The sequence below is a fragment of the Pollachius pollachius genome (assembly GCF_949987615.1).
Source record: "Pollachius pollachius genome assembly, chromosome: 17".
Classification (NCBI taxonomy): domain Eukaryota; kingdom Metazoa; phylum Chordata; class Actinopteri; order Gadiformes; family Gadidae; genus Pollachius; species Pollachius pollachius.
The window spans coordinates 18,308,065-18,431,314 of NC_136950.1; the positions used below are offsets into that span (position 1 = coordinate 18,308,065).

Below are 123,250 nucleotides of genomic sequence, written 5' to 3' on the forward strand. Positions count from 1 at the left end.
AAGAGGTAAGCCTACAACATCTGCGGCAGTACACGTCATCACCCTTGTTTTACTGAGGCAAAATCACCACAAAGCAAACATACAATCTTTGTTTTCTAGGGGGTTCCAGTCTCTTGGCTCGGAGGATCTGTTGTTTCTCCCAAGAGGTACATTAATGGAAACAGACTTGTCTCACCTGGGATCTTCTCTTTAGGTGTAGTGGCTGGAGAAATCAAGCAAACAATTATAATTAATCAATATTTATGCATGATTCTTTATCGACGAGCGACGATGGTCTGAATCGTAATTAAGCCTATTAATTTTTGAGCCAGGTTGTTTTTTCTGGCAAAAACTGAGAGTTTTTAAGTTTGTAGGCTTCTCTGAATAGTTTCTGGCAGACCTATTTATGTTTCAAACAGACAAAATTATGTTCTTCTTAACCTTTCATCGGTCACTACATCTTCAAGGACAGCTAACATGAAGTCTTCTTTAGGAGACTTCAAGAAATAAATAGATAAACATCTGATGAGTCAAACAGTGCTATGCTTCAGGGTATGGTAATAAAGTTGGAAGGTTTTACCCTTAACACGGACAACTTCCTCAGTCTTGTCCATCCGTTCTCCCTCACAAGAAGGAATTGAGTTAATTCTGACGAGATCGTCCCTGAGGAAGCATTGTTCAAGTTCAGGAGACACAGACGGGTGATGGTCAAAGTACCGGATTGAGGGCTTTGGTTGCTTACTTTTTGTTGTTTTCTTTGGTTTGAATTTTATTCTCCTAAGAGTGAAAAGAGTTGTGTTAGTAATGGCTTTTTCTCAGTCATATATATAAAAACACAGTCCCACATCACTCATAAATTACCCAGAAATAACCTCACCAACTTTCGACAAAATCCCAGTTGATAAAATGTGTAGTAGACATATATTTACCTGATAATGAAGATTACGATCACGGGGATAACTAAGAGCATAACTACAACGATGACTTCTAATGCGACCAAAGGTCCCCCTGAAAAGAAAAAGAGAATTTGATTATTATTTATATAATAATAACAATAAAACAAATAATAATTATCATTATTATTAATAGTAGTAGTATAATAATAACAACTAGAAAATGCATTTCCTGCAGAAATTGCAGTGAGTGCTGTAGTGCAAAGTGAGTTTGAAAATATTTGTTAATAAAGCCACATTGATTAAGATATAAAGAAACGTTAAATGGCTTAAATCAAGTGAAGGGATTTGAACAAACGTTCAAAAGTCTAAATGGAGTAAACAATGTAAACATGCACACCATTAAAGAAAATGCAAATGGTTGGAAACAAATAAAGTGACAGCTGAATGAAAGGGCAAAGCATTGCTAAAAATGCAGAAATGTAAAATGAATTGAACTGAAGAACCTGAAAGGTCAAATGCATTGCCCTGCACTGCTGGTGTGTGTGTGTGTGTGTGTGTGTGTGTGTGTGTGTGTGTGTGTCTTTAAGAGAATAGCGAGCCCGTGAGTGTTTAAAAATAGCCCAATAGAGCGGGGAAAACCGCCCAATCTGGCAACACTGCCTGAACGTCCTCCAAAAGTAGCCCAATCTGGCGGGAAAAAGCACCCAATCTGGCAACACTACCGAACGTCATCACGCTCCAGCATCAACGCAAATCATGAGACCAACTGAAAACGAAGCCGGTATGAAACTAAAACCAGGGACGCGGGAAGTGGGGGTGCTTAGGGTGCTGCAGCACCCCCCCCCCCTGGCGGCCCATGGCTGTAACTGCAGGTGAGAAAGTTTTCTGAACAAATCAATACTTTTTTTTTTTTATATATAGAGTATAGTTTAATCATACAACATGATTTTTCATTAAATTATTGACATCCACCCTTTTTATGATATTTATCATATTATCATTTCATTTTATTTAGAACATTGTCTGTGTAGGCTAACGTAACGTAGGCTATGACGCACAACGCAGAACAATGCTATGCGCGGCGGGAAAATTCAAAAAGTCAAGCTTGTTACAAGTGCAACATGTCGCAGAAAAGATGTATTTCAGATTTTTTTGGCCCGAAGAAGGTAAAACTTCATCAAATCACCAGCCGGTCATCCGATTCCCTGTCAGCAACCCGCTGTCTCCCCAGCACCCCTGAGGAAGAGAGTTCATGTTCACAGACGCTATTGCTGCAAGACGGCGCCGGCAACAATGGTGCTATTGCTAACCCCCGCCCTCCGGTCGAGCCTAATATCGACTGCGCCGGCAACAATGATGCTAACCCCCCTCCGGTCGATCCTAATATCTTGGCTTTGGCTAACGTGCAACTGCCGGCAGTCGCAGCAACTAGTTATTCTGTTGGTGAAGAGCCCTGCAGGCCAAAGGAGTTTCACTTCCCAGCCAGGCGATCGGCAAGTGAGAACTTTAGCCGGTCATTTAAGGTAGGTTGGTTTGGCCAGTGGACGTGGCTACACCACGTGGGGGAAACCGACACCGCGTTATGCTTCGTGTGCTGCTCTGCAATAGAGAAAAAGCTTGTCAGGGCAGACGGGATAATTAATGCTGGCAACTTCATTAAAGGAGGGTTTGGCAATTGGCGGAAGGCAGGTGAAAAGTTTATAACAATAACCTGAATCCTTGTTATAGCGCTGTGTATAATCCAACAGCTTGTCGGCATGTTGTTAGTGTGTGAAATTCAGCACAGTATCAGCCGAGTTTACTCTCATTTCCACATTGTTTACTTGCTAACGTTTGTGAATAACAGTGGCTAGTTGGCAGAGTTAGTCTTTTTACAGTGAGTGTTTATCAGAGCGGAGCCCTGAATGTGACGTCACCCGTCATCTCGTCTCTGTAAACAATGGATGTTGAGCAGGATTTATTATGACGTCATTATATATAGCCTCTCTCTCAGCACCGCCCCCCCCCCGGACTGACTTCCCGCGTCCCTGGCCCTGCCCCAACATTGCATCAGACGTTAAACTCAGCTAGAATCGCCGCCCACCGGAAAGACTACAGAAACAATAGGTAGTTAATTTGACAATCACATTATTAAAAAATAGACTCGGAGCAATGATTTACAAACTATAGGTCACCGCCCCGCCTGCCCATATGGACGGCACGCGCCTGGTATAGAGCAATGAGTGGGCTAAAGTCAGTCACACCTCGAATTTCTTGGAGTTTAGACATATAAGTTTCTCTTTCACTCATATTATTATGATAAAACGTGGCTGTTTGTGCTATTTTTTAATCATGCGTTGACATGGGAACATAGCTGTATACTGAGTCAGACACCTGCTGCTATAGATATGTATTTAACCAAGACCTCAGAATTTATTCCCAGTCTGACCCAGAAAGAAGGAGTTTAACAGAATGTAACAGTGTGTCATGTCCTTTAATTAGTTTAGTAATTTGGTTATTGGTTTAGAGCCTCGACTACATTGAGACACCTTGTAATTTTGTTTTGAGGAGGGCTGTCAAACCAAAACCTTTAGGGTCTATATTGCGAGAATAGGTTACCGTTACTTGGCCCCTGCCAAACGTAGAATGCAATTTCCTACTTAAAATATTTTAATCTGTAACATAGAAGCCAATATATTCAGTAAGCTCGAAAGGCAATTGTAATACAAACAAAATATAGGCTAAGTAACACCAAGCTAACAAGTTCTAGTTGAATTCCAACAAGGTCCACAGTCCACAGAGAGAGGCAGAGAGACAGTTGACATGGAAGGGGGAGGGAGAGAGACTGGAAGAGTTTTTGGAAAGGATCATGCCATTTAAGAGAAGTTCTCTGAAAAGGGTATCTTTTCGCCATCTTTCTCTCTTGTTCAGATGTTGGGAACCACATAAAAAATGCACATTAGATGTTCTTGTTCATTTTGATACCCTGGCCGTAATTGTAAGTTAAGCATTGAGCAGTGCATGTTCTGATTAGTAAATTCGTTTTTTTTCGCTGACCAGAGTGTCGCTTGTTAGGGTTAAGTCCAGGGCTGTACGCTTACTTTTTAAAGTGGTAGCACTGGTGCTAGCAAGCAAAAAAAATTCATTAGCACAAAATAGTTTTGGTAGCTCACAGACTATAGTCAAAATAAATATTTTATTCAGATATAACTATATGAACAGAATAGGACATATATTCAAAAGTAACACAATATGAACAAATTTAACAACAGTAAAGTGACAATGAACATATTAAATAGTAAAGTGACTATGCGAGCCATTTTTTCAGCAGCCAGAATTGGTGAACACATTCAACAAAATAAAGTAATTATTACAAATTTAACCAGCACGGTTAACCTTGTTTTTTGCGAAGAAAAGCCTCCCGGCAAGCGATGTGCCGCTTTGACAAGTTGTGCTTAGTGACGTTGTTCCTCTTGAAAATAGTGTTCCCTGTAATGTAGGGTGTCTTCCCAGATGTCCTTTCCCCTGCCTCGAGGCAATATTTACAAAACATAGACTTCTTGGGCTGGTCGTAGACCAGCCAATTGAAAGTTTTTAACCACTGGGGGTTAAACCTGTACGTTTTCCTGACGGAGTCATGGGTGGAGTCGGCTTCGTCCGAAGGAGCCGGTTCCGTGCATGTGGTCGCCGAGTCAATCTCTTCCATACGTGGATTTTTTTTTCCAAGTTTCCATCTTTATTTAATGAAGAAGAGAGAGAGAGAGAGAGAGAGAGGGAGAGAGGGAGGGAGGGAGGGAGAGAGGGAGAGAGATATTCCTGGCTCTGGGAGAATTCCCTACCGCATCGAGGAAGGGTAGGGCCTTTCATGCGGAACTCCACCATCAACTCCTTTGTCTGCAGACTCTACAGGCAAGAGTCGGAAAGGATTAACAAGATGACAGAACAGTGTTCTGTCCAGAACAGTGTTCTGATCCGAACAGCCGTGTTTCTTATGCTGGAGGTCCTCATTCAGGGAGGTAAGCTTGACTAAATATATTAACTAATATGAACAACGTTTCCTTTTTATTTATTTTTATGTAGGATCATTTTGAAATCTAAAGGTGAAAAGGTAAAGGTAAATCTAGACTTGGTGTTATGTCTCATATGATCGGTGACATAGTAATGTATGCCATTTTGTCATTACTAATATAACAATAATGTTTTTCCATTCTGCCAACGCCCTTGTGAACGATCCACTCTGCTCTGAACGCAGGCGAGGGTGTGTGGATGTGTGGAGCTCTGTCTGAGCCAGTGTTGCCAAAACAAAACCTCAAGAAGTCGCTATAGAGCGCAGTGTGGTTTCTGATGTAAAAATCCCATTTATTTGCTCCGTATAGGTTTTGATTAAAAGTCATAATGTTGTAAGTAACCATCCAAAGTACACGTACCACGCGCTCTTATATTGTGAATCGATGGTATGTGCTCCTGCAGAAGCCACAAGTTAAATACGTAGACATCTAGTGTTAAATCAAGTGAAAAAGCCGCGAAAGTCAAGTGGGCGATGCCGCTGAACTCGATCAATACCATCCTAGCGATCCGAGCAACCAGGATTTAGATTAATTGAAAGTTAGTTTTAGAGGAAATGAGCTCTACATGTTGAAAAATATGTTGATATAGAATATATATGATCCGGCAGTCCATACTATGGAGTTAGGTACAGAGGCCTGCTGTTTGTCGCTCACACGCGTGTCCATACAATTCCCCTCCTTTTGCTTCATAGTTACCATACCGAAATACTTTAACAAATAAAGTGAGTTAAAAGCGATCCGGATTAGACTACTTTCTTCAAGAACGCAACAATATATACGCTATGTTAATATGCATTATCATTATTAAGCTTTTATAAAACGTGGCGCGTCATAAACAAATCAAACAAAATGTTTTTTTAATGACTTATGTTCAAAAATATTAAATGTTCTTACTCTAACCCCCCTAGTAGCAGTAGTTCTATAATATTTAATGTAAAGCAAGTGTTTTGCTGTTGTTAAAGAGGAAGTGAACACAAAACATCATCATTCATTATTTTTATGGTTCTGAACGTGGTTATTATGTACTAAAAATGACAATAGATTTAAACAGTTTCAATATGCATGTAGAACAAAAAACATCACAGACCAGCCCAGAGATTTCAAAGGGTCTATAACACGCTCCCTTCATTTAAACAGGCCCTTCAAACCCACCTAAAAACAGCACTGCTACAGAAACAACACTAAAAGTGCTTTGAAAAGAAACATTGTAATACAATAAAATGAAATAATGCAGTAAAAAAATATATTAAATATATATAGCTACGTAAAAGAAAAGTTAAAAAATGAAAGTGCAATGTATTTGAGTTTTAGCAAAAAGCTAAATCTCAAGGTGCATCTGCAAGCTGTTAACTGCTTTAAGCTTTCTAACCCAAGAGGTAAGCCTACAACATCTGCGGCAGTACACGTCATCACCCTTGTTTTACTGAGGCAAAATCACCACAAAGCAAACATACAATCTTTGTTTTCTAGGGGGTTCCAGTCTCTTGGCTCGGAGGATCTGTTGTTTCTCCCAAGAGGTACATTAATGGAAACAGACTTGTCTCACCTGGGATCTTCTCTTTAGGTGTAGTGGCTGGAGAAATCAAGCAAACAATTATAATTAATCAATATTTATGCATGATTCTTTATCGACGAGCGACGATGGTCTGAATCGTAATTAAGCCTATTAATTTTTGAGCCAGGTTGTTTTTTCTGGCAAAAACTGAGAGTTTTTAAGTTTGTAGGCTTCTCTGAATAGTTTCTGGCAGACCTATTTATGTTTCAAACAGACAAAATTATGTTCTTCTTAACCTTTCATCGGTCACTACATCTTCAAGGACAGCTAACATGAAGTCTTCTTTAGGAGACTTCAAGAAATAAATAGATAAACATCTGATGAGTCAAACAGTGCTATGCTTCAGGGTATGGTAATAAAGTTGGAAGGTTTTACCCTTAACACGGACAACTTCCTCAGTCTTGTCCATCCGTTCTCCCTCACAAGAAGGAATTGAGTTAATTCTGACGAGATCGTCCCTGAGGAAGCATTGTTCAAGTTCAGGAGACACAGACGGGTGATGGTCAAAGTACCGGATTGAGGGCTTTGGTTGCTTACTTTTTGTTGTTTTCTTTGGTTTGAATTTTATTCTCCTAAGAGTGAAAAGAGTTGTGTTAGTAATGGCTTTTTCTCAGTCATATATATAAAAACACAGTCCCACATCACTCATAAATTACCCAGAAATAACCTCACCAACTTTCGACAAAATCCCAGTTGATAAAATGTGTAGTAGACATATATTTACCTGATAATGAAGATTACGATCACGGGGATAACTAAGAGCATAACTACAACGATGACTTCTAATGCGACCAAAGGTCCCCCTGAAAAGAAAAAGAGAATTTGATTATTATTTATATAATAATAACAATAAAACAAATAATAATTATCATTATTATTAATAGTAGTAGTATAATAATAACAACTAGAAAATGCATTTCCTGCAGAAATTGCAGTGAGTGCTGTAGTGCAAAGTGAGTTTGAAAATATTTGTTAATAAAGCCACATTGATTAAGATATAAAGAAACGTTAAATGGCTTAAATCAAGTGAAGGGATTTGAACAAACGTTCAAAAGTCTAAATGGAGTAAACAATGTAAACATGCACACCATTAAAGAAAATGCAAATGGTTGGAAACAAATAAAGTGACAGCTGAATGAAAGGGCAAAGCATTGCTAAAAATGCAGAAATGTAAAATGAATTGAACTGAAGAACCTGAAAGGTCAAATGCATTGCCCTGCACTGCTGGTGTGTGTGTGTGTGTGTGTGTGTGTGTGTGTGTGTGTGTGTGTCTTTAAGAGAATAGCGAGCCCGTGAGTGTTTAAAAATAGCCCAATAGAGCGGGGAAAACCGCCCAATCTGGCAACACTGCCTGAACGTCCTCCAAAAGTAGCCCAATCTGGCGGGAAAAAGCACCCAATCTGGCAACACTACCGAACGTCATCACGCTCCAGCATCAACGCAAATCATGAGACCAACTGAAAACGAAGCCGGTATGAAACTAAAACCAGGGACGCGGGAAGTGGGGGTGCTTAGGGTGCTGCAGCACCCCCCCCCCTGGCGGCCCATGGCTGTAACTGCAGGTGAGAAAGTTTTCTGAACAAATCAATACTTTTTTTTTTTTATATATAGAGTATAGTTTAATCATACAACATGATTTTTCATTAAATTATTGACATCCACCCTTTTTATGATATTTATCATATTATCATTTCATTTTATTTAGAACATTGTCTGTGTAGGCTAACGTAACGTAGGCTATGACGCACAACGCAGAACAATGCTATGCGCGGCGGGAAAATTCAAAAAGTCAAGCTTGTTACAAGTGCAACATGTCGCAGAAAAGATGTATTTCAGATTTTTTTGGCCCGAAGAAGGTAAAACTTCATCAAATCACCAGCCGGTCATCCGATTCCCTGTCAGCAACCCGCTGTCTCCCCAGCACCCCTGAGGAAGAGAGTTCATGTTCACAGACGCTATTGCTGCAAGACGGCGCCGGCAACAATGGTGCTATTGCTATCCCCCGCCCTCCGGTCGAGCCTAATATCGACTGCGCCGGCAACAATTATGCTAACCCCCCTCCGGTCGATCCTAATATCTTGGCTTTGGCTAACGTGCAACTGCCGGCAGTCGCAGCAACTAGTTATTCTGTTGGTGAAGAGCCCTGCCGGCCAAAGGAGTTTCACTTCCCAGCCAGCCGATCGGCAAGTGAGAACTTTAGCCGGTCATTTAAGGTAGGTTGGTTTGGCCAGTGGACGTGGCTACACCACGTGGGGGAAACCGACACCGCGTTATGCTTCGTGTGCTGCTCTGCAATAGAGAAAAAGCTTGTCAGGGCAGACGGGATAATTAATGCTGGCAACTTCATTAAAGGAGGGTTTGGCAATTGGCGGAAGGCAGGTGAAAAGTTTCGGGAGCATGAAAAATCTCGTTTCCATATAGAAGCCATAAACAAGCTGGCGGCATTGAAAAGGACCCCAATTAATGCGTTTATGTCACAAGCAGTAGCTAAGGAGCATATGACTGCGCAGACTGTTTTGGACAGACTGGTTGGCAAAAAAGGAGCAAAGACAGACGGTTCACTTGACGGAGAAACCGTCACTTTCCTCATATCAAACAACTCGTAACTCTGGATGAAAATTAAGGCTTTCTTTTATTGTCACTTTCCTTTGTAAACCTTTATAAATAACCTGAATCCTTGTTATAGCGCTGTGTATAATCCAACAGCTTGTCGGCATGTTGTTAGTGTGTGAAATTCAGCACAGTATCAGCCGAGTTTACTCTCATTTCCACATTGTTTACTTGCTAACGTTTGTGAATAACAGTGGCTAGTTGGCAGAGTTAGTCTTTTTACAGTGAGTGTTTATCAGAGCGGAGCCCTGAATGTGACGTCACCCGTCATCTCGTCTCTGTAAACAATGGATGTTGCGCAGGATTTATTATGACGTCATTATATATAGCCTCTCTCTCAGCACCCCCCCCCCCCCCCCGGACTGACTTCCCGCGTCCCTGGCCCTGCCCCAACATTGCATCAGACGTTAAACTCAGCTAGAATCGCCGCCCACCGGAAAGACTACAGAAACAATAGGTAGTTAATTTGACAATCACATTATTAAAAAATAGACTCGGAGCAATGATTTACAAACTATAGGTCACCGCCCCGCCTGCCCATATGGACGGCACGCGCCTGGTATAGAGCAATGAGTGGGCTAAAGTCAGTCACACCTCGAATTTCTTGGAGTTTAGACATATAAGTTTCTCTTTCACTCATATTATTATGATAAAACGTGGCTGTTTGTGCTATTTTTTAATCATGCGTTGACATGGGAACATAGCTGTATACTGAGTCAGACACCTGCTGCTATAGATATGTATTTAACCAAGACCTCAGAATTTATTCCCAGTCTTACCCAGAAAGAAGGAGTTTAACAGAATGTAACAGTGTGTCATGTCCTTTAATTAGTTTAGTAATTTGGTTATTGGTTTAGAGCCTCGACTACATTGAGACACCTTGTAATTTTGTTTTGAGGAGGGCTGTCAAACCAAAACCTTTAGGGTCTATATTGCGAGAATAGGTTACCGTTACTTGGCCCCTGCCAAACGTAGAATGCAATTTCCTACTTAAAATATTTTAATCTGTAACATAGAAGCCAATATATTCAGTAAGCTCGAAAGGCAATTGTAATACAAACAAAATATAGGCTAAGTAACACCAAGCTAACAAGTTCTAGTTGAATTCCAACAAGGTCCACAGTCCACAGAGAGAGGCAGAGAGACAGTTGACATGGAAGGGGGAGGGAGAGAGACTGGAAGAGTTTTTGGAAAGGATCATGCCATTTAAGAGAAGTTCTCTGAAAAGGGTATCTTTTCGCCATCTTTCTCTCTTGTTCAGATGTTGGGAACCACATAAAAAATGCACATTAGATATTCTTGTTCATTTTGATACCCTGGCCGTAATTGTAAGTTAAGCATTGAGCAGTGCATGTTCTGATTAGTAAATTCGTTTTTTTTCGCTGACCAGAGTGTCGCTTGTTAGGGTTAAGTCCAGGGCTGTACGCTTACTTTTTAAAGTGGTAGCACTGCTGCTAGCAAGCAAAAAAAATTCATTAGCACAAAATAGTTTTGGTAGCTCACAGACTATAGTCAAAATAAATATTTTATTCAGATATAACTATATGAACAGAATAGGACATATATTCAAAAGTAACACAATATGAACAAATTTAACAACAGTAAAGTGACAATGAACATATTAAATAGTAAAGTGACTATGCAAGCCATTTTTTCAGCAGCCAGAATTGGTGAACACATTCAACAAAATTAAGTAATTATTACAAATTTAACCAGCACGGTTAACCTTGTTTTTTGCGAAGAAAAGCCTCCCGGCAAGCGATGTGCCGCTTTGACAAGTTGTGCTTAGTGACGTTGTTCCTCTTGAAAATAGTGTTCCCTGTAATGTAGGGTGTCTTCCCAGATGTCCTTTCCCCTGCCTCGAGGCAATATTTACAAAACATAGACTTCTTGGGCTGGTCGTAGACCAGCCAATTGAAAGTTTTTAACCACTGGGGGTTAAACCTGTACGTTTTCCTGACGGAGTCATGGGTGGAGTCGGCTTCGTCCGAAGGAGCCGGTTCCGTGCATGTGGTCGCCGAGTCAATCTCTTCCATACGTGGATTTTTTTTTCCAAGTTTACATCTTTATTTAATGAAGAAGAGAGAGAGAGAGAGAGAGAGAGAGGGAGAGAGAGAGGGAGAGAGGGAGGGAGGGAGGGAGAGAGGGAGAGAGATATTCCTGGCTCTGGGAGAATTCCCTACCGCATGGAGGAAGGGTAGGGCCTTTCATGCGGAACTCCACCATCAACTCCTTTGTCTGCAGACTCTACAGGCAAGAGTCGGAAAGGATTAACAAGATGACAGAACAGTGTTCTGTCCAGAACAGTGTTCTGATCCGAACAGCCGTGTTTCTTATGCTGGAGGTCCTCATTCAGGGAGGTAAGCTTGACTAAATATATTAACTAATATGAACAACGTTTCCTTTTTATTTATTTTTATGTAGGATCATTTTGAAATCTAAAGGTGAAAAGGTAAAGGTAAATCTAGACTTGGTGTTATGTCTCATATGATCGGTGACATAGTAATGTATGCCATTTTGTCATTACTAATATAACAATAATGTTTTTCCATTCTGCCAACGCCCTTGTGAACGATCCACTCTGCTCTGAACGCAGGCGAGGGTGTGTGGATGTGTGGAGCTCTGTCTGAGCCAGTGTTGCCAAAACAAAACCTCAAGAAGTCGCTATAGAGCGCAGTGTGGTTTCTGATGTAAAAATCCCATTTATTTGCTCCGTATAGGTTTTGATTAAAAGTCATAATGTTGTAAGTAACCATCCAAAGTACACGTACCACGCGCTCTTATATTGTGAATCGATGGTATGTGCTCCTGCAGAAGCCACAAGTTAAATATGTAGACATCTAGTGTTAAATCAAGTGAAAAAGCCGCGAAAGTCAAGTGGGCGATGCCGCTGAACTCGATCAATACCATCCTAGCGATCCAAGCAACCAGGATTTAGATTCATTGAAAGTTAGTTTTAGAGGAAATGAGCTCTACATGTTGAAAAATATGTTGATATAGAATATATATGATAAAAAATAGGGTTAGACTTAAATAAAACCCTAACCCTATGATATAGCACTAGAAGGACTTTCTCAGTCCTTTTGGTAGTTTTAAAGCTAGGAATACATAATGTTGAATGAATACGTAACTGGAATGCGAGACTGTATTCACATGCATTACAAACGAGTAACGTTATTACGCGGTGATTGCAGTCAGGAACACAGGAACGTACCATGTCGATGACAGCGCTATACACTTTATGAAACACTGTACATACACACAAAATATGCTATGGCAGCGGCGCTGAAAGGTCAAAGTTTTGTGCCCGTGAGAACGCTGCATATCAGACTAATCAGACCATAGGCCATCCGGTGGATGAGATAGATGGGTACATTTGACAATTCTTCATAGATTGTATTTCTGTACTTGGTTCCCTAATGGAAAAAAATATTATGATTCTTAAGTTGCTTTAATTTTTGCATATTATTTATTAAAAAGTAATGGACAGGGGGTTCACCCCTCAATATGGATCAAACCTATGTGCTTTAAAAGGTTATTGACCAGGTGCTGTTTAACCTCGAGACACCCAGGTGGGCTGTGTGTTTGGGGGGAGCTGTGTGCTGCCTTGCCGCTTCCAGCCAAACAGGGATACGCTCTTCCACTGGGTCAAGATGAATGGGAAGAACGTTCAGGTCCACTCCTACTACGATGACCAGGACCAACTGGAATATCAGGACCCTCTCTACGAGGGAAGGACCTCCCTGTTCCATGACCAGATCTCAGGGGGCAACGCATCCCTTGGTCTGTCCAGGGTGAACCCCCTGGACCAGGGCAGGTACCTGTGTTACACCAGCACCACTGATTACAACCAGGAGACCTTCGTCATCCTGACAGTGAGAGGTGAGCTCAAGTCCTGTTTTTATAGGATGTCATATTTTTAGAATAAAATAAAATATTGAGCAAAGAACTCTTTGAGTTTCTTTCTTTAATGTGGTGTCATGTTGTTGCAGCTCCTGATCCACCTGCTGCTACAGTGTACATTGCGCTAGAGAACAACAGTGTCACCTGTAAGTCTGAAGGACTTCTTTACGGAACCATGTTCACTGGGCAGGGAACTGATAAGCCACCTTAGACATTGGGTGTAAAACCTTGTTATCTAGGTCATGTTTAATGAGAAGGCATTAGGATGTGTCTTTCTTTCATTATTATTATTATTTGTTATTATTCTCATTCTTATCAAATAAATAATAAACATTTCCTTTTTCTGTTTCAGGGGGATCATATAGCATACTTTGGATCAAATTAGCAGTATTTATTTTATTTTTTTAAATTTCCTCATCTGTTTACGTATAAAAAAAAGCAATTGTTTTGATAATTTCTTGTATAATTTTATTAATAATTTTTGCCAACATTTATTTCATCGTTTTTAATATCAGGTTTTTTTTATTGTCATGAAGCTATTATTAAAGAAAAGTGAAAAAAATTCCAAAGGTGCAATGGTATAATCCGGAGAATGAATCCAATAAATCTAGAGTCCACAAACGGCCAGACAGGCAAGATCAAACACGAGGGAGATCAAACATGAGCTATCAGGGCTGAAATCTGATTACATATAAATCAGGTTACAAGCAGTCAGAGTCCAAAGGGTGATTTAACACAGGTATGGCAAAACCAAGGGGAAGAGGAGGACGAGAACGAGTGGGAAAACGAGAATGAGGGGATGCGACAGAGTGAAGGGATGCTCTTTGGAGCAGAACAAACAACCAGCATTGGAATGATGCTGGGGGAGGAAATATAAGAAACATTTGTGAGGGGAAGCAATGACAATCCTGCAGGTATTCAATTCATTTGTAACACACGGCCCTAACCTTAACACACGACCCTTAACCCTAACAAGCGACACTCTGGTCAGCGAAAAAAAACTATTAACTTGTGCCAAATAGATATTTTAGTTACAATCAACATATATTATTGAAGGGTTAGGTAATGACTAGTTTTCTATTTATTATGGCACCTTATTATAAAGTGTTACCCAATAGTTTAGTCTATTACTTGGCAGCCTTAATAAAACAAAGTAGTTCCTCCAGGTAGTCAAACTTAGGAAAGCATTTCAGATGGTGCAATGGTAATAAAACCAGAGTGCACAAACGGTCGGACAGGTAAAATAAAACACCTTGGAGATCAAACACGAAGATATCAGGGCTGTAGGGAGCGGTGGACACACTGGGGTGCAGAGACCATCTAGAAAGGGAGCGGACGAGCCAGGGAGGTTGTATGCAGTCAGAGTCTGATAAGTACTTTAATACAGGTATGGGAAAGCCAAGGGGAAGGGAGTAGAAGGATATCTAGTGGGAAAAAACTGGAATGAGGGGATGTGACAAAGAGTGGAGGGACGTGACATTCAAAAAGCACACAATAATAAGTTCTAACCTATTCAAATGAATGAATCGTGAATTAGCTGCTTGATAAGTTATTACATTTACAGTATATAAGAATGACATGAACAACTCTACATTAGTTTTTTGTTTTTTCGAGGCTGAAATGCTGCCTGGTGTTCAGCATGTCTCCTGCAGGCCTCCATGTAGCGTCCCGCTGTAAGCCAAATCCACCAAGCTTTGAAAACGTCGCAACAGCGCCCCCAAGTGACTCGGCTGAGTAACACATTTCCTGGGATACCGTTTCATCCATCTATTTTCAGCGCTGCATCTGTCACAAGTCCCTGATGAAACATCACATTAGGACAGTAGAGTGGTTATTTAATACAGAATGTTATTTCTGGTTTGGTCTCTTCACTATGCCTTGTGTTAAAAGTCACCGCTCACAAGGGATAAGGCAATGGTACATCGTCTGGCTTGGTTTAAAACCTGTGTCAAGGCAACAGGTGTGCAGCCTCACCCAGCCACAGAGTCAATCAGTCTGACCCGGGCCAGCTGCTTAAACCAGCCACCATCCACACACTCAACGGATACATTGGTGTCTCCTCAATTAAGGTTTCTTTATTCTTAAGATTTGTTTTTGAAGGTTTTATCTTTTTTATTGTAGAGTGAGACAGACAGGAAGGTATGGGAGAGAGGGGGGAAGACATGCAGTCATGGGCCACAGGCAGGAATCGAACTGCGCAGATTTGTAATGTTGTCCCCATTAAGTTAATGGTGACCACATCAAATTAAAGGGATGACATCATGCCACCAGGTGTGATGTGATTAGCCATGACAAGCCATTTGAAATCTGCCTTTTCCTGTTTTTTAGTGACAACATTGGGTTGACACTCCCACTTGTGATGTCACTAAAACAGAACAACGGCAGATTTTCAAAAGGCTTGTAGTAGCTAATCACACTCACACCTGGTGGCGTAATATCACTGCATTAAATAAATAAATATAGTTTGCTTGTCGTCTCAAATCTCACTGCAGTTTTTGTGTTATTTCCTTCTGAGCAAAAATCCCTTTCAATTAAATTTCTTTCACTAAATCAATAAACATTAAACTGTATCAATACATCTACAATAGAAAAATGCTGTGAAATATATATAGTCTATCAATAGTCCAGAATGGAATTCCTCTATTATTATTTATTGACCAGACCCTATAAACTTCTCACCTATACTGACTAGCTTTGTTACACACACAGCATACATTAACAATAATTATTCAACATGCCCCTCCATTCAGAACCGATAATATAAAATTTTCCCTCATTGTTTGAACCCCAATTAAATTTATTGTACACTTGAAATACCTCTGACCACACAACCAATTGAAACATCATATCACCAAACTTATTTGTTTGAATGTAATATAACAAACCACTTACTGCTTTTACATGATCACTTTATTTTGATCAAATTGTATTTTTCTTAAATATTGCCAATTAGTTATATTCCTAACCTCATTTTAATAATTAAGTGATCCAAAGCTCGTATTCTTAATCCCAAGCCAATAAAAAGTCATAAACTGGCAGCTATGAGGTCTAATCAGTCCAGTTAAAGGCTGATGTGTCCTGGTCCTGTCAGCAGACCAACAACAAGTACAGCTGAGCGAGGAAGACAATGACGGCACTGGGCAGTGTTGTGGTTCAGACGGTCGTTTTACTGACGGGGCTGGTCGTCGCTCAGGGAGGTAAGCTGGACCGGATATAAACCGTCTCTCTGGCAAACCTAATATCAAGAGTTCTTCTATGTTTGGTTTGTTATGCTTGATATTTGGAGCAGCACCAGAACACAAACGGACTAATCTTTTTTGTTCAAATATAACCTTTAGGTTTCACTTACAATGATAATGATAATTATAATGATATGAGACTTTGAGTTCCGACTGGAATCACTTGATTCCGCTTTTAATATTTTTACTTCATTTCAAACTTTTCTCATACAGAAACCAAAGCTCTCTAAAGACGAACCCAGGTTTTCAGATTGGTCAGGTGATGTGAGAGAAGGTGAGAGACAAAAGCACACCGGGAAAGATAAAGACATTATGTTGAAAAATGTGTGTTACTGAACAAAAAATAAACTCAAAAAGGCTCAGACAACCTAAGTCTGTTGTCTGGATAAGTTTAGAGGACTTAGGGCCCTATTTTAACAGTCTGAAACGCAAGTGAGAAGCGCCAAACGCATGGAGCTTTGTGGGCGGTTCTTTGGCGATGTTGCTATTTTACCGGCGGATAAATGACTCTTGCGCCCGGCGTAAATCTAAAAAGGGTTGGTCTGAAGTAGCCTAATTACCCGTAGGTAATAGTACATAAAAGTACAACTTATTACCTGTATCAGCTGTTCTTTCCCAAATAATTCATCAAGAATGTGTGGCTAGTAGATGAGAGAAGCAAAGTGTATGCGCGACGTGCACAAGCAACATTATGCATGCGCTCTTAAAATAGGAGGAGGGAAAAGAACGCTCTACGCCAGTTGCAAACTAGCAACGACACATGCATCAGTGTAGAAAGTCAATTGCGCTGATGCAAGATAGGGCCCTTAGTCTTCTTTCACTCTCTCAGATTGCAGAGGTCTAAAGGTCATATTTTATGAGCAATTCAAGATAATTTATAAACACAAGTAAGAGTAGTTACTTATAAAATGGTATCATCATCGTAGTATTACTTATGGACATGCCCCATTTGCATTTATACACTTTAATATGTGAAGTACTGGTACTTAGCCACTTTATAATTTACAAATTACACTTAACACTTTATAATTGATTAATTATATTGTTTAAACCGTTTGTTATTTTTGTCTTTACTTAAGCATTTACTTTTCAGTCCCTCCAGAAAAACGTGATTATGCGATCGCATAATTCAACGCATAATCAGCCAAAGTCCGCATATTCATGCGGGGGCCGCATTTTTTCAAATATGCCGCACTTTCACCGCATAAATTGCCGATTTCCGCGCAAAATATGCAGGGCTTGCATGATTTCATGATCCCCGCATTTTCGTTGCAAAAAAGTCACATATATCTTAGCAGAAATATGAAAAATATTGCGTTTACTTCACACAAGAGCAGCCATTTCCCCCTGTTGCCATGGGAACGTTATGAAGTGACGAAATTACGCGACGTGAATGTCTTCGAAAAGCTGCATTTTTCGCAAGGTCCCCTAATTTTTGCAAGTTCCTGCAATTTCATCGCATAAACTTGCATAAATATGCCCCATATTTCATCGCATTTTTTAAGAAAACGTGCCACATAATCAAGGATTTTTGGCCGCAACAATCACAAAAAAACGCCACATTTTTCTGGAGGAACTGACTTTTTGTTCTCATTAGTACTTTGTATTTTTATTGTATTGTATTTTATCTTGTGTTTTCCACTGCTGCTGGGCTGTTGTAACAAAGGAATTTCCCCTCCGGGGGATTAATAAAGTTGTTATCTTGTCTTAATAAAGTTAATGAAGAGTATGCCTCCAACACCCCCCTATTCTCTGATCTCCAGACACCCAGGTGGGCTGTGTGTTTGGGGGGAGCTGTGTGCTGCCTTGCCACTTCCAGCCAAACAGTGATACGACCCTTCACTGGGTCAAGAAGAATGGGAATAACGTTCCGGTCCACTCCTACTACGATGACCAGGACCAACTGGGATACCAGGACCCTCTCTACGAGGGAAGGACCTCCCTGTTCCATGACCAGATCTCAGGGGGCAACGCATCCCTTCGTCTGTCCAGGGTGAACCTCCAGGATTAGGGCAGGTACCAGTGTTACGCCAGCACTTCACAGAACAGCCATGAGACCTTCATCACCCTGACGGTGACAGGTGAGCTCAAGTCCTGTTTTTATAGGACAACTCTGAGTTTCTTGTTTTAATGTGGTACAATATTATCTAGGTCATCTTTAATGTGAAGTTATTGTTGTCATTGTTATTATTCTCATTCTTATTAAAGAAAGAATAATCTTAATTTACTTTTTCTGTTTCAGAGAGATCATATAGCACACCTTAGTTTGAATTAGGATTCTATTAATGTTATCCTTTAAATCATCATCAGCATCATCCTCATCTATTTACGTATAAAGAGAAGGGTTTCTTTTGAATTTTTTGTATAATTTTCTATAAAATGTGTTATTGCAAATTACTACACATTATATTAATATATCATCTTTGTATCACTTTCTCTTCTATTTAAAATGAATTCGTTGAAAACATTGTTGGTGGTTATTTCTGGGTAATTTAGTTTTATCTGTATTATAATATAGTAATCAAATACTTATATATTTTAGTTTACTATATACTGTATATGCATGTTAATGATGATTTGATTTGTCTTTGTCTTCATTAATTCATGAATTCCTGCATATTTTATAGATTTTACATGCAAAGTTATGACACAAAATAAATCCACCCTCATATTGACAGTGCCACACATGCCTTTTTCATTATTTTTTAAGCCTTTGTACCGTGTCACACATTTTAATTTCTTCATCTAAAGCATCCCACATGTTTACTCCTTTTACCAATATACATCTTTGTTTCTCTATCTTTGTATCTGTTATCTCTATCTTTGTAAACATGCACATTCCCCTTAGTTCATACTTCCTCTGTCTAATCTGAAACAACTTCTGGATACAGTCTTGAACTATCATGTTTTTCACAATGCTTACGTTATTTGCATTGTTTTGAACTCCAATAAGTCTCTAAATGTAAGTGCATTTGAATTTATATATTATTTATTGGTTGGTTCAAGATATTCTGCTCTGTTAAGGATTCTGATTGCCCACTGGTATGACATGAAACACCCAAGGGCTTATGGAACAGGAACAAAACTACAGGCGAGATAAGAGCGGCCCTGCAACCATTTCCTTCCTATTGCGTTCCACCCTATTATGTTATTGTTACACTGAAGTCCACTGCCATGCTACAGACTCAACAGACAAGAGTCAGAAAGGATCAACAAGATGACAGAACAGTGTTCAGTCCAGAAAAGTGTTCTGGTCCAAACAGCCGTGTTTCTTATGCTGGCGGTCCTCATTCAGGGAGGTAAGCTTGACTAAATGTATTAACTAAAATGAAGAACGTTTCCTTTTTATTTATTTTTTATGCAGGATTATTTTGAAATCTAAAGGTGAAAAGGTAAAGGTAAATGTAAACCTGGTGATATCTCTCACATGATCGTTGACATAGTAATCTATGCTATTTTGCCGTTACTAATATAACAATAATATTTTTCCAGTCTGCCAACCCCCTTGTGAACGATCGACTCTGCTCCGAACACAGGCGACGTCTGTGTGGATGCGTGGAGCTCTGTCTGAGCCAAATTGAAAACAATCGGGGCTGATGCCAAGAATCCTTTTAAGACAGGGGTAAAATGTGAAAATCGGGCTGATGAACATGCAACTGTAATGTAGTTTTAGAAGGAAAGGAAAGACCAATCGTCATGTCAGACTCACGTCGGGGCAGGCCTACTGAGTAGGTTAATGTTTTCGTTAAGGATAGGAAAGTGCACCACATACACCAGCAGTCAAAATGAGACATTAGAATAGCCTATAGCCAAATAAACACTGTCATGCACCTACCCCGATGTCAAGTGGACCAGGGTGAATTCACTGCGGGTCTCCTGAACCTGTGCAAACTAGAGCAGCAGGAAACAGCAATATTGACGTGGTGCGCTATAGATAGAGAAGAAAGAATACCAACTTTGAATTTGCAACATATTGCAACAAATTATTCTAAATCAGCCCATATATGAACAAGTCAGTATGATGCGGTTTTCACTCGCTACAATGTAGCATCTGTGGCTGCTGGCAATACAACCACATAAAAGTCTACTCTACGAGGCTATTTTCCTCATTGTTACCAGTATGTATTTTTATTTATTATTTGACGGCACATAGATCCGGGGCTGTTCCCAAAAGATCCGGGGCTATACCCTTGAATCCCCGGATCTAAAGACGCGTCTGGCCAGTGTTGCTAAAAAAAAAATCACTATAGAGCGCAACAGTGTGGTTCGTGATGTAAAAATCCCATTAATTTGCTCCATAGAGGTTTTGATTAAAAGCCATAATGTCGTAAGTAAACATCCAAAGTATACGTACCACGCGCTGTTATATAGTGAATCGATGGTATATGCTCCTGCAGGAGCCACAAGTTAAATACGTAGACATCTAGTTTAAAGTCAAGTGAAAACCTGATGGCCAAAATAACCTAACAAACACAACACATATACAGTACAGATATAGGCACACGTTAAGGCCCCTATCGTTGGGACATGAAGACATGTCCCAACGATAGGGGCCGTCAGATGCTCACACAATGCACACTCATTCGAATCTATCTGCTGATAACACTCGGCCACAGCCCGGGGTGCTCAAGGCCAGGCAGGTGCTCTCGAGAAACCCCCACACCAGCCTTGACACACACAACTCGCAACACACAATTCGCTAGAAGAAAACACATAAGACTGATACACTGTGAAGGACATCACGCTCATTTGAAGCAGAACCTCTACAGAGGCGAAGCTCCGGACGACCTCAGCGCTGTTAGGGACTTAGGCATTTTCGCTCGAACGATCTCTTACGCTCTATAGCTCAGTATAACCTTTTTCACCTTACTAAATAAATCCGAGGCCCTCGTGCCGACAATTTTATCTCCTCTCCGTCTCAGTTTATCTGTTCAAGTAACTAGGCAGACTATTTTTCCCAACAAACCCTGCGAAAGTCAAGTGGGCGATGCCACTGAACTCAATCCTTACCATCCTAGCAACCAGGATTTAGATTAATGGAATATTAGAGAGTTTTAGAGGGAATGAGCTCTTAATTTTGAAAAATATGTTGATATATAATATATGATAAAAATAGAGTAAGAGTTCAATAAAACCCTAACCCTATGATATAGCACTAGCAGCTATACACGCGTCATGGTACAATGACGCGTGTATAGCGCTGTCATCGTACCATGTCGATGTCAGCGCTATACACGATATGAAACACTATACATATGCACACACACACACACACATGTGTGTGTGTGTGTGCCCCGGATGAGGGCTTTTTGACGTATCCGTGTGTTTTTCCGGTTTGTATTACAAGGGCGATTTCATTGGACAGTGGCCTTGCGTATATTTGCATAACACAGTCTAATTGGCCGACGGATCCGTCGCTGCCTGAAAAGTTGAACATTCCTCAACTTTTTGACTCAGGCCACGGAGCCGCCAGAACGGACGGACCCACAATGTATTTCGCGAGCGCCCCATGCAAAGTCAATGAGATCCGTCGACAGACGGTGGTATTGTGAACAAGGCCTGAGGGAGGCGTCAGGGGCCGTTTCCCAGCCGACCCCGACGACGGGCCTGACGGAGGCCCCCTCACCCTTGTTCCCCATTGTGGAAGAACCTGAATTATATTCTATTCACCGTTTTTTCCTGAGCTGCACGAAAGAAATCGTTGCACCGCAACCCTGTTGGAGCGTTTCATAGAGAAATCCCAGCCGACGACGAGGGGGTTGCCACAACACACACACACACACACACACACACAGAATATATGACACAACTTGTATTAATAATATAAACAATATAATAATGACTAAGGTTATAAGATGCAAGAAACGCGCTAAACTATTGGGTTGGAACCATTGCGAAAAGGTTTGCAATGGTTTATGGGATGAGTAGTTCCTTCACCCGTTCACAAAAATAATGTAGTCTTGTACCTATTGTGTATGTGCCTTTTCTTCCGTTTGTCTCTTTAGACAACGATTTTACGAAAAGTCAACGGTGAAAAAACGTCACTGTTACAAATGACGGCCTTAATTCATTGGCCAAATTCCTATACAACTATGTAATATAATCAAACCACAATCAGGAATGAAAGATAACGAGACAAGTGTCGTGAATGAGCTTTGGCAAAAAAAGTGTATGATGCAAACAACAGATGACTGTCTCAAGCTTTCCTATGTTTCTGTATCCGTCCCTATTCAAATAAACCGTAAATAATAACTTGGGGTTCATTACCACATAACAACACATATTAGGCATATAATATAATATATGTATGAAATTATATATTAGGCCTGCTACTACATACTGAGGGGGGGGGGGGGCGTCAGCCCTATGTTCCCAAAGCCCTATGGTCCCACACTTCTGGGACATTTTCAAAATTAGGTATTGTGTTCCTTATATTTCCCTTCAATTTATGCCCTATCCTCAAACATGATTTTTTTGGAAGCACTTTATAGTAAATTAATGAGTTTAAATATTTCCCACAATATTTGGTGAAAAGCATAGCAGACAGGGTAAGAGTAGGGTTAGGGCTAACCCTGGCTCAATACCGACAAGATGTTGTGGCTCAAGTGAGGCAGGTTCCAACGATGCCAGTGAAATGTGGGAATATAGGGCTGTTGGGATATAGAGCTGTGGGGACATAGCGCTGTGGGGACATAGGGCTGTGGGGACATAAGGCTGTGGGGACATAGGGCTGTGGGGACATAGGGCTGTGGGGACATAGCGCTGTGGGGACATAGCGCTGTGGGGACATAGGGCTGTGGGGACATAGGGCTGTGGGGACATAGGGCTGTGGGGACATAAGGCTGTGGAGACATAGCGCTGTGGGAATATAGGGCTGTTGGGATATAGAGCTGTGGGGACATAGGGCTGTGGGGATATAGGGCTGTGGGGACATAGGGCTGTGGGGACATAGGGCTGTGGGGACATAGGGCTGTGGGGACATAGAGCTGTGGGGACATAGGGCTGTGGGGACATAGGGCTGTGGGGACATAGGGCTGTGGGGACATAGAGCTGTGGGGACATAGAGCTGTGGGGATATAGGCACACTCCCCTAGGGGGTGCGATAGAAGTGAAAGTGGTTTGATGTCAGAGGACGTTTGGTCTGTATATAACATTTTATACAGGGAGTAACTTCTTAATAGCTATCACTATGACAATATGCTATGGCAGCGGCGCTGAAAGGTCAAAGCGCATTCACACATTTCGTGTCCGTGAGAATTGTGCATATCAGACTAATCAGATTGTATTTCTGTACTTGGTTCCCAAATGGAAAAGATTCTTAAGTTGCTTTAATGTATTGCATATTATTCAATTAATAGCAATGGACAATTGTACGAGTGTTCACCCCTCAATATGGATCACACCTACGGGTTTTAAAAGGGTATTGACCAGGTGCTGTTCAATCTCCAGACACCCCGGTGGGCTGTGTGTTTGGGGGGAGCTGTGTGCTCCCTTGCCGCTTCCAGCCAAACAGTAACACGATCCTGGAATGGGTCAAGAGGTGGGATGGGGAGGACTTTACGGTCCACCGCTACTCCCGGGACCAGGACCAACTGGGACACCAGGACCCTCTCTACAAGAGAAGGACCTCCCTGTTCCATGACCAGATCTCAGGGGGCAACGCATCCCTTGGTCTGTCCAGGGTGAACCTCCAGGACCAGAGCAGGTACCTGTGTTACGCCAGCAATTCCGAGAAAGACTGGCTGACCAGCGTCACCCTGACAGTGAGAGGTGAGCTCAATTTCTATTTGTATAGGATTCCATCCTATAAATAAATATAAATGTTGTATTGAGCAAACGTTAGCTGTTTGAGTTTCGTGTTTTAATGCGATACCATGTCGTTGCAGCTCCTGTTTCTAGAGTGGACATTGGGCTAGTGAACAACAGTGTCACCTGTGAAGAGCGCTACTGGAGGTGGAGATGGACAAGGGGGGGGGAGTTACTCGACTCTGGTAACCCCGGAGTGGAGCAGGCTGGTGGCGTAGACTGGTGGTGCCGATTGGACTGGGCCCTGGTGGGCGGGGCCTTGAGTGGTAGCGGGGGCCTCCGAATCGAATCGGTTAAAAAATAGATTGAACTTATTTGCCCACTCCCTGTCCCCATCTTCAGGTCCACAACCTCCTACTTTGCTATGGCCCGACATAGTTTTCAAACCCCTCCAGACCTCCCTGACATTGTTACCCTGAAGGCGCTACTCCCATGTCCTCCTGTAGGCGTCCTGTCCCCTTCTTAGTTCCCTCTTCACATCCTTTTGCACTCTCAACTCTTTATCCCCAGATGCAAAAGCCCTTTTTTTCAGATTCAGCAAGTTTTTCAGGTCAGGGGTCACCCAGGGTTTATTATTTGGAAAACACTGTCCAAACAGTCCTTGAGAGCCATGCTTGCCTCATCAGACCATTTCCTTATATACTTCTTAGTTGGTGGTTGTCTCTTACTAGGGGTATGTAACCAGGGGTCAAGTGGACCGGATTATGATCAGAACGGCCCAATGGGGGTAGGGGTTTTGATTTATAGGCATCTTTGATGATAGCATAAAACAAATCAAAAATTCTATTGTCTCTGGTGTCACAGTTGACATATTGGGTGAATGGAAAGACAAGGGGGCGTGGTTCAAATCCCCAGAAATGAGAAGGAGCGCTTTGGAGTTGGATGTCTGCAACGGTGATTCAACAGTGAGTAGAAGCTTGCAAGCAGAAGCAGCATCAGCAGACGGGGGGGGGGGGGATGTACACGGTAATGGCAATGACATGTGAAAATTTTCTAGGGAGATAAAAAGGAGCGATGCTGCCCCCTGTCCACTCTCACGAGTTTAAAGCCATCCAGTATCACATGAATCGAGGGTGAGATCATTCAGCCATGTTTCTGTGAGGAAAGCAAGGCTACTCTCCCGGTATCTCCGCTGCAGTCTGGTTGCACTCGGGGTTTGTTATATTGAATTCAAAACATATAATATCAGAGAGCTGTTTGGTTGAGTGTAAAGAGACATTTTGTCACGGTTAACGGTTGGCAGGTAGGACCCAATAGCAGACAGTTCAGGTAAAGGGTAATTTATTAACGCAAAAAGGCAAGGAACACCGAGAACACCGGTGACGCAGGTAACACGGGTAACACAGGTATAATATAATAATCATAATACAAATATAAAATTAACAATATTAATAAACAATAGGTTTATTCCGTTGGAGATGCTTTTGTTTTAAATCTGTGTAAAAGTCCAATGCCACAGACGGTACACAAATAATAGACTAATAGATAATGGACGCATGTTGCAATTCATCCATTCATAGCCTTAAAGATGAATTTAAGTTTCACGACTTCTTACAAATCTCAATGTAAAAGAAAATAGTGGGATCAAAATAGACAAAAATCTCACCGCTTTCCAAGTGACCAAACTACAAATTGTTTTGTATTTAGTCATAAAAGGTTTCATTCCCATTAATCCAGATTCATGTGTCTGTGCTCTTGGTCGTGTGTACTGTGGTGTGTCACCAAGGACGCCCATTTTGTTGTTGTTGTTGTTGTGGTGCTGAAGTTGCCTCGGTTGTACCCATGACATTGTCCGTCATAGTTTTTCTCTGTTGCAGAATAAATATATCCTCCCAGTCCATCTCAGATGAAGACACCGGGCAACATAGCAGCAGACTCTAATCCCGGCAGAGGAGTTAGAGGTCAGAATCAGCCCCTACCACACCCAGTCAACTTCTAAGAACCGCAGTAGCACCTGACTGAGATAGACAGAAAGAGACAGACAAGATTGGGAATTATTGGTATTAATTAACTGACTGCAGCTGTAACATAAAATGAACACAACTCACCTGCTGCAGGCTGTTTCACTAGAGGGAGCTGGAGGGCTGGATGTTGCTTGACCTGCAGGCTGTATTCAAACATACAGTTCAACAATATTGTTACACCACTGCATAAAACCCTTTGTAATGCTACTGCATATAAGGTAGCACTGTGCAAACACACACATAATAATGTCAACATAGCAGTGTATCATCAAATACATAAAGACCACAAATAATTAGCTGAACGTTCCAGCTCCGGAGGGAGGAGAGGTGAAGATGGGAGACTAGATGTCCCTTCTCCATCAGTTGGGGACATCGGTAGATGATCTAAGACAGTTATAGAGAAGATAAAGTAACACTATCACAACAGGCCCGGTTCTAAATTGTTTGCACCCTCAATTGAAAAAAATATTTTTTTTTGATAAAAATATATGAGGCTTAACCTCAACAAGACTGAGCTCCTCCTAATACGAGGGAAAGATTGCCCACACATGGACTTACTGGTCACTGTTGAGAACATCACTGTATCTCCTTCTCCAACTGCCAAAAACCTTGGTGTAGTGTTGGACAATCAGTTATGCTGCACCACAAACATCACTGCGGTGGCCCGGTCCTGCAGATTTGCACTTTACAACATCCGCAGGATCCGGCCCTTCCTCAAAAGGGAAGCAGCTCAGCTTCTAGTCCAATCACTGGTCATCTCCCGCCTCGACTACTGCAACTCGCTCCTGGCTGGACTCCCTGCCTCTGCGATTAATCCCTTACAGCGCATCCAGAATGCGGCAGCGCGCCTCGTGTTCAACCTACCAAAGTTCTCACATGTAACCCCCCTCTTCCGAGACCTCCACTGGCTCCCTGTAATAGCTCGCATCAGATTCAAGATGATGGTACTGGCATACAAGACAGTCGATGGAACTGCCCCTGCCTACCTCCAAGCATTAGTAAAGCCACACACCCCAGCTCGATCCCTCCGCTCAACTACCTCAGCTGGACGTCTGGTACCGCCATCGCTAAGAGCAAGCAAAGGTCGATCAGCAAAGTCACAACTTTTCTCTGTTTTGGGACCTCAGTGGTGGAACGAGCTCCCTACCGATGTCAGGAACGCAGAGTCGCTCACCAGCTTCCGCAAAAGACTCAAAACTCACCTGTTCAGAGTTCAACTCGACTCTGCATAGAAACCAATGCACAGCCACCATTGAATGTTGTACGTCCTGGCACTTGTACAAGGTACTTAATTGTGTAGCATCTACAGTAGCTGCTATCGCTGCTTTACACTGGGAATGGGTTACCCTAGTGATTGTAATACTTGCACTTGGTTCTATGAACGTCCTTACTGTACCGACAGCGATATATTGTTTCACTTCTTATGACAAATGTACTTATTGTAACAAATGCACTTATTGTAAGACGCTTTGGATAAAAGCGTCTGCTAAATGCCCTAAATGTAAATGTAAATGTAAAATACTTGCTCACAAAACAAATTGTAATGAAACTTGTGACAATTTCCATTAAATACCATTGTTTGCTGCATTTATTTTGTTCACTAAACCGATAAGAACGTTATTATAATTATGACAGGGGCGCGTTAACTGTGCCCCGGCCGGCGTCGTGTGCAAAATGCGCACACCCATGTATATAGTATATCTATAGCGCACACGGCAGCGACATCGAACTTCTTCGGCAACAACAATTTAGCATTTAGCAATGGATATCCGAAATTGGCTCAAAAAGAACACCGCAGAAGAATCAATTACAGACATTAACCAGAGCAGGGAGGAGGATGGATCCTGTGCCCCCTGGTGGATCAAGTGTGCCACTGTCTTGAAACTCTTACAGTGAGTGTCCACTCTCCAGCTTGTTGTTCATGAATACTGGACAACATGGGACAGTTTGAGAAAATGGCTGCTGACTGAGCCTGTTTGCACAAGTTACAATTTGAATGACATTGTAAAATCCTTTGTTCTCACAAAGCTATGTCAACAGCTTATTTTACTAATGTATTAAATGTATTATGTTCATCAGAACCCATATTTGCCAGTTGTGTTTTGATTGTTTTTATTTACAATCTTGTGAACTTTAAGAAAGGCACTATGTATTACTGATTACTTTTTGTGAAAGTAACATTACTAAGACATTACTAACTCCTAAGATTAAAGAGAGTTATATTAGTAATGGATTCATCTCAATCATATTTGTAAAACCACAGATCAGTCCCACATCGCAAATAAATGAAATAACCTCAGAAATAACCTCACCAACTTTCTTGACATAATCACAGTTAATAAAATGTGCAGTATAGTATTTACCAGATGATGATGATGCTGATGATAGCTAAAAGGATGGCTGCAAGGAAGACTCCTAATGTGATCCGATGTGTTATATTGGATCCCTCTGAAGCAGAGGAAGAAAAGTTCATTTTTTCTTCCAAAATAATAGATTAGAATAATAGATTTTTTATAATTATTTTCATTATTAATACTACTATAATAAAAACAAATATTAGCAAGAGGTGAAAAAAAGACAATGTACATTGACATCAAAGTATTGCAAGCCTGATGTCCCTTTCACACCACGGATGGTGTAAGCATCACACAGATTTATTTGCAGATACGGAGCTGTATTAGTTCTAAGCCATACAGTGTTGCTGACAATAATGCCATGAATTATATGAATTCTAATTCATATAATTCTAATATTATGAGATTGATTTGGCAGAGGGACATTGCTGTAGAGATCAAGTGTGACAATTGGGCAAAGATTTTGGCGGATTGTGGTAAATATATGAGAGGCAATGGGAAAGCTCACACAATACAAAATATGACATAGTTATTACTTTTATACTCCTTCTAAAGTCCACAGAATGAAACTATTGAATGATAACCTATGCTGGAAGTGTAAAGCTGAAATTGGTACTTTTCTTCATTGTATCTGGGAGTGTGCTACGGTCAGACCTCTCTGGACTCAGATTATTTTTATTTTAAGCAATTGGTTTGGGTCAGAAATTCCTTTAAGCCCAGAGCTCTGTTTACTGCGGGACAAATCTCAAATACCTAATGTATCAAAGTGTGAGTTTTCTGTAATTATTGTGGGTATAATAACGGCCTGCCGAGTTATTTTAAGGCACTGGAAGATACCAAAGGCCCTACAAGTTGAAGAATGTGTCAATGCCATGACAGAAACTGTATTTTATGAATGCATGTTGAACAGATTAAGTGACAATTGGGGGGGGGGGGGGGGAGGGTTTTGGGACCACATAAAGGTGGACAATGACCCCACCTAATACAGCTATAACTGCGAATGCAGCTAACTTCACCGGTTCCACGGTAACAAATGTATTAGATTTTTGTCATTAGCCTGTAATTAATTGTGGGGTCTGATCATGTCACACTCCCGGGGGGGAGAAGAAAGGAAAAGAAACATTGGCCCGTTTGTTGGTATGGTTTCTATTAATTTTTTAGTAGAACATTTACTTAATCTCATTAACCATTTGTTTGTTTGAATAGTTGACAATACATCTTAATTTACAATATTTTATTTATTTATTTTTACGAACTAACCTTAAGCTATTTGAATGGTTGATGATTTTTTTTTTTTTTCTTGAGTGTTGGAAATTCATTTAGTGTATTCCGCCATGAAATTGAAGCTATGAAATTTATGAATTTTGTGTTATGTGTTTTTGTATAGAGGGGTTATCAGTCTATGTGACGTCACTCTATGTCACTCCCCGCTCTACACGCATGTCGTTGGCAGAAAGAGACGAGAGCGACAAGAGCCGCAATCATGTCTTGTGCGGTTGGTTGCACAAATCCTTTTAATAAGACTGATTAGCCCATTTATTCTACTTCTTGCTTGCCAACATAATCAAACAATTCAAATACTTTAATAATTGTGCTTTTTCTTTTTCGTATTGCATGCTTATTAAATGTATATTCTGAGTTCATCTCCCTCAAAAAGTAGTCCCCTTTAATTACGATCGATCAAACATGTTTTTGACACCTCGAAGGGCATTATTATGCATATGCCATGGTCACTTGCCAAGGAAAATAAATTAAGAACATTCATTAATATTTTCATGCGTTTTACAATCCAAATATAAAGTTTTTCACATAAATAGGATGGACCATAGCTACAACTTGGCAACGGGAGGTATTCTAGTCCGCTGAGCTATGAGCCAGAGAGCTAACGTTATGGATTGTACATATTTATAATTCGAAATACGTCCCAGCCTTTATATCACAGATACTCTAGTTTCTATAGCATATATCCGCCTTGTCTTATTACAGTTTATTGTAACAGTAAGCTGACAAAATCGCTAATTAACACTGCAACTGCAAATTAACCACACAGAGATAACCATGGCAACCGGTCAAACAAATTTTCTTTTTGCCATCTTTCTGCGCGCGAATCCGCCGTGTTGATAAACAAATAATCCCTCTATCCTATGACCTAGTAACCATGTAAGTACCGTTTGTGGAAATTTAATAAATATGTGAATTATGAAAAAAAAAAAAAAAAAAAACATCACACATGTGTTTGTATTTTCACCAAGGGCCTACCTTCAACAGGGTCCTCCAGTATCTTCAGTTCAATGCGGGTTACGTCTTCTTCGACTGCGTACCTGAGAGCACACCTGTACGTCCCTTCACTCTGGGCTGATGAGCTCACATACAGCAGGAGGCTGCCTGATTCAGACAGGTCTCTTACATGCTGCTGCCACTCTGGTTCCACCACCTTCTCTTGTCCTGCTTGTCTTCTGAGGATGGTCTGGTGGTGGTTGAAGGTCCATGTGATGTCATCGAGCCCCGAGGCGTTACAAGGGAGTAACACCTCACTCCCGAGAGCACTTTGCATTGGAGCTGATTCAGATAGACACACGAGTGGACAGACAGAGAGAGAGACCCAAGATATGGTTATAGAATCTGATGAGAAATTGTTCCATGACACAATTTTTCCAAATTTGAACGATGTAGGACAGTTAAAATCCCTGACCAATAACGTCAATGGTCCAACTTTTCAGGCATTTTAAGACGAAGATGGAGTAGATCAGACCACAATAATAATTTCACAAAACAGCAGTACTCTCTCATGATAGGTATAAGCGGAAATGACACTTTAAGTTGCCGCAATTGACAATCTATTTTACTTCTGACTGTTGCCTTGCTGGATTTAAAGACTTACGGATTTGCCTGATCGTGACTTTCCTTGCACTGTGTTCATTTTGGACTAAGCAGCTGTTGGTCGATTCTGTGTCATCGTTCACAGTCCTTAAGGAGCCGCTGATGTCATAGAGTCCCTGGTCATCTTTATGGACCTCGGTTGTGTTCTGGAGGACAGTAGCCGGGCGAGGACTGACGGACCAGGTGAGCTGTGGTCTTGGGTAGATTCCTCCAGACTTACAGGTGACAGTGTTGTTCAGTAGCACAATGTCCACTCTAGCAACAGGAGCTGCAACAACATGGTACCTCATTAAAACAAACTAAAAGAGTTTGCTCAATATTACTTAATTTTTTTTATATATATATATCATTCTATGAGATTAGAATTTGAGCTCACCTCTCACTGTCAGGATGACGAAGGTCTCCTGGTTGTACTGTGAAGTGCTGGCGTAACACAGGTACCTGCTCTGGTCCTGGAGGTTCACCCTGGACAGACCAAGGGATGCGTTGCCCCCTGAGATCTGGTCATGGAACAGGGAGGTCCTTCCCTCGTAGAGAGGGTCCTGGTATTCCAGTTGGTCCTGGTCATCGTAGTAGGAGTGGACATGAACATCCTTCCCATTCTTCTTGACCCAGTGGAGGGTCTCAATACTGTTTGCAATACTGTTTGGCTGGAAGTGGCAAGGCAGCACACAGCTCCCCCCAAACACACAGCCCACCTGGGTGTCTGGAGATCAGAGAACAGGGGTTGTTGGAGGCATACTATTCATTACCTTTATAAGCAGGTCCGTAAGTAATACACTGTTGGAGATACAAGTTAATAAGTTACTACTCAAAGATTATCTTAAATCACTCATAAAACATGACCTTTAGACCTCTACAATCTGAGATAGTGAACGACGACTAAATCCTCTTAACTCATCCAGACGACAGACTTATGTTCTCTGATGCCTTTTAGAGTTGGTTTTTTGTTTGTGCTAGTACTGCTGCTAGTCCAAATATCAAACATAACAAACCAAACATAGAAGAACTCTCGATATTAGGTTTGCCGAGAGACGGTTACATTCGGTCCAGCTTACCTCCCTGAACGACGACCAGCCCCGTCAGTAACACGACCGTCTGAACCACAACACTGCTCAGTGCGGTCACTGTCTTTGGCGTCATCTCTCAGCCGTCTGAATCGGAAGTATAACAATGTTTCCCCCAGAAAACATCGTCCCCATCGTAAGATTCTAACCCAGGTCCTTCTTGTGAGGGAGCATGGCTGGACAAGACTGAGGAAGTTGTTAAACCTCCTGACTTTATTATCGTACCATCAGACATCAAGCAGGGTTGGAAGCAGAGATCGCACGTCGGGATGTACGATGGCTGGCAGGGCAAACCTCTCCCGAAACGTCCTTAGCTTTCGGGCAGCTCAAGGCAACAACGTGGCACAGCTTCCTCCTTCGTAATTCTCACATGGAGAGCTTTCACTGACGTCCAGACTTACTCCACAACAAAATGCTCAAAAAAACCGCATCACTCCCAGCGACCAAGGCGACGCAAAACCGTACTAGACTGAACTTAGAACTGATAAAACAAAACGAATAAACCTACACACAGCCGGAATCCTTCACTATTCCCGCTCCCTTTTTCCCGCTCGTTTTCTATCCCGCCTCTCTTTCCTTTTCCGTGTACGTCATGGTCTTAAAGGCGCAGTAACTATTTGTACCCGCTACATATGCAATATATGTCATTGTTACGACCCGGCTCGAGGGAAGTAACATGGAACAGACAAACAGCGATTGAATATAAGAAAACTGGGTTTATTGTAACAAGGTTAATCAAACTGGTGAATGGGGACCATGCTGCTAGCCCTGGCTGGCCACCGAGTGAATGAAGCCTCCCAGGCTTTAAAGGCAACAACAGGTGCCAGGTAACGAGGAGAAGGAGGAGCTGAAGGAGGAGCTCCAGGAGCACTGCAAAACATGGAGCAGATCTGCACATAACACCCCCCGCCCCCTTAAAATGGTTGCTCTAGGCAACCGCCAAGTTACACAAATCAAATTAACAAAATAAATGAAAAGCTGTATCACATATGCTCCTGACACTCATGACCTTGAAAGGGCATCTGCGAGCACATTGTCCCTTGCACGGATGTGCTTTATTTCCAGGTTAAAGCCCTGCAGGAACAAACTCCAACGCATCAGCCGGTGGTTGGAGTTCCTCATTCTGCTGATGAACACAAGTGGGTTATGGTCAGTGTAGACCACCAGGACCTGACTGGAAGAGACATACACATCGAAGTGGTCCAGAGCAGAAATAAGGGCCAAGGCCTCTTTCTCATTGGTAGAATAATGCTTCTGATGAATGTCAAACTTCTTTGAAAAATAACAAACGGGATGCTCAACCCCTGACGAGTCGTCTTGAAGTAGGGCCGCACCAACCCCAGCATCACTAGCATCGACAGCCAGTTTAAATGGCTTGTTAAAGTCAGGGGCAGCCAGGACTGGGGCACTGACCAACAGGGCCTTCAGATTCTCAAATGCCAACCGACACATCTCTGTCCAAACAAAGTGGACCCTTGGGCTAAGTAAGCTAGTCAAGGGGGCAGCCGCAGTAGCACGGAAGCAAAGATGGGAAATACTATAACATTTAAAACATTTAAACCAGTATGAATATTCCTACTGTAAGTAGGCCTATACACATTACCAGGCTATCGAATAACGCCCCCACACACACACACACACACACACACACACACACACACACACACACACACACACACACACACATACGGTGGCAGAGTGTTAATCGGGAGAGTCTGGAGAATTCCCGGTGGGCCGTTAACGTTTCGGGGCTGTCGGGCTGATTACTGCGGGATAAGTTCCTTGCAGCGCCGTCCGGCAGCCTGAGCTGTGCGCCCGCAACCTCTCACTCACTCAACAGACGCAACACTCACAAACTGTTAACATCGCAACCAAGTCGATTTTGTCTAGAGGGGAGTAACTGAGCGGCCCCTCCCGGAGTGATACAGCCCAGGTGGGCCTTGAACTGCGATTGGTCAGAAAGACGTAACAGCTAATGACAACATTGAACTCTCGTGCAGCAGGCTCGAACAGAGTGACACACAAACACAAACACACTTTTAAGGAGTTTTTCACCCGCTCAGTATCCTTGCTTGCCTCAACAAGTTCGTGCTGCGTGCTTGTTGTTTTGTTTTCAGTGTAGATCCGGTATGGTGTTGTAGTTTTTCTACAAGACTAGCTGTTGCTAGACAGCAGGTGTAAAAACTACCACGTTTGTCAAGCAAAAACAGCGTTAATCGCGCGATAAAAAAATGAACGCCATTAAAATTGGTTTGAGTTAACGCCGTTAATAACGCGTTAAACTGACAGCACTAAAAAAGATTAAGGGAAAATCAAATGGATGTGATCTGTAATAACAAATTTGAGGTATTTGTTGTATACAACTTGTGACGCAAAAAAATCAAAGAGTACAACATGTAGCCTACTAGCCTAAAACTATGAGAAACAGATTACTATTTCGGGAGCACTAAACTATGTTGCCTCACTTCCAGGGTGGCAAATCTATCAATCACTCGTTCAGGATCTATTTTCTCAAGAACATCACTCTCAACAAACATCACTGCTAGGTGATGGAGTCTCTTTTGCTCCATGGTCCTTCTGAGCCAAGTATGCAACAACAGCAGCTGCTGACTGGTACGGTTATTGCACACCAGTTAGTCAATTTGTTCTGCTCCTTGCGCCTTATATTGCTTATCATGCTACAAATCATTACAAGCCTCTGCTGACTAAAATCTGAAGCAATTCAAGAAGAGGCGTATAGAATCGCCTTGTGGGCAACTGTCATTTAATAGACATCTGACTGATTATGTTGCGGTTTTAAAATGAATTATTTCCTGGCCTTGTTATAACACAGCTGGAAATCGTTGATTTTCTGATAAAGATTATCTAGCCTCTTTGACAGCCTCTTTTGACGAAACAGCGGAAGCGATGTTAGGTGCGCTCGTGCTGAATTTTTGGTTTTGTCAGGAGACGTCCACCCACCAATCAGGTAAGATATTGCTGCAGGAAGGTTGTGCTCGATTTCACTAACCAATTTGAGCCTGGTCAGTACAGCATCCAACCTCCTCATGACCCCCCCTTCCTGCCGAAGTCCACTCCTTTTTGTTCAGGATCTGGTTGTTTTCCCCGCACCACAGTTGAACTCACTTCCTGCCTAAATCCACCTTCATAGGCAAAAGGCATCCCACATGTTTACTCCTTTTGCTGATACACATCTTTGTTTCACATTTTTCTTATCTTTATCTTTGTAAACATGCACATTCCCCTTAGTTCATACTTGCTCTGTCTAATCTGAAACAACTTCTGGAAACAGTCTAGAACTGGAACGAACAAAACTACAGGCAAAACAGGGTGGCCCTGCTACCATTTCCTTCCTTTTGCGTTCCTCTCTATTATGTTATTGTTCCACTGAAGTCCACTGCCATGCTGCAGACTCTACACACAGGAGCCAGAAAGGATCAACAAGATGACAGAAAAGTGTTCAGTCCAGAACTATGTTCTGGTCCAAACAGCCGTGTTTCTTATGGTGGAGGTCCTCATACAGGGAGGTAAGCTTGACTAAATGTATTAACTAATATGAAGAAAGTTTTCCTTTTTTATTTATATTTTATGCAGGATTATTTTGAAATCTAAAGATGAAAAGGTAAGCGTCTAATCTAAGCCTGGTGATATGTCTAACATGATCGTTGACATTGTATTCTATGCCAACCCCCTTGTGAATGATCCACTCTGCTACGAACGCAGGCAAGGTGTGTGTGGATTTGTGGAGCTCTGTCTGTGACAGTGTTGCAGCCCAAATGGCTTCCATGTAAATGGCTAGGGGCACTGCGAACGCTTCCAAATCTGCACTTTTTTTAACCACTAATATTGCTCAAAATAGCACCAAACCTCTGCAGTAGAACGACTTGGGTCCCTAAACGTAAAACGAAGCATCAACAACTTAGTAAGCGTACCGGGAGTTTACTAAAAAATACTGTATTCCAAGTCCACACAAGTTGATTACCGGCTACGATAAATAATATAAAAGAGGCGCCAACAAATCTTACTCAACAATCTCCTCTCGTGATACTTGGATGTTTTAAAGAAATTTAGCGCCTCTATTATATTAATTAGTCACTCGTTCACAAAAATAATGAACACAGTCTTGTACCTCTGCCTTTTCTTCCTTTTTCCAAATATTCTTTTGCCCCGTGTCAAAAGGTTTGATGGTCACGACTACCTTGACCAATGATTGGCTTGAAACAGGCTTAAAACTTTTTATAATGATTTTCCTAAAAGTCAACTGTGAAAATGTTCGGTGAAAAAAACGGTCACTGTTACAAATGACAGTCTTAATTCATTGGCCAAATTGCCTATATAACTATGTCATATAATCTAATATGACCGTGTATAAAACAACAAAAAGGAATGAAAGATTACGATCTCAGGACAAGTGTCGTAAATGAGCTTTGGCTGAAAACACTTTGATGCAAACATCAGATGACTGTCTCAAGCTTACCTATGTTTCTGTATCTGTCCCTTTTCAAATAAACCTTAAATTATCATTTGGGGTTCATTACCACGTATCAACACATATTAGGCATATAATATAATATATATTTTTGACATTATAGATTAGGCCTGCTACTAGATACTAGGGGGTGAGATAGAAGTGAAAGTGGTTTATTGTCAGAGGACGTTTGGTCTATATACCACATTGTATACAGGGAGTAACTTCTTAATAGCTATCACTATGACAATATGCTATGGCAGCGGCGCTGAAAGGTCAAAGTTTTGTGCCCGTGAGAACGCTGCATATCAGACTAATCAGACCATAGGCCATCCGGTGGATGAGATTGATGTGTACATTTGAATTTGTTTTATAGATTGTATTTCTGTACTTGGTTCCCAAATGAAAAATTATGATTCTTAAGTTGCTTTAATTTATTGCTTATTTTTTATTTAATAGCAATATGGTAGTTCGCCCCTCAATATGGATCACACCTATGTGTTTTAAAAGGTTATTGACCAGGTGCTGTTCAATCTCCAGACACCCAGGTGGGCTGTGTGTTTGGGGGGAGCTGTGTGCTGCCTTGCCGCTTCCAGCCAAACGGTGATACGACCCTTCACTGGGTCAAGATAAGTGGGAAGAAGCTTCAGGTCCACTCCTACTACGATGACCAGGACCAACTGGAATACCAGGACCCTCTCTACGAGGGAAGGACCTCCCTGTTCCATGACCAGATCTCAGGGGGCAACGCATCCCTCCGTCTGGCCACGGTGAACCTCCAGGACCAGGGCAGGTACCAGTGTTACGCCAGAAGTTCACAGAACAACCAGGAGACCTTCGTCATCCTGACAGTGACAGGTGAGCTCAAGTCCTGTTTGGCATGATTTTTTTTTACCTTGACGAACAATTGGCTTGGTTCCAGGCTTAAAATTCTTTATATAACGATTTTCCGAAAAGTCAACGGTGAAGATTTTCTGTGAAAAAAACAGTCAATGTTACAAATGACGGTCTTAATTCATTGGCCAAATTGCCTATATTACTATGTAATATAATATATTATAAGACATATGACCATGTATAAAACCACAAAAAGGAATGAAAGATTATGGACAAGGGACAATTAATGAGCTTTGGCTGAAAACACTTTGATGCAAACATCAGATGACTGTCTCAAGCTTACCTATGTTTCTGTATCCGTCCCTATTAAAATAAACCTTAAATAATAACTTGGGGTTCACTACCGAATAACAACACATATTAGGCATATAATATAATATACATTTTTGTCATTATATATTAGGCCTGCTACTAGGGATAGAGATAGAAGTGAAAGTGGTTTATTGTCAGAGGACGTTTGGTCTATATACCACATTGTATACAGGGAGTAACTTCTTAATAGCTATCACTATGACAATATGCTATGGCAGCGGCGCTGAAAGGTCAAAGTTTCGTGCCCGTGAGAACGCTGCATATCAGACTAATCAGACCATAGGCCATCCGGTGGATGAGATAGATGGGTACATTTGACAATTCTTTATAGATTGTATATCTGTACTTGGTTCCCAAATGGAAAAAGTAATTATGATTTTTAAGTTGCTTTAATTTATTGCATATTATTTGTTATTCTTATTTCTTGCATATTATTTTCAATCTCCAGACACCCAGGTGGGCTGTGTGTTTGGGGGGAGCTGTGTGCTGCCTTGCCGCTTCCAGCCAAACAGTGATACAACCCTTCACTGGATCAAGAAGAATGGGAAGAACGTTCAGGTCCACTCCTACTACGATGACCAGGACCAATTCGAATACCAGGACCCTCTCTACAAGGGAAGGACCTCCCTGTTCCATGACCAGATCTCAGGAGGCAACGCATCCCTTGGTCTGTCCAGGGTGAACCTCCAGGACCAGGGCAGCTACCTGTGTTACGCCAGCACCACACATTACAATCAGGAGACCTTCATCATCCTGGCGGCGAGAGGTGAGCTCGAGTCCTGATGTCATATCTTATTTAAAAAATATATTTTTATAATGCAACCCACTGACGGGTAGTTTGAGCCCATAAACCGTATTATGTTCAGGTTTTAGCAAAAAAATTATGGACCTTTGCATAGGATTTAACAAATGGCAAAACAAGTTGATGAAGAAAGTTGTGTAGTTACGCAGTTATGTAATTTTTAAAGCAATTGTGTAGTTTGCTATATGTTTTCATAAAGTACAGTAACAAAGGTCATTAACTCAGTTAAGAGTCCACTTACACCTCTTTAAGATTCAATTATTACCCTACAATCTGAGACCTGTGTTTTGTTCAACCTCAAAATACAATTGCAACGTTCCCATGTCAGTTGTGTGTGTATTTTGGTACATATATTCTGATGTTCATGGTGTGGTTAGCAATAATACCTAACTACGCCATTGATATCAGTATCAATGTAAATGCAGCAAACCAAATGAGGCATGGTTACTATTCGTTTCTTGTTTTAATGTGGTGTCATGTCCATGCAGCTCCTGTTGCTAGAGTGGACATTGTGCTACTGAACAACACTGTCACCTGTAAGTCTGGAGGAATCTACCCAAGACCACAGCTCACCTGGTCCGTCAGTCCTCGCCCGGCTACTGTCCTCCAGAACACAACCGAGGTCCATGAAGATGACCAGGGACTCTATGGCATCAGCGGCTCCTTAAGGACTGTCTACAATGACACAGAATCGACCTACAGCTGCTCAGTCCACAATGAACACAGTGCAAGGAAAGCCACGATCAGGTTGCGCCGTAAGTCTTATATCAGATAGACAGTCAGTAGTAAAGCTCAGTAATAGCTAACATAAGAGAGTACTGCTTCATATTTTTATTGTGAAAATATTTTGGTCTGCAACGTCTACTCCGCTTCCGCTGAGAATTGGCAGAAAAGTTGGACCATTGACATCATTGGTCTGGGATTTGTGTTCTCCATTGCTTAAATTAGGGTAAATGGTGTCATGATCCTAAATCTCTGCAGATTTCATAACAATATCTTATATGTCTGTCTGTTTTTCCACTTGTGTGTCCATCTAATTCAGCTCCAATGCAAAGTGCTCCCGGGAGTGAGGTGTTACTCCCTTGTAACGCCTCGGGGCTCGATGACATCACCTGGACCTTCAACCACGACCAGACCATCCTCAGAAGACAAGCAGGACGAAAGAAGGTGGTGGAACCAGAGTGGCAGCAGCGTGTAAGAGACCTGTCTGAATCAGGCAGCCTCCTGCTGTATGTGAGCTCATCAGCCCAGAGTGAAGGGACGTACAGGTGTACTCTCAGGTACGCAGACGAAGAGGACGTAACCCACATTGAACTGAAGATACTGGAGGACCCTGTTGAAGGTAGGCTCTTGGTGAAAATACAAAATCAATCTCTGTGATGCTAAACCATCCGTGGTGGGAAAAAGCAACATTGTGTTTACAACACATGGGGGGTAAGGCAAAGGTCTGCATTGTCTTCTTTACTGAACCATTTACTGGACTAGTAACTGATAAGCCACCTTAGGTAATGTGTGTAATGTTGTTATTATTATTGTTATTGTTATTATTATTATTATTATTATTATTATTATTATAGAAAGAATAAGCAACATTCTCTTTTTCTATTCAGAGAGATCTTCTAGCACACTTGGGATCATTTTAGGAGTCGATGTTCCCGTTATCATTTTAATTATCGCCATCATCAGTCTCTATATTATAAACCCGTAAAGGTAAAACCACTACTTACACCTTCATTAATAACATGTTTACTACACATTTTTATTTTCATCGAATTTCTTGAGAAAAATGGGGAGGTTACTTCTGGGTAATTTATGAGTGATGTGGGACTGTGTAGTTTTACAAATAGGATTATGAAGCTATTATTAATGTAAGTTTTTGTTACTCTTAGGCCAAAGAAGGACGAGGATTGAGCTCAAACCACCAAAGTACTGAACACTCTCCTCAGGAAGTCGTTCCTCTGTCTGAGATAAAGGGTTCAACCTCCTGACTTTACTACCGTACCATCAGACACAGCAGGGTAAGACCGGGGTCACAGGTGCCAGGATCCATGTTTGCGCTGTAATTTAGGGGTGTTACTAGGGGTAGGGGTTGCTTTGTAGGAGGGACTCTAGGGTCTGATTCTGATCTCTGAGTCCTCTGCTGGGATTAGAGTCTGCTGCTATGTTGTCCGGTGTCTTCATCTGAGATGGACTTGGAGGATATATTTATTCTGCACCAGAGAAAGAATTTGAAAAGGTCAAACGGACCATGTGATGGGTACAACCGAGGCAACCTCAGCACCACAACAACAACAACAACAACAACAACAACAACAACAACAACAACAACATGGACGACCTTGGTGACGCACCACAGAGCACACGTCCAAGAGCACAAACACATGTCTCTGGATAATGGAAATGAAAAAAACTAAGTTTTCTCGTTTAGTCACTGGACAAGAACTGAGTTTTTGTCATCCTTATGATCCCACCATTTTATTTTGCATTGAGATAAATTGTAATTCATCTTTTGGCTATGAATGGCTGAATTGTAACATTCGTCCATTATCTTAGTGTACCGTCAGTGGAATTGGACTTCTTCACTGATTCAAAACAAAACCAACTCTAACAGATTACTACTATTATTATTTGAAATATTGTTTTCTTTTGTATTATAACGTCATAATCAACCATTTTCAAATACGTGTATTTACTATGTTTGTAAATTAAGGTTTTCCACTTTTCGTTTGTCACAAATGCTCATACAGGGCTGGTGCTGTGCAGTTGTTTGTGCCTGAACTGTTATGTTAATTGTGATGTCCACATCAAATAAATAAATACGTTTTAAATATATCCTCTTTTGCTCTTAATTTTTTACCTCCCTGCTGTTTTCATGTTATATTCTTCTGAGGAAACATACTCTTTCAACGTTGTTTGTGTTTAAGTTATCATTTACACCTGATCAATCCATTAAATGTAAATCACAAATTAACTTTTTTATATTTAGGCAATGAGTAGTCCTGAATTCTAATAATATACTTTATCCATTATTATTAGTAGAGTTTTCGCGCGCGCATTGCGAGCGCTCAACCTCTAGTTGTAATTAAACCCATAGCAATAATGTGGAAACCCCAGTCGATAATGTAACAAATTTCTGAGCGCATAACATTTAGTCTACAATGTTACGTGAAACATTCGTTCACCACAAATGACTCTTAAAAGCAGAGCCAACGTTACATATTTTTTAACCATTCAGCGAACAAAAGGCAACAGGCTGATTATCATTTAGGGTGCCACTCAAAGACAGGCAGAAGCGTCATCAACACGCCCACTGAAGTGGTGTGAGAAATACAGACTTTCTACTCCTCATTCACATATACGGTTGTCACACTGAGGACTGCAGTTTCACTCATATACAACCATATGACGCTACAACTAACAAAAACAGAAATGAGAGGAGAAATTGTCACAAAGGAGATCTGTGGTGAACTGATTTGGTCTGCTTGTCATGATAAGCGATTGGGCGCAAACACTTCAAATGTATTGGCTGAGAGAGAAGAAGGGTGGAGATTATTAGCAAGCTAGAAAGACGCCATTTTTTACATGCGTTGTGATGTGCAGAAACTAGCGTTTTTTACGCAGTTTGATGCTCAAAACTGCGTTTTTTTCACGCGCTCTTGAATTATTTATTGGGCCGTTAAAAGCGGCGCATGTTTTGCGCCTTATGGCGAAAAAACTGAGTTTTTTCAAATTTTGTGTGTATGCGTTGTATATGTGCGTGTTTGCGGTGTATGTATGCGTGTGTGTGCGCGTGTGAGCTTCAGGCTGTTTGGCAGATGCGCGCTGACCAACTTGAGTAACTGGTGCGATAGGCCTGCTATAATGGCGCATTTCCACCGGAGGGTGCGGTTCGGTTCGGTTCGCCTCAGTCCGGTAGTGAGGGGGCGGTATAGCCCAGATCATTTCCGAGCTCTTGTTTCCACCGCCGACAGTACCCTTATGGTAGGCAGGATGTCGATTGCCGCGGCAGCCACGTAAGCATCGTGACATCATAGCAGCGCGACACGGTGTAGCCTGCTCAACAAAAACAATAAATAAAATAAAAACAATACAAAAAAACTTCTCCATCAAGATCCCTCTGCACATCTTCCTCCCCAAGAATGCAGAGGAACGTCTCCACCTCAAATTAAAGTTTTGCGAGACATGTCCATTGGTCCATGGTCCTGTCAGCAGACCAACAACAGGTACAGCTGAGAGAGGAAGACACAGACAATGACAGCGCTGGGCAGTGTTGTGGTTCAGACGGTCGTGTTACTGACGGGGCTGGTCGTCGTTCAGGGAGGTAAGCTAGACCGAATATAAACCGTCTCTCGGCAAACCTAATATCAAACAAATCAAACACAAAAGTTCTTCTGTGTTTGATTTGTTATGCTTGATATTTGGACTAGAACCAGGACTCAAATTATCTTTTTTTTCTAAAAATATAGCTCTTAGGTTTTACTTAGAATGTTAAAAATAATAAAATGAAATACAACATAAATAAATGTTTAATAAATGTGTCTTGTACATTGATTAAATCTGAAACTATCACTTCCTACTAGAATTACTAGATTCTCGTATAATTTTTGACCTCATTTGAACTTTGCTCATACAGAAACCAAAGCTGTCTCTAAAGACTAACCCAGGTTCTCAGGTGGGTCAGGTGATGTGAGAGAAGGCGAGAGAAAAGCAGACTGGGAAAGATAACATGTGTGTTGCTGAACAAAAAATAAAAAGCTAGAAAACATAAATCTGTCCTCTGGAATAGTTAAGAGGACATAGTTTGTCATTCACTCTGTCAGATTGTAGATGTCTATAGGTCATGTTTTATGAGCGATTTAAGATCATTTTTAAATGAGTAGTCACTTATTATCAGTTATCACCATCAGAGTGTTACTTATGGACCTGCTTCTAAAGTTAATGAAGAGTATGCCTCCAACTCCACACCATTCTCTGATCTCCAGACACCCAGGTGGGCTGTGTGTTTGGGGGGAGCTGTGTGCTGCCTTGCCGCTTCCAGCCAAACAGGGATACGGTCCTCCACTGGAACAAGATGAACGGGAAGAACGTTCAGGTCCACTCCTACATCGATAACCAGGACCAACTGGGATACCAGGACCCTCTCTACGAGGGAAGGACCTCCCTGTTCCATGACCAGATCTCAGGGGGCAACGCATCCCTTGGTCTGTCCAGGGTGAACCTCCAGGACCAGGGCAGGTACCTGTGTTACGCCAGCACTTCAGAGTACAACCAGGAGACTTTTGTCACCCTGACAGTGAGAGGTGAGCTCAAGTTCTAATCTTATAGAATGCCATATATATATATATATATATATATATATATATATATATATATATATATAAAAAATAAAGTAATATTGAGCAAACTCTTTGAGTTTCTTGTTTTAATACGGTACCATGTTGTTGCAGCTCCTGTTGCTAGAGTGGACATTGTGCTAGTGAACAACACTGTCACCTGTAAGTCTGAGGAATCTACCCAAGACCACAGCTCACCTGGTCCGTCAGTCCTTGCCCGGCTACTGTCCTCCAGAACACAACCGAGGTCCACGAAGATGACCAGGGACTCTATGGCATCAGCGGGTCCTTAAGGACTGTGAACGATGACACAGAATCGACCTACAGCTGCTCAGTCCAAAATGAACACAGTGCAAGGAAAGCGACAATCAGGCAAATCCGTAAGTCTTTAAATCCAACAGGGCAACAGTCAGAAGTAAAATAGATTGTCAATGGCGGCAACTTAAAGTGGCCTGTTATTTCCGCTTATACCTAACATGAGAGAGTACTGCTGTTTTGTGAAATTATTATTGTGGTCTGATCTACTCCATCTTCATCGAAAAATGCCTGAAAAGTTGGACCATTGACGTTATTGGTCAGGGATTTTAATTGTCCTACATCGGTCAAATTAGGAAAACTTGCATCATTGACCAATTTCTCTTCAGATTTTATAACAATATGTTGGGTCTCTCTGTCTGTCCACACACTCGTGTGTCTATCTTAATAAGCTCCAATGCAAAGTGCTCCCGGGAGTGAGGTGTTACTCCCTTGTAACGCCTCGGGGCTCGATGACATCACCTGGACCTTCAACCACGACCAGACCATCCTCAGAAGACAAGCAGGACAAGAGAAGGTGGTGGAACCAGAGTGGCAGCAGCGTGTAAGAGACCTGTCTGAATCAGGCAGCCTCCTGCTGTATGTGACCTCATCAGTCCAGAGTGAAGGGACGTACAGGTGTACTCTCAGGTACGCAGACGAAGAAGACGTAACCCACATTGAACTGAAGATACTGGAGGACCCTGTTGAAGGTAGGCTCTTGGTGAAAAATACAAAAGCAATCTGTGAGATGCTAAAACATCTGTGGTGTAGAAAAGCAACATTGTGTTTTTGCACTTGGCTGACGCTTGGGGGAGTAAGGAAAGGGTGTCCGTTGTCTTCTTTACTAAACCATGTTCTTTGGGCCAGTAACTGATGAGCCATCTTCAAAAAATGTTATCTAGGTCATGTATATTGTGAAGGAATAAGGATGTGTCTTGCTGTCATTGTTATTATTCTCATCCTTATTATAGAAAGAATAATAAAGATTTTCTCTTTCTGTTCCAGAGAGATCATCTAGTACACCTTTGATCGTTGGGATCACATTAGGAGTCCTAGCGGTTCTAGTTATCGTTATTTTAATGTTCGCCTTCTGGTTACGCATGAAAAGAAAGGTAAAAAAACTAGTTTCACTTTAATTTATTACATGTTTAATACACATTTTATCCACTGTGAATTTGATCACAGTGGATTATGTGGATTATTTCATGGCAATTTATCAATGATGTGGGACTTTATAGTTTTACAAATCTGATTGGCATGATGCTATTATTAATATAACTCTGTTTTTACTCTTAGCCGAAAGAAATTCAACACTCTCCTCATGAAGGCCTTCCTCTGTCTGGGGCAGAGGGTTAAACCTCCTGACTGTATGACCCGTACCATCAGACTCAGCAGGGTCAGACTGGGTCGTATTCAACGTTCACAAGTCATTTAGGGGAGCCTTGTTAGAGGGGCTGACCAGCTTCAGGGAAGAGGACAGTTATCAGACTGACGATTGGATGGCAATCAAGGACGTAACTTCAGCACTAAAGCAGAGACGTCCAAAGAGCACCCTTCCAGGAGTGCAGACACGTCTATCTGGATGGATAGAGTTGGAGGAGTTATCTTAACAACAACAGATATATTTCTGCTTCGTCAAAAAGACATTGCTCACTGTTTATTTTATACATGTCCTACGTGGTGTTATATAGTCTGTCTGTTGATCGGATGGAAAAGCAACTTGAGCTGCATTTTGATGGTGTTAAAGTAAAGGTTGCTTCTATGATGACTTATTATGATTGTCCGCTTTATTTGTATTATAATGTAATATTTAGCCACTTATATTTATTTTAGATAACTATCTGTTAAGATGTCTTACCATTTGTCTGTGTCTTCACTGCCTCCCTTTGGATGGGTGTTGAAATGAGCTTCACCTCAAACACAAGATGCCTCTGGTGCTGCACAGATTTGTACTGTTAAGTTAATGGTGACCATATGAAATTAAATAAATAAATAAACATTTTAATCCTCTATTGCTTGTCATTTCCAATCTCCCTGCTGTTTCGTTTTTTTTTTTCTTCTGAGCAAAGATACTTTTTAATGTTGTTTGCTTAATTCATTGTGGTTTTCAGCTGATTCCTTCGCAAGTGAGTGACTGCAGAAGAGAGGCAGGGAGAGAGAGTTACAGCTGCCCGTATAGTAATAAAAGGACATTACTTTAGCATCTAATCATTTAACAATGCTAGAGTAAAAACACTTGAAAATCAGCACCGAGGTAACTAGGGACGTGTTGAACAATAAAGTCTGTAGAAAATTTGATACGATATTTGCATTCATTTTCATGCATGCATATTGGTCAAGACAAAATCATGTATTTCAACAAAGAAAATCAAGAAAAAATAGAATCATTCCCGTTTTAAACTACTTTCGTGGCCATTCGAGTCCATGTATCTCTGAGTTTACGAGGCGCGCCTGATTGCACCATGAAGTCCGTGACGGCGCAAAAGAGCTTTACCATACTAAGCAATGTAGATGCGCAATCACTTTTTAAAGGGCTGTGGTGGGAATTTCCGGAAAAAGTCAATCATAACCTCACCAAACTGGTTAGAATAAAGAGTCATCCGAATGTATAACAATTATGGTCATATATTTGGGTAATAACGGTACAGTGACATGCGACGATCATACAACACACTAACAATGATCCATAAAACAAAGAAACAATGATCCGAGGCCTATCATACAATCATCCGAGGCCTAGATGGGAGTCCTCCCTGCGTCTCTCGAAAGGCTTCGCAAGGAGCAGTACCCAAGAGCTGCACAAGCTGAAGACCGACGCATTGACCATTGGACGACTTCTCATACACTTCGGTCAGGACCCTGAGAGCATCTGTGCCCCCCAATAAACTATAGTATGGGTTAACCAGATGGTAAACTATCGATGAACCTCCTCAGGATGTCATAAAGGGGGCCGACGCCGTGCCTTGTGAGATGGTGGCTTCTCGACGCTCCCCAGGGGGTCAAGAAAACAGGCTTTGGGTTTGGGCCTGGAGCGTCGAGAAGCAAAGGGTTCTGTTGGGCAAAATAACCTGCTGAGCACATCACATGTACATTATAAATATAGCTAACTCCTACCCTAGCTTAATGAGCACATCACATGGCAGTCACCTTATAATATAGTCAACTTTTAACACATAACACATACATGAGAATATAGTCAGGTCAGGGCCGGAGCCAGGGCCCCATTTCTCCTCCCGGCAGATGGTAGACACTCAGACAATGCACCAGTCATCCTCAAGAACGGGAGGACCACAACAGGAGATGCTACACATACATGAGAATATAGTCAGGTCAGGGCCGGAGCCAGGGCCCCATTTCTCCTCCCGGCAGATGGTAGACACTCAGACAATGCACCAGTCATCCTCAAGAACGGGAGGACCACAACAGGAGATGCTACACATACATGAGAATATAGTCAGGTCAGGGCCGGAGCCAGGGCCCCATTTCTCCTCCCGGCAGATGGTAGACACTCAGACAATGCACCAGTCATCCTCAAGAACGGGAGGACCACAACAGGAGATGCTCTCAAGCTCTCCCCCGTGAGGAGGAACACAAGAAGATATACATGCATACACTAGTGCCTGGGAGCCAAGGTCAAGTAAAAACACACAGAACCACACACATCTCAAACGCACACACCTCATCACGAGGAGATACAGCATAAGACTGTATCACTCTGAGACTCTTCACCTTCTTCTGAAGCAGACCTTCCACGGAGGCGAAGCTCCGGACGAACCATCAGCGCTGATTAGGGACTTAGACATATTCGATTTCTCACGCTTATGACTCTGTATAACCGTTGCCACTTCCAAGGTCCTCGTGCCGACAGACTTTATTACCTCTCCGTCTCATTTCATCTGGTCCAGTAACTAGACAGACCGTTTTTCCCTTCAGTTCCATCTGAGAAACCGAACGTGAAAATATAATTTTCCCACTACAGGGCACATGACGGGACTGCGCTTCCCCGAAGTGTGGAACCTCAGGGCACTCAATGTATGGTTACTTTATTGAAAAGGTTTGCGCCGCACACCGTAGTGTATAGGTTTCTGGGGAGCCGAACTATTACTCGGACGCGGACATTAAATAAACCGCTTTTTTGAGTGCATCTGAGTAGATACTTAAAACATTACATGAGATATATTATCAATATTACAATCTATAATATTACAAAGACGTAGCTGCTGCTGCAGAGTAGCTAGCCAGATACCACCGATTAACCGTCTACACCCCAGCGACATTTTAATATTAACATAGGATGACATACCTGTATGTTAGGCTTACCTTTCCTCCTCTTTTCTCCGTTCATGAATAGTTGCCCCTGATGTCTTCAGTGAAATTTAAAGGTCACACACTGACACCTGGTGGCATGTCATGGGACCTTTAAATTGTGTAAAACTTTGTGAACTCTGTTCAGCATCAAATTGTGAGGAACAGGGGTGCAGTGTATTCATTTACTTGGTAATTTGTTTCATCAAGGCAGAAAATTAGGAAGGGTGCCTGACAATTTTATATTTTTATTTATAAATTGTTTCTGTTGTTTTTTTCCTATAACGGCGATCAGCCGGCCAATTCCTTTAGCCAGCCCTGGGTTTTTATATATTATACCCAGCAATGCTATGTTCCAAAAATGAAAAATTCAAGCTGACTTTAATGTATTTATTTATGTAACTTAAGTCTATCCCACAAAGCATTACTAAAAAAACGATGTTTGGACTCTTCTGTGGTTCAGACGGGTTAATTAACCTTGTAGTGATACCAACCGCCATGAAGGAAAGGCACAGAGTTCAGAGGTCAAAGCTTCACATTATAAAAGAGCAGACAGTAGTTATAAATAATTATAGAATTATGTACAAACTTTGATGAAAAGTTGATAAACACACTTTAAAAGGATCTCATACTGTATATCTATGCTCCATTAGTTATATGTATATATAGCTTACATATACATATACACAGCTTCATTAAGCTAAGTCGACCACAGTTGGGGTTAGATGCAGGTGGTTATGGTTAGATACAGGTGTATTGTGCAGAGAAACCTATTTATTCAGCTCAGTCTCTGGATATATCATTTACAGTACATTTGCTGTTATTTATTAAGATAGAAAAGAAATCCCATTCACCAATTTGATTTAGAAAAAAGGTCCCACAGAAATATATTAGTAAGAAACCAAGCCACCACTAGAGGGATTACATGTGGTACCTTTACACCAGGTGTAAATATTCTAGTGCTACATCAGTAGTGCATAAAAACATTACAACTCCCACAGTAGCCTATAAAACCCCTTCTTAAAACACAGATAGATGCCAACAAATGTCTGTCTTAACAAGGAAGATAAACAAATACAACATGACAAAGAAACATGCCCAGATCATGTTTCCAATTTATGAGTAAAAATGTACTAACTATTAAAGGGCCTCATTTAACAGCTGAATTTCCAAAAACAAGTTAGGAGCTAACTGCAGGGTTCGAGTTATGATTCCATCTCTGTGGGGGACTCTTAAAGTGTTGACCGTTCCGGCCTTGCGCTCAGTTGTATCAGCGCCCTTGCGCTGATAAGCCCCTTCAGGTCAAAGAAGACCCCTCCGTTTCGCGTCGGTGTCCGGTTCGCCCTGTCTGGGCTTATTTTCCCGACAATGACCGGCGTTCTATTATCCCTTACTTAACGTCAATATTACTCTGCATGTGGAAGGGAAAATAGCTTTATTTGTAATTACAATATTATGCTGCTGTATTTTCAGAGACCCCCAGATATTTGAGTTTGCTGCTTTCATGGGAGCCCCCAGCTTCCACTGGCTCCCACCTAACTCGAACCCTGGCTAACTGTACCTTCTACATTAATCAGTTGAATTTCACCTCCAAGTTAGCAGCTTACTGTACTGTTTATATTTATGGGTTGAGTTTCAACTACAATTAAGCAGCTAACTGTACCGTTTTAATTTAAGATTTGAGTTTCACCTACAAGTTATCAGCTAACCGTACCGTTTTTATTAAACATTTGAGTTTCAACTACAAGTAAGCAGCTAACTACAGTTTATATTTAACGCTGTTTTAAGCAATTCATTTCAGAGGCATTAGTCAAATGCTCTGAAAAAACAGGAAATATATATGGTATCAGTGGCTGTTGCCGGTCTTTAATGAGCACGCCAAATCATTTCATTCTGGGCGAATGAAATGATTGGGCGGCATACCTGTCTGTCTACCTACCTACCCGGCTGCCTTCACGTACTCTGCCTGTGTCCTCATTGCGAATGACCAACTCTACCATAAGGCTTGGCGGACCTACTGCTAAAGCTAGCGAGCCAGTGATTTGGGGGTGTGGCCTGAAAGGAAGAATGGAATTATTTCAATTGGAAACTCTAAATCGAGTGTGGGTTTCTCCAACTTGCCTAGCCGAACTCAACAATGGAGTTTCCCTGTACTGTAGTTTAACATTTAACTGTTGAGTTCCAACTAGAACGAAGCAGGCTGTGCCTTGGGCAGAGACATGGGGGACACTAACATGCAGAGAGAAAAAACGGAGAGAGGTTTTACACAATGCTCTGGTTTTACACGATGCTCTGTGCGCATGTAAATACGTGTCAAGAGAGCACACGCAAAAACCTCAATCTATAAGGATGCTCTCTAAACGATGCTCTCTGCACCGTAAGTGCATATACATGTATGTACAAGTCGACTTCTAACGTGAGATGTTCAGTTAGTCAACATGACATGTTGAGATAGTTGACATAACATGTTGGTTAACGTCAAATTTTGAGTAGGGTAACATGGCATGCTGACCAGGTTAATTAAAGTTATTTAATTGGACAGGTTGTGTAAATTGATAACATGTTGAGTTAGTTAATTGGATATGTTGAGTCATTCAAAAACACGTTTTGTAAGCCCAACTGGCGGTATATTACAATTCCCTTCAAAACAAACTCCACCTGTAGCACTAAGTTCAGCTGGCCAGGAGTCACTATGTCAGTAACAGGCTTGCGTGATATCATATAATAATCCTTGACTAGTAGTTATCTTTGACTAGTGTAGTTAATAATCCCAGCCGACAGCTGGTCGAAACATGCTTGAAAATAAACACCACCACTTTGTATAACATGAAGCATCTGTTAAAGCTACATCCTTTATATACAAATAAATAAAGAGGGCTCCCTATCTGTATTTAAATATATAAATAAACCCATAGACCCTTTTGTTTATAAATCGAATGCTAAGGTTGTAAAAAACTCTTTTGAACTTTAGAATGAAGAGTTCAACTGGTTATTCCATCTATCATTCAGTGTTCATGCAGGTTGACCTCTGACCTCTACCTGGATGGGTTAGACAGTCGATGAGCATTCAGATGACCTCTGACCTCTGACCTCAACCTGGATGGGTTAGACAGTCGATGAGCATTAAGATGACCTCTGACCTCTACCTGGATGGGTTAGACAGTCGATGAGCATTAAGATGACCTCTGACCTCTACCTGGATGGGTTAGACAGTCAATGAGCATTAAGATGACCTCTGACCTCTACCTGGATGGGTGAGCTGGTCGGAGAGCATTAAGATGACCCCTACCTGGATGGGTTAGCCAGTCGGAGAGCATTAAGATGACCTCTGACCTCTACCTGGACAGGTTCGCAGGTTGCAGAGCATAAGGATGACCTCCGACATGTACCTGAATGGGTGAGCAGGTTTGAAGGTGATAGAATGACCTGTGATGTATTTGCAGTTTGAGGCACATTGTTGGAAGAGGTCATCTCTCACCAGGAGCTGCATATTAACCACTGTTCAGGGCGGGTCGGCTCACTTTTACAAATATAAATAGTACTTGTCTTTAATTATACATGGTCTGTGTTATGGACTAACTAGAATGTTCCAGTCTGTTTCCTGATTGGTCAATGATGTGACCGGCTGATTCTCCAAGACCAATCACAAGAGCTCGTACTGTCGGAGGTGCATGCGCTGGATGATGTCTCGACAGTCCTGGAAGACTCTGCGGATGTTCTCTGTGTCCACGGCGCAGGTGAAGTGGGGATAGCAATAGTGCTTCCCCTCTCCACTGGCTGTGCTGATTGTCTGAAACACACAACAAGACTCTGTCACCTGATTGGACAACGCATCATGACTCTGTCACCTGATTGGACAGCTCAACATGACTCCGTAACCCTGATTGGAGCACTCAACATGACTCTGTCACCTGATAGGACAACGCATCATGACTCTGTCACCTGATTGGACAGCTCAACATGACTCCGTAACCCTGATTGGAGCACTCAACATGACTCTGTCACCTGATAGGACAACTCAATATGACTCTGTCACCTGATAGGACAACTCAACATGACTCTGTATCCTGATTGGACAACTAAACATGACTCTGTCACCTGATAGGACAACTCAACATGACTCTGTAACCTGATTGGACAACTCAACATGACTCTGTAACCCTGATTGGACCACTCAACATGACTCTGTAACCTGATTGGACAACCCAACATGACTCTCACCTGATTGGACAACTCAATATGACTCTGTAACCTGGTCAAATCGACAGCATGTTGTGAAACAACTGACAAAAACAACTGAAGGTTTGGTATTTTATTATTTCATTTTCTATTTTTATTCAATAATCAAAGTGTCTAATGAGTAAGTATTTTTGTGTGTGAAAGTGTATTGTTCTTTGTGTGTGTAATAGCTTAGCATAATGTGTGTGGTTTTGTGTAATAGTGTGTAGTTTTGTGTAATAGCGTGCTATAGGGTTTTGTAGTGAGCTGCAGGGTGTAGTATTGTGTTGTACTTTGTATAACCGTCTAATAGTGTGTGTCACAGTGTGTAAATTACCAGAAACTGGTCTCTTATGAAGAATTTCGCTCTCGTCACCAACGGGTCCTCACCAGCATCTGGTAAAGCTACACACACACACACACACACACACACACACACACACACACACACACACACACACACACACACACACACACACACACAAACACACACCCACACAAACACACACACACACACACACACTTTAGTAATGACACAGCAGTTTTCTATTAGGTTAACCTCTTCATTAGGCCTTTCACACATCAGGGTTCACCCCGGATGACCTCCGGAGCATCAGACTCTGATGATCCGGAGCTGCCCTTCCACGTAGCGAAGGTAGCGAGCCAGAGGGCGATAAAGACGGTGCGTTATGATTGAAGGCAGTGGATCTATATCCTGTGTAACCCTCTCTCAGCTACTATCCACGATTGTAAACCCTGCTTTGATTTCTTGATCACACTCGAGGGCTGTGGGGCGCCATATGGGCCACCACTAGAGGGCGCTGTGGGGCACCATATGGGCCACCACTAGAGGGCGCTGTGGGGCACCATACGGGCCACCACTAGAGGGGGCTGTGGGGCGCCATATGGGCCACCACTAGAGGGAGCTGTGGGTTGCCATATGGGCACACCACACCGTTTCTTAGCATTCGTTTATTTGTATAATGTCACATACACATCATATGTAATGTTTCTGTTTTGGTAATCTGTCCAGAGACCAGGGATGTAAAGTAGCATTTTTGCTTGACTCAAGCATGTTTAATCTAGTATTTTTATTGTTGTGATGTTTATTGACGTCCCTGTCCCTATGAACAAGCAAATAAATACAATTGATTATTGTGATTAGATATCAGAGGGTGAGCCTGAGTGTGAGCCTACTCTAGCTGTAGTTTGAGCTGAGTTTTTTTCAATATGACTAAATATATATTCCATGATATAGTTCAAATAAAAGGTTTTCAAAATAGACTTGACAGTAGTTAATACTTGCCAATTTAAATATTTCAATTATACACTCTAGACTAGAGAGTATAACATCTTTCTCCAAGCAGCACCACTCAAATACGTTCTTACCCAGACACATGAACAGATAAGTTCATCCGATAAGTTTGATAAGACTGATGGTTAACGTAAACAGACCGGTGCCACCGCTGCACACCCCCAGTATTAACTAGTTCATTACCATCCACGGGTTGGGTGTACTGGGTGTAGTCAGGGAAGTAGTCTTCCAGTTTGGACTTTCCCGCTAGGATCTTATCGGCCAGCATGTCCTGTTTGTTCAGAAACAGAATGACCGAGATCGTCTTCAGAAACCTGAGGATCCAAAACAGAAGAATTAGAAGTGTTGGCTAGCTGTCAATCAAAACGACATCCCTGTTAACTAGCTGTCAATCAAAATTATGAAGGTGACTGTACCGACTGTTTTAGAGTAACTCCTATATGAAGGTGACTATACTGACTGTTTTAGAGTAACTCCTATATGAAGGTGACTATACTGACTGTTTTAGAGTAACTCCTATATGAAGGTGACTATACTGACTGTTTTATATGACTGCAGTCACTTCATATAGGAGTTACTATAAAACAGTCAGTACATGTACTGACTGTTTTACCGTAACTCCTATATGAGGTGACTGTACTGACTCTTTTATGGTAACTTATTTATGAATGTGACTATACTGACTGTTTCGTATTAACTTCTACATGAAGGTGACTATACTGACTGTTTCATATTAACTTCTATATGAAGTGACTGTACTGACTGTTCTATAGTAGCTCCTACATGAAGTGACTGTAATGACTGTTTTTATAGTTACTCCTACAGAAGGATGGATGTACTGACTGTTTCATATTAACTTCTATATGAAGTGACTGTACTGACAGTTCTATAGTAGCCCCTACATAAGGGTGACTGTACTGACTGTTCTATAGTAGCTCCTACATGAAGTGACTGTACTGACTGTTTTTATAGTAACTCCTATATGAAGTCACTGTACTGACCGTTTTATAGTAGGTCCTACATGAGTGTGACTGCACTGACTGTTCTATAGTAACTTCTACATGAGGGTGACTGTACTGACTGTTCTATAGTAACTCCTTTATGAGGGCGACTGTACGGACTAACTAACAAGGTAATTGGTTGAATTGTACCGGTTTGTCCAGATGGATTTAAAAAGGTCCAGTGATTCTCGAAGCCGGTTGGTCGAGTTATCCTCTCTGATCACCATGTTGTAACTGCTGCTAGCTGCTACAAAGATGATGGCTGTCACATCTGTAGACAGACAGGAAGTCAGACACATACAGACAGGAAGTTTGATACAGACTGATAAGAAGTCAGACACATATATAGACCATAGCATTCTTCTTCACCGTCTTGAGCACTATGTTGGTTTCGGGGGTACGGCTCTTGGTTGGCTTGAATCGTACCTCACAGATAGAACCCAATTTGTGCTCCATGAGGGTTCAGAATCAAAACACTGCAAACTACGCTTTGGCTTACCACAAGGGTCGGTCCTTGGCCCATTACTTTTTGCAATCTATATGCTTCCCTTGGGCGACGTTATCCGCAGCTTCGGAATTAGTTTCCACTGCTACGCGGATGACACCCAGCTCTTCATTCCAGTGGATTCAGGGAACTCGCCCCAGATCCAGAGGGTTGAGTCCTGTCTAGCTGCGGTGAGGGGCTGGATGTCACAAAACTTCCTCCAGCTTAACACTGGGAAGACAGAGCTGATAATTATCGGCTCGAAGCGGGACCGGAGAGAGTTTGAGGATGTCTCACTGTGGTTGGATGGACTCGCCATCCTACAGAGTGCATCAGTCAAGAATCTTGGGGTCCTGTTCGACCCTCAACTGTGCTTCAACCAACATGTTAGAAGCATAACTAGAATTGCCTTTTTCCATCTGAGAAACATTGCAAGAATCAGACCAATGTTATCTGCAGCGGATGCAGAGACACTGATTCATGCATTTGTTTCATCAAGACTGGATTATTGCAATGCACTGTTCTCGGGACTACCAAAATCTACCACAAAAAGTCTACAGCTTGTACAGAATGCTGCAGCTAGACTGCTGACCAGAACGAGAAGGTTTGATCATATCACACCTATTCTCGCCTCTCTGCACTGGCTACCAATAACTTTCAGATCGGACTTTAAGGTGCTACTGCTAACCTATAAAGCCGTGCATGGATCTTCTCCATCCTACCTGAAGGACCTGATCATTCCTTATAGTCCTTCTCGGTCCCTCCGGTCTTCGGGAGCTGGCCTTCTTTCACTGCCGAAGGTTAAAAAGAAATCGGCCGGACAGAGAGCGTTTGCCTATCGAGCCCCTTTCCTATGGAATAGGCTGCCACAAGTGATCAGGGAAGCTGACTCTGTGGAGCTATTCAAAGGAAAGCTCAAAACGCACCTCTACGATCTTGCATTTGGAACATAGGATTGTGAAAACGATTGTGAAAATGCGAAGTGAAGACCACTCTGGTTGTTTGTGTTTTGTTAATGCAGTATACATTCCTGCTATGTACTGTTCCGTTCTAATTCACTATTCTGTCTGTTCTAGCATGTTGCGGTGACTGGACTGGATGCCTGGACTCTCCTCATGGTCATCCGGCCAGCACCACATCACCATTTTTGTGCATGTATTTACCTGTATGTCAATTATGGCACCCATTGCACTCCTGACCATCCCTGGAAGAAGGATCCCCCACTATGCGTTTCTTCTCAAGATTTCTTCCTTGCTAATTTCAAGGGAGTTTTTTCTTGCCCTTGTGGGGGCTTGGGTAAAGGGGGGTGTCATAAATATTTGACTTGTTAAGCCCTTTGAGACTGTAATGGTGATTAAGGGCTATACAAATAAAATTGAATTGAATTGAATTGAATTGAATATAGAAAGACATGTGGAGAACCTGTGAAGAATCAACAGGTTTCTGTGTATTAAGTATTAGAGAAAAGCCTGCATAACCGCTAACCCATTCCTAAACTCAATCCATTTCTTACCCCTAACCCAGTACTAAACTTAATCCATTTCTAACACTAACCAATTTCTAACCCTAACCCTGATCCACAACAGGTACTACCACTACTTTAGGTTAGGTTTGGTTCCTTGATCTGACCGTTCCACAGTGAACTCAAACACTCATAAACCAACTTAACTCTTTGGTTAACTAGCCTGCTCATCTAGATGGACAGATAGACAGCCAGGGAGAAAGAAAGGTAGATAAACATGTGACAGACAGGTCGACGGACAGGTTGACAGACAGGTTGACAGACAGATAGAAAGACCGAAAGACAGGTATACAGACCGGTTCTGTAGATAGACAGGTGTACAGACAAAAAGACAGATAAACAGGTTGGTAAACAGGTAGACAGACAGGTTAGGAGACACATTATAGACAGGCAGACAGACATAGACAGACAAAGATAGAGACATGTAACATTCTCACCGTTAAAGCACTGAATCCATTTCCTCCGTTCATCTCTTTGCCCTCCAACATCAAACATACTGAGGGAGACAGATGGAGGTAGGGTTAGATAAATGGGAGGGTTAGATACATGGGAGGGTTATATACATGGGAGGGTTAGATACATGGGAGGGTTAGATAAAGATAGAGGGTTAGATAAAGATAGAGGGTTAGATACATGGGAGGGTTAGATAAAGATAGAGGGTTAGATACATGGGAGGGTTAGATACATGGGAGGGTTAGATAAAGATAGAGGGTTAGATAAAGACAGAGGGTTAGGGTTAGATAAATATAGAGGCAGGGTTTGATACATGGGAGGGTTAGATATATGGGAGGGTTAGATAAAGATAAAGGGTTAGATAAAGAGAGGGTTAGGGTTAGATAAATATAGAGGCAGGGATAGATACATGGGAGGGTTAGATACATGGGAGGGTTAGATACATTGGCGGGTTACATGCATAGGGGGGTTAGATACATGGCACGGTTAGATAAAGATAGAGGGTTGGGGTTGGATAAATATAGAGGCAGGGTTAGATAGAAGGGAGGGTTAGATACATGGGAGGGTTAGGGTTAGATGCATAGGGGGGTTAGATACATGGGAGGGTTAGATACATGGGAGGATTAGATAAAGATAGAGGGTTAGGGTTGGATAAATATTGACGCAGGGTAAGATACAAGGGAAGGTTAGATACATGGGAGGGTTAGATAAAGATAGAGGGTTAGATAAAGAAAGAGGGTTAGGGTTAGATAAATATAGAGGCAGGGTTAGATACATGGGAAGGTTAGATACATAGGAAGGTTAGATAAGGATAGAGGCCCACAGGTGAATAACTAACTCAATGAAAGAGGTAGAAATACTAAATCACTGAAAGAGTTAGACTAAGTAACTCACTTAAAGAGGTAGACTAACTAACTCACTGAAAGTTGACTTTATCCACTTGAAACCTGGTCTCAATGATCCCTGAGGTCAGAACTCGGCAGCGCAGAAGATCCTGGAGCCAGAACACATTTTACCTTCATTGGTTGGTGGTACAAATTAGATCTTAATTATATATAAATATTAATATATTTAGTATTAGTACAAGTATTAGTAGAAGCAGTGATAGCAGTAGTAGTGGTATAGTAGAGTATATATATCTTACCTGATCGGTCGGAATGTAGTCAACGCTTCTAATATGATCCAACTTCTCCAGAAAACTACACACACACACACACACACACACACACACACACACACACACACACACACACACACACACACACACACACACACACACACACACACACACACACACACACACACCATTTTAAATAATTGTATGAAGAATATTTGAAATACTGCCTGATTTAACATACATTGTCATTGATAAATAAAATCTAGAGCCAAGTCGAGGTCAAGGTAAACAAGTCTGTCTTGTAATTGTACAAATGAAGACTTTCCATTGTAAGCCACACGTTAAAAATTAAAACACAACTAAAAACAATAGCTCAGAGATTCTAATATGTGTCATATTTCACTACAAGGTGGAGCTCCCTCCACTAAGTGGTATGTTGTTCTAAGAAACGTATCCCCACAGACCAGGGATGCGTGGAAAAATGTGAGCCTGGCTCGAGCCTTACCAACACTTCTCCGAAAGACCCCCCCGTCTCCCTGGAGGGGTTGGTTGGAAACGACTAACGGAAATCGATCTAATCCCCAACTGTTACACGGTAGGCCAAACTACACGTCTGCGACAGCACGTCTGTGAAGACCCATGTTGATCACTGTCTACTCAGACACCTGTACAAACATCTCTAGCCCTTTATGGCCCTAACCTGTTGCCCTAACCTGTGGCCCTACACCTGAGGCCCTACACCTGTGGCCCTGTGGCCCTACCCCTGTGGCCCTTCACCTGTGGCCCTGTGGCCTGCACCTGTCTGGTCCTATACCTGTGGCCCCCGGTGGCCCTACACCTGTGGCCCTACACCTGAGGCCCTACACCTGTGGCCCTACACCTGAGGCCCTACACCTGAGGCCCTACACCTGTGGCCCTATTGCCCTACACCTGTGGCCCTATGGCCCTAGACCTGTGGCCCTCACCTGAGGCCCTACACCTGTGGCCCTATGGCCCTAGACCTGTGGCCCTATGGCCCTAGACCTCTGGCCCTCACCTGAGGCCCTACACCTGTGGCCCTATGGCCCTACACCTGTGGCCCTATGGCCGTAGACCGGTGGCCCTAGACCTGTGGCCCTACACCTGAGGCCCTATGGCCCTACACCTGTGGCCCTATGGCCGTAGACCTGTGGCCCTAGACCTGTGGCCCTACACCTGAGGCCCTACACCTGAGGCCCTACACCTGTGGCCCTATGGCCCTAGACCTGTGGCCCTCACCTGCGGCCCCACCGGTGAGGGCCTGCCTGTGTGAAGACGTGCAGTCCTCCCAGAGCTAAGCAAACTCCGCGGAGGTGCGTGTCAGGTGACCACTGATTGGTCAATCAGGGATCTAGCGTAGTGATTTGTTTTTGACAGCTGGACACGAGATAAGATGATTCCCCGGTGGTAGTCACACCCTGTATCTCCAGGTGGTTGTGATAAACTGCCTTCAGCAGTATTTGTGAATGAATTACGTGGATGTATGGCTTTTAGCATATCCTTAATGGAGCAGAGGCGGCAGACTGTCACGACTCAAGGTTTCCTCGTCGGTTCACGTGCCTTGTATGGAATGCCCTTTGAGTCAATATTAAATAAATAGATCAATAAAAAGATGGATGAATATGGCTGTGAAGCAAATAAATGAGGTAATAAATATATAAATAAATGTAAATGTGTGAATAAATATACATTATACATTTGTCAATACATATTAAAATAAATATATTTTATTTTTTTAAAAGGACGTTTTTATTTATTACTTACTTTTTAATATTTTTTACTACTTTATTCCTTTTATTTCATATTGCCAAATCAATATATTTAACGCCACATTTCCATCTGGTGTATTCAAATGAGTGGGCGTGGTTATCTCAGACCACAGGGTGTCATTGTTGAAGTGGTTACTATGGGTATTGATAGAAAACCACTCAGGGTTTCCATCTCAAAATCACTGCATATAACATTAGCTTAATGTTCTTATGGCGAAAAATCGGTAGTTTAGCTGATTACTCCCTAACTCTGATCTAACCCTGACCTAACCTCTGACATAACCCTGACCTAACCCTAACCTAATACAACGTCTGATCTAACCTCTGACCTAACCCTGACCTAACCCTAACCTAATACAACGTCTGATCTAACCTCTGACCTAACCCTGACCTAACCTCAGATCTAACCTCTGACCCAACCTCATCTGACCTCACCTAAACTAAAGGTGATGAACCATAAGGGTCATGGTTCAAGTGTGGCAGGACGCCGGTGTGTCTTGGTGTGTGTGTGTCTTTCTATTGCAGGCTGGTGTGTGTTGGTGTGTGTGTGTGTTACTATTGCAGGCTGGTGTGTGTTGGTGTGTGTGTGTGTGTTACTATTGCAGGCTGGTGTGTGTTTGTGTGTGTGTGTCTTTCTATTGCAGGCTGGTGTGTGTTGGTGTGTGTGTGTCTTTCTATTGCAGGCTGGTGTGTGTTGGTGTGTGTGTGTCTTTCTATTGCAGGCTGGTGTGTGTTTGTGTGTGTGTGTATCTATTGCAGGCTGGTGTGTGTTGGTGTGTGTGTGTGTCTTTCTATTGCAGGCTGGTGTGTGTTTGTGTGTGTGTGTGTCTTTCTATTGCAGGCTGGTGTGTGTTGGTGTGTGTGTGTATCTATTGCAGGCTGGTGTGTCTTGGTGTGTGTCTGTATCTATTGCAGGCTGGTGTGTGTTGGTGTGTGTGTGTCTTACTATTGCAGGCTGGTGTGTGTTGGTGTGTGTGTGTCTTTCTATTGAAGGCTGGTGTGTGTTGGTGTGTGTGTGTATCTATTGCAGGCTAGTGTGTGTTGGTGTGTGTGTGTCTTTCTATTGCAGGCTGGTGTGTGTTGGTGTGTGTGTGTATCTATTGCAGGCTGGTGTGTGTTGGTGTGTGTGTGTCTTACTATTGAGCACAGTCGATGAGCTGGTACTCGTTGGACCGCTCGAAGCACACCTTCACGCCCTCGTCCACCCACAGCTTGTCCACGTTCTCAAAGAACTCCTGGGTGGCCGGAGAGGGGAGGGGTTAAACAGAACAAGGGCACATGACCATGAGTCACACGATCATTAATCACATGACCATGGGTCACCTGACCATGAATCACCTGACCATGGGTCACATGACCATGAGTCACATGACCATCAGTCGAATGACCATCAATCACATGACCATGGGTCACATGACCATCAATCACATGACCATCAATCACATGGACATGGGTCAGTGCATCTCGAGGGAAGACCTTGTTGAAGGGTCCGTGTGGACCTTTCCATCACACCAGTGTTCAGGGAGGCTCACACTGACGAACCTTTGACCCGATTCTGATGTCACAGACTTCCACACTAATTTTCCCGTCATAAGATAATCAGTGAAAGACTCCTAACACATTACATAGCGTCAGGGTTAATCCTAACACATTATGTAGGCTCAGGGTTAGTCCTCACACATTAATTAGGCTCAGGGTTAGCCCTAACACATTAAGTAGGCTCAGGGTTAGTCCTAACACATTAAGTAGGCTCAGGGTTAGTCCTAACACATTACATAGTGTCAGGGTTAGTCCTTACACATTACATAGTGTCAGGGTTAGTCCTCACACATTAAGTAGGCTCAGGGTTAGCCCTAACACATTAAGTAGGCTCAGGGTTAGTCCTCACACATTAAGTAGGCTCAGGGTTAGCCCTACCACATTAAGTAGGCTCAGGGTTAGTCCTAACACATTATGTAGGCTCAGGGTTAGTCCTCACCAGTGTTGAGACTAACGCGTTATTAAGTAACGCGTTACAGTAACTACGTTACTTTTGCGGTAACGAGCACTGTAACTAATTACTTTGTCAAAATCAGTAACGCTTTATCGTTACTGCGATTTAAACAGGCTCGTTACTCGTTACTTCACGTGCATAACCCAGGACTACAGTTTCCGTGGTGGACGTGAAGCGGACGTGACTCACGTGATGCAGCGACACGCAAGTAAATGAATTAAAACAATGGCGGCAGTCGACGATGGTCCAGGCGCTGTATTTCTCCCATGGAAATATGCACATTATTTTTCCTTTCTGACAGTAAAAGACATAAGGAATATTTTGGTGACCTGTCATCTTTGTGGAGGTTCGAAAACTCTAGCCACATCAAAAACTAGCAATTCTAATCTTCAGAAACATCTTCAGAAACAACAGGCATCTACCAAGCTAGTTGAAAAAGACCCTGAAGCTAACACAGGTGATGCTGCTGCTAACGTCAGCTCCGCCGACGCTAAAGGAGAAGCCACTCCAGCCAAACAACAAAAGCTTGATTTTACAAAGCCTGTTGCACAGTCTATAACCCAGACACAGCTAAACAAATGATGGAGATGTATGGACAAAGACTGATATAGACATAGACATACTAACATAGACTACTAAAGCACTTTATCCACCATTATTTATTTCATCAGTCGTTTTATTTATCTAAACGGCCAGAGTGGAGGAAATATTATTTTTGTTAAACATTAACTATGTTTGTGAGTCTGAAAGTACTTTTTATTTATTTAGTTTCTCTTTGTGAGGCTGAAAATACTTTTAAGTTTGCCCATCATTATTGATGATGAGGTCTCCAGTTGGTGGAGTTTAGCTGTTTTGAGTTAAGGTTAACTTACAAAGAACGGATAAACCTTACTGTGTTTACATTGAAAACATCTATTGTATCAGTTTTGCACTATTGATTCCTACAGTTGCTAAATGGTCTGAGGCACAGTTTAATTTTTGCACTGCCAAAACTATACTTTGTACCTGTTTCAATGGCTACGATAAATATGCCTATCAAAAGTTTCAAAACATACTGTATGTTGTGTTTTGTTGATCCACTGCTTCATCGTAGTGATACTGGGTACAATGATCAAATTTTACAGTTGTTTTGTCAAACACTATGCCACATCAACCCCAAAATAATGTGTGTGCATTTGTGGAGGGTTGGAAACAGTTGGAAACAATGGAAATATTTCATTTATTTGCACTCACACTACTACACTGCTATGGCACGTTCAGGTCACTAGGTGGCGTATTGCGCTTGTGGTAGGATAGGACTTACGTGTAAGCAAGTCAGAGGACTGGCAGCCTCCCTAGCTATCCAGTTAGGGAGGTCCTTTGCCACATTAACACAATAAGATAATTTAGAAAAAAAAAAAGTTACTTTCCCTAGTAACTAGTTACCTTGAAAGTAACGAGTAACTTAAAGTAACTGAGTTACTTTTGAAAGAAGTAACTAGTAACTGTAACTAAGTTACTAATTTAAAGCAACTTGCCCAACACTGGTCCTCACACATTAAGTAGGCTCAGGGTTAGTCCTAACACATTAAGTAGGCTCAGAGTTAGTCCTAACACATTAAGTAGGCTCAGGGTTAGCCCTAACACATTACATATTGTCAGGGTTAGTCCTCACACATTAAGTAGGCTCAGGGTTAGTCCTCACACATTAAGTAGGCTTAGGGTTAGCCCTAACACATTAAGAAGGCTCAGGGTTAGTCCTAACACATTAAGTAGGCTCAGGGTTAGCCCTAACACATTACGTAGGCTCAGGGTTAGTCCTCACACATTAAGTAGGCTCAGGGTTTGCCCTAACACATTAAGTAGGCTCAGGGTTAGTCCTCACACATTAAGTAGGCTCAGGGTTAGTCCTAACACATGGCTCAGGGTTAGCCCTAACACATTAAGTAGGCTCAGGGTTAGTCCTAACACATTAAGTAGGCTCAGGGTTAGTCCTAACACATTAAGTAGGCTCAGGGTTAGCCCTAACACATTAAGTAGGCTCAGGGTTAGCCCTAACACATTAAGTAGGCTCAGGGTTAGTCCTCACACATTAAGTAGGCTCAGGGTTAGCCCTAACACATTAAGTAGGCTCAGGGTTAGTCCTAACACATTAAGTAGGCTCAGGGTTAGTCCTAACACATTACATAGTGTCAGGGTTAGTCCTGACACATTAAGTAGGCTCAGTTCCATTTGAAAAATAGAAGCGATGCTGGAGGTTGAAGTAGGAACAAAGAGGCAGGTTGGAAAACACATGAGGGTTTTGTTTTGTCTCTGGTGTCCTGAGGGATGTTTGGATAATTAGACCTCAGGTGACCGCGAGACAGAGAGATTCCCATGTTACCTCATTATAGCACATCATTAGACTCATTTAAACAAACAGCCCTTAACAAACTATCGCGTTGGCATGACACTGTCTTAAAGACACAAACACCACGTCCTCCCACGGCTGCTATATCTTCTGCAGAGAACCAAGGTATCCTTAGTGTCAGTATTAATAAAGTTATAACCAATATTGATAATGAAATGATGGAGGCCCTGGAAATATACAAGGCACCTAGGTATTTGGTAATAAGAAAGAATCTTTAAACGTTTGTATTCGAACGCTTACTGTTCTTCTGCTCATTCAAAATTAAAAATTTTCATCTCAGGTTGAACTGCTAACTTGAATATAACAAGTGAGTCTCTCCATGCCTGTGAGTCTAGCTCTACTGAGTCTAGCTCTACTGAGTCTAGATAGAGTCTAGCTCTAGTGAGTCTAGCTAGAGTCTAGCTCTACTGAGTATCGCTCTACTGAGTCTAGATAGAGTCTAGCTCTACTGAGTCTAGCTCTACTGAGTCTAGCTCTACTGAGTCTAGCTAGAGTCTAGCTCTTCTGAGTCTAGCTAGAGTCTAGCTCTACTGAGTCTAGCTCTACTGAGTCTAGATAGAGTCTAGCTCTACTGAGTCTAGCTCTACTGAGTCTAGATAGAGTCTAGCTCTACTGAGTCTAGCTCTACTGAGTCTAGCTCTACTGGGTCTAGCTAGAGTCTAGCTCTACTGAGTCTAGCTCTACTGAGTCTAGCTAGAGTCTAGCTCTACTGAGTCTAGCTCTACTGAGTCTAGATAGAGTCTAGCTCTACTGAGTCTAGCTCTACTGAGTCTAGCTAGAGTCTAGCTCTACTGAGTCTAGCTCTACTGAGTCTAGCTAGAGTCTAGCTCTACTGAGTCTAGCTCTACTGAGTCTAGATAGAGTCTAGCTCTAGTGAGTCTAGCTCTAGTGAGTCTAGCTCTACTGAGTCTAGCTCTACTGAGTCTATCTCCAGGTACTCTAGCTCTAGTGAGTCTAGCTCTACTGAGTCTAGCTGTAGTGAGTCTACTTCCACTGAGTCTATCTCTAGGTAGTCCAGCCCTAATGAGTCTAGCTCTAGTGAGTCTAGCTCGACTGAGTCTAGCTTACACTCAGGGCTAACAAACAAAAACAGCCTCTCAGCTTATTCTGGCATTTTTATAGCATGTGTACTGAATTATTTGCACTGTCCCTCAAACAAAGTAAAGTGAACCCTGGGTTCTGGCTAGGGCTAACCCAGGAGAGCTGCGATGTTTAGCCAACTGAGTAACCAGGATCCCAGGCCCGCGGGGCTTCCTCTTTAAACAAACCCACTGAGGTGTCTGACATGACCCCAGGGGCTTCATTTACAATGGTTACTAACTCTGCGTGTGTGTGTGTGTGTGTGTGTGTGTGTGTGTGTGTGTGTGTGTGTGTGTGTGTGTGTGTGTGTGTGTGTGTGTGTGTGTGTGTGTGTGTGCGTGAGTGCGTGTGCGTGTGTGTCTGTCACCTCAGTGTATTCAAAGTCAGAAAGTGGTGCGATGCTCTTGATGTAGTCAATTCTGGGTTGGTTGGCAGGGTTACCCACTGGGATAGGAGGAGTCAGAGTGCCCATGGCTGTTACGATCGCCTGAAGGACAAACAGAAAACACCATTTTCTGACAGACAAACTTTAAACAAAATCGTTTAAAGGAACAATTTAAAAACACAATTTTCTGAAAGAACAACAAAAAACAAATGGTTTTATGGACAACTTAAAACAAAATCGTTTTAAGGACCAACTTAAATCTAAATTGTCTGAAAGACCAACTTAAAACAAAATCAGTTTAAGGACCAACTTAAAACAAATCGCCTGAAAGACCAACTTAAAACACAATTGTCTTAAAGACTTACTTTAAACACAATCGTCTTATCGACTAACTTAAAACATAATCGTCTGAAGGACCTACACACTACCGAAAAGGAAGGATGCAGCACCCAATAACTTAAAAAGTAGAAGGAAAAAGTAGAGGAAAGAAATGGTGCTTTGAGATTTCACTTCATCTCCAAAAGAACCAGAACTGTGTTGTTCATCTCTTGGACCAGGACTGGGTGTCTCAACTTCCCAGTTCGGGGTACTTCGTGCTAAACCCAGGAGGGAAAGGCCTTGAATCTGTGGAAATCTGTGTGGATCTGTTCTCTAAAAGCCAGAAAGAGAACTAACTAATATGAACGCTAGCGTGACTGCTGTAGAACCCAGTCTCCCCTAAGCTAATCACTCTTAGGAGTCTCTCCTTCTACGCTGGGGGGCAGACCTTCTGGGAAGAATCGGAGCAGGAAACCATGACGACAAGGGGCGGAGTCACGACCTGTTTCCTGTTTTTGTTGCAGAGATATTCCTCAGAAGAGAAACGCATTGGTGGATTTCTGCAGTAGCTCCACGGTGTTGATTGGAAATCTTTACAGACACATTTTATCAGTACATCTTTCCATCCAAAGGGGAATAATTCCAGCTTAGTTTGTGTTTGCTCGCCAATAAAAAAATGTAAAGATACACGCCCCCCTGCAACATGATTGGTTGAAACAAATATTCAGGTGGAAATAAATTAAACGCCCGGTTGACTCAGATTCAAGCCAGCCTGTTTGATTTCAGCTTATTAATCATTAATCAGATTTGTGAGACTACATTTAACCTAAACGTTAAATCGTTAGGGTCGTGCATGTTTGGGTTGTTTGTGGTTAAGGACTTTCTTTGTTGGGTTTGTGGTTAGGGTTGTCTGGGTTGTTTTTTCAAGGTTAGGGTTAGGTTCGGTTAGGATTAGGGTTAGGGTTAGGTTGGGTTAGAGTTATTCGAGTCATCCATGGTTATGGAGGTTAGTGGTTGGGGTCATGTGGTTGGGGTTGTTAGGGGTTTGGGTCGTTAGGGGTTGGGGTTGTTAGTGGTTGGGTTCGTTAGGGGTTGGGGTCATGTGGTTGGGGTTGTTAGGGGTTTGGGTCGTTAGGGGTTGGGGTTGTTAGTGGTTGGGTTGGTTAGGGCTTGGGGTCATATGGTTGTGGTCGTTCATGTTGGGGTCAATCATCACGTCATGCATTAAGTCCTGTCACTCACCACGATGGCGTCCTTTACATTCTTTCTGATGTCCTGCCCCCTTTCCTTCTTCTCCCTGGAGAACACACAAAGCGTTTGGGTGAGGCCACTTCCCATGAAGTCACGCAACACTCACAATACTCGTGTTGAGTGGATGTTGTGTTTGGTGTTGCCATAGCGGTTCCGACGAGCTACTCACTCATCATCGAAGCCGTCAACGTGGAGAATCCTCATCTGCTTGACGATGGTACTCTTCCCGGACTCTCCTGCACCTACACACGCAAACACACACACAAACAGTTGGACACCACATCATCATCATCTTCTCCAACACAACCGTCATGTTAACAGAGTTCTCCATCGTCATGTTAACAGAGTTCTACATGTCATGTAAACAGAGTTCTCCATCATCAGAGAACTCCATCATGTTAACAGAGTTCTCCATCATGTTAACAGAGATCTCCACAACGATAAAATAGTTATCCATCATCATGTTAACAGAGTTCTCCATCGTCACGTTAACTGAATTCTCCACCTTTATCATTTCGTTACCTAGCAGCAGGAGTCTGTGCGTTGCTTTATAGGACTGGCGCTCTTTCTGAAGTTGCTTCTCGATCTTCTTGTTGGCCTCTCTCCGATTCTTCTCGTCCAGACGTTGGTCCTCTGTCTGACTGCCCCCTCCCAGACAGCCCATAATAACTCTTCCTTAGGACGGACAACCACCTTCCGCGTAGAGGAGAATCCACCCCCCGTTACACGGCAGGCATGGTGGTGGACGCCCTGCTGTGAGGAGACGTTCCCCGGTCCAAGGCCCGGCAGCACGGGGGTCTACCGGAGAAACGCCCTACGCCCTCCCGTCGGTAACAACAGAATACGGAGAATCTTTATAAAAAAGGAATTGTCCTTGTTTGACACTGTCGTCCACGTCAGCCCACAACATCGGCATGGACCGGCGGACAGAAGGCTCCTGCCGGTCCGACGGAGCTTATAGAGGCAGTCCTGTAGCGGTCCGGCTCAGTACATGGTCCTGGGGCGGTCCAGCTCAGTACATGGTCCTATAGCAGTCCAGTCCGGCTCAATACATGGTCCTGTAGCGGTCCTGCTCAGTACATGTTCCTACTGCGGTCCGGCTCAGTACAAGGTCCTATAGCGGTCCCGCGGAGTACATGGTCCTACAGCGATCCAGCGGAGTACATGGTCCTATTAAGGTCCGGTCCGGCTCAGTACATGATCCTGTAGCGGTCCAGTCCGGCTCAGTACATGGTCCAATAGCGGTTCGGTCCAGGTGGTCCTGCACGGCGTCCGGTTCAGATGGTCCAGCACAGCGGTCCGGTTCTGCTGAGGAGCGGCATATATGTGGTCGAGTCCCGCCCAGCTGCAGGTGGTGATGTCGGATGGGTGAGACTCGGCACCTCGCAGCAGCGATCTCTCAGTCCGCCTCCTTCCTCACCCTACATATCGTCCTTCCTCTCGCCTCCTCCTCCCCTCCGCCTCCAATACCGTAAACATCCTAATAGCGCGACCGTGTGTTGAGGTGTTTCAAATCAAAGCGCAGGAGACTGCTGACCCCGTATCGGAAATGATTTGCATTTATGAATGCAAGTAACGTTAAGTTGCGCGGTAGGCCTACAGTTGCAATCTGGTAAAGGCACACCTCCGTTGTAAAATTATTGCAATTTAGAGCTTTATTTATTTATGAGGTTTTAAAAACGATCAATTATTTATTCATGAAGTCAAATTAAAAATATGCTGTATCCAAGATTTAAGAGAAATTGGTTGTTGACGAATTTCTAACCATCAGGGGATCTCTTCTTTTTTAAAGATGCCCTATTCGGCTCTTCTCTACTCTCTTTATGACTCTCAGATCTTAAAGGGGACATATTATGAAAACAGCACTTTTCCTGGGATTTGGGATGTTGTTGTGGGTATATGGTGCTCCCACACGCATACAAACTTTTTTTGAGTGAGATACATATTTCTGGAAGCAGCCCGCCTCCAGCTATCAAACAAGCGAGTCCGTTTCGGCGCCCCCTCCTACGTAGGAAGGGGGCATTTGAATATTACCTCCCACTTCCCCACTCCCCTCCAATCAGAGCATCGCTAAGATTGGAGTGTGGACCAGTGGACGAGCAGCTCCGGCGGGGTGAACTCGGCGCTAGCCCTGCAGCTAAGCTCCGGGAGTACAATCCCTTTCTAGTCCATGTCTCCTCCTCCCGTCTTCCGCCGAAGCTTCGGCGGAAGACGGGAGGAGGAGACATGGACTAGAAAGGGATTGTACTCCCGGAGCTGAGCTGCCGGACTGCCGCCGAGTTCCCCCAGCCAGAGCTGCTAGTCCGCTCGAGCTGCCACCTAGCTTCGGCGCCAGTTCAGCTTCTGGAGTACACCGCCGGACTGCGGCCGGACGGCTTCGACGGCGGCCGGACTGCAGTCCGTCAGCTCCGGCGCGGGGAGCTCGGAGGCAGTCTGGCAGCTCAGCTCCCGGAGAACAATCCCTTCTTCTCCATGTCGTGGTTCATGGACTTCAGAGAGTCAATGCCAAAGTTCCTTCCCCCCAATTCTTCTCAACCATGGCCGAGATATCCCCCACTATGAGTCTTTACTTGTGGAAGTACCAGAGACGTCAGACACAGTCTTTATTATTCATAATATCATCTGAGGCGCACATAGCTTTTGGCCGTGATATTAGATATATTATATAAATACCCGTATATAATATTATGTTATATTATATAGATATAGAGATTTTGATTGGCTGCATTACAATATTAGCAGACATTAAACTTATGATACTTGTACATTGTAGCTGACTTTTAAGTTTTAAGTCAGCTAAAATTACAAGTAGTCTACCCTTAGATTAATAGCTGCTATTTATTGTAGTCTACCCTTAGATTAATAGCTGCTATTTATTGTAGGCTAATGCAGCAAATCAAAACATACAAATACATATTTAGTCATGCCCAGCTCAATCCAATCAAATAGACTGTTGACAAAATTGTTCAATATGTTCAGATAATTATGAGACATATTCTGAATTATATGATGTATCTTAGAGTCCGGGCCCTCAAGCCATGATGAAACCACAGAAGAAACCAGTGAGGTTGAAGTAGAAGAAGGGGAGAAGGAGGACAGTCTAAGTAGAAGCAGCACTGATGAGGAAGTGGAGGAACCAAGTGAGGCTGAAATGAGGGACATGTCAGACAGATGTGAGCCACAGGCAGATGAGCCATATGTACTGGTCTCAGACCCAGATCAGCTGCTTTCTGTTGACCCAGGTTTGTGGCCAGCAAGATTGACTGACAATGACAGGGCAAGTATTTTCAGAAAGATTGCTGTTATGGAAGATGAGGAGATGCCCAACGATGGAGAGGGAAGCCTTTCCCTGATTACCTTAAATATTCCAAGACACCAAATGGCAGGGTAAAGGTAAAGAGGGACTGGTTAGTCCATAACAAGAGTTTCAATGCACTTTTCGGCGCTCCCTGCATCCTTGATAATGACTACCCAATTTCGACCCAGTATTACCCAATATTTAATGATTATAAAATGTGAATGAATATATAACATTTAAAATGTATATATGTTGGGGGGGGGGGGCTCCATAACTGAATTCTGTCAGGGGGCCCAGAATTCCTAGGGACGTCCCTACATACAATACCTATACAACAAAATGAATTTTATGTCATTTCAATCAAATTGACACACTAAAAATGTAAATGATTTAATCTTTAATCTAAGTGCATATGACAAAAGGCAAGAGCTTTGTAGGAACACTACCCAGGATGGCTTGGTTAGCTGATTGGCCAATCAGATTTGTCTTGACGCGATTGCGATTCAGCCTACTCGTCTCCTCAGCTGTGAAATCGCAACAATATTGCAACCGAGGGAGGGCGCGTCGCTTACGTGTACGCTTGTATTACAGTCAACGAAGATAATGTGTTTATCAAAATACTAATTTTAATGAAGGCACAATGGAAAATGTAATTGACTAAAGAGTGGAATTCTACATCAGGAATTTACTCTAGTAAGAGTAAGATTAGTTCTCACTAATTTGCGTTACTTGTAACGCGTTCCTACCCACTTATATCTTAGTACAGTTTATGAAAGTGACTGCAGCGTTGTTTGTCTTACCTGTGGACCATCATCTTCAGTCCGTGAAACATTGCCATCTAGTGTTGCAGAGGCTGTATTACAGTCCGTGAGGAATTATTTATTTCCACTAAATTTGCAATGGACCGAACAACAGGGTTTGAGTCATTTCTGTTACTCTAGAGGCAACTCACATAGGAGACAGATACCAAACTGTAAACAAATTTATCAGCAGAGAAAACAAATACATTTTGATAACTAGTTGGAGGTCTGTGCTGAACTTTAGGCCTCTTCGGTGTCTGTGCCCCCTCTTCCATTCTTCCTCTCCACGCCCTCCTCTTCGTCTTGGTTTTTATCCAGGGACGCCAGCCTTCAATGTAACAAGGAGACATCTGGACATTAGCGATTTTAAGTTCTTGATGCGGCGGTACGTTGCGCAGTGTGTGATCATGCGCATACTGACCCACGCTGCTGTCGGTCACAGAATGAAGCCAAAGACTGGATTTCAGATCTTAAGAAGCTCTGCAAAGAGAGCGAGAGGGACGTCAGCGAGCGAGCAAGCAAGCGAGAGAGACATTAGTGAGATGAACAGAGAGACATCAGCGCTGCTAGACAGAGAGTCAGTGTTAGACAGTAGGGGGGAGAAGGCCAACCGGTACCTTATAGTTGAGAGGCCTTTATGTTTAGGGTGTTAGACAGTATGAGCCCTACCAGTATCTCGGTCTCCATGTTGGAAATGCTTTGAAACAGGTCCTGCAGTTGGTCCACCACCCTCCTCTGGAACCTCTGGAGCAGGTGCATCCTAGACAGTAACATAGTTAACAATTATTGATGAATTATGAATAATTGTTTTAGTATACACTACACGTGAATACTCCAAAAACACACAAGATAACACTTTTTGCCGGGATTTATTTGTTTTTATTACCGGTTTATTTGTTTTTATTAGCGTGACGAGACGGCCGTCAAACAATATCTCGAGGTTGAGATCTCAATCATGAGATATTGCCCAATATCCCGAGATAGTAAACCAACAAAATTGCGCCATCTTAGCAGGTTCACATGTAGCATATACTAATGATGGTTATAGAGTTAGGAGAGTTACTAACGCGTGATATAACCACGCAGAGTTGACTCAATCAACACTTCAAAGAAAACATGCGACTTGTGAACAGGGCTGTTTCTTAAACGTTCACCCCGGGACCATGTGACCGCGTGTTGGAGGGCTTCATGTGTTTCAGCCCACCCAGCGGACTGAAACACATGAAGCGTTGCTCATCCATCCGTCATGTATCCAGGTGGACACACCCACTTCTGATGTCAGAAGAGGCGGTTTTTCAAAACGGCTTGTAACGGCTGTTCACACTTACACCTGGTGGTGTAACATGGTACCTTTAAGAGGAGCTCTAAATACAGGCCCTAGTTTAAGAGGAGCTCTAAATACAGGCCCTAGTTTAAGAGGAGCTCTAAATACAGGCTCTAGCTTAAGAGGAGCTCTAAATACAGGCTCTAGCTTAAGAGGAGCTCTAAATACAGGCTCTAGTTTAAGAGGAGCTCTAAATACAGGCCCTAGTTTAAGAGGAGCTCTAAATACAGGCTCTAGCTTAAGAGGAGCTCTAAATACAGGCTCTAGCTTAAGAGGAGCTCTAAATACAGGCCCTAGTTTAAGAGGAGCTCTAAATACAGGCTCTATCTTAAGAGGAGCTCAAAATACAGGCTCTAGTTTAAGAGGAGCTCTAAATACAGGCTCTAGTTTAAGAGGAGCTCTAAATACAGGCCCTAGTTTAAAAGGAGCTCTAAATACAGGCTCTAGCTTAAGAGGAGCTCTAAATACAGGCTCTAGTCTAAGAGGAGCTATAAATACAGGCTCTAGTTTAAGAGGAGCTCTAAATACAGGCTCTAGTCTAAGATGAGCTCACAGGCTACCTGCAGTCAGGGTGGACAGAGGGTACCTGGTTTGATGGACAGCCTTCAGTAGAGAAGAAACATTTTCTTGGCACTCTGTGAAAGACTCCGCCACCTGACCCTCAACCCGCTGCCAGCTTCGCTGCAAAACAAACGCACCTTAAGGTCCTAAGTTGGTCTACAATAGTGTATCGTGTACTATGTAAACTTGTTTACCATGTGCTCTTGTGTATCACGTACTATGCATACTTGTGTATCATGTGCTCTTGTGTATCATGTACTTTACATACTTGTGCATAATGTACTGTGCACACTTGTGCATAATGTACTGTGCACACTTGTGCATAATGTAGTGGTCATACTTGTGTATCATGTACTAAATAAAGTTGTGTATCATGTACTGTGCATAGTTCTGCATCATGTACTATATAAACAGCACTTGAGTTGAGGGGGGATGAGGGGGGATGGCATCCCCTTTGGAATTAAAATGATCAAAATCATCCCCCTTCTGAAACAGCCATCCCCCCTTCCCATCCCCTGTTATTTTATCAATTAATGTGGAAATATTACCGCTATTTCATTATGGCGGTTTCCTTTTTCAATTCGGCGCAACGTTACTTTTCCCAGGGACAGATTTGACAGCGACACTGCATTCTCGGGCAGCATGTGCAATATATATATATTGCGCAAGCACGCAGGTACGCTTGCTGCGCGCCTGCGTACTTGCGCAATAGTGCCTTCACGAGCTCTCATTCCACACCGTACGAGACAGACACTGGTAGCGTGAAGCTGTCTCTGCATCTCAGACATCGCTTCCGCAGACAACTCTGTCCCCTTTTCTCCCTTTCATTCCAACCCGTGAGCAACGCTAGTCTCCCTTCTCTGCAGAATGCATTTTTGAAAAAAAGAATAAGAATCAGTTTTTAAAATCCTTAAAAGTGATGCATGCCTCGAATCGTGTGATGCGTCCGATGAGCTGCGTTTTTGGGGATAAAATAAGACAGATGACATTAGTCATCGCTCTTATTTTATCCCAAAAAATATATAATAATAATAATACTACTACTAATAATAATAATTATCACACCGTTGGTCTCCCACCATATGCGCTGTTATCAGCACAAATGATCTGTCCCTAAAAGTTAAAATCCACCATCCCCCCTGGCTTTTTTTTTTACAACTCGACCGCTGTATATAAAGTTGTGTATCATGTTTACTATATAAAGTTGTGTGTATCATGTACTATATAAAATTGTGTGTATCATGTCCTATAGAAAGTTGTGTGTATCATGTCCTATATAAAGTTGTGTGTATCATGTACTATATAATGTTGTGTGTATCATGTCCTATAGAAAGTTGTGTGTATCATGTCCTATATAAAGATGTGTGTATCATGTCCTATATAAAGTTGTGTATCATGTACTGTGCATAGTTTTGCATCATGTACTATATAAAGTTGTGTATCATGTGTACCATATAAAGTTGTGTGTATCATGCCCTATATAAAGTTGTGTGTATCATATACTATATAAAGTGGTGTGTATCATGTCCTATATAAAGATGTGTGTATCATGTACTATATAAAGATGTGTGTATCATATACTATATAAAGATGTGTGTATCATGTCCTATATAAAGTTGTGTGTATCACGTCGTATATAAAGTTGTGTGTATCATGTCCTATATAAAGTCGTGTGTATCATGTCCTATATAAAGTCGTGTGTATCCTGTCCTATATCAAGTTGTGTGTATCATGTTCTATATAAAGTGGTGTGTATCGTGTGCTATATCTAGTTGTGTATCATGTACTATAGAAAGTTGTGTATCATGTACAATAGAAAGTTGTGTATTATGCGTACTCTATAAAGTTGTGTATAATGTACTGTATAAAGTTGTGTGTATCATGTACTATATAAAGTTGTGTATAATGCCGTATGCCTACTTGTGTAGCAGCAGCCATGCTGTCCTGCAGCTGTCGGACAAGGTTGTTGAACTCCGACAAGATGCTGGCCTGCTGGTCTGAACTGGTCTCGAACGGAACGTCTGGAGGGCAGAGAGGGACCTCAACCTACAACCTACCTTAACCTACTGACTCATTAATATCACCTCTACTTCCATATTTAGAGTCATTCATTGGTTGAACTCTGACCTTTGAGTGATGGGCCTGGCTCCTCCCCCACAGGAATAGACCACGCCATCTTCTTGGGACAAGACGCCCCTATTGGTGGTTCTACAACACACAGGAAATGACAAAAGCAAAGCATGTAACACGGATACAGACTTGAAGACTGCCATAAACATGTTCTTACTTTGCCTCAAACTAACTATTGACTTTTTACTTAAGGGTCATTAAGTACAACCTTTTATCCCACAGAAAGATCACAAGAGCCAAATAAAGTATGCATTGTGAACATAATTATGAATAAAAAATAGGAACTCAAGCCAGCATTTTAATTATTGTATGATAATTCATGCAATAGGAAATTGCTCTTGAAATTGAAAGAGATAACCCGTGGAGAAATACAGTATATTAAAGTACAACTGTACTGTAGTACTAGTAGCTGTCTGTACTAAGAGTCACTGAATTAGGGAGTCTGAATTTAGACTGTACTTTTGTACATAATCTTTTTTATAAATAAATACATTCATTAATAAATACCTGTTCTGGATGACGTCCTCTTCCTGGGAGTGTTGACAACGTTCTAGAAAGAAAAATATATATCCAATTGCCCGTTAAGAACTCACCTCAAAGTATTTGGTACTGAATGAACTAATTTATAGACACCATTAAAGGAGGAACCTGGTTCACAGAAACGCCACAGTCTCCACGGTCCACAGCCCGCCCCGTCTCCAGGTCACGGTCCACAGTCCGCCCCGGGTCCAGGCCCCTCCTAGTCCTCGCCGGGTCCAAGTCAGGGTCGGCAGTCCGCCCTGGCTCCGGAGTTCGCCCTGGCTCCAGGTCACGGTCCTCAGACCGCTCTAGGCCCACGCCACCGTCCGCGGTCTGCCCTGGGTCTTCAGTCCACTCTGGGTCCAAGTCGCGGCCCTCGGTCTGCCCCGGGTCCTCAGTCCACAGTAGGTCCAGGCCATCGTCCTCAGTCCGCTCCGGGTCCCGGTCCGTTCCCTCGGCACTGAGCTCTAGTCGCGAGTTTTCAGGCAGACCTGAGAGTAAGATCGTCCTTTAATCACTGAACTCATGTATTGTACAGTAGTGTTGCCAAACGGGCTGTAGATGGCGCCAGAGGGTCACTTGACTAATTGTAACATTCTATTAGTAGGGACATCGGCGATAGTTTGAGCCACAGACATCCGAGTCTTACCCGAGTCCTTCAAAGTCTGTAAGGGTTGTATCTTGTCTTTTGGAAGCATTTTTATAATCTGGTCAAACAGAATCTCTGCTCTGCTTGGAGTGCTTGCAGAGAGAGGCTACATGGAGACGGAGAGAGGAGGGGGAGAAAATTATTCACAGACGAGGCTTGGATTCATGTCGTCATTTATGTTCCTTAGGTGAGAGACTTCTTACCCTTGATGGAGTAGATTCGTCTTCACTGCTGGCGGACGACAGAGGGAGAACTGCACGTGATGACACATAAATTGGTTAGTACCAGTAATACTACTACATATATAGTATGTACTATATATGCACACACTACTACTGTTCAGCAGAGCTACGAGTCCTTACTCTTCAGTTTGCTCTTGCTCTTCGGTTTCTTCTTGTAGTAGGACCTGCCACCTCGACTGGGGGTCAAGACCTCCTCTTCTCCGTCCTTCACATGAAGAAAGCCCGGTGTTTCCTGCACCCCGTACAAATCAAATACTAACTAACTTCCGTTGGCAGCCAAGTTAGTGTTTACCAATTTAGTTTGTTTATTAGTTGTCCCCTTAGGGATTTTTTTTTCCCACTGTTTCCTTCCGTCATTTGTCATCTTAATTTCTCCGCAAAGGCACGTAAAGAACATACATAAAATACATTTATGCATTTGACATTGATGACAACCGACATACATTGGGGTTCGGGTACAGGGGGATATATAGTTACATACATTATCTGTGGGGTTTTGCTTTGTTGAGTAAGGGGATCATGGCTGAGGTCATTAGGCTTCTGCTGAAACAGGCTTTTTTTTTTTTGCCATCTTATGCTTCTACACCTCCTCCCAGAGGGCAGGAGTGAGAGGTAGCGCTGGAGCGAGTGACTTCATTTGAGGTTGTTTGTGAGTGAGGGCCACACCTGGGCTGGTGGTGGGTTGAACACTTTGCCCAACGCCTCCAGCACCAGCGTGTGGTGCTGGGGGCTGAAGGACATCTGGACCCGCATCTCCCTGCTGCTCAGGTGGACCACCGGTCTGCTCAGCTCCATGCGGACCACCATCTCCTCCTCCCCGAGCTCTGGGGGGCCAAAGAGGGCCACATCGTGCACTTAATGTACGCACTTATTGTACGTTTTACTTGTACTTTAAAATAATGCTTAGCATTGGGTAGAATCTTGTCCAAGCTATCTATGTTGTATACGGGGATATATTATTGTTTAGTTTTCTTCTGACAAATGTACTTTTTGTAAGTTGCTTTGGATACAAGCGTCTGCTAAATGCCCTAAACGCTAACTAACCCTCATACAAAGATTCATTCATTGCCCTCATGTTATAATGTAGTGCATAACACTATGTGCAGCAGCCCTTATGTAAAGGACGCTCATTGGTGGATGTCGATGCAACTATTTACCGTTTTGTTGAGAGTAGAAGCTGTAACTTTGGACCCCATGCTTTGGGAGGTGGACTGAGACCCAGAGAAAGCCCTGAAGTACGCGATAGAGATCGTTAAGGACCCTTCAGTACTTAATCCGTAACGTAACTTCTGTGGATTCTAGATCTGAATAATACCTGCTGATCGTCAATGAAAAAGCTGATGCATTCTGAGCCCAGATTGAAGTCAATCCAAAACTGGTCCAGCTTCTCATCCTTTGGACTAAACAGCTTCATGAAAAGAGGGTAACATGTTTGGTACATTAGTAACAAGGTACAATTGACACAAGAGAATCTTTAGACCATAATCTAATTTTGATGCACAGAACCAACATATACTCATACATGTTTTGGGCTTTGTGCATAGATCTCACACACACACACACACACACACACACACACACACACCTTATTATTACTTTCGACCCGATGCTCTGTTGGTCGGGCAAATGTGGTTAAAAGGTACAAATGAAAGAATCTAAAACTTTCTCATTACTGCCCCTCTGGTCGGTAAGTGAACTGCTGCCTGATGGAGCTCTTGCATTCAGAGGGGGTTAGGACAATAATAATCATATACTCATGCAAGACAAGATTGTTTGTTTACCTCAGTATTTCCAAGGAAGGCTCGGCGACAAGGAAATGTATAAACCCTGAAACAAGAGTCACAGAGTTACTACTAAATTGACGTCAAACCCGTTTAATTTGTATGTATATCTGGATACCAAAAGCTGTAATAATACTACAAATACCTCCTCTGGTTTCCTTGGCAACAGTTGATATAATTGAGGAATAATCTACAGTCCTTGTGGGATAGAAACATAACGTTACTCTCAAATAATAATATTGATTATGATATATTGACATGATTGATAACGATAAACAGAAATATTGTTCAACATATCCGTACGGTACAGAAACACTCCGGAATACACAGACGTACCACTTCAAAGTCTCTGTCTCGGATCCGGCAGAAGGCGTCGATGATATTCTGGTCGTAGAACCAGTCCTTCGCCCTCTGCTCTCTGACCTGTGGGGGGGTCATGCGACACAGGGCCTCCGAAATGCTGACCTGGAACTCGTAGTCTGATACAGGAAGTACAAGATGACTAATCTCATCCAGAAAGAAGTGCTAGACTACCAATCCTGTAGCGAAATCATACAATTACTAATCTGATACAATGTGTGTGTGTGTGTGTTTGTCATCACCTCCCACTGTCAGAATACAAGCTGCCAGCTCATCGCTAAACAAAAAGAGACACAAAGGTAAACATGTAGCATACGACCAGGGTTAGCATATCTTTATACAGGTATGAGAGTTTACATTAAGCGCAAACGTGATCATTTAATTAAATTGTACTGCAAGCTCAATCTTCATCCAGCTTGTGTGGCATTTCAAAAGGGGGTGTCAGCCCTTTGCGTCCACAACAAACTACAAACAAAATTAAACTATAATTGATATCTACTCATCTGTTGATAATGATATCAACAACAAACTATATATTGGCTGTGTTTTACTTAATTTACTTTAATTATTTGCAATTATTTCTAATTCTATACATTAAGCCGTCTGAAGATTATTCTTCTGATACTTGTTGAGTGAATGAATTACAGTATTCCGTGCTGATTTATGTCAACTTGCAGCCGTTTCCTTTCCTCTCTGTTGAGAGACTCTAGAAGAGTGTTGTATGTCCTAATAGCCTGAAACACATTTTAGGGGTAGGGTTAGTGCAATGCGTTGCATATATACATAGGGCTAGTGCATTGTCTTTGACATACAGAGGTTTAGAGCATTGTCTTTGATACACAAAGGGCAAGAGCCATGTGTTTGATATATAAATAGGGTTAATGCATTGTGTTTATTTCAAATATTTCCTAAGGCATTGGCTAGTGCTTTCTCCCTGCCCCAGCGAAACATCGATAAAGAAGTGATTTGGAATTGTGACCGATTTGAACGGCTGAGTTGCTTCAGTGTCATCAAGGGCGTGTTGACTTTTGATGATCTGACCAAACAGAACCTCCCTGCCAAGGCTGTTATGTGATCGTCTTAAACCCTTTCTGTTAAAATGGTGTTAGGAGGGCAGGGTTAGAAGTTTTGGGCGGCTACGGTGAGGAGAGTACACTGGTTAAGAGGGTAGGGTTAGTAAAGTAAGGAGGAAAGTTAAAATATGCAAGTGAGGAGGTGTGAGGATAAACAGCGCGGTTCCAGTGCTTACCTCTAAACGGGGAGAGAAGACGATTCCCGGTTTCAAAACCAGACTGGCTAACTGGGAGAGTATAGTAGAGAGCAGGGAAACTGACACTGGCGCATGCACGCACACGCACACGCACACACACACACACACACACACACACACACACACACACACACACACACACACACACAATGATAATTTATATTCATAAATGAATATTACGTTCACACAAAAAAAATACTTACCGTGAAGGGAAGGCTGTCCTAGGAGCTGTGGATGAAAAGAATGCGTTGCTATGACAATATTTGAATAATCAGCTTTTGGGATTTAAACAAAATTGTAAGTCACTCATGCCCCCTCCACCCAAACAATCCTAATAATGCCTGCTAACCGTAACTCTAACCCACTTAATATCCTATCCTAACCTTAACCTCTGTCCTAACCTTAACCTCGGTCCTACCCTTAACCTCTTAAGGATGAAACTCATCAGCTACCAGACCTCTGAGGTAGGATTTGTGAGCGTGCTCCTCCCCTAAACGTACCCCTGCCCTAGCCAGCATCTCATGGAATCCCCGAAAACCACAAAGAAGTAGGGTAACGCATCACTATAGGAAGCAGCACGCATCTCCTACCAGGAAGTAGTCATAGAACTCCTCAGCAAGGTTCTGCAGAGGGTCGGCGTTTCTGTAGCACTCAGAACCCAGGAGCCCTCCAACGGTTTCAAACCAGAACAACACCTGCACAACCAAAACACACCATTAAATACCAGCAGGGCTTAATTTGATTTATTCCCATTTTCCAAGGATTGGGAATATGGTTTGGTAAAGTGAGTCCACTCACTTTTGGTCCGAGTCCGTGTTTCAACAGCTGATGCAAGTCTTCCTTCTTCTCCGAGATGCGTCCTAAAGCCTTCAGCAGCAGCGTGGCGCTCCTGAACCCCTCCACGGCCAGCTCCTGGGAATGTTACAGGAGGTCAGAGGAACGCTACACAGTACGCCCATCCTCTGTCATGTACCGCAGCAGAAGTCCAATTTGGATTCAAAGAAACCAAAGTGCCCCACGTCAGGGGAACACGCCCACATCGGTTCTCATAACCAAACCAGGATTCGACATTAGACTTGTTCAGCTCATGACACTCAAACAACTTTCAACAATATCCTCTGTGATCAATAAAGCCAACTGCATCTGTATCTATGTAACTTAGTTGTCTTAGTTCCCATCTTGTACTTAGTAACCTCTAGTTGACCTAGGTTGCATTGGTTATCATCTTGTCCACCTTAATTACCATCTTGTCCAGTCTGACCTTATTTACCTTGGTTACCATCTTGTCCAGTCTGATCTTAGTTACCTTGGTACCATCATGGTCACCTTAGTTACCTTGGTTACCATCTTGTCCAGTCGGACCTTAGTTACCTTGGTTACCATCTTGTCCAGTCGGACCTTAGTTACCATCGTGTCCACCTTAGTTACCTTAGTTACCATCGTGTCCAGTCGGACCCTAGTTACCATCATGTCCACCTTAGTTACCTTGGTTACCATCTTGTCCAGCCGGACCACCAGCATGTGATCCAGCCCCTCCTCCCGCAGCCTCAGGGCCAGACCTGAGCAGTCCTTCTGGATCAGGCAGTCCTCAACACTCAGCTCAAACTGAGAGAGATGAGAAGATACACACGTATGAAGCACTACCGTTATAAATACACAACATACGTATGAAGCATTACTGTTATAAATACACAACACACGTATGAAGCACTACCGTTAAAAATACACAACACACATATTAAGCACTACTGTTAAAAATACACAACACATGTATGAAGCACTACTGTTACATAAAAAAATACACACGTATGAGGCACTACTGTTATGATATAAAATACACACACATATGAAGCACTACTATTATGTTATAAAATGCACAACATACGTATGAAGCACTACTGCCACATTATAAAATACACAACACACCAATGAAGCACTACTGTCATAATATAAAATACACACACTTATGAAGCACTACTATTATGCTATAAAATACACAACACACGTATGAAACACTAGCCTACTGTTAGAAAATACACCACACGTATGAAACACTACTGTTAGAAAATACACAACACACGTATGAAGCACTTTTATATTATAAAATACACAACACACGTTTGAATCACTACTGTTCTAAAAAACACACAACACACGTATGAATCACTACTGTTATAAAATACACAACACATTTGAAGCACTTTTTATATTATAAAATACGCAACACGTATGAAACAGTGTAAACAGTATAGCACTGTATTCTAATCAGTATAGTTCTGTACTCTAGATAGTGAAACAGTATAGCACTGTTAAACAGTAGGCCTATCCTAGTTAAACAGTACTCTGTCACTATAATAGTAGGCTACTGCACTCTACTACTTACACTATAGCTTGCATCTACTACTGTGCACTAAAGTACTGCAGGCTACCATCAGAGTACAATACCGTCAGTTAAAAGGTGAAGGCCTACTCTCATGGATACTGTCATATTTAAACAATCAGAACGTATTTTAAAACCTGTTATTATTATTATCATTATTATTAAAAGCTCAGAGATGTCGGTGTGATATTAGTGGTCTCGTTGCGTCGCAAAAAATGACTTAATATTTACCATCCTCGCTGTATTCTCTTTATCCATTTGTTTGCCTCACAAATTCCGCCACCTGTCAGTGATTAGGTTAATGAGGTTAATCACGGAGAGGTCCCGGCAGACGGCTGATGACTCCTCTTATCTCAGACAATCGTCCCCAAGACGATGCTCTGGAAACATCTCAACCCCTGCAGAGGACATGTATTCAGTTCATGTTATGAGGGACAGACCGGCCCGCGATATGTTGGAGCCGTTCCGATTGCAAAAAATACAGAATATCAAAAGAATAAAAAATATACTTCTTAATTCGTCCGCATTAGGATTAAGAGCACCGCGGATTTAACGGAGGAAATTTAAGAATACAAGGCAAAATGTAAAAGACCCAACATTCCGATGTGCAGCTGAACAACAAGTGCCCTCAACAAGCGGCACCTCGTTATGAAGAGACTTTTTACGCTGCAAACACAATGAATTGGATTTATTATTATCCCCAAATCCAGCAACGCTGTAAAGCACTATGGGGTTATTTCATGCAGATGTGACAGTTAGCCACTGCGTGTGTGGGTGTGTATGTTTGTGCGTGCGTTTGTGTGCGTGTTGTGTGTGTGTGTGTGTGTGTGTGTGTGTGTGTGTGTGTGTGTGTGTGTGTGTGTGTGTGTGTGTGTGTGTGTGTGTGTGTCCGCTTTGTATGTCAACACAATAATCAGGTCGAAAATAAACAATTCAATTAATAAACAGCCCGCATTCAAATCCAAAGTAGGGCAGGTCAATTCGTTGAAATGACATCGGAGCGTTTGGAATAGGCCTTTAATAATAATAATAATAATAATAAATAAATAATATTTATATATAAATAATACAATAATAACAAAAATATGATAATATGTATAATCATAATAAAACTTATTATTGTTAATAAATTAATTAAATGACGAAGATATTTAAAATTTGTTGCCAAGAGACACACTCCTCTTTATATCATTCCAATTCGATCGATGCCTTCTGTTCCTAATCACATTCTGACACTTTTTACATGAAAATTGCAAATATATAATCGATTATTATAAAATGTAAAATATAACATATGATCACTAATAAAACATTTGAATATATGTTACCATGTTGCATCTGATCCAACAATTGGAGACGCAAAGGGCACACACACCACGTGACTGTCTGTCGCAACAACAGAGACGCAGTCGGATGTTCGTCACACGATATGAGATGAACCACACCTAACAGAGTAATGGTGTACCAGTGTACAAATTAAACATATTATCTTAAAATGTGGCTGTTGTTTTTATTATTTATTATTTGTATTGTTGTATCATCGAACCTATAGGATTTAAGGAACATGAAACACCGTGTGATTGAGGATCTTTATGTCCGGGTAACACAGTCACACCGAGCAGCCCCTCGCGATGAGGGATTAATAAGCCATAACCAATGATCCATAACCAACGATCCATAAAAAAACTCCAAACAGTTCACTTCTTATGTAAATGAACACAAGATGGCGTTCAAATATAATTATTATAATGACATTCAACTCTATGGATCTTTCCGACAGAGGATTTGGTTAAACAAATGACTCCGATATAATATAATTATAATAACCAAGGTTGAAGCTCAGCGTGGAGGTGAAGCAGGGGGTTAGAACCAACGTCCTTCCTCCTCGCTCTGCACCTCCTCTCATTTGAGGCCCTCAGAAGGACGGGAGGTCTCTCTGTGTGGTACCATACATGATATATTATTAGTTAATACACTCTAGTGCAGCATATAGTTGCATGGATCGATGCGGACCGGACGTATAGATTTGTACGATGCATTATAGCCTATATATATATATATAAATCCTATATGAGGTCCTCCAAGAAGCGTCAAGAAGGATTGGGTTGTACTTTGTATTATTTAATGTATTATACACACTCAATAATATTACAATATTATACATTAATATAACAAATATAATCTACAAATATATAAAATGCGGTCGTCGTGAAAGTGAGAAAGTCATCGCGTCCTCTAATTGATGACTAATGACTTGTTTGTTTTGGGCTCAACAATGTTGATACTGCTCAGATGTTTTCACAACACACACACACACACACACAAACGCGCGCGCGCGCTCTCTCTCTCTCTCTCTCTCTATCTCTCAGACACACACACACACACACACACACAAACACACACACACACACACACACACACACACAAACACACAGTCTTGATTACGGGGCCGTTTAACGGGTTTTTGTCGTGTCTATTTTGCTGACATAAGATACGTTCTCACTCGCTTCCAACCCTCTCTCTCTCTCTCTCTCTCCCTCTCTCTGTCTCTCTCTCTTTCTCACACACACACCCACTCACAAACATACACGCACGCACACACACACACACGCGCACACACACACACACACACACACACACACACAGCTGAAGCTCAACATAAACTTCACATCAAACATCAGTCAGTGACCATGTATGCGATGTAGTTAACTAAACTTATCCCACATCTCATGTTCGTTCATTTGTCGTTAGGCTCGTTGCACTTCACTGGTCTATATGATAATGGCAATATTGATATAATGATCATGAATAATGATGTATCAATGGTATATGTACTACTAATTCTCTCTCTCTCTCTCTCTCTCTCTCCCCTCCCCTCTCTCCCCCAGTCCCAGCTCTAACCCTTCCTCCGCTCCTTCTCTCCTCCCAGCTCGAGACAGCCTCACCTATCCTCTCACCTGTCGCCCGTAAGACGCTCGGACGGACGCTGTCTTTCTTAATACTTTGCAATTATCAGCATTATTACCAAACTGGATTATTACACATCCAGACTTCATTCCTCTGACTCCACCAAACGGGACCCGACTTTTTAACGACTCACCATAACGCTTTATGTCAGAAAGTGATCATTCGTTTTAAGGTTCAGGGATTCGGTGTCCTTCGAGTTCCTCAGAGCGGTCGGACGGATGGAGAGTGAACTTTAGCCGGAGCAGCGTTCAGAGTGATGAACTGAGAGTGAGACTGAACGGATGTGAAGATGTCCAGAGGGGACGGAGAGGACTGCGTGTGTTCCGTCGGGATGAAGTTCACCTGGGACATCAACGACCCCAAACTACCTCAGGTAACTCACATCAACGACCCCAAACTACCTCATTAACTATAATTAACACTTACACACACGACACCCTGCTGCGGTCACCCCTTCACCCGCTTATCGCGTTGACTCGGACAACACCCTCCTTGCATGAATTACGATGTTTAAGTAATTCCACTGATGCCAACATAGGTTTAAAATTAGATAATGTATCATTCTTCACAGGCTGGATTTGTAGCATGCAGTTAAATTAAGTTGTGGGCCGCAAATCATGACCCAATGATTCACTGGCTCATCATTTAGATTTCGCAGATATTCACGGATTAAAAAAACAAATCAAAGATCTGTATCCACATTTGCCACTGGTCTTTTGACCTTATGTCTACATTTCTATATGTACATTTACCCCTGATCTTTTACATTGTTATATATATATATATATATATATATATATATATATATATATATATATATATATATATATATATATATTGTTATTTATATCTGCATTCAGTTCTACCACTGATATTTCTAACATCTATATGTCCGTGTAAATATTAACTAATGTTATGTTTACAATACATTTATATTTACCACTGATCTTTTTGCAATTACCACTGAGCAAAATACTTTTAATTATTTTACATCGGGTAAATTGTTTCTAGCTTCTTTGGATTTTATTTAAAAAGGCCCTTTCTATTTGGGTGAGTAAATAGGCTTATTATGTTTTTGTTAATTGGCAATTAGGATATCCTCCAAATGTATTTGATCAAGATTTTTGAATACTCACGTTGAATACTCGTTAAATAAATATTTATTATTAAGCATGTAATATTCGTCTTATTATTTTTGATTCATATAACTATGTTATGATTATTATCAGAAATTATGATTCGTATTATAATTATGATTATTATTAGGAAAATTTACATTTAGGACATTAAGCAGACGTTTTATCCAAGCGACTTACAACAAGTACTTGTCGGAAGAAAGAGAAACAACAATATATCGCTGTCAAACATGAACATGATGATTATTGATTACCGTTGTGTTAAGGGTTAAGTAAAAACCATAACTTTAAAAACTGGCTTCACCAAGTTTACTTCTCTGTCTGCAGGAAATCAAGCAGTTCGATCCTTTCCAAGAGTGGACCGACGGTTACGTCCGCTTCATATACAACGGTAATAAAGTAAAATAATACTTTAACGATAATGTAATATATATATTTGCCTATATATGTATATTTATTGTTATTACTATTATTATTATTATTATTATTGCAATCATAATTTATTATAATTAAATGTGTACTGATAAAAATGGTTAATTAAGCCCTAATACCCTTATATAAATGGTTATGTGGAATTTGGCCACTATTAAGTTATTGTTAAGCTTTATTTGTGTTTGTGTTATTGTGTTGTTTTCTGTGAAAATAATAATGTCTACTCAATTCATTGAACATGTTTCAGGTGAAGATAAGAATGCACAGAGACATTTGTCAGGCTGGGCGATGAGAAACACCAACAACCACAACTGCCAGATCCTCAAGAAGTCGTGTCTGGGAGTTGTAGTTTGTTCCAGAGGCTGTACGCTCTCTGACGGGACCCGCCTACAACTCAGACCCGCCATATGTGACAAGGCTCGGCAGAAACAGCAAAGTAAGGAGATGAGTCCTGACCCGGACACGTGGTCCTTACCCTGAGTCCTAAGCCTGAGTCCTTACCCTGAGTCCTTACCCAGAGTCCTAACCCAGAGTCCTAACCCTGAGTCCTAAGCCTGAGTCCTAACCCAGAGTCCTTACCCTGAGTCCTAACCCAGAGTCCTAACCCAGAGACTTACCCTGAGTCCTAACCCAGAGACTTACCCTGAGTCCTAACCCTGAGTCCTAACCCTGAGTCCTAACCTTGATTCCTTAGCCTGAGTCCTAACCCTGAGTCCTAACCAGACCCTGAGTCCTAACCCAGAGTCCTAACCTTGATTCCTTAGCCTGAGTCCTAACCCTGAGTCCTAACCTTGAGTCCTAACTCTGAGTCCTAACCAAAACCATGAATCTACCCCTGACTTCTATTTGTGTGCGTGTATGTGTGCGTGTGTGTGTGTGTTTGTGTGTGTGTGTGTGTCTGTGTGTGTGTGTGTGTGTGTGTGTGTGTCTGTGTGTGTGCGTGTGTGTCTTCAGAGAAGCCCTGTCCCAGCTGTAACGCCAGCCTGGAGTTGTTGCCGTGCCGCGGCCACAGCGGCTACCCGGTCACCAACTTCTGGAGGGTGGACGGGACATCCATCTTCTTCCAGGTGAAGGTCCACATCCTCCCTCAAACATGTGGAGATACCTTCAGCCTTCACCTGTAGAGAAACCTTCTGTCTTCACCTGTAGAGATACCTGTAGAGATACCTTCAGTCTTAACATGTGGAGATACCTGTAGAGATACGTTCAGTCTTAACATGTGGAGATACCTGTAGAGATACCTTCAGTCTCCACATGAGGAGATACCTTCTCTCCTTACATTTGGAGATACCTCCTGTCATGTAGAGAAACATACTGTCTTAACATGTAGAAATGCCTGTAAAGATACCTTCAGTCTTCACCTGTAGAGATACCTTTAAAGATACCTTTAGAGATTCCTCCTGTCTTCACACGTGGAATCCCGTTAAAAACAGAAATGCAAGGTCTAGTGTTTTCTAGTGTTTCAGTTTCAGACACATGAGCAGATGTATATCCTTGCTTTCTAATTGGTTGACGAGCGCTGTCGTTTGAGCTAACCAGGTGTCTCCCCACTTCAGTGAGAGATTCGGTCCAGAAGACCGCCTCTCTCGTAAATCTAGAGTTAACGTAGCGTAGCATGCAGGCCAATAGAGGTGGATGGACCATGGTCATCCACATCTCTGGAACCGTTCCCGCCTGTTCAGACTGAGGAACGATCTCTCTTTTGCAACGCGATCTAACAACCGTTCACGATGTGAAGAGAGATTCAAAGCGCTCTTGTAAACAAGGCCAACGTGTCACGTGGGATTAAAAACATTCCTTTCTGAGACGGTGAGCTTTTAAGCAGTCTAGAAAAGAAATGTTGATGAAATGTGGAGTAGCTCTCTCTGGATGCACGACTACAATTTTAAAACAGATTATTTTTGTTTCTAAAGTACCAAAACAGTTTTCTTAAAAGGTTATAAACCCTTTTGTATTCTATGTTATGAAGGCATTTAGCGGAAAGCACACCACACTGGCAGGAACAATGATGGCAGGATCCTAGATAACGCATGTTTCAGCATGGTAGTTATGTTTTGAAATAAACGTCTTGCTATGGATCATGCTCAAAGCCCTTACCGGTAACCACTCATAGTTAAACCTGCCACAGCTCGCGTTTCAGTTGTGTGTACCTAAATAACATCGCTTTCGGTTGTATCTCGGGTTTGGGTGACCTTCAATACGCGTTAAAGCCTAAGCGATGTAAATCAAGTAGTACATTGAGGAACTAACTTTGTTTTCACATTGTTAAATAGAGGGAGCGTTGGCAAAACATTGTCATTCCAAAACACCTAGCATTTCAAATATAAGATAACACAACTTTTAACTTACCATACTAATATATTATAGAACTAATTTATGTTCCCAAAAATTTTGCAGGCCAAAGGAGTCCACGACCACCCCAGACCAGAGTCCAAGTCAGAGACGGAGGCCAGACGGAGCTCTGTGAAGAGAAGAGTCAGCTCTCCGTTCACTCAGAAAAGACAGGTACGGTGCTAGCATGTAGCCTTCTATCCATCTGGATACACTTGGTAAAATGCTAGCCATGTGGTTACACTTAGTAGCATGCTATCCAGTTGGTTACACTTGGTAGCATGCTATCTATGTGGGTTAGGCTGTAAGAGCTCTTTCAGGTGAGCTGCGGGAGCCGACTCGCCCTTCTGGACAGCACAGAGAGAGACCTTGTTTTATTTTGAGATACATCACACAGCGTTAAGTGTGGGAACGTCGGTGTCTGGGTAACCAGGGGTGTGTCGCAAAACATAATCTAGATATAGACAAGAGGCATTCCATTCAGAACTGTTCCTAGAAACGGCTGACATAGTGACTGACGAAGGCCACATGTTCAGTACAGTAGCTCATGTCCAGCCGTGAAATTCGTTATTTCATCCAACAAAATCAAACACTACTCGGCATATCGTAGGACAAAGACACAACTATTGTACGATTCACCGCCGGATCAAATGGGTCCTCAACCAGCAATATCAACCCATTTCCCAGGCTAACGTTAATCAACAAAGAGCTGTTCTTATGCCAAAAGTGCCGGCTCTTATGGGTGAGCTTAGCCAAAAGATCTGGCTCACTAAAAAGTGCAGGAATTTCAATCACTAACTGCAATTTACTGGAAGCCATTTTTGGCGGCTAAATAGTAAATCCTAGTTTAGTCAATTATATGTTTGCATGATTCGCTTGACTATTATGTTTTTAACATGCACAGCATCTTTCCAACAGTAACCTTGAACACAGATGTTTTTGTATTGAAAGTGCATCAAATTCTCAAAAGAAAACAAAGCAAAAGGACGCCTTTTTCTGTGCAACCAAAGGGGGAATCAAGTTACGAGCCAGCAAATAACCACTGTTGCTTCGCTTAGCTTCTTGGCTAGCACCTCCCTAGCTGCCCCCTAGCACCAACCTCACCTGCTCCTTGTTATTCATTTCCTTTGTTTTTGTTCCCAGTGTTTGGGTCCGGCGTTGCTGTCCTGTGTTGACACTCCAGATCGCTTGTCCTTTCTCGGCGAGTCAAACTACCCCCTCCAGCCACAGCACTACCCGCCATTCCAGAGCACAGAACCTTACTACAATACCCACAATGCTCTGGGAGAGGCACCGCCCGCCATGCAGAAACCCACCAACCCAAGACTTTACATGCCTCGGCCAGGGTGTGGCTATGAGTTCCCCGGCTACCTGGGCTCGGCAAGCTATGCAGCTCCACTCCACAGAGACCCGGCAGCCAATCACAGCTCGGATCTCTGTGATCCACGGTCAGTGCCATCTATTTTCACCACTCAGTCTACCCTTAACATGAACCCTTAACCCATCAACCCTTAAACTCAAACCTTAACCTCAACCCTATCCCTTACCTCAACTCTTAACCTCAACCCTTAATCCTACTCCTTACCTCAACCCTAACCCTTTACCTCAACCCTTGCCTCAATCCTTAAACTCAACCCTTACCCTTATCTCAACTCTTATCCTCAACCCTTAATCCCAATCCTTCACTTCAACCGTTACCTCAACCCTAATCCTTACCTCAACCCTAACCCTAACCCTTGCCTCAATCCTTCACCTCAACCCTTAACCCTTATTGTTATCCTCAACCCTTTACCTAAACCCCAAACCCTAGCTACACTACTGGACAGTCCCACAGGGCATGCAGTCGTGGGTAGTGAATGATTGGTATTCCTAAAGACCATCACAATCTACTAGAGGACAAATCACATCTGCGTAACAGGAAACTTGACAACCGTTCCTTTAACTTCTCTAATACTAGAACAAAGATTGAAATTCATACTCCACCACGTTTTGTTCTTCATTTGACAAGTCTTTCTGCCGCACAATTCCAAAAGATTCCCAACCGCCGCTGACGGCGTTGCCCGGAGCGTGTGCAGTGCGTGCCTTCACGATGTGTTCTCTCTCACTGCAGGGTGGCTCCAGCCCTGGGCTCCTCTTCCTCCTCTTCCTCGTATGAGCCCCAGGGCGCCAAGGGCTGGAGGGACCTGCTGAAGAACGCCGCCCCCTATGGAGAGAACCACTACTACACCCCGGAGTACCCCTGCCGTTACCCTAGCAACACGCCCGGCTCCCCAGCCGCCCTGCAGACCATCATCACCACCACCACCAAGGTAGAACATGCTAGTATGGATGGTTGTTATTGTTTTTATTATTAATAATAGCAGTAGTAGTAGTAGTAGTAGTATAAGTATTTAACACTTGCTAAGTAAGATGTAATCTGCTCAGGTTTGGAGCTATGTGGCTAAATTAGCTGCAACAACGTTATCACAGTGAATGTGTGTGTTTGTATTTGCTCGTGAAAATGGAAAGACAGCAGTCGACTCTTTATCTCCCGTCAACATCGAGGGCACTGGACTATAAACCACCAGGCGTGACGCTTGTTGGGGTCTCGTCTGGGATCCGGGGGGTCCTACTGTGCTACAGCAGAACTTCAGGGGGGGGGGGGCCACACCCTGAAAGGGGGTTTTAATAAGATAAAATTTATCTTAATAAAATTGAATTTATTAAGAGTGTATATCTACAGTAGCCAGCGTGTGCGTGTTGATCTGAAACTTTTACAGACACCTTTTCTCAGTGTGCCAGTGTCAGAACCAGATTTTCTAGTTTGTCTTGTCCGGGAAGCGAATGTGTTTTTCGTAGGCGGAATCCGGGAAAATCATGATCGTTAATGAAGGGACAGCCGGAGATTATCCAATCACGTTGGTTTAAATCCCTGATCCAATCCAAAAAGGCTAAAATCCGTCATGTGACCGCAGGGAAGGTAACTTAAATTGTAATGTATATTAAACTGACGCTAGTCAAATGCATTTCTCTGATGGGGTTAGGGCTAGGGTTAGGAGTCAGCGTGCGATTTTGACTGACAGGCTGCCTGTCCAATCCTAGCACCTAAGGCGGGACTTTTCCCGGATTCCGCCTACAAAAAACACAGTCACGTCCGGGAAAGGTTTGCTTGTGTCGGCCATGTTGTTTTGGCAGTCAATTTGATGTCCTTGTTAGTCAATTTGATGTCCTTCCTGAGTCGCGTCTGTCCTCTCCGCCGTCCAGGTGTCCTACCAGCCCTGCCCCAAGCCGTCCCCCGCGGTGCCAGGCTACCAGCCCTGCCCCCCGGCCAAAGCCCCCCTGGGCTGCTCTTCCTCCCTCCCTGAGGACTCCTCCTCTTCCTACTCCACGGAGGTCAAGGTGACCGAAGAGTCCGGGGGGGTCATCAAGTCGCTCTCCTTCCAGCCGGACCCCCTCCACGCCAAGGCGGAGCGGGGGGAGAGCTATGACTACCGCTGTCCCTATGGGAACACGTACCGCTACGATGAATACTGAACACCGCCAATATAATATAAACTCAAACTTCAAAACCTACGGCTACTACTGATATATACTGAACACTTCTCCTACTAACAACAAAGATGATAGTATTGACTAGTACTGCTGCTACTCATACTACGACTAGTAATTCTACTGCTACTGATACTCCTACTATTACTTCTACTAATGCTGCTAGTACTACTACTAGTACTACTGCTACTGCTATTACTACTAATACTAATACTTCTAGTCCTGCTACTACTACTACTGCTACTATATAGTAATACAGTCATTAATTTTACTATATAGCAATACTGTTAAAACGTATACTATATAGTAATACAGTCATAACTTTTACTATATAATAAACCAGTAATAATGTCCACTACAAAGTAATAAAGTAACAACTACATTTCAAAGCTTCAGACAAAGTGGGGAGTGCTTGCCTTCCTCCATCGATGATTTGATGGACCTTACTTCTAGACAAACTAAGGACTGGATTATAGGATCAAAGACTGTCTGAGTAAACCAAGAATTGGATTGTGGAATCTAAGACTGTCTGACGATACCAAGGAATGGATTGTGGAATCAAAGACTGTCCAGGTAAACTAAGGACTGGATTCTGGTATCGAACACTGAAATGGATCAACATAAAGTTGAATTCGTCTGAGAACAGACTGAAACAATTTTACCGTTCTATATTTAACATGTCTGAAACGTTTCTGCCTTGTATGATCTTTATGTTCTGGGTCGATCTGAGTATGATTTACTACACCCTAACAGCAGCCATATCTAGTGAACGAAAACTCAGATTGGGCACATCAAGCAGAGACTATGAAAAACCTGGAGGAGATAGAAGCATACAGACATGAGGACGCCTCGATGTATCAAGGACATTGGAATGATGCAAGAAGATCCATCTGAATTAAATATATGATGAACCCTGTTATAATGAATCCCATTGATCCTACAAACGTACTTTTAATCCTACCATCACCCATACCAACTCTACTGGGACGATGCAAGGGCCATACAATCTCAGCGGACCCTGGATAACAGGTTGAAATCAATCTTGATCATGAAGATAACTAGAAGTCAAGCCTGAGACTGAGCTGGCACGAATGTTTCTTCTAAACATTTTTCACTTGGTTTCCACTCAACCTTTCCACCAGGAACCCTCCCACAGCCTCAAAGAGATGGCTAACTTAACCCTAAAATGGGTGTACTTTTCAGGTTTAAAGTGATGGATATATCATCATCGGAATGGGCTCCTCAATCAAACTTGTACTTTTGCAATGTACCAGCGAAACGTGTAAACCTGTACCAGCAAAGGCGCTTAATGTAGCTTTAAAAACAAGCAGACTCTCCGTCTCTGTCATCAAGACAGAGCTCCTGTATGGTTCATCTGAGTCTGCAGTTATAGTTCAAAAGGTAGTCATGTAAGTGATCAAAGGTGGGATGTAGTAGGCATCCCCGTCTGTGAGTAATAAATGTTGTTTTGACAAGAGCGCGTAGAGACATGTGCGCCCGGCCCATGACCCTCTTCTCTGCCTTCTCATTGCTCTCCAAAGCCAATCTTTTGTTGTCTCCAGAGGCGCCTTGCCATCAGTCCTAATATTTTTGTCTATTTTTATTCCCTCCATTACGAGCATTTAGTACATTATTATATTCTTAGTGTTAATATACATGATATATTATTCTGTGTTGCCTTATATTACCCAACTTCTGTTGTTCATTGTAGGCTTTGAACTGGTTGACTAGCATTTAAACTAGCTTTTATCTAGTTTACAGACATTTGAACAAACTTTTAACTACTTGACTAACATTTGAACTAGTCTAGCATTTCAACTAGTTGAACAGCATTTTAACTAGCTGACGAGCCTTTTTCATACTAGGTACAATTTATGTAGTTATATTACTTATACATTACAATACAATATATACAGTACTATTCCATTCAAAAATATACAACCAACAGCAAGGTAAAATTCACAAAGACTGTGCATACATTTTGCCACCTATCATACTTTTACATGCATCTTTCTGCCTTGCAGAAGCCATCATAAACATAAGAAAACATGTCAACTTGAAGGTTCCAGCCGGATGGCTTATACTGGAAGTCACCAAAGCTGAGCTGCCATTGGCTGAGGAGGGTCCCATTAGCTAAGCTGCTGGGTCTGCTGGTGTGAGATGGGGGAGCAGCTGGCTGATCCCCTTACCAAACATCTCCTTATCCCGGGGATCTGTTGAAAGGTGTCCCCGTCGCCATCGCTCCATCTCTGCTCACTTACACGCAAATCATGTCTTCCTTTGCATTCTCCTCACTGCTAAATAAATCTTTCTATCCAGTGACATCAGATACCTTTTCAAACAAAGTCCCTCAGCCCCCTATTTCCCACTCGGCTGCCGTTCTTCCTCACCTCCGACTCCCATCTACTCCGCTCAGATGTGGCCTGGCGTTAATGGATGTTTTGGATTTAATTCTATGTGGGTGTTGATCAACAACAGAGAGAGCGGAGAGAGGCATAAGGAAAACAGTGAGACATCAAGAGATGGATCCAAAAAGATGAATAAGTCTCTCCAAAACTCATTGAAATTTTTAAAAACTAATTTGAATAATGGACTGGTCGAAGAAGGGATATAGAACTTTTTAGTGGAACACAAGATATAGGAGAGTTCTTAAGATAAGATGTAGGATAGCTCTTAGTGGAAGACAAGATATAGAGGAGTTTTTAGCACAAGATGTAGGAGAGTTCTTAGTGGAACACAAAATGTAGGAGAGTTCTTATAACAAGATATAGCTCAGTTCTTAGTGGAACACAAGACATCTCCTTGACTTTTTTTCTTATCCGTGAGTCATGCTGATTACACTGCTAAAATATTCTTCTTCCTATCGCGCCATGCCGAGATGCTATCTAATGGAACAACTCCTGCGATTTCTGCAGCAGCCAAAGATCTAATCAGGACTAGATGTGGCGGAGAAGAGGGATTTGCCTAACAAGACATGTACCTGTTTTGCCAAGTCAGGAATTTCAAGGTATAACTAAAAAATATAAAAACAGATAGAGAAATCCATCACACTGAAAAGTAAAATAGTAGACACCATGACATATAACAGTGATAAGGCTCAACATGTTGTTTAACAATATATAATGGAAGGGCTGCTTCCTGCATATCGACAAGTCACTTCCTGTTAGGCCTTAGCTTGAGAGGTGTTCAACAGACCTAACAGTAAGAGGTAGAGGTTAGGGTAAACTAACCTTGACTTAAGCTAACAGCCTGCGACAAGGGCCAAACAGAGCAGAATTTGACAACAGCTGTGGGGCTAGCTGTGGGGCTAGCTGTGGCACTACCCGGGACCAAAGCCTGCTTGACCACAAAAGTGGAACGTGAAATGTCAGTTGTAGGGTAGATGTGCTTAAGAGCTGACGTGAGAACAGTCAGTCAGAACAGTCAGTCGCAGATCCATGTGTGGATCCCACCTCACATTGATAGTGTGACTGCTTTGGGGGTAAAAGTGATCATTTAATTAGACTCAAATGGGGGAGAAGTTCTTCTTAGGAAGTTGTTTATGTTGATCCAAACTAGTCCGACCTGTTTCCTTTTTAATCTGTTCATCGGTTCTTCACCACTCGTATCGTTCCTGTTCTTCCATTGCTTCTATCTCCTCCATCTCGGGTCTAATCAGCAGAGTTCATCACAGTGAGGACACAGACTCACGTCACGTAGGCATTAAGACCATCCGGGCTTTCAGACAACCTCAGCCGCATGCTGGTAGCTTTGAAGTGACTTCCAAACAAACCCCTGCTAAGATTGGAAGAGGAGAGGGGACCATGGTAGGGACAAACGGTGGCATGGATTCAGAGAGCATCTGGAAATAAATGCATGGAAAACAATGGCTGCTGAATAAACCTTGCATGTATACCTAAGTATAAAATATGCATACAGTATGTAGGACGTACATACATAAATACATGCATAAAAACATACAAACAAACACATAATTACATGCATAAATACATACATCCACATACATACACACATACATACACACACACACATACACATCCACACATATACACATGATAGTACTGTGTGCATGGGAATAGTCAAGCTCTAACTGACTACAAAGCAGTTCATTGGTTCATTGAAATAAGACAAAGCAAAGTTTATCTTTTGGACAAGACAAGACAGACAGACTGTTGCAACATGTCGAAAGAGAGAGAGGGAGACATAGGAAGAGATGGTTAAAGAGACATAAATATATAGAGATCCATAGAATAAAAACATAAAGAAAGATAGAGAGAGACATAGAAAGAGTTAGTTAGACATAGAAATATGCAGAGACATATATATCAACTATGTATATATATATACTGAGAGAGATCGAGAAATATAGAGGGAGAGGGATGAGTATTGAGCCATAATTTAAAAGAGAGACATGGAGAGAGAGATACATTAATATATATTTGATTTATTTATTTAAACTCGAAAATTCATTGAGGGCAAAGCCCTCATTTGCAATGATGTTGAGTGAATGCATTGGAATACAAAGTGCAAGGGAAATACAAAGGATACATCGATTTAGGAATTTAACAGAAATAACAGGATAAAAAATGTTAAGAGCAGAAAAAGAAAACAAACAGACAATTAAAACATATAAATAATAACAAACAAAATTAAATAAAACAATTACATGAATGAGACAGATGGTCTTTGAGCAATGTCTTAAAAAGGTTAAATGGAACCAAAGTGTTAATACCTAGCTCATGCTGCAGGGTATTCCAGGCGGATGGGGCATAAAAACTAAAAGCAGTTTTCCCTAGCTCAGTACGGACTTGAGGGATCTTTAAGGCCAATATATATATATATATATATATATATATATATAGAGAAAGAGAGAGAGAGAGAGAGAGAGAGATTAACAATTTCATGTGCATTATAATGTCAACAGACAACTATTTATGTAAATTAATGTCAACAAAATATGTCAATCGATATCAACAGATTAGCTATTTATGCTAATTAGTGTCCAAAAATAAACATTTTGTCTATTACTGTTATGTGAAAAGGATATGTTAATTAAAGATGCATACAAATGTTAACAGAGGAACTATATATACTAGGAATTAATGTCAACAAAATGTGTTCATTAATATCAACAGATTAACAGTTTCCATCGCAAAATGTCGACAGAGGATTTGTTTCTGTTTCAGTAGAGTCCTTCTCAACAGATTAAGCATCTTAATCCAGACAGTGTAAATAGAGATGTGCTACATCAGAGATTAGGACCTGCATGAAAAGACACACGTCAGTGAGTGTGTGTGAGTGTGTGTGTGTGTGTGTGTGTGTGTGTGTGTGTGTGTGTGTGTGTGTGTGTGTGTGTGTGTGTGTGTGTGTGTACAGGTGTGCCTGTGTTTGGGGTTCTACAGGTGTGTGTGTGTGTGTGTGTGTGTGTGTGTGTGTGTGTGTGTTTGCAGGTGTGTGTGTGTGTGTGTGTGTTTTTGTGTGTGTGTATATATGTAAGGGTGTGTGCGTGTGTGTGTGTGTGTGAACATGTATGTGTTTGTGTGTTTACAGGTGTGTGTGTGTGTGTGTGTGTTTGTGTGTGTGTGTGTGTGTGTGTGTGTGTTTGTGTTACAGGTGTGGGTCTGCAGGTCATCTGGAGGTTCCTTCTCCAGGTGCTGAGGAGAGAATGAGAGAGAGAGAGAGAGAGAGAGAGAGAGACAGAGACAGAGACAGAGACAGAGAGAGAGAGTGGTGTATCGGTGCGTGGCAGAGAGAGATCAGAGAGGAGGGTGACATGGTGCTTAGCAGAGAGGTGAGAGAGAGAGAGAGAGACAGAGAGGGAGAGAGTGTTTTGGAGCGTATCAGAGGTCCTGTGAGTTGTGTTTCCACCTGTGTGATGGACAGTATATCAATAATACTAACATGGAGAAGTCAAAGTCAAAGCTTTGGGTAGTGTAGAAAGGGAATAACAATGAAGAGTGGATATGTGTGGTTATATCAGATTCAGTTGGTGGCTATAGTGAAATTAGTTAGTACCAACCTGCTAGTCAATACCTTATACATGAAGGGAAAAATACAATGAGATTGGTCCCAACAAATATATGATGAGCAAACATTCATAAAGATTTATCATTAAAATGTATACATTGACAAAGGTTAGACTTCTAGCTCTCTATGCTGTGTTTTACCAGGGTTAGGGCTATAACATCAGGGTTAGGGTTATAGCTCTCTCTGCTAGGTTAACCAGGGTTAGGTTTATAGAACCAGGGTTAGGGTTACAGCTGTGTGTTAACTAGGGTTAGGGTTATAGCTGTTAACCAGGGTATGGGTTATAGCTGTGTGGTAACCAGGGTTATGGCTGTGTTGACCAGGGTTAGGGTTATGGAACCAGGGTTAGGGTTAGAGCTTTGTGTTAACTAGGGTGAGGGTTATAGCCGTGTTTAACCAGGGTTAGTGTTATAGCTGTGCTAACCAGGGTTAGTGTTAGAGCTGTGTTAACCATTGTTAGGGTTAGAGCTGTGTTAACCAGGGTTAGGGCTAGAGCTGTGTTAACCAGGGTTAGGGTTAGAGCTGTGCTAACCAGGGTTAGTGTTAGAGCTGTGTTAACCAGGGTTAGGGTTAGAGCTGTGTTAACCAGGGTTAGGGTTAGAGCTGTGTTAACCAGGGTTAGGGTTAGAGCTGTGTTAACCAGTGTTAGTGTTAGAGCTGTGTTAACCAGGGTTAGGATTATAGCTCTGTGTTAACCATAGCTGTGTTAACTAGGGTAAGGGTTATCGCTATGCGTTAACTAGGATTAGGATTATAGCAGTGTGTTAACCAGGGTTATAGTAAGCTGTGTCTCACCAGGGTTAGGGTCAGTGAGGAAGTGCAACACTCCAGAACCAGTCATGTGTTTCCGCTGTCAGTGTGGCGTGGCTGACATTCCTGTCCTGGATCAGTGAACAGGACACACAAACAGCATTCATCATTTTAGAAACTGTCTGAGCAAAATGAGCCATCCAAACACCCATAATCGACCTCACACCCTGTGCATGGCGTTGCTTTTTGTCCAGACTAAGAAAAACATTCGGTTTCATTTCGGTTTCTTCAAATCGTTTAATGACTACTATACTTGTTTGGTAGAATCTTCCTCTGCAGAGTGTTTTATGTAAACTGCAAACTGGCATTTCAGGTTTATCTTTAGTATTTTTAATTCAAAATGTGTCTTAATGAGACATATATATATATTCATTGAGTGTTAATGTGTATGCGTGTGTCAGTGAATGTTTGTATGTCAGTGAGATTGTGTGTGTGTGTGCGTGTGTGTCAGTGTGTGTATGTCAGTGAGTGTGTGTGTGTGTGTGTGTCAGTGTCAGTGAGCGTGTGTGTGTGTGTGTGTGTCTCAGTGTGTGTGTCTCAGTGTGTGTGTGTGTGTGTGTGTGCACTTGAGGGGAACATTGAAGATGCTAAGAGCAGCTCTCCTGCCACCTGAGGCCCATGACAACACTAACATGCTACCAACATACGATAGGGGTGTGTGTGTGTGTGTGTGTGTGTGTGTGTGTGTGTGCGTGTGCGTGTTGCGACTGGAAGCTGAGAAGTTGCAGAAGCTAAGAAGAAAGGCAGTGAAGGAGGAGGAAGGAGGCGCAGTAATGGAGAGATGAAAGGGGCAGGAGACATGAAGGTTAAGAGCTGGTGACCAGCTGCTTTCCCTTCCAGATTACCCCTGAGAATCACTCAACTGTTCAGAGGTCTCCATCTCCAGACCTTTCTCCCTCTCCACCTCTGTTTGGTGATAAAAGCATCTAGGGTCATAATCACCTCCTCATTCCTCCTCCTCCTCCTCCCCTACCGTCCCCTCCTGTTCCTGTTCCTCCTCCCTCTGTGTTCCCTCCTCTTCCTCCCGTCATTTTCTCCTCTTCCTCCTCCCTTGTTGTTATCTCCTCTTCCTCCCGTCGCTCTCTCCTCTTCCTTCTCTCATGATGACCAACTATTCGATCTTGTTTTTTGCATTTTGCTGCCATCTTGTGTAGGTGCAAGACTACAGAAATACTTAATTTTATTAAACTCTAAACGTCAGAAATTACGTTGGCACTTTGTAACAAAATGATAATTATCTCCATGTTATGTTAGGTTAGAGTTAGCGTTAGACGACATTATTCAATGGTAAGGGTTAGAATACATTATATAACAGCTGTTACTGCCTGTATAGTAACAGACGTGTATTAGGGATGACTTTAGCATCTAATTATTAAAACGTCAAACAGTACAACAACTTGAAAAACAACGCAGATGTACTAGGGACATGTTAACAAGAATATGGTGGTTTGTAGAAAGCAATTTGATTTGAATCATTTTTGAATTTCCCATACCTGCCTACTATAGCAATGCATGCGTAATGGATAAAACCTAAGTATGTATTTCAACAAAGGAAAATAAGAAATACAAAATTAATTCTTTCCCGTTTTAAACAACTTTCGTGTCCATTCGAGACGTGCATATTTCTGAGTTTACGAGGCCCACCTGACCGAACCAATGCAAAAGAGCATTACCGTATTATTACCAATGTAGATGCGCGATCACTTTTTGAAGTGAAGATGGCAGGACCGAAGTAGTATAACGCCAAGGTGTGTATGGAAGTTGAAGCTCCGTCTGAGCAACCGATGCTAGAATACCCCCACCAGAGGGCGCTGCGGAGCCACGCATTTGATGCCATGCTCCTTTGCCAATATACAATATCTGGAGGAAATATTAGTGGAGGTAGACATTCTAAGCAAAAGTGATTTAAACATAGTGATAAATTCAACAAGGTTGATACGGATGACCTCATGGAGGTCTCAGAGAGAGAGGGGTCGGCCGGAACTCCACTTTCTCCAATGAAAGTGTAGATGGTGGTTCAAATTTCATGGAACATTTTGAACATTCACATGTATTTGCATATTTTTCATATTCTGGTGGGGACATTTTTCTATATGTGCGAAATCGGTGAACTACATTGCTTTGGAAAACTTGAATGTCACTCACGATTTGAAACTTGCTACTTTTACCGAATCCTGCCGGAAGTCGTCTGGCAGAGCTCATGAATAAACATGAGCCAGCAGATTGGTCAGGATCCCCCGAGTGTGAAGAAGGGAAATTACTTTTAAAAGTATTTTTTTTATTTGTACCTAAATAAAAAATGTGATTAACTTCAATTAAAAAGATGGTGGTAAATATTGTCAAATTATATGTCCTATAAATGCATGATTTTAATTAACATTAATAAGTAGTCAACTAGTTGTTAAACACTAATACATACATGTCCTCTAAATACAGAATTTAAAATAAAAAATAAAAGATGAAAATGATTGGTGATTCACCACTAATAACAGTAAAGATTCATCGCTAACAGTAAAGATTAACCACTAACAACAGTGGAATGGACAGACGCACACACACGCGCGCGCGCGCACACACACACACACACACGCACACACACACACACACACACACACAGACACACACACACACACACACACACACACACACACACACACACACACACACACACAACAGTCGTCGTCGTCGTCGTCCCCCATGCGGGTTTGGCCCCGCTCTCAGCTGTTCCGCCCCTGCTCCTCTCCCCCGTCCAGCCTCCCTCTCTAATATGGTCCGTGAACATGGCGACCTTCTGCGTGACGCCGCGTCTAAAAACAGACCTGAAGCCAGCCGGTCTACTTTGGGACCGCTGGCCCTCAGGAGCGACAGCGGGAGACAGGGCCGAGGCCGGGCGACACTCTCCGTCCCGCTGATCCCCGGGAACCTGGACTCATCTAGTTTCGGTTTGAGTTTGATACCTTATTGAAGGTGTTAACGATGGACACCATGGATAACCTGGAGAAGCAGCTCATCTGCCCCATCTGCCTGGAGATGTTCACCAAGCCGGTGGTCATACTGCCGTGCCAACACAATCTGTGTAGGAAGTGCGCCAATGATGTTTTCCAGGTAAGCAAACGTCGATTAAAAATAATGTTTCGCTGCTATTTTAGACCTTTGGGTAAACGCCGTGTGTCTGCAGACCCAGACGCGGGTAGGCCTGCTTGTGTTTACTCTCTCTGATTGTTTGATTTGTCCACACGAGTCCACATCTCCTGTCGACCCAAATGGCCGTTGCCCCCCCCCCTGCAGTGTAGACGCACTGAACCCTGCGTCATCCCATTAGACAGACGGATAGTCGGACAGACAGACAGACAGACAGACACTTTATTCATCACCTTGGGGAGATTCAGGTATCCAGTAGCTCACGAATTCAGTCGACACTGACAGACAGACAGTACAATTGACAAACAACAAAATGGAACAAACAGTAAAAGTCAGTCAAATAAATAAAAGGTGAGCAATATTGCACATCATTGAAATCACATGTAAAAAAAAAAGAGCCAGAGGGGGACATAAATAAATAAATATTACTCAACTGCACCTTGTCCAGTGTGTGTGGGGGGGGCGATATCCGTGATCTGTGTCATTCGTTTACCGGTGGATTCCCTCAGCGCTTCTGTGGACCCTCAGCTTGCCTCTTGACCCTTGACCCTTGACCCTTGACCCTTGCCTCTGCCCCAGGCGTCAAACCCCTACCTCCCGACCCGGGCAGGGGCGGTGGCGTCGGGGGGCCGCTTCAGGTGCCCGTCGTGCCGCCACGAGGTGGTGCTGGACCGGCACGGAGTCTACGGGCTGCAGAGGAACCTGCTGGTGGAGAACATCATCGACATGTTCAAGCAGGGGTCTACCAGGTGAGGACTGGTGTGATGTCGGCTGGTCTACCAGGTGAGGACTGGTGTGATGTCGGCTGGTCTACCAGGTGAGGACTGGTGTGATGTCGGCTGGTCTACCAGGTGAGGACTGGTGTGATATCGGCTGGTCTACCAGGTGAGGACTGGTGTGATGTCGGCTGGTCTACCAGGTGAGGACTGGTGTGATATCGGCTGGTCTACCAGGTGAGGACTGGTGTGATGTCGGCTGGTCTACCAGGTGAGGACTGGTGTGATATCGGCTGGTCTACCAGGTGAGGACTGGTGTGATGTCGGCTGGTCTACCAGGTGAGGACTGGTGTGATGTCGGCTGGTCTACCAGGTGAGGACTGGTGTGATGTCGGCTGGTCTACCAGGTGAGGACTGGTGTGATGTCGGCTGGTCTACCAGGTGAGGACTGGTGTGATGTCGGCTGGTCTACCAGGTGAGGACTGGTGTGATGTCGGCTGGTCTACCAGGTGAGGACTGGTGTGATGTCGGCTGGTCCACCAGGTGAGGACTGGTGTGATGTCGGCTGGTCCACCAGGTGAGGACTGGTGTGATGTCGGCTGGTCCACCAGGTGAGGACTGGTGTGATGTCGGCTGGTCTACCAGGTGAGGACTGGTGTGATGTCGGCTGGTCTACCAGGTGAGGACTGGTGTGATGTCGGCTGGTCTACCAGGTGAGGACTGGTGTGATGTCGGCTGGTCTACCAGGTGAGGACTGGTGTGATGTCGGCTGGTCTACCAGGTGAGGACTGGTGTGATGTCGGCTGGTCTACCAGGTGAGGACTGGTGTGATGTCGGCTGGTCTACCAGGTGAGGACTGGTGTGATGTCGGCTGGTCTACCAGGTGAGGACTGGTGTGATATCGGCTGGTCTACCAGGTGAGGACTGGTGTGATATCGGCTGATCTACCAGGTGAGGACTGGTGTGATATCGGCTGGTCTTCCAGGTGAGGACTGGTGTGATATCGGCTGGTCTACCAGGTGAGGACTGGTGTGATATCGGCTGGTCTACCAGGTGAGGACTGGTGTGATATCAGCTGATCTACCAGGTGAGGACTCAGGTGATATCAGCTGGTCTACCAGGTGAGGACTGGTGTGATATCAGCTGGTCTACCAGGTGAGGACTGGTGTGATATCGGCTGGTCTACCAGGTGAGGACTGGTGTGATATCGGCTGATCTACCAGGTGAGGACTGGTGTGATATCAGCTGGTCTACCAGGTGAGGACTGGTGTGATATCAGCTGGTCTACCAGGTGAGGACTGGTGTGATATCGGCTGGTCTACCAGGTGAGGACTGGTGTGATATCAGCTGGTCTACCAGGTGAGGACTGGTGTGATATCGGCTGGTCTACCAGGTGAGGACTGGTGTGATATCAGCTGATCTACCAGGTGAGGACTGGTGTGATATCGGCTGGTCTACCAGGTGAGGACTGGTGTGATATCGGCTGGTCTACCAGGTGAGGACTGGTGTGATATCGGCTGGTCTACCAGGTGAGGACTGGTGTGATATCAGCTGGTCTACCAGGTGAGGACTGGTGTGATATCGGCTGGTCTACCAGGTGAGGACTGGTGTGATATCGGCTGGTCTACCAGGTGAGGACTGGTGTGATATCGGCTGGTCTACCAGGTGAGGACTGGTGTGATATCAGCTGATATCAACATCAATAAGATAACACTGTCTATTGTATCAATAATGAGGTCATTAAGTCACAGACCACATTCGTCAACATTTATTTTCTCTCATCTACTACAGTCATTGTGGTACTTACCAATCCTGTGTTGGATTGGTAAGTACCACAATGACTGTAGTAGATGAACCTGCTGCCCCTCCAAAGGGCAGCAGGTTGAAGTGGAAGGCGGTCACGTGTCAGTGGGCCTTGTCTGCTCCCTTTCCCAGCCGTGTTTTTAGCACGTAGCATCTCTCTATCAGCGGGCCCCATGCCGGGGCCCCTCTGCTCGGCCGCTCTGAGAGCCGGGAGGTCGCTGGGAGCTCTCTGGGTCTCTGATCTACTCTACAGATGTCTCGTGAATGATTAGCCGACCTGTTGTCACCTCTGCACAGCCACTGGAAATTTGATCTGCAGGCTAAGCTTAGCTTCAGCGGTTAGCAACACATTCACACGAACGTCAACCAGCGACAACAAGATAACGAATTATCAGCTTTCCGGCTGTGATGGAACGTTCTGGCGGACGTGAATCCATCCGGAAAAAAAGCCCATTTTTGGTGCGTCAAAATAAGATAAAAGGCTGCTTTCCAAATAGCATACTTTTTATTTTTACTTGTAGTGCTTACTGTAGCTTCCCTTACAAAGTACCAGTACTGTTGCACACAGCATGCATACAATTTGGACACTAAACAGTTTCTGATCAGCACACCTGTAGTGTCACCCATCGGCTTCATCCGGCTCCGGGGATGTGGCGTCACCACTGCCGCTGAGGATTGTGGGGCAGAACAGCCTAAGGTAGAGGCCTAAAGACTTCTGACGCCTTGTTCACACTACATGCGTCCGTCAACGGATGACCGAGGGCGTGTCTGACGTATAGGGGACTAGTCTCTGTAGACGCATACTGCAGCCAATAAACTCGCTTCCCCCCACAAAGCCGATGGAGCGTGGAGTGTTTTTGCATAACCGCGATCTGATTGGCCGACGGATCCGGCGCTGCCTGGAAAGTTCAACGTTTCTCAACTTTTTGACGCAGGCCACGGAGCCGAATGGACGGATGGACCCACAATGCATTTCGCGAGCGCCCCATGCAAAGTCAATGAGATCCGTCGACGGACGGAGGTAGTGTGAACAAGGCTTGACTGAAATGCTGCGGAATGCGTCGAATGAAGAACAACATCCTTTCATTTTGGGTGTACTAAATTTTCCATAACTTGTATTGGGACACACTGAATATGTTTCTTGTTAACTCAATAGTACGGTAGTATGGGTAGCAGAACGCCGGGAGGGTCTTTACTGGTATAATTCTGCGACGGTAACGTCGCGTGCGTTTTACCCGTTCAGCAGCAGCAAGCCGGAGCCGGAGAAGAGGGAGGAGGCGCCGATGTGCGAGGTCCACCCGGAGGAGAGGATCAACATCTACTGCGTTACGCACGCCCTGCCCACCTGCTCCATGTGCAAGGTATTCGGGGCGCACAAGGACTGCGAGGTGGCCCCGCTCACCAGCGTCTACCAGACCCAGAAGGTGAGTCCGGTCGAACCCTGAACCATGAACCATGAACCATGACCCCTGAACCATGACCCCTGAACCATGGCCTCTGAACCATGACCCCTGAACCATGGCCTCTGAACCATGACCCCTGAACCCTGAACTTGAACCCCATCCCTGAACCCCTGAACTTGTAGCCTGAACTTTAACCCTGAACCCTGACCTCCGAACCCTGAACCTCGAACCTCAAACCCTGAACCATGAAACCTGAACTTGATCCCTGAACCCCGAACCTCGAACCCTGACCCCAAAGTCTGAACTTCAAAACCCTGACCCCTGACCCCTAACCCCTAACCCTGAACCACAAACCCTTAACTTGAACCCTGAACCCTGAACCACAAACCCTTAACTTTAACCCTGAACCATTGTACCCCTGAACCCCAAACCTCGAACCTCGAGCCCACCACAGACGTCCCGTAAACACCTTTGAATGTCAGCGTAAGAAAATAAGTCTGAAGAACAATTATTAAGAGGAACAGAGGTTAAAAGCAACGTTAGGATACTATCAAAATAACATTAAAAAGAAAATCTTAATCCACAATTTAACAGCATGCAATATTATATCCACACTAAATGGCGTATTGGCCCATATGGCTGTAGGAGAACTGCAGGCTCCCACTCTGAGCAGCAACACTTCAGACTAACTCACCGTTTCACAGCGTGCCGGTGGCTCCTCGCTCCATCTCGCCGCTCCCTGCTTCATGGCCGCCCATATGGCTGAAGGGGAGCCGTGCATTGTGTGTACTGCGGTGCTTTATGTGCGTTGCGTCCTCCCAGACGGAGCTCAATGACGGGATAGCCATGATCGTCGGCAACAACGACCGGATGCAGGGCATCATCAGCCAGCTGGAGCTGGCCTGCTCCACCATCGAGGTCAGTGGCCAGGGGTCTCCTCGCTGCACGTCGGAGGGGCCCTCGGGGGTCCTTGAAGACACACGCACCCCGCTCACCTTTCTGCCTGCATACACGCACACACGCTCACAGAACTAGACCGGGTAGCCCCGCCCATTCTGCCAGCGATTTGAGTTCGCCCCGCATTAGGGTCTGGAGAAGAGCAATACATTTCTTTCTAGTTCCGATACGTTTTTGTGGGAGCCAATCACCAAGCTGGCTTTTCCCCCTGGCGCGCTATTGGCTGGTTTAACACAATGACGACAGGGAAGCAACAGCAAGCAGCCAATCGCGTACAGTCATTCGAACTAGGCCCGTTGATCACGCCTCTTGCGCTGAAGAAAACTGAGGGCAGCTTCCCCAGACCAACGTGCAGTCTACAGTTTACCTTGGTCTGGCAATAGCCAGGCTATCAAAGAACTACACCGCTGGGGACTTTTACTTTGTTATGCTGGCGTTACGTGCGTCTTCCAACGTCTGCGACAGCGGAGGTCAAAGTGAAAGTCTAGGTGAAGACGGATAAGTAAGACGGACATTTTTTGAGCGTTAAAAGAGGCTTTCTCTGTCTCCCTCGGACATGTGACGTGTTGTAACGTCTGTAGCCCGTAACACACAGCATGCTCTGCTCTTAGCATTCTGTTGCACACACACAGCGGGGACAATGTCAGCTTGTTGACGATTGGTGGAGACCGCACAGCTCTCTGATTGGTCACACACACGCCACATCGTAGAGGAGGAGGAGGACAAGGGTGATGACGATGACGATGATGGTGATGGTGATGACGACGGTGGAGGCGATTATGAGAATGAATGTGAGCACACCAGGGAGCGTGCTGAGGCACCTTGGCGCCCCCTGTTGTGTGACACCCTGTGTGGTTGTGACACCCTCTGTGGGTGTCACACACTCTCTCCCAGTCACGTCCAAACAAAAAGGTGTTAGGGAACTAGTATTACCTGGACATTCAGAAAACTTGATGGCCAGAGCTGCATCGACGTACGGTCATCACTCTCAGTGACGATGGTGGACCAGGAACGATTCATACAGATTGGCTTTGGGTTTCTGTGTGTGTGTGTGTCCGTGTGTTTGTGCTTTTAAAAAAATAAAATATGTAACCTGACATTTTTATAGCACTGTTCCAAATTCTCTGCCACCTGACAAAACAACAATAATCAGGCCAGAGTGTTTTGGTGTGTGTGCCTGAAAGAACGTGTGATTACGTATGCCTGTGTGTGTGCGCCTGTGTGTGTGTGTGTGTTAATGTGTGTGCATGTGTGTGTGTATACACATGCCTACACACAACCTTCCTCTTCTCGTATGGGTGTGGGTGTGTGTGCGTATGCGTGCGCCTTTGTGCGTTTGTTCATGCGTGTGCGTGGGTGTGTATACACGTGCCTCCACGCAACCTTCCCCTTCCTGTGTGTATGTGTGTGTGTGTGCCTGCCTGTCTGTGTGTGTGTGTGTGTGTGTGTGTGCCTGCCTGTGTGTGTGCGTGTGTGTGTTTGTGTGTGTGTGTGCCTGCCTGTGTGTGTGTGTGTGTGTGCCTGCCTGTGCGTGTGTGTGTGCGTGTGCCTGCCTGCCTGTGCGTGTGTGTGTGTGTGTGTGTGTGTGCCTGCCTGTGCATGTGTGTGTGTGTGTGTGTGTGTGTGTGCCTGCCTGCCTGTGTGTGTGTGTGTGCGTGTGCGTGTGTGCGTGCGTGCGAACCGCAGGAGAACAGCCGGAGGCAGAAGACCCTTATCTGTGAGAAGTTTGACGCGCTGTTCAGTGCGCTGGAGGAGCGGAAGCAGAGCCTCTCGCAGCGGGTGACCGGCGAGCAGGAGGAGAAGCTGCACTACATCCGGGGGCTGACCCAGAGGTACGAGGCCCACCTGGAGGACAGCTGCCGGGCCGTGGAGACCGGGATCAGCGCCATGGAGGAGCCCGAGATGGCGCTCTTCCTCCAGGTACCCACCTCAGGGCTCCACTGGGTCGGTTCAACTCAATTGTATTTGTGTCGCTCTTAATCGCAGGTACAGTCTCGGAGGGCTTGGCAGCCTGTGTGTCTATGACACCCCCCTGACCCTAGCCCCCCAGAGGGCAAGAAAAAACGCAATAAGCAAGGAAGAAATCTTGAGAAGGAACGCAAAGAGGGGGATCCTTCAGAGTAGGGGATCCCTCCTTCAGGGTGGGGGATCCCTCCTTCAGAGTGGGGGATCCCTCCTTCAGGGTGGGGGATCCCTCCTTCAGGATGGGGGATCCCTCCATCAGAGTGGGGGATCCCTCCTTCAGGGTGGGGGATCCCTCCTTCAGGGTGGGGGATCCCTCCATCAGAGTGGGGGATCCCTCCTTCAGAGTGGGGGATCCCTCCTTCAGAGTGGGGGATCCGGTCCCTCCTTCAGGGTAGGGGATCCCTCCTTCAGAGTGGGGGATCCCTCCTTCAGAGTGGGGGATCCCTCCTTCCAGGGCTGATCAGGAGTGCAATGGGTGCCATAGTTGACATACATACGTACATACGTATGTATGTACGTATGTACAGGCAAAACACTTTAAATCGGTGACCAGGTGCGGGCCGGTTCACCATCAGGAGAGTCATCCAGTTGTAGTCACTGCGATATGCCAGGCACCCGGTCACCGCAACATGACACATGATTCACACGTTCAGCATCGGTGGTCACTGGTCACTGGGAGGGGCCAACAGCAGGGTTCGAATTACGGAGGGGTTTGGGGGGGTCTGACCCCCTCGAATGGGATTTCGACCCCCCCCAAAAGGGACTAAAACGACAGTTTGGGGGGGTACTGAAATTACAAGTGTTTGGTTGTGTAGTATTTCTCAATCTGTGCTCATCATGCAAGGAATAGTCTGTCATACGGTTTCAAACACCCCTTCAGTGGACTGTACCATTTCTGCGCCTTCAGCATCTTTTGACTTATGTTTCACTCGACTATTGCTCCAATACGAAACACCAGCGGCACTGGCGGTGATGCCAAATGATGTCAAAAACAATATATTGGGTTATAGTTATAAAATTTAGTGATATCATTTACGTCCTTAGTTCGAGGAGATAGGGGAGTAAGCTAATTGAATTCACCGCCAGGAGGAGTGGCATTATGTCCACGTGTAACATAGTGTTTATGTTCTGCAATCGCCCCTGGAATATGCCCTTGACCGTCACTGTGGGTGTTGGTCCGAAGTAGGCGGCCCATGATGAATGGATATTGTAACGTCAGTGGGGTTGGTTCACGGTTCACTTGTCAGTCCCGTCAGTCCGCTGCCCCAACCTGCAGGTCACGTGAATGAGCAATCGCGAAAATGCTCCCATAATCCTTTCTTGATTAAGTTGGTGTTGTTTGTTGTTTCCCGCAAGATATCTGTTAGCATGTGTTTCTTTAGAATTAGCTACCTGCTATAGGCATTTAATACAATTTCAGAAGAATGTAGGCTACACACCGTAAGTGTGTAATGATGTAGGTATGAATATAGAGGCAGGGCTTTCTAATGATGTCATCGCCCCCCCCATGATGTCATCGAAGCTGGTGGGGTAATTCGAACACTGGCCAACAGTGAGGACTGGTCACTGGGAGGGGCCATCAGTGAGGACTGGGACAGCTGTGTGTGGTGTAGAAGATGGTTGCGTTGGGGTGAGATACGTGTGGTTAAATGCAGGCAGGTTCTAGACCTCCTGCTCACGAAGGTCTACAGGCAGGCGGCGGACACGGGAATCGAACCCAGGGCTGGGACTTTTGGTTTTGTTCGTGTTCCTTCATTATATTTTATTTTCTTACCCTGCGTCTGTCTTTCGTTTCTCTCCAAAGGCGGCGAAACCTCTCCTGAAAAAGTGAGTTTGCGAGCGTTGAGCATTTTTAGAAGTCATTCCTGATTGGGCGAAGCGTCAGTACTGACGTAAAGACGCACACAGACCCGTAATAACCCGTGGGTTCATGCTGTCAGGCTGACAGACGCAGCGAGCACCGCCCACCTGGACAAGGTGGAGCCCGGCTACGAGAACATGGACCACTTCAGAGTCAGCTTCAGCAGGGAGGGCCGCGCCCTGGGCGCCATCGACTTCATCCACGGTAGACACACGCACGCACGCACACACGCACGCACGCACGCACGCACGCACTCACTCACTCACTCACTCACTCACTCACTCACTCACTCACTCACTCACTCACTCACGCACACATGCATGCACACACACACACACACACACACACGCACACACTGACACACACACCTGCACACACTCACACACAGACACACATCTGTAAACACACACACGCACACACACTCACACACGCTCACACTCATACACACACACACACACACTCATACACATCAAGTCCTTGAAACCCTGTTGACTCTTGTTCCCCCCCCCCCCCCCCCCCCCCCCCCAACCTCCATTACACCTTCCTGACCAACAGACGAGGAAGAAGAGGAAGACGACGAAGAGGGGGTCGACGTGGACCCCGCTGGCAGCCTGACGGTTGCCACGGCTACGCCATCCCAGCCGCTCCCCTCCGCACAGACCGGCCCCGTCCCTAGCGCACCCAAGACCGCCTCCGCCTCAACGTAGCCGTCGGCTCGTTGGACTCAGGCGGTATCCACGGTTACGAGAAGTGTGCGCGTGTACCAGGGTCCGGGTCGGAGGTGGGAGATGTAGTTTTTATGAAATAAGTTGTACTGTTTAACTTGACTAAAATGAGAGACTGTGTCCCCTTGTGCCAGGAGGAGAACGTCTTCAGGAGGGAGACCCCCCCCCCTGTGTGTGAAGGCGGGGGTAGAAGGGATTCTGTGATAAGGTCCCTCAGCTGAGGTTCTTTGTCATATAAAGTGCCTTCAGAGTGGAGGATTTGTTAAGTTTTGTTATTTGTAAAGGAGAGAATGTCAGGCCAACACGTGACGCCAATGTGCCTGGCTGAACTTCTTCAACGACGGTGCTTTCTTTTAGGGTTGCACTCATTGTTAGGCACTTTTTTGTACACATAAACTGATGTCCTTTTTATCAGTTGGATCCGTTAGCATTAGCACAAGATGGCCGCCTAATTGGCCCACGTTCTCCATGCACCGCTGGTGACATTTACCTTCGTTCACGGCTCGGTGCGGAGAGCCTGCTAGACACCTTAGTCTCCACATTGTTATGCAGTGGGAACGTTTTCCCCTCGGGGGACCCGTCTGGCTGATATCAATCCATTTTAATTGTCATTGGGAACTCCAACGTAAACGAAGAATAAACTTTGTTACTCACTAAAGCCGTGTGTTCTGGGTAATGTCTGTTATTTAAAGGTTTGCTTGCTGTGTTCCCATTCGCTTTCACCTCATGTTTAAATGGTGTATGACGTAGGGAATGGACCTGGGTTTCATAGAGAATTTCTCTATCTCTCTCTCTCTCTCTCTCTCTCTCTCTCTCTCTCTCTCTCTCTCTCTCTCTGTAAAGACACTGGTCAAAGCGGTCTTCTGTAACTAACATATTTTGATTTAATTTAGTGTGAAAGCTTTACCACCCAACAGCCTAACCACCCGACTTCAATGTAAAACTATCGGCTCATGCTGTCGGTCATCTTAACTGGAGGGAAATGAGATCTCCTACTGCGGTGGTCCGTCCCGCCTCCACCTCCTCCAACTTCCCCTCCTCCTCCTCCTCCTCCTCCTCCTCCTCCTCCTCTATTGGTATCCTCAACTATTTCTATTTTTTTTAGCAGAAATCTGGTGGTGAATCCCTTAGACCTAAGGAGGGGCTGGGAGGTGGTTCAGGAGTGAGTCACGGCTGCAGTGTGTGTGTGTGTGTGTTTGACGTCCCAGTGTCATCCCAGTGTGTACACAAACGAGGACACTGGGTCAGGGTTCCACCCAGCATGGCGTTCCCCCGCCCGCTCCATCAGTGCTCGGTTCTGTTCTGGTTCTGCGGGGAGGGGGGGGGGATGCAGTAATAATATGACTGTTGGGGATCAGGAGGGATTAAGGTTTGGATGAGGGTGGTTGAATGGCCATCGCCCAGTCGCATGCGGACTGTATCTCATCTGTTATGTCATCTTGGTTGTGGTGTTGCTGCTTTTAGTTCATTTACTTTCACAACATGATACATCAGAGGTCTTATTGACACCCAGCTGTGTCCTATCGTGTTTGTAGATTGAAGAATATAGAATAAAGATCAAAGAATGAAGGACGATACATCACATTTGATGGAAGGACATTTCTCCATCAAGTCAGGTCAAAATAAACTAAATCATATGCGGGAAGAATATGACAAACACATGGGATGAATTAATTTGTTTTCAGTTTATTTTGACATGCTGGTAGATGGATTACTGATTTACCTTTCCCCAAAGTTGATGAGCTGAAGTATTTAATGATATCCACAGAGATAGGGAAACGCTGCTTTTCATGTTTTATTAAAAAATATAGATATGACTTTTTGTCAACAACTGGATGCTTGTCTTTTTATTTACAAACTTAAATAACAAACACATTGAAATATGGGTTTAATCAAATGCGATATGTAGTATATTGACCAGGTCACATTTCACTTAAAAGAGAATAAACTTCGTACGCTCCGGTACACCAACAACACAACCGAGGGGGTTTCGAACCTACAACCTGTGTCTCCATCTCCAGCTCTCCTCGCTATCTCCTCACTTTCAGGGTTTCAGGGTAAAAGCTTTCAAATCAATTCTTCAGATTAGAGAACGGTGACACGAAAAAATAATAAAATATAATCGGAGGCGGGCATCCAGTCTTCACTTCCCGAAGAGTTCCATCATGCGTCTGTTGTTCTGCGCCTGCACAGCCAGCTGCTCCGCCCGGGACATCTCCATCATCTCCCGCAGCAGATGGAAAGTCAGGTCCAGGGAGATCGGCGGGTCCTCGGACCGCCTCGCCCGCTCCATCTCCTCGTCCGGCCGGGTCTCCAGGCCGGCCGTCAGCGCCCTGATGTTCCCAAACCTCCGCTCCAAGAGACGCGACAGCTGGAGGCGCAGAGCCCGGGTATGTAAGGGGTCGGCTCGGCCAGGCAGCATCATCCACGGGGACCCGAGGGACACATAGCTCGGGTCGGCCAGATGGACGGAGTACTCCTCCCCGAGGCGCGTGAGGACGCGCAGGGGCTGCGGGTGCGTGGACTCGGGGTTCGGCGACGCGGGCACGCCTGCGCGCTCGAGAGCCCTACATTCATAGCGCGGGAAGAAGGCAACGAGCAGAATCACGGTGGCGCCAAGGGCATTGAGCGTCATGTCAGGAGAGCGACAGGAATCTGCGAGGAAGAGGTAAAGGTTCACTTACAGTTGCTGCTAATGAAAGACTCGTGCCCGCTAAGTGCGCGGGAATGTGCCGTTTTACGCATGCACGGTCCTCATCGGGGCATTGGTTGATAGTAACAATATGATACAATGGTGAAATAGCGTCTATGGTGTGATCTAGTGCTTGTTTTCTCTTACGGAAGAAGAAAAGCAAAGTTAGGAAAAACGCATCTAATTAGAGAAATCTATCTCAAGTTTTATAAATCGTAATAATAAAGTAAGTTCGCTTATGTAAGGTCCGTATCTTTTAATCTGTGTGACTATCAACCCAAACCCTAAAACATCCCTCATCATCCCTTAAAATAGATGAACACAAAGGTTTAAAACTTAAAAGAATGAGTTAAGATGTGAAACGGACGTACCTTAAATGGTGGTGTGAGCTCCAGCCCAGTCGCCTCCGTGCCAGGCAGTGTGCGGTGCTGTCCTTTAGAGAACCGAGCCGAGCTTGAGTTCCTCCAGATCAGGAGCCTTATATACCCGGACCAAAGAGCTCAGGAGCCTTATATACCCGGACAAGACAGCTCAGGAGCTTTATATACCCGGACCAGAGTGCGCTGATCGGTCTGCGCCGGTGCCGATGGGTGGAACTTGAATGAACACCTCTGGGGAAAAAAAGTCCTATAGGTGCTACTATGAGTCAGAGGTGGAGCTGTGAGGGTGCGTCTGTTTACCAGTCTGTCTGTCTGTCTGTCTGTCTGTCTGTCTGTCTGTATACCATTCTGTTTGTCTGTCTGCCTGTCTGTTTACAATTCTGTCTTTCTTCTGTCTGTCTGTCTGTCTGTCTGTCTGTCTGTCTGTCTGTCTGTCTCTCTGTCTGTCTGTCTGTCTTTCTTCTGACTATCTGTCTGTTTGTCTGTCTGTCTCTGTTCTGTCTGTCCCTCTCTCTGTCTGTCTGTCTGTCTGTCTGTCTGTCTGTCTGTCTGTCTGTATGTCTGTCTCCCCTCTGCCTGTGTGCGTGTGTGTGTGTGTGTGTGTGTGTGTGCGTGTGTGTGTGTGCGTGTGTGTGTGTGTGTGTGTGTGTGTGTGTGCGTGTGTGTGCCGCGCCGACACTCATCCTAATGAAATGCTGTCCTGATGCATCAGGGCTGAGTGACGGCCGTCCCACTGCAGGTCTCTGGGAGGAGCCTGCTCAGACCTCCAGAGCACCGCCTCATTCATTACAGGGGCCTCACCCCCACCCACAAACCCACCCCCACCCACAAACCCAGCCTCACCCACCGATCCTCACCCAGCCTCACCCACTCGAGCCACGCCCCTTCTTTCAAGGGAGTCTGTTTCTGGTGTCTGTCTCTGCCAACCCACCCGTCTCTCTGTCTCTCTCTTTGTTTCTGTCTCTGTCTCTGTCTCTCTCTCTCTCTCTCTCTCTCTCTCTCTCTCTCTGTCTGTCTGTCTGTCTGTCTGTCTGTCTGTCTGTCTGTCTGTCTGTCTGTCTGTCTCTCTCCGTATCTCTCACCTTTCTCTTTCTTAAACACACACACACCTACACCCACACACACCATCACACAAACACACACAAACACACACAGATTCATATGTCCAAAAGACAGGAGCGCATTAAAAATAAGCACAGTGCATGCAAAATTGGTTCGAAATTTGAGTCAAAGGTACAATTTAAATTAGATTTCTGACTCCTCTGCCTCTGCTATGATAAACGTTCAAAAAGTAATCCTCTAATGGAGGAATAATCCTTCAAAGGTAAAGCAGGGGTTCCCACTCAGAGGGTCATGGCGTCTGGGCCAGCGAGGAGAATGAGGTTTCCCCGCCGGACTCAGACTCAGAGGAGTGAAATCCTCCCTGAATGTCCGCCCAGCCTGCTTTCATAACACAGTCCACCCAGGAAAACCCAGGGTGGAGACGACAGGCTTATATCCATGTTTAGTGTACGCTACACGTGAACCTCCTAAGATGGCAATTGGATTGGTTCGCTAACACGTTTGAGATCTCAAACTCGGGGTAATGCGTGACGGTCGTCTCGTCACACTAATAAAAACAAATAAACCGCTAATAAAACCAAATAAATCCCGGCAAAAACTGTTATCTTGTTTATTTTTGGAATGTTCATGTGTAGTATATACTACAACAATAATTCACCTCAGGCTCTGTGAATAGTGGGGTATAGCCCTATTACAGGCTATTCCCCACTATTCACTTCGCCTTCGGCAAATTATTGTCAATTATCTAGATATATAGCTCTATTTGTATATCGAGATATAATAGCTTTACGTATATCTAGATATAATTGCTCTATGTGTATATCTAGATATAATAGTTATGCGTATATATTTCTAGATGTAGTAGCTCTATGTGTATAGATATATAATAGCCCTATGTTTTAATCTAGATTGAATAGCTATATGTGTATATCCAGATATAATAGCTCTATGTGTTTATCTAGATATAATAGCTATATGTGTATATCTAGATATAATAGCTCTATGTGTATATCTAGATATATTATAGGCAGATATAATAGATATTATAGATCTGTGTATATTTAGATACACATAGCTCTTTGTTTATATCTAGATATAATAGCTCTACGTATATATATCTTTTCAGCGTTACACACGGTACAGAAGTTGCCATTTTTTATACGTTCTTCATAAAACCCAGTTCTCCGACTGGTTAAAACGTGCTTAATTTCCTGTGTTTTTCCGCTCCTCCGGGGGGGCTGTCAGCTCCCATCACAGGACCACACCGGAACACACGCTGCCTGACTCGAATAGAAGCCCGCCGCCGAGGACGCCATCGCTCCTGGACTACTGGTGTCGGCTCCTCTTCCCATCACCGCCCTCCCCCCCCCCCGCCCCAGTACACCCCCCAGTCCTCCACCGTTCAAGTCATCCCAGGAAAGAGATGGGTGAGGCGGGGAAACTTCTCTGTGACGTAGATCCGGAACAGAGCCTTCACGGTGGGGTGCTGGAGCAGGGAGTCCGCCTCAATAAAATTTAATTTAGATTCAGTTGAATTCAATTCAGTTAATTTCTCTTCAATTCAATTCAATTCAACTCAATTACAGTCGTCTCATCCCATCGTCAATCTGCTTACCCCGGGTCGGGCGGCGGGGGCCGCAGCTGTAGCAGGGGAACCCAGGCTTCCCTTTCCCGGGCCACATTGACCAGCTTTGACGGGGGGGGGGGGGGTCTTCCCCGGGGTCTCCCCCCCCCCCACTCAAGGGACCTGGAACACCTCCGCAGGGAGGCGCCCAGTCGGCATCCTTACCAATTCAATTCAATTCAATTCAGTTCAATTCAGTTCAACTCATTTCCTTTCATTTCCCATCAATTCAGTTCATTAAACTGTGTTTGTATGGGCAATCACAGTTCTGTTCTCAAAGAGTTGTACAGATTGTATATTAATGACACCCCCTGACCCTAGCCCCCCAAAGGGCAGGAGAAAACTCTTGATCAAGGGGGGGGGGTTTCTCCTTTCAGGGATGGAGTGCATGGGGGCCATGATTGACATGCAAAAAATCTTAAATAATTTAGTTAATAAAGAAGTATTACAATTTAATTTGTTCATATTAAGTCACAATTCTCCCGATGCATGATGGATAAAGACGCGACCTTTGACACTCTCCTCCGCGGGGTCACCACGACGAGACCAATCGGTTGCATCACTCAACGGCGCGAGCGTCAGAGGCGACGAAGAAAAACAGCCCGGCGATTAATTGCGATAACGACGGTTGCCGCGGAAACCTGTTTTTTTTTTGCAATTGATCATTGGACTCTCGGCGGCGCGGCGGAGGGAGAGACAGACGCCCGGACAAACACGACCGGGGACAATTAGCCGGTGTTCCCCGGGGGATACGGCATGGACGCTGGGTCTGTCCTCCTCCTCTCAGACCCCAGCCCAGCTGCCTCGGCCTCTCCTCCCCTCCGTCTCCTCCTCCTCCTCCTCTCCTCCTCCTCCCCTCCTCCCCTCCTCCCCTCCTCCCCTCCTCCTCTCCTCCTCCTCCTCTCCTCCTGCTCCCCTCCTCCTCCTCCTCCCCTCCTCCTCCTCCTCCTCTCCTCCTCCTCCCCTCCTCCCCTCCTCCTCTCCTCCTCCTCCCCTCCTCCCCTCCTCATGCTCCCCCTCCCCTCCTCCTTCCCTCATCCTCTCCTCCTCCCCTCCTCCTCTCCTTCTCCCCTCCTCCTCCTCCTCTCCTTCTCCCCTCCTCCCCTCCTCCCCATATAAACACAACACACACACACACACACACACACACATACACAGGGTCTCTGTGGACCCCAGCCTGTCCCTGTGAAGATGGAGAGTGAGAGTGTCCCTAACATCGGTGTCACATGTTCAATGATGACAAACTGGCACACTGTTGTTCCTCTCTGAGAGGTGAGGGGGAAGCCCCGCCCCCCTTAGTGCTAGCCTGTGCGTGAACTCAGGTTGAAGCTGTTTATAGTTAAGCTCGTCCTGTCAAGGGCTGATGATGGTCCCACGTCACGCAACGCGACGACCACGCAGACGATTCGACGGAGGCGTGAACCTTTATGGCTCTGTGTTGGGTTTACGTAGGCGGACCAATCACAGCCCTTGCTGCTGCGTCGCCTCGAAGGCAGGTTACAATTTTTGGGAGGCGCACGTCAGGCCCTTGAGGTGGACGCGAGGAGGGTCCGTGAGGACGTAAGGGGTCCGTGACCCCCTTGATTTAAGTGAACGTCGGACCACCATCAGCCCTTAAGCTCTGAATGCGAAACAAAGCATAATTAGCGAGGAGGCTAAGAACTGTGCTAACCTAATCGACTAACCTTTACCAACCAGGCGTCCTGGAGCAAAAAACCTGCTTCTTCATGACCTTTGACCTGAATGATCGAGTCATGAGTCACTTTGGATAAGTGTTGGATAAATAAAGAGAAGTTAAATCGACAATATAAATCCATGATTTGGCAAATGCATACATTATGCTTTAAATAAATTAATCATCAACCTTCATTCACAAATGCTAGTCTTGATACAATAAGTAGGACAATCTGTTGTTTAATGCCACCCCTGCATGCTTTATATACAATACTTCCCCCTTACAGCTTTGCCTATAAACAGGTTTCAGCCAGTATGGGATTTGTTTGAGTACATCTTTCTGAGGCGTTTTTATCCCCTTAAGGACCTGTCAGACTTAAGGTCTGTCCATCTTAACACACGAGGGACTTAAAACACTGAAACATTGACATCTCATCTTTGTCGTCTTCTCCAAGCTGAAAGCTGTAGTTTCTCCACTGTGGATTATAAAAGGTCACAGCACTGGTCTGACATTAGGAAGCATTTGGAGCATATTTGAAGCATTCAAGCATCAAACACTCTTATTGTGATTATTCCCAGCGTTTGTTTTTTTTCTATCTTGGTAACACAGCCCTCCTCCTCCCTGTCTTTCTGTTGATGCACGGATATAAAGAACCCCCCCCCCCCCCCCCCCCCGGGATTAGTTAACCAGATGATGGGAAAGCATGAATGGAGAGGGATCTATAAATGGGTTTCTTTTCGTATATTGTTGCTGGTGGATTTGTAGTGGTGTTATTGTGACGGTTTGACAGCCTACGAAACCCACTGGTTTAAAACAAGGAACGCCGCCGTAGCTCGAAAAAGACTCGACTGTACAGAGAAAAATATTTTAATCAATGACGCTGAAAGAGCAGATATTGTATAATAATCTAGCAAAACTCAGATGAGAATGCAAATGTAATACAGTACGTTGTCGGCTAGTGTTCTAAAATAGGTTTGACATGTATATGACATGCAAATAAAAGCCTAGCTTTGAAAATGTGAAACATTAAATAAGTGTATTATCCTGAATCTGAGCCTATTGATTAAATCTGTCCCTCTTTCTATGTGATGAAAGAAGTATTAGGTAATTTATTTACTTAAAGACATTCTTTTGATAGTGTTTTACATACTTTACCAAACCATAATGTGTTTTAATACTTCCTTCAAGCTACTGATGTTCATCTTCACTCTGTGGCAAGCGGCAAGGTGAAAAGATTGCCACGCTGGGAAGAATCTAGGACACAATCATTTCACCAAAACGTCAGCCAATTTCACTACATTTTGATAACACTTTGAGCGGAGCAGTCATCTGAAGGCAATCCAAGAACAATGTTTTTAAATTTCGCAAAAACTATCTAAAGCTGAATTCTGCGATATAGGCCACCAAAGTGCGTTGATGTGAAACGCTTCAACTTAATGAAGGGGAAACCGTTTTACACTCTGAGAATTGCCTACAGTTTTTATTGCTCCTCACGTGATTCGGACGACAACAGGCAAAAGACTTAGACAAACGTTATTCCGTTCCCGTAAGTCTTTAGAAGAAACGAGCGACAAATCTCGACATCGCTTGCTCAACTTTGATTCTTCCATTATTCCAATCTCGCTCGGTCTGCGTCGAAGATAACAAGCAGAACCTCAGCGCGTCAGCCATAGCTTCGCTCCTCCCTCATTTGTCTGGCCCTCGCTGTGTTCTGTAACAGCTTTGATTCAGACGGGTTGATGTGTTTTTATATTAAGCCAGGCGGAGGGAAGCGGTCCAGCCCAAAAAAGAGAAGCAGGCAATCTCATCTTCTGCAACCAAACTTTTAAGAATGCAAACATGGCCATCAAAGAAGATTGAAATCCCAGTGGTCTCGTTTAAGAGCAGGTGTATGTTTCTAACTGGCTTCTACGGTATAGATTTCACTCTAAATCTTGTTGGCCTTTTGAACCTTGTTAGCTCATGTCCACAGTATTCAACGGTACGGTAATGTTTGTTATGCAACAGATGCTAACAAAGAGCCAGTCTTGCTAAGCGAGCCCACATGATCCGATCACCTTCCCCTTTAGGCATTCGGCTCGTGCTAATTACCTGAGTGACATCGCTAACATGCTCTCCGCAAACCGCTTTCAATTGGTCTTCAAGAGCCAATTCTCCAGGAACGATCCCCTCTTGTCTCAAAGGTCATAGTTCAAAGGTCACGCTCCACTGAGGGTATTCTAGTGCTCTAACCCGGTGATGTGCAATAACACACACCACTTAAGATGGGGTTTTCCATCCCATAATAGCTTATATAATGGAGAGCTTTTCCTCCGCCACATACACAAGACGGAGCCCAGTGAGGCAAGACGATGTCTGAGGCTTGAGTGGGCGTCTGTCAGCAAGTAATAAGGGACACCGGGAGGCAACTTCTGGATGTTAGGAAATGCACATCTGTGAGGTGGAGGAAATACTGGTTTATATGTGCTTATGGTTTATACTATTTACTATTACGGCTGAACTTTACATTTACGTTTAGGGCATTTAACTTACAATGAGTACATTTGACAGAAGGAGGAAAAACAACAATATATCGCTGTCGGTACAGTTAGGATGTTCATAGAACTAAGTGCAAATTACTAGCAACTAACAGGTTTCTTTTGAGGAGATTTCATGCTTTTGAATGTCGTTCTCAG

At 43.5% G+C, this 123,250-nt stretch overlaps 8 protein-coding genes across 11 annotated transcripts in view; 4 read left to right on the top strand and 4 right to left on the bottom strand.

Moving 5' to 3' along the window:
• LOC307088615 (tapasin-related protein-like) overlaps positions 1–13,519 on the top strand; it is a 19,818-nt gene extending 6,299 nt beyond the window's left edge. Inside the window, exons 3-5 of the mRNA XM_079754563.1 lie at positions 12,651–12,968; positions 13,079–13,135; positions 13,342–13,519. Coding sequence (XP_079610689.1) covers positions 12,651–12,968; positions 13,079–13,135; positions 13,342–13,397 — 431 coding nt within the window. The 3' untranslated portion in view covers positions 13,398–13,519. The remainder of the gene's footprint in view (positions 1–12,650; positions 12,969–13,078; positions 13,136–13,341) is intronic.
• Positions 13,520–19,437: 5,918 nt separating this feature from the next.
• LOC307088612 (butyrophilin subfamily 3 member A3-like) lies at positions 19,438–41,718 on the top strand. Of its 3 annotated transcripts, none has more exons than XM_079754556.1 (7): positions 19,438–19,527; positions 23,678–23,998; positions 38,425–38,742; positions 39,267–39,533; positions 39,821–40,120; positions 40,389–40,488; positions 40,668–41,718. In XM_079754556.1, exons 1-6 carry the CDS (start codon positions 19,446–19,448, stop codon positions 40,484–40,486), a joined length of 1,386 nt encoding a protein of 461 aa, XP_079610682.1. In that variant the 5' UTR covers positions 19,438–19,445; the 3' UTR covers positions 40,487–40,488; positions 40,668–41,718. The 3 variants fall into 3 exon arrangements, with proteins under 3 accessions (XP_079610682.1, XP_079610684.1, XP_079610683.1); XM_079754557.1 differs by lacking the exons at positions 19,438–19,527; positions 23,678–23,998 and adding exons at positions 35,597–35,826; positions 37,308–37,625 and having other exon boundaries at positions 40,668–41,717; XM_079754558.1 differs by lacking the exon at positions 40,389–40,488.
• LOC307088614 (CD276 antigen-like) lies at positions 25,299–32,844 on the bottom strand. 2 transcript variants are annotated; one of them, XM_079754560.1, is made up of 7 exons: positions 32,525–32,844; positions 32,291–32,386; positions 31,609–31,938; positions 31,234–31,500; positions 30,612–30,911; positions 28,362–28,446; positions 25,299–26,141 (listed from the first exon to the last, which is right to left on the bottom strand). In XM_079754560.1, exons 2-7 carry the CDS (start codon positions 32,373–32,375, stop codon positions 26,042–26,044), a joined length of 1,167 nt encoding a protein of 388 aa, XP_079610686.1. In that variant the 5' UTR covers positions 32,376–32,386; positions 32,525–32,844; the 3' UTR covers positions 25,299–26,041. The 2 variants fall into 2 exon arrangements, with proteins under 2 accessions (XP_079610686.1, XP_079610687.1); XM_079754561.1 differs by having other exon boundaries at positions 25,299–25,992; positions 26,083–26,141; positions 32,291–32,844.
• A 7,657-nt stretch (positions 41,719–49,375) lies between the features above and the next one.
• Positions 49,376–69,322, bottom strand: LOC307088990 (guanine nucleotide-binding protein G(olf) subunit alpha-like). Its single transcript, XM_079755073.1, has 12 exons — positions 68,549–69,322; positions 68,196–68,268; positions 68,018–68,072; positions 66,440–66,559; positions 61,748–61,845; positions 58,851–58,905; positions 58,627–58,700; positions 57,691–57,749; positions 55,398–55,518; positions 54,430–54,560; positions 53,269–53,336; positions 49,376–52,503 (listed from the first exon to the last, which is right to left on the bottom strand). Exons 1-12 carry the CDS (start codon positions 68,688–68,690, stop codon positions 52,357–52,359), a joined length of 1,143 nt encoding a protein of 380 aa, XP_079611199.1. The 5' UTR covers positions 68,691–69,322; the 3' UTR covers positions 49,376–52,356.
• A 2,964-nt stretch (positions 69,323–72,286) lies between these two features.
• On the bottom strand, positions 72,287–83,600 carry sycp2l (synaptonemal complex protein 2-like). The gene is made up of 25 exons (XM_079754652.1): positions 83,572–83,600; positions 82,446–82,565; positions 81,759–81,872; positions 81,551–81,655; positions 81,164–81,188; positions 80,940–81,025; positions 80,336–80,424; positions 79,933–79,967; positions 79,667–79,809; positions 79,476–79,528; positions 79,331–79,376; positions 78,865–78,957; positions 78,707–78,779; positions 78,216–78,373; positions 77,670–77,781; positions 77,511–77,560; positions 77,308–77,413; positions 76,788–77,149; positions 76,647–76,689; positions 76,137–76,217; positions 75,930–76,030; positions 74,035–74,129; positions 72,794–72,884; positions 72,546–72,604; positions 72,287–72,452 (listed from the first exon to the last, which is right to left on the bottom strand). The coding sequence occupies exons 1-25, from the start codon at positions 83,596–83,598 to the stop codon at positions 72,365–72,367; spliced, it is 2,355 nt and encodes a 784-aa protein (XP_079610778.1). The 5' UTR covers positions 83,599–83,600; the 3' UTR covers positions 72,287–72,364.
• A 2,331-nt stretch (positions 83,601–85,931) lies between these two features.
• gcm2 (glial cells missing transcription factor 2) lies at positions 85,932–97,525 on the top strand. The gene is made up of 8 exons (XM_079754694.1): positions 85,932–86,680; positions 87,771–87,834; positions 88,123–88,311; positions 88,830–88,942; positions 90,273–90,380; positions 91,350–91,654; positions 92,317–92,515; positions 93,450–97,525. The coding sequence occupies exons 1-8, from the start codon at positions 86,597–86,599 to the stop codon at positions 93,717–93,719; spliced, it is 1,332 nt and encodes a 443-aa protein (XP_079610820.1). The 5' UTR covers positions 85,932–86,596; the 3' UTR covers positions 93,720–97,525.
• A 6,022-nt stretch (positions 97,526–103,547) lies between these two features.
• On the top strand, positions 103,548–113,136 carry LOC307088890 (tripartite motif-containing protein 55-like; the record flags this gene model as incomplete). The annotated part of the gene is made up of 8 exons (XM_079754945.1): positions 103,548–103,676; positions 104,292–104,461; positions 107,475–107,655; positions 108,457–108,552; positions 110,278–110,511; positions 112,361–112,383; positions 112,497–112,621; positions 112,973–113,136. 8 exons carry the CDS (start codon positions 103,548–103,550, stop codon positions 113,122–113,124), a joined length of 1,110 nt encoding a protein of 369 aa, XP_079611071.1. The 3' UTR covers positions 113,125–113,136.
• Positions 113,137–115,285: 2,149 nt separating this feature from the next.
• On the bottom strand, positions 115,286–115,777 carry LOC307088986 (corticoliberin-like; the record flags this gene model as incomplete). Its single annotated transcript, XM_079755071.1, has 1 exon — positions 115,286–115,777. One exon carries the CDS (start codon positions 115,775–115,777, stop codon positions 115,286–115,288), a length of 492 nt encoding a protein of 163 aa, XP_079611197.1.
• Between the last annotated feature and the right edge of the window lie 7,473 nt (positions 115,778–123,250).

What these genes read in the sequence shown, in the direction of transcription:
- LOC307088612 (XM_079754556.1), top strand. Translation starts at nt 19,446, where the DNA reads ATGACAGAACAGTGTTCAGTCCAGAAAAGTGTTCTGGTCCAAACAGCC. An exon ending in GGCGGTCCTCATTCAGGGAG is followed by an intron (nt 19,528 to 23,677) that starts GTAAGCTTGACT and finishes TTCAATCTCCAG; the next exon opens with ACACCCCGGTGGGCTGTGTG. An exon ending in CGTCACCCTGACAGTGAGAG is followed by an intron (nt 23,999 to 38,424) that starts GTGAGCTCAATT and finishes TTCAATCTCCAG; the next exon opens with ACACCCAGGTGGGCTGTGTG.
- LOC307088614 (XM_079754560.1), bottom strand. Translation starts at nt 32,375, where the DNA reads ATGACGCCAAAGACAGTGACCGCACTGAGCAGTGTTGTGGTTCAGACG. An exon ending in GCTGGTCGTCGTTCAGGGAG is followed by an intron (nt 31,939 to 32,290) that starts GTAAGCTGGACC and finishes TCTGATCTCCAG; the next exon opens with ACACCCAGGTGGGCTGTGTG. An exon ending in ACTGGAGGACCCTGTTGAAG is followed by an intron (nt 28,447 to 30,611) that starts GTAGGCCCTTGG and finishes CCTCTGCTTCAG; the next exon opens with AGGGATCCAATATAACACAT.
- LOC307088990 (XM_079755073.1), bottom strand. Translation starts at nt 68,690, where the DNA reads ATGGGCTGTCTGGGAGGGGGCAGTCAGACAGAGGACCAACGTCTGGAC. An exon ending in CTGACTTTGAATACACTGAG is followed by an intron (nt 61,846 to 66,439) that starts GTGACAGACACA and finishes CCGGCCACCCAG; the next exon opens with GAGTTCTTTGAGAACGTGGA. An exon ending in ACTACATTCCGACCGATCAG is followed by an intron (nt 58,701 to 58,850) that starts GTAAGATATATA and finishes TTCTGGCTCCAG; the next exon opens with GATCTTCTGCGCTGCCGAGT.
- sycp2l (XM_079754652.1), bottom strand. Translation starts at nt 83,598, where the DNA reads ATGGATAAAGAGAATACAGCGAGGATG. An exon ending in TCTTCTCTCCCCGTTTAGAG is followed by an intron (nt 80,425 to 80,939) that starts GTAAGCACTGGA and finishes AATGTGTTTCAG; the next exon opens with GCTATTAGGACATACAACAC. An exon ending in TTTTCATTGACGATCAGCAG is followed by an intron (nt 78,780 to 78,864) that starts GTATTATTCAGA and finishes CGCGTACTTCAG; the next exon opens with GGCTTTCTCTGGGTCTCAGT.
- gcm2 (XM_079754694.1), top strand. Translation starts at nt 86,597, where the DNA reads ATGTCCAGAGGGGACGGAGAGGACTGCGTGTGTTCCGTCGGGATGAAG. An exon ending in CGTTCACTCAGAAAAGACAG is followed by an intron (nt 90,381 to 91,349) that starts GTACGGTGCTAG and finishes TTTTGTTCCCAG; the next exon opens with TGTTTGGGTCCGGCGTTGCT. An exon ending in TCATCACCACCACCACCAAG is followed by an intron (nt 92,516 to 93,449) that starts GTAGAACATGCT and finishes TCCGCCGTCCAG; the next exon opens with GTGTCCTACCAGCCCTGCCC.